Source organism: Hesperophylax consimilis, chromosome 16, assembly GCF_061612785.1.
Source record: "Hesperophylax consimilis isolate HC1 chromosome 16, BYU_Hcon_1.0, whole genome shotgun sequence".
NCBI lineage: Eukaryota > Metazoa > Arthropoda > Insecta > Trichoptera > Limnephilidae > Hesperophylax > Hesperophylax consimilis.
The window spans coordinates 19,491,445-19,635,623 of NC_142851.1; the positions used below are offsets into that span (position 1 = coordinate 19,491,445).

General features: G+C 34.7%; 3 protein-coding genes across 3 annotated transcripts; 1 reads left to right on the top strand and 2 right to left on the bottom strand.

The window, feature by feature from the left end:
* Positions 1-7,272: 7,272 nt before the first annotated feature.
* On the top strand, positions 7,273-40,834 carry LOC149416847 (uncharacterized). Its single transcript, XM_089641330.1, has 9 exons — positions 7,273-7,397; positions 9,664-10,563; positions 11,190-11,411; positions 14,306-14,557; positions 19,530-19,697; positions 28,138-28,992; positions 30,227-30,448; positions 37,485-37,736; positions 39,758-40,834. Exons 2-9 carry the CDS (start codon positions 9,693-9,695, stop codon positions 39,931-39,933), a joined length of 3,018 nt encoding a protein of 1,005 aa, XP_089497456.1. The 5' UTR covers positions 7,273-7,397; positions 9,664-9,692; the 3' UTR covers positions 39,934-40,834.
* A 2,471-nt stretch (positions 40,835-43,305) lies between these two features.
* Positions 43,306-58,001, bottom strand: LOC149416848 (cytochrome P450 6a2-like). The gene is made up of 4 exons (XM_089640659.1): positions 56,952-58,001; positions 50,995-51,234; positions 44,988-45,239; positions 43,306-43,780 (listed from the first exon to the last, which is right to left on the bottom strand). Exons 1-4 carry the CDS (start codon positions 57,841-57,843, stop codon positions 43,605-43,607), a joined length of 1,560 nt encoding a protein of 519 aa, XP_089496785.1. The 5' UTR covers positions 57,844-58,001; the 3' UTR covers positions 43,306-43,604.
* A 2,491-nt stretch (positions 58,002-60,492) lies between these two features.
* Idi (Isopentenyl-diphosphate delta isomerase) lies at positions 60,493-82,437 on the bottom strand. Its single transcript, XM_089641013.1, has 6 exons — positions 82,316-82,437; positions 70,363-70,467; positions 69,437-69,622; positions 69,140-69,268; positions 66,309-66,484; positions 60,493-65,247 (listed from the first exon to the last, which is right to left on the bottom strand). The coding sequence occupies exons 2-6, from the start codon at positions 70,465-70,467 to the stop codon at positions 65,115-65,117; spliced, it is 729 nt and encodes a 242-aa protein (XP_089497139.1). The 5' UTR covers positions 82,316-82,437; the 3' UTR covers positions 60,493-65,114.
* Between the last annotated feature and the right edge of the window lie 61,742 nt (positions 82,438-144,179).

A 144,179-nucleotide genomic window follows, 5' to 3' on the forward strand; every position in this document is an offset into this window, starting at 1 on the left:
CGAAAACACGGAGTAAAATAATCTAAAAGCTTGTTTACAAAACGAAAATATCGATGTTGGGGAGGTGTGGTGCCTAAAGCAAAATAATCAATAAAACGCGAATTAATTCCATTTTTTAAAACCTTTGCCATGAAATGGTACGCTCAGAACAAAAAGAAATAACGAAACCATTTCGACATTTTGTAAGTCCCGAAGACTTCGATAGGTGGGTCATGTGGAAATCATCCGGACTAGCAGCAGGGTCGGAACACCCTTTTCGGCAATCAGCAGTTCCCGAACTTTACGGTTAAAGGAACTCTAGAGGGTCTCTTGGATATCGACAGAACCCCAGCGATTTCGAACACACTATTTTTCTATACCCTTTTCTAAATTAATGCGAAATTAAGACAATCAAATACTGAAAACAAAAAAAATAATTGCGAATACCGCACATTAGTCCTAGTTCCTCAATAATCTCGGAGCTCGTTGACCTATGGCATCAACAATTGGAGTGAGTGGAGAAAACGAAAGCAGCGAAAAATTAGTTTTGAATAGCCAATGTGTCGAAGGCGAATTTTTTTCGATATTATCACCATTTGGGAATAAACACAAGCACACGGAAAAAACGCCGCAGACGAATATTTTTATTTCTTTGAATTTAAGAATAAATTTTCAATTTTTATCTTTCGGAAAGTGAGTTACCCAAGAGGATTTAGACGGAACCGGAACCGTCGCCGGCAAAGTTAAGTTTTCCAAAATGTAACTACCTACTAACTAGCGATTTGAAGCATGCAACAAGCTGTCAAAATAATCATCTTCAAAAAATTCTTCACAAAAAAAAGTTTGGTAAATAAATCGCTTGATTTAGCCATTTTTTAATGAAACACGGTTGGTAGTTTTGATCAGACAGCAATTGTATTATCTCAAAACAAAAGCATTTAGGTACACTTAGTTTACTTTAACTTATCCAAGATGGCGCTAGGTGTATCAGTTTTTACGAAATTGGAACTTTTAGGAACGTCTGTTCCACGATAACTCAACACATTGTTTATATATGCATAGTTGAACAAATTCCGTTTAGGAGGTTTTCAAGGTAAGCAATAAAAGATAATGGCCATATTGTGGTTATGGTGAACTCACCGAAATGTATATATATTTGCACAGTTGAACAAATTCCGTTTAGGAGGTTTTCAAGGTAAGCAATAAAAGATAATGGTCATATTGTGGTTATGGTGGAACTCACCGAAATGTATATATATTTGCAAAGTTGAACAAATTCAGTTTAGGAGGTTTTCATGGTAGGCAATAAAAGATAATAGCCATATTGTGGTTATGGTGAACTCACCGAATTTATATATATTCATAGTTGAACAAATTCCGTTTAGTAGGTCTTCAAGGTAAGCAATAAAAGATAATGGCCATATTGTGGTTACGGTGAACTCATAGAAATGTGTGTATATATATATATATATATATATACATATACAACATTACCAACAAGTCTAGTGTTGACGTATTTCTATGTCTACATAAAATTATTAAAAATTACCTAACAAAACAATAGTAAACTAAGTTTAAAGTGCTCTTTTCTTCTAAATCGTAGACCGCGCGTTTAACCAGCTAATTTTTATTAAGTGGAGTGGCTTGTTTTAGTGTTTTTTTTTACCTACTTTCCAAAACTGCCACGAAGTGTCAAACTCTACCTACTGGAAAAAAAAGCAACATTATTTTTCTCTTATTCCGCTTCACGTGACGCAATAGTGATTACCGATTACTATCTTATCCACTTAAAAATAACTCTTTGTACGTAAAGATCGCATAAAATAACATAATCATGAATACAAAGTGCATTGTATGTGAAAAAAACATTGACACTCCGTCAGATTTTATATGCTGTAGTGTCTGTGAAATGAACTACCATCTTGGCTGTGCGGATATTACTGAAACCTCACGCCGTAGTGCAAGAAGTTTACAATGGAAATGCAAGAAATGTAATAGTAAAAATGCTAAAAATACCAAACCAAAACAGACTAATAACGACATACTATTGAACAACGAGCAAGAACCGCCATCTATCATCAAACAAGCAAAACAGTCTACTCAACTGCCGAAATCTGCAAACCAACCAAACGACACGGACAACTTAACAACCACAAATATAGATGGCGCTAATGGTCCTTTAACTTCTCAACTGTTTATTAAAGAGCTGACTGATTTCAAAACATCCATTATGAAATTCGTGGAAGACAAATTTGATTCATATGTACGCAAATATGAAGCTCTCATCTCACAAAATAACGAAATAATAAAATCTATCCAATTTATGTCAGATCAGCAAGATGACCTAAGAAAACGTATAAATGTTATCGAAAAAACTCAAGAAATAGCCAATGAGGAATTAATTACACAAAAAAATCATAATAATATGCTACTAAGTACTATCTCTAAACAAGATGAAAAAATCGATAAATTGGAGTATTTAAGCCAAATCTGTAATATCGAGATAAGAGGTGTTCCGGAGTCCGACATTGAAAATAATGCAGAAGTACTCAAAAAAATTTCTAAAATTATCAACTACGAAAATACCGGCGTGCATTCTGTATTTACAAAAATCTACAGGCTGGGACCGAAGTTCTCCGACAAAAATCCAAGACCTATCGTAGCGACGTTCAACACCACAACATCGCGGGATGACTTCCTATCCAAATTCAAAACTTACAAAAAATCCACAACCACTATGACAAATAAAATAAATACAAGGGATCTAGGATTATCACAAGCCGCCAAACACATCTATGTATCCGATCAATTAACTCAAAAAGGAAAATTTTTGCTATCTCAAACAAAAAAATTTGCCAGAGACAATAATTACAAACACTCTTGGTCCACCGGAGGGCGCATTCTTTTGAGACAAACGGATACTTCCAAGATAATTTCTATAAATAATATTGCTGATCTGGACCGTGTTAAACGTCAATTACTGTGACTGACGATACAAGGTACTATGCTGCTATATCACTCCATTATACCAGACATTCATGATTGTATTATAAAATGCTTCTACCCGATATTCTATTATACTCAATGTGTATTCTTACTTTCCCTAATGGCTATTGGTATGTCTTCTAATATTATATTACATTGCTTTCGAACATATATATCTCATCTATTGCGAAAATACATAAAGACATTCCAATAGCATTTAAAACTCATAAACAATCTTATTGCAAAATCATATGCATCTTTTCATTCGCATTGTGGTATGTTTCGCTTGTTAATTTAGTTGCATCCTCGATGATAAATTATTTTCCTCACCAAACTAGGTCCAACAAAAACAAAAATATTTACCTTACTATTATTCAGTATATTGTTTATATATATTTTAATATTGTTAATTCTGTAAACATAACTTTTTTCTCTGATTCTTCCATGAGCCATACCACGAATTTCGACAAACTAACACATTCTCAAAATAGTGTACTCTCCTTCTTCTTAGTATTATTATTATTTAAATCGATTGTTTTTTGTTTTTGTTTTATGAATCACACCACCACCAGGATACCCTACATGAGATATAATGGATTTTTCTTTAATCTATCAAGCTCATCCATTTTTAACACAATTAGTGAGTTTATATTATGTAATCCCATTCTTGCAGAAAAACTATATCTAACCAATATAAAACATATTATCATCCAGCTTATTTATGTTGTAATTAGTATATATAACATCACTAGTGCTCTACTTATCACCAACAACAATTGAAGTATATTTACTTTAACTATTTCCATCAATATACTAACTATTCTAATTATTGCGCTCCTAGCTCTATCATAAAAACAACTAAAATATGTATTAAATATCTTATCTTACAGCTAAACCATTCTGAAACACACACAATTACTTATTCCAATCTCAAGTCTTTTAATATCTTTTGAGAATCAAGTATATAATCTAATTATCACTACTTTCCTGGCAACTTTTTATATGAGTCATAGCAATAATAATTATATGTGTACTCAATATAAATTCTTACACTCCGAACTAGATTCCTCTGCTTCTATCATAATAACCTTAAAAAATGTCTTATTTCATATTGTATTGCTCAATATTATCACCATACAAAAAAATAAGAAAACAATTTTTGTCATAAAAAATGAGTGATATAGGGAATAAACAACTATGTACAAGTAGGCATGTGTATATGTGTATGTATGTATGCATACATATATATATGTGTATGTATGTATGTATACATATATATTTGTATATATTTGTATATCTTTGTATGAATATGTATGCATCTATAAATATGAATAAGTGTGTGTGTGGATGTATGCGTGTACACGCGTATTTACGCGCTCATACATGCATGTACACTTACACAACCAGAAAAGAGAGTTATGTATTTGATCTTTTCCTGCATAATAGCATGTCTTAGACTTCTAAATTTTTTATTTTTTTGTTTTTCTTTTATTTTTATTTCTTCTTTATTCTTTTTATTTTCCTTTTTTTTTTTGTCTTCTGCTTTCTACTTTAACATTTTTATATTTTCTATTTCCATTATAATTCATTCTAATATAATCTTTCATACTTTAAACATGTATAAATATTTAATTCATATGTTAACACTAGACCTCACATACTAAATATATACCATTGGTCGCCACGAGACAGGCAGTCGCCTAGTGTGGTGATTTAATGTATCACATGTAAGAAAATGTATTATTGTATTATCATGTATTCTATAAATAAATAAATAAAAAATATATATATGCATGGTTGAAAAAATTACGTTTAGGAGGTCTTCAAGGTAAGCAATAAAGGATAATAAATGATAAAGATATGGTCATATTGTGGTTATGGTGAACTCATCACAATGAAAATTCAACACGCCTTAAGTGATATGAAGTCATTAAAAGCGATTAAAGAACTAATTTACAAACCTTACCCACGTAACTTAGTTTTTGTTTAATCACTTTTCATGACTTTTTATCACTTTTTAAAGGTCTAAATTAATTAATCTTATATTGTTTACCTCGAAGACCTCTTAAACAGAATTTCTTCAACTATGCATACTATACAAACATTGCATATTTACGAATAACATGAAAATGCTGTCAGTTCCTCTCTTCAAGATCCTGGTTCACTTCTTCCTCTATTTGTTCCTTCATCCTTTCCTCCATTCTTGTATTTTTAAAGACAATACCCGTTGGGAGCTGAATAACATAGTGTTGTTATAAAATTTAAAAAAGTCTAACATGGCTCGGCTCTTTTTAATCAACAACATACATACGGAGGAATAATTATACTGTTCATATTATTACTGTTATTACATTGTTACATTTACGAATATTATTATCCCATTATACAAATTATTTTCAAAATACTGTTCCTCTCTCCAAGATCTCTGGTTCACTTCTTCCCATATTGGTCCCTACTTGTTCCTGCATCCGTTCCTGCATTTCTGCGTTCTCAATGACTGCTGGGAGCTGTTAGGTCAAGCGTGAACAGAATCACGTAGTGTTGTTGTTAAATTTTTAAAAGTTAAGCATGACTCGGCGATTTTTAATGCATTGGTCAACAACCGAAATAAGGAGGAATGATTGTGCTGTGAATATTATTATCACATCTTGAATACATTATCAAACGCCACAACTTTTATGGCCAATTGATCAGATCCGACGCAAGGTAGGTACGGCCGCTTGTTGCGAATACATATTGTTGGATTAAAATTGGTCAAATAATTAACTTTCATAATGCGTAATGTTCTTATCTCTCGGCCTACCTTGTCTTTACTTACACTAAACTATTATTAAACTTAATTACACTCGACACTAACTCACTCTGCACACATACTGCGTTCATAAGTACTGCGGTGGTTGGGGATCGGGGGAGAATTTCAAAACAAATTCTCAAAAAAAATTAAAAATTAAAAAAAAATCTTAATTTCTTAGACTTGGTAATCATCTGCTTATTCGTAAAATTCCCTTATAGCGTTGTACTAGTATTCTGATTTTCAACAAATGGTAATCTCATAATATTGCAATTCTTGTTTATGTATGCTTTATTTTTTACTCAAATATTCAGATGATGTGTGCTGCCACTGATATTTTTGTTCACCAATAATATTTACCGTGTTAAAATAAAATGGTTGTTTTAATCAAATGTTATTACTCCTCAATATGTATTTAAATTGTATATTTTCAATACTTAAAATATTTCTTATTATTATATGTTATATCTCTGCCTTTACTTGCAGATTTAGTGTGTTGGGAACTCTTGATAAAGTAAAAGGTTCTTTACAATAATTGCGTGTATTTTCGTTACAATAAATATAAGTCTGGATTAAGCTAAACTGTTCATTACCCGAGGGTTGATAATTCTCTGTTTCTAGAAGCTTGAAGTCTGACAAGGATACCCCACAGGCAATTGCTACACTCTAGCGACATCTGTCGGACTCTGGAGTAAGCTTTCTGACTAGTGCCATCTATTGCTTGAATACCCAACTTATTACCATGCATCACATTATTTAATTATTTTCTGACATTTAATGCTGTCAAATATAATTACTTATAACCTCACGATTGTGAGTCTTTCAATGTAATAATATTTTTTTTCTTTTGCACTATTTTACTAGATATTATTGAAACCTGCAATTAAAACATAGAAATATGTTGAAAATCACAATTTCGCGTCGCTATCGTAACAATCGGTTTAACTTTAAAAATTATTTACTATTTTTAATATGTGAACGAGATAAAAGTAAAGTAAAATTTTTTTTACAAATTCCCCAAACAAAACGAATGTGTTTTCGAAATATCGAGTTCTCTCAATTTTTCTATGACAACATTTTTCACAAATGATATTAAAATTTTATTATTTAGAAATAGTATTATAATAATAATAGTGTTTATTTTAAATGCATACGCCGGAAAGATAATTCGAACTAGTTTCTAACACAGTATTTATGTTTACGGATAATTAAAAAATAAAATGTATAAAGGCATTTGAAATACAAAGAAAACATTGCAAACTAAACAAAAGTGTTGAAAGTACTGAAGGTTTAATTTTTTTAAAGTTCATTTAAATATTTTCATATACTTAGACGTAAATATATGCAAATATGTTATTATACATATTTAGACGTAACATTATTATATAATCATTCCTTAAGGTTTCAAGCAGCCGTCACATAGAACGGCCGCCCGTGTGCGCAGCGCACATAAAGTATAAGGATGCGGTGGCACTGGCTTGGATGCTAAACAAAAAATAATATTACTAAATACTGATAGCACAACGTGAAGTGTATAAACGAGAATATGCGTCTATTCAACAGTCATCTAATGATCCTTTAAGGTTCTACACACCTGATATTGTTTATTAAAAGTGCGTTGTTTTAAAAACGCCAGATCCAGGTGAGTTTGTCCAAATAAATTATCACACAATATTCAAAATTCGTTTTTAATTTTTTTCTGTTATTTGATTACGAGCGTTGGGTACATGTTGGAATCTTTTTAAAAATATGTCTTAGTGTAAACTTATTTACACCAAAACCGATTGTACGAAACATCAGATAACAACAGGAAGGTATTAATAGTAAGCGTTCAAATGGAAGAAGAAGATGGTTTGAAAGCGAGACATGTAAATACAAATGTTAGCGGGAGTCGCTAATATTAAAAATATAATAATTACGTGATAATTGTGAAAATATTTAATAAAACAGACTCGTTTTAAATAGAGCAAAAATCTCTCGACAAAGGTCAGAAGTACCATTTAAACATATATTGTGTAATTTTTTTCATAACTATAACATGTTAAATAGCAGAAAAAAGTGTTTTTAATAATTTTCAGAGCTAACTTTGCAATTTTTTTTATATCGAGGTAATTTCATATAATACCGTTTCGGCTCGGTAAAAGTACAGATATTATCTTCAAAAATGTTTTTTTAAGAACCTAAAACTTAAAGTGTTCAAGGGATATTAAATAGAATTAATTTATTAAAAATCTGGTTAAGTTATTCGTTTTCCTGTTAAAAATTGAAATGCAGGCCTATAACGAATGAATTTATGAGGACGGCGGAATACGTGTTCATTCAAATACTGATGTTGATATACTGATATTGTCGCATTCCGAAATGATATGCATTAGGAAAAGAACACGTGTTCTCGATTTATTCTGAATGACTAATATTTTATCAGGATTATTTAAATTCGCTGTCACAAGGGTACCGATGTAATACTACGGTTATTATGGACGAAGTAATTACTTCTGACATGTCAAATAGGTGTGGGTTCATGAAGGTCAAAGTCAAACCTTGGATGTATATTTTAATAGGTTGTAACAAGGTAAACAAGTGTTAAAAATAATTATAACAATTTTATTGTAATCCTTATACAGGTTCGGATCGTAAAACCCAAATCACAACATGTTGGTGTTATAATTCAATTTAAATAATAAATAAATAATTATACAACACCTTTAAATTGTCACCAAAGAAAACATGCTAATATTGTGTCATCAGAAACTATCACTGTCAATTTCAAAATCATCGTGCGTTAAAATACTAATTAAGTACTCGAGTGATTTTCGGTATATTATGCCGAGTTTGCAAAACGTCTCGAGTGATCGCAAGCCATAATATGCCATTTTTGACTGGGAGAATTCGCGCATTTAGGTTTTTTTTATATATATTTTATGAATCCAGAAAATATAGGATAAACGGTAAAATATATATCACTATAATCAGTTTATATGTCTCCTTATTAAAATTCAGAGGTTTGATTTTGTTTTAAATGAGGGCGAGAAATTTCCAACTCGAACGCCAATCACTCAACTCATATTACAGTTATTAACGGGAACACTCGAGTGGTTTATCAAAAGTACATCTCAGTCGATCAAATTTGATCACTAAATGCGTAGGTATTTAAATATTTATCAGTAATAATAATAATTGTTATGGAAAAACAAAAAATGTCGCTTTCTGGTTGTACCGAATATTGAAATATTTTGACTTGTAACTTATGCTTATTTTATTTTACACCTACTTTAAAAAACACATAAACATACGCAGTACCTATTTTTCGATATTTGATACGCCCTTGAGGTGATTTTAAAAAAACGGCGCCTAAAATTATAAAAAAAATATTATTATAATTATTATGAAGCGCCATGCCTTCAAAAGCTTGTTCCCAAAAATCATTCTGTAAAAAGTTTTTTTACTATAATACATTTATGTTTATTAATAGATCTACTTTTTTTGGTATGATTGGGGATTGAACCTTCTTCCCCAGGGACTGGCTCTTAATTGCTGTGAACTTTTAAAATGTCTTCAAAAAAATTGGTTTGACTGAATATTGAACCTTCTTACCCAGGAATTGTATCTCTACCAAACTTGCCAACTGCCGATAGAGTAAGACCGACATTTATTTCGTATATTGACTGCGGTAATGTCATCCAATTTCAGAAAAATGCCAATAGGTATATCCACGTGTGTGTACGTGATTGCCGCCAAAAGTTGGTAGAATGCATTGTCATCAAAAACAGGTCTATCTGCCGAGGTTGTCGGGGAGTGGGTTAATTTCCGCAATTTCCAAGATTTGCATTAATTCATTCACTCATTCCCGAAAACAAAAGTGAAATTTAAATAGAAATATTTAAAAACAATACATTTTGTTGTTTCAGATTTACCCCAAGAGTGGCAGTCAAATAGAATGATTGGGATAACGGACTTCTTTTGGGGAGTTTTGTTATTGTTTGGTGTGTTCTACGCTTGGTCTCTGTGGCATTATGGCTATTGGAAGAGGAAAGGTGTCAAGGGGCCCAAACCTGAAATATTATTTGGAAATATTAAAGAAACCGTGTTAGTACGGAAACATCTTGGATTCATTTTGCACGATCTCTATTCGCAGAACAAAAAACTCCCGTACGTAGGCATCTTCACCATGTTTAAAAGAAGTTTACTCGTAAACGACTTGGACCTGATTAAGACCATATTAGTGAAAGACTTCGCGTACTTTACGGACAGAAGCATCAAAATAAACGAAAAGACGGATCCCCTCGCTTTACACTTGGTGAACCTCACTGGAGACACTTGGAAGAACATGAGGGCCAAGCTGACCCCAACCTTCACAACTTCGAAAATGAAGTACATGTTTGAAACAATGACCAGATGTAATGAAGAAATGTCAGACTACTTGGAGAAGAACATCGCAGTCGCCGAAAATAAAAGTTCAATGGATGTTAAAGAAATATTTTCCAAACTTAACACAAACATCATTGGGTCGTGCGCTTTTGGCATCGAGTGCAACACTTTCAAGAATCCAAAGCAAAAGTTCAGGAATGTAGGAAGAAGCATTCTGAATCCATCTTTAGTCAAAACGATCCTACGGACTTCTGCAATTTTCTTTCCTGCCTTCAATAAGTTTCTCAATGTTAGCTTCTTTGAGAAAGATGATGTAGATTTCTTGCTCAATACAGTCAGAGACACAATTAAATACAGGAAAGATAACAATGTATCAAGGAATGATTTTCTTCAACTCTTGATAGATCTGAAGGCTGATGAGGGTGATGCCGGTGGCAAAGGTATGTTTTGATTTAAGTAAATTCTTATTATTACGTGATTAGATTGAGATGATGTTACACCTATTGTATTAAGATTTAATGTATTTACGAGAACTACGAGAGGTGTAGTGACGAAAGAAAGCTTATCAAAGATGCTGGAGATTTTTGGAACTTTTTATGGTGGTTAGCACATAGAATTTTTTGGCAATATATAATAATTAAACTTCTGTGATATTGCTTACACAAAGCAGAGAACTATTTTGGATTTTGATACCACTATCACTCATTTCTGTTATCGTCAACCGTATTTTGACAAGACTTTGCATTCGCTGTTGTTATCTACGTTCCTATCCGAGTATAAGAACTTATCTGAAATAAACATTAACGATTGGATAAGTATTGAAGTAGACCGAATCAAGTGACAAAATTTGAAAAAAATTCTCATTCTCTGTTGTCTGCATTCGTGTTTATCTGTGGATCATTACACAAATAAAATGAATAATAGCGAATTAAATAGTCATGAAGATGACCATTGGTTCACCGTCCACATTACGCACAAGGATATGACGTCTTTGCAATAGTATGCACCTTTGGCCTACTTCCTACTGATGTTTTGACTTTCCTTATATTGTCTTTTGGTACTGCAGGCCTCACCACGATGCAAATAGCTGCCCAAGTATTTGTTTTCTTCGTGGCTGGGTTCGAGACCTCCTCCACCACGGCCAGCTTCGCGCTGTATGAGCTGGCCCTCAACCCGGATGTCCAGGACACACTTCGCAAGGAGATCGACCAGGTACTTGCGAAGCACAACGGAAAGGCAACCTATGAAGCTCTGGCCGAGATGAACTACCTCACTCAAACTATTAATGGTAAATAACAACATAATAATTTTCATTATTTCGACGTTGTTCGCTCGGTGCATTGGATTACTTCAAATGAATCCTACATCGAAATATTAATGTAAATTAGAAGCTTTAGTTCACTCGATTAATGTGTATAGACCAGTATAGACCCTTCATCAATAACACGGTTATAAAAACTTACCCTAAAAAATAATCATATTTTTAACTCATTGTGTCACTAAAACACGAAAATATTTGTTTTGTTATGTCCTTTAAATATTTTTAAAAACTCAAATAACGTGTTTTCCAAAAAGAGGTGTTATTTTGATATTCAATCATAAAAGATCAATGGTTTCGTTGCTTGTGTGGCACGTAGCGCCGTCTTGTTGAAATTAAACGTTGTCCAGATCAATACCATCCAATTCTGGCCATAAAAAATCATTTATCATCTCTCGATAGCGCAATCCATTCACCGTAACTGTTGCTCCAGCCTCAATTTAGAAAAAGTAAGGTTCAATGACTCCGCCGGACCATAAACCGCACCAAACAGTCACACGTTGAAGATAGAGGCTTTTCAACAATAATTCTTTGGTTTTCCGAGCCCCATATGCGACAATTTTGCTTGTTGACGAAGCCACCTGAGGTGGAAATGGGCCTCATCACTCAAGATGATTTGCATTTGATTCACTCTAGTGAATTTTAATAATTTTAATGCTTTGTTGGGCGTAGTTTCTACTTGTCAAATTTCAAAAAAACGACAGCTTCAAAAGTAACATCTACCGAAAAAGCGGGCTATTCAAAATAACACCTCTTTATTGGAAAACCCTGTAGCTTCGTCCTGACTTTGCGAGGTATATGACGCATGACACAAACAAGTGCGAGTAAGTATCAAGCAATAGTTGAACAATTTTAACGTAAATACCCGATATATTATTAAACTCACAATTGATTTGAAAAATAAAGTCGGTTGGGTTAGGTTGGTCTGTTTCGAACGCTATTAGCGCGGAGTGTGGACCGAGTTACCTATTGGTTTTAAAAAAATCACTATGTCTAATATCGATGGTCTGCCAGTGAGGTATATTATCGCCATGTGGCCTACACGGAGAGAAATGACCATTGTAAATTTATTAAGAATCTATCATTGAAGAAGAATATAATATTAAGAATCTCTTCAAATTATTGGTAATTCCTTAGGAATTGACAGGTTTCCTGATAAACTTTAAGTAAATTACGAATATATTATCATGACGTCAAATCTTGAGTTTCAAATTACAACTAATTTTTTTAAAGGAAATGAAAAAATGAAAATCAAGGAAAATCTTCATGTTCAAGGAAAATTAAAAATTTATCGTGAGGACATAAAATGATTTTCTATCAGTGAAGCGCACACATGCGTTAAATGCAATCTGAAAATTCAATTTATAAGAATACTCTAGCTAAATTATTGCGATGTAAAACAACAAAATTAATGCGATTATCCGCTTTTTATCCATTCTAGATGAAATCAGATAATGTAAAATTCTCACTAAAAATCTGTTTACAAAGTAAGTAATCTTGATTAATGCTTTCCAAAACACGTAATTGTTTTTATTTTCTTAAAACTGCACACGTGTGTGCGGTAGGCAATCGATATAACACTCACACTTGGCAGACGTTATATTGTTGACAAGTGGGCTCTAAAAAATATGGTGTCCAAACATCACTAAAAACCTCTGCTTTCGATAGTAAAAAAAGTAATCAAAATTTGCTTTCATAAATTTGACATAGTTTTGAAAGATATTAAAAAAAACATACTGAATATAAGTGGCTCGTTACGATATTTCTGGCAACTTGAAAACAAATGACATACTGACCATGCTGATGTTGTAGTCATCTTTTCTGTAAGTTATAATTTAAAAAATCGGTACAAATGGAGTATTATATATGCAGGGTGTATCGGCACGTACCCGACAAACTTTAACCAGCTATTCCTTAGCATATTTGGAGTAAAAAATCTTATTTGCACTTTGCTGTCCGGTAACGTTTTTTTTTAATAAAAAAATTATTATTCATATTTTCACCACATGTCACCACTGTTTTATCCTTTGTCAAAGTTTGAAAACCCATCTGGCAAATATTTTATTCGAATTCCGTTGAATAATGCACGTGTGTACCTATATTGGCGCACACTTACAATCACAACGAAATGGCACGGCACCATTCGTCTCATTTTTAACTATTATTATTAAGGTTAAACGCAACGCTCGTTGTATTCTACGTGTTCACAGATGGCGTTAATTAATTAATTTTGTTTAAATACGCTTTTGCAAGGTATTGCTTTACAATATTAAGACAAATAATTTGTTTGCGCCCGTATATACGCGATATGAATATGAATCAATAGTTTTGTTCGTTTAAAGACTTAATTCTTTCGAGAAAGGCACACAAATACAATATTTTACCGATGATTCAATCCAATATTATATTTGTATGCCTTTCTCGATAGAATTGAGTTTTTATATGGACAAAACTATTTATTCATATTCATATTGCGTATATGAGGGCGCAAACAAATAATTTGTCTTAATACTGCAAAGCAATACCTTGCAAAAGCGTATTTAAACAAAATTAATTAATTAACGCCATCTGTGAACACGTAGAATACAACGAGCGTTGCGTTTAACCTTAAGTGTGTGCGAAAGAGCGAAGACGCTTTTTGACATACTTGCTTATAACAGCTGTTGAACACGAAACGCAATGCCAATGACAGTGATGTAGTGTGGAATTTTTTTTTTTTTTTTTTTTTTTTTAATTGAAAAAAAAATGCTACCGGACAGCAAAGTGCCCATAACATTTTTTACTCCAAATGTGCTAAGGAATAGCTGGTTAAAGTTTGTCGGGTTAGTGCCGATACACCCTGTATATATATTTTTTAATTCCAGAAACCCTCAGAAAATACCCTCCCGCTCCGTTTATCTTGAGGAATTGCACAAAGAATTACACCCTACCCGGCACCGACATCAAGATTGAGCAGGACACCACGGTGATTGTTCCTATCTTAGGCATTCACAGGGACCCTGAGCTATATCCCGATCCCATGAAGTTCGACCCTGAAAGGTTCACACCAGAAAACAAGGCCTCCCGACACCATTTCGCCCACCTGCCTTTTGGAGAAGGTCCCAGGAATTGCATAGGTAACTACAAAATATAACTTAATTTTTTTTATTATTTTCTAACGTCTATTTTAAATATACAAAGTAAAGTAGTTTATTCAGTCCTCCTCACTAGGTACTCCTGTTCCGAGGTGGACTGTAGGTTATCGTATGGGTGATTACTTCATGATTTCCTCAACTTCAGTTGTTGACTGTGAGTTTTCTTGGTGTTACTTCATAACATTAATGATTTCTCCGTCTTCACGTTTAGTTAGTTATATTTCGATGTCGTTTTTAAATTATTTTTATAGTTTATACTAATAGAGCAATTTTATTCCAATAAAATTATTGTGAATTATTGAGGGTTATGGCTGTCGACAACGAATCAGGAGGTAGCGGGTTCATTTAATTATTTGTTATTATTTCTGAAATGTTATAAAATAATATATTATGGTATACCTGCGGCTCATTCCGCAGGGAGAAAACTAACTAATATAAGATATTGAAACTTTATTAAAAAAACCTCTTAAAATTATTCGTAATAAGGTTAAAAACGGGACTGCAGGCCCTTCAAAAATTAATGTTTCCTGTTAAACTTTTAGTAAAAAATGAATGTATTATCGCGATGTCAGAACACGTGTTCAAAAAAAAAATAATATTATCGCATTTCGTCGTTGTATATTATCAAGGCACAGTGCAGGTGCACGAACACGTGTTCTGATATGTTATGGTATGTATACATTTGCGAACCGAAACGTGAACCGAGCTACGAATTACGGGAAAAGAACGAAGCAACTGTAACAGGCGTTTCGCGCCACTTGCGGTTGCTTCGTTCCTTTCCCATAAGTTGAGGTTCAGCTCGGAAGTTCGGCTCGCGTATGTATACGTAGCATTAGGAATGTACTAAACAGGAAACGGCAAGCAATCCCGTTTTTAACCGAATTACGAATAATTTGAAGAGATTTTTAATAAATCAGCAACTCTCATTTTTCTAAGTGCAGAGTGGAAGATATCCTCAGTGTTACCCTGGTGAAAGACCATCATTTTGAATTGAAACGTTGTTTGAAATGGCTTAAGCCGTATTCGGTAACCGGATCTAAATAAGCAGGTACCTCCCTACCTACCTGCTTCTTCTCCATCTCCTCCCACCCCACTTCCTTCAGCTTCATAACATACCACAATTGGGGATGCCAGAGTGTCACTGGTTCCAGACGGTTCACAATGACTGTTCCTCTTGTAACCTATATATATAAATCGTCTTGTAACATATACAGACAGTCCGGGGGTAAAGTGCGCTAACTTCCGGGAGTGATTCAACATGATAGTACAAGTACAAGTAAAAAGATAAATATATTTTTTCCAAATTTCATGGTTTAAGGGTAGTTTTTAATTTGAGAAGGTGAATTGTGTGCATGGGAAAATAAATATTCTATGGAAAAATATTGTTGTATTGGAAAATAAACATTGGATTTTGAATCTTTTTTACTTCTTACTTCTTTCTTACTTCTTGACGGCCGGCATAGTCCAGTGGTAACGCATTGGACTACCATTCCGAAGGTCGCGGGTTCGAACCCGGCGTGCGCAAATAAATTTTATTTGATTAATTGATTAATTTGTGTTATTTCACAATTAAATTAATTAAAATAATAATATATAGTATATTTGCGGCACGTTCCAGAGTGGAAGATACTACCAGTATCGCCCTGGTGTAAGACCACCATTCAGAATTGAAACGTTGCTCCAAATGGCTTTAGCCGTGTTTAGTGACTAGATCTGAATAGCCAGGTACTTCCCCACCTTCCTCTTTCCCTTCCCCACTTACCTTCAGCCTAACAACATCCCCCAATTGGGGATGCCATAGTCTCACTGGCTCCAGACGGGAGCAGTTGGGACTCTTGTGAGGTATTCACTATAAAAAAAAAAAAAAAAAAAACTTCAACCATTTAAAAAAAAATATATTTGAAATAAATACATATGGCAGATTTACAGAAGAAAAACATATTGTTCTAAAAACTAATTACAATAAAATGTTTTCTTTTTAACGTAACTATCCAATTCAATAGAGAAAAACGTTTCTCGTGTTTGAGTTGGGGAGTAGTGCCATTACAGTATACATAAGGTAAAGAAAAGAAAGAAAGATTTTATTTAAAAAGTAAGAAATAAACAAAATTTATATGGCATGATAAAAAAATTATAGATAATGAAAATAGACTAATTTAGCAGTTACTAAATTAGATACACATTAAATGTAAATACGAGTAATTTTAAGAATATGGATGTAGTATAATAAAAATAATATTATTAAATTTCGATTTAAGTAGGTAGTAGGTGGTAAGTGCATGGAGTTATTTTATTCAGTTGGAGTAAATCAGAGCTGATAATATTCCAAGAGAAGGTACATAATAAATTGCGACAATAGGTGGTTCGAATGCTGATATAATATTTCAAGAGGACATGTTAAAAAAGGAAAAATATATTGATTTTTGTTTTTGTTAATTAATTATGAAGTTAAATAATTAATTATATACTAAGTATTTGATCAATTACTACTGTGTACATGTAATCAAAAGATACGTAAAAATTCGTTCCATGAAATTAAAACTTGTAATTATTATTGGGTTGATCAAGTAGTTGTTATATTTGTAATTTAAAGGCTTTATAATTTTTTTCAGATTTGGTTTGGTAGTATAATGGTGTTGAGAAGCACTCATTTAAAATTTAGGGATTTCTAAGTTGCCACGTGATCTTGATCGGTTACTTATTTTTGGAAATGTTATTGTAGGATTGGAATGATCTTTGTGAGTTTGTAACAATGAGTTTTTTTTAAATATATTATTTAGACTGAGAAACCTAAAAGAGTAAAATAACTGTGTTGTTGGAAATATACTCGTAGATGGTTTACGTAGGATGACTTGTAGAATGAACATCTGTGCGTTTTCTACAGGTAGGAGGTTAGTTTTGAAAGTTCCCCCCCACCCGATTATACCATATTGTCGAATAGATCGGGCAAGAGAGAAATTCATAGTTTTAATCATATTATATGATGGATGTTTCTCAATCTAATGAATAAGTAAACAAGTTTTCTTACTCTGGTTGCCGTATTTTGGACTTGTTCGTTCCATTTTAAGTGTCTATCTACTATGATACCCAGATACTATTGTTGCATGTTACTGGTAAACAATTTACATTGTCACGTTCTTTTTTATTATCACACTGTGATGATTGGATTTTAATGGTAATATTGTTTTCGAATTTTTTGCATCCTGTGTGCTGTGATTGTCCCTTAAATCCAAACTGGTTTGGGCTCATTTATCTTCTTATCTTTTATGTAGTTGATGAGTTGTTTTTTAACAATGTTTTCATAGATTTTTGCTATGTTTGATGCGTGTGCTATGGGACGATAATTAGAAATGTTTTTTTCGTCACCAGATTTAAAAACAGGGGTCACAATAGTCTTCTTATAGTTGTTCGGGAATATGCCCTTCTTTAGACTTACATTTATTATATGAGCAATTGGTGTGCTGATTATCTCACGTACAGTTTTGAATATTTTTACAGTTATGTTGTTGTAGCTAGGGCTTGCTGATCCTCGTAAACTTATTATAGCGTTTTCAACTTCTTTATCAGTTACAGTTATTGAAGCAAATGTGTGGAAACCTTCTTCAAAAGTTGGGTTTAGCTCTGGTTGTTGAGTTTGTTTTTTTGTCTAGGATTAACAAAATAATCTTTAAAGATATCACCACACATTTTTGGGGTTTTTTCTGTGTCAGTATTGATTCCTTGACGAGTAACTTCTTTTGGAAATTTTTGTTTTGTGCTTTTGTTGGTTATTGTTTTGATAATTTTCCAGACTGTCAGGTCAGGTTCTGTCTTGACCAGCATTTTTTGTATATTATCACGAAAATACTTTTCTTTGGTCAGTCTTTGGTCAGGTATTTCTTGTAGAAAGTAGCGATATTTTCGTCGTTAGGGAATTTTTTAGACTGGTGACAGTATTTTTCCTTATTTCTGATTGAAATCACTAATCCATGGGTTATACATGGCTTTATTAATCTGTGCTTAGGTTTTGTTTTAGAGACAAGTATTTTCGTAGAAAGGTTTATGTGATTTAGGAAAACTGTTTCGAAATTCTTTGCACGAGTATTTGGATTTTCAGATTCAATTATTCATGCCCAGGTTTCCATCTTAAGATTTGCTTCTAAAGTTTTCATATTAAAACATTTTTTTCGTGTTTTTTTTGTCAGTTTTGTTGGGGTTGGTACTTTTTTTGTCTATGTTGTAAACGAATATACAGGTGTAGTGGTCAGTTATGATAGTTTTCCGTAATATTGACATGTTTTTTTCAGTGTTATTTCAGTTGCATCATATGTGCTCGATACGGGAAGGGATTTGGATTATTTATGTACGATTTATAATTTAGTGAAGTCATTGCATTTATATAATCATCTTTCGTTTTGCTTTGCACCCAATATCCGATAAAGGTTAATGTCACCAATAATAATATTAAAGGTACCTTTTAGATTCAGTAATAATTTAGAATCATCATGTAGAATCACCTCTCGAAGTTAGCGCACTTTGCCTCCGGACATTCTGTACACATTTTTTTCATTAAATATTTATTAACAGTCGGTTACAATTCTTGAGCTTCGTGTACTTCTTGATTTAATTTTTTTTCCTGTACTGAAGCCGTACCTTTTCTTCTTTATTATAAAAAAAAGTTTTTCTAATGTGAATACTATACTAGAGTCCTAACTGCTCCCATTATTCTGGAGCCAGTGAGACTAAGACATCCCCATTTGAGAAATGTTATGGTGCTGAAAGGTATTGGAGGGGAAGGAGATGGGGAAGAGGATGGTGGGGAAGTACCTGGCTATTTAGATCTGGTCTTCAAACACGCTAAACAAAGCAACATTTCAATTCTGAATAATTAATAACGATTTATTTTTTGATCTATCAATACCGTGCCCTATAGGATTACGCCTTCGAGGTGAAAAATTATGATTATTTTTTCCAGGGAGCAGGTTTGGGATGATGCAGACCAAACTCGGACTGGTGACTTTACTGTCCAAGTATGAAGTGTCTGCAAGCGACAAGACCCCTATTCCCATAGTGTACATGGCCAAGTCCTTAGTTCTGGGGGTCGAAGGAGGACTGTCACTCAAAATAACAAAGAGAAGTCAAAAAATTTAACAACCTTTACCAAAAATGTAATCTCATATTATTCCCCCTATCCTATTCCAAGCAGGGAATCCTTCGAAGAGGTGCCCTCAGGCTTACCTGTCCTGGTTAATTCAGCAGAAAATATACACTTTCGATATCTTTATTTAGATGTTTCTAATTACTCTCTTAATTGCTCAAAAAAAATTTTTTTTTCATGTTCTTTATTAAACGGTTATACACCAATATATCATGGAGAAGATTACAAATTAAAAAGTTTACAGAGGCAGTTTTACTATTTTGTGACATGTGTTAAAAGATAGTTACTGAATTGTCTGTAGGTGACATTGAAAATGTCGATGGCTAATGCAGAATCGTTAAGCAGTTGAGTCGCTCTGTTTATTGGCGCGTTCTGATAGGCAGAAGTCCTCGCTTTCGGAGCATATAGGAGTGCATGGGATCTCCCTCGAGTATAATTGTTAGGGACATAAAAGTTAACCTCTTTCAACATAGGCTGTAACGGACGTACTGCTCCAGGCTCGGCCGCGGTCGCCCCATATATAAATCTATCTAATTGTTAAATATGTAAAATATGCCGAAATATGTTCATGTAAATGAAGAAATTTGTAAATCAACAATGTTAAATTGTTATAATAAATGAAACGTCGGAGCTTGGCTAGAGGAATACGACAAGAGATATACATAGCGAGAGAGCTGGGGATAAAATCATGTCATCATTACATTTTAATTCGGTCACGATTATGAGAATCGTGCCTATAAGAGAGGGAACGTTCGGCCACGGCCCGAAGCAAAGGGCCGTGCGCCGTCATGGCGTGCGAGATGATTTGCCGTCATAGCGTTCCACAGACGCGATTCTGAGTATCGTGCCCAAACAAAGAAAGGCCGTGGTCGAGTTCGACCACGGGCCTGAAACTACCGGCCGAGCGGCGGTAAACGGACCGGCGGCACGCCGCGATCGCGTCACAACGCGGCCCTCGATTCCAGGAATCAAAGAGAAAGTGGGCCCGTGTGAGCGTCGCGCGGCCGCCGGCGGCCTATAAAACGGGAAGCAGTCCCTCAAAAAGGCAGATCTCCAGAAACAACCACCAGCTCTACACCTCGCTCTTTGCTCTGCCCTCTACCTCGCTCCGACTTCTGACTCTGCTCGCCTTCTTTCACTCTGACCCCCGCCTCACCCTGGACCACGGACTTGCCTACCCCTTCGGACCAGACCCGGAATCAGCATCAAAAACAAGCGACAAGCAATCGGACCAGCTCTACAGCGACTTCAGAGACGCCCCGCTCTACCCCTCCGCGCCACTGAAGGACGACGCCTTCCGCCTCCACAGATTGGGATCACCGGCCCATTTACAGTCTTATGTGTCACACCATTACGTCTGATACATAGGCGGATTGTGTATTGTACCAGAGATTAGCTTAAAAAAGTGTTTGCTTAAAAATATTTTTCTGCGGGCTTCTAATGTATTGAAATCGAGCATTCCTGTTAAGAACAAGGATGGATACAGGAATTGATAGTATGTATATTCCCTCATATACAGGTAACGCATAAACCTTTTTGTACTTTTTCTATTTCTAAGATATGGTTTTGTTCAGAAGGGGCCCAAATAATGGAGCTGTATTCCAGGATGCTGCGGACAAGTGTGTAACAGAATCCTATATATGTACACCTACACATATAGATGATCCAGAAGTTTCAATTGCTCCTATTCTATATAGGTACCTATTGCATAATGTCATTCTATTTTCCTTATAATTAGTGTAACTCGCTCACCAAGCACAAGAACCAGGTTCTTCTTTGGTGAGATTGCGATTATAAATATATTTTGTACCCATATGTAATTTATATAACACCACTGTACCCACTTATATCTGTATTAAATAAAAAAAATATATAAAGATTTGCGATTTCGAATAAACACGTGCTGTATTTTTTAAAACAACTTTGTTGTACTTATACATGTGTTCTGCAACTCGTAGTACAAGATAAAATGTGGTAAATCTACATCACATTTGGAGTGAACATCATACGTTACAGTGTCCATCATACGTTACACTCCGAAACGTTGGCCAAAGAAGGAGTTAGCGCAGCACGTCATAACACCCCAAAAATAGATAACAAAAATACTTTCAGCCGTGAAAATCTTAAATCATATATGATTACACTCGTACAAGTGAAAAAGGTCAGTAATTTTTTTCGAAATTTCAACGTTTTAAAAATAAATAATATTCTGCTATGTAAAAATATTTTTGTAATGGAAAAAGTAATTCATCTTTTTTACTTTTACCATCACGTTAAATTTTACCCCCGTACAACCTGTATATAGAAATTATCCAATCGAAAATAAAAACTGTTGAGGGTTCTCTATGTGTTGTAGATTTACCAGATTTACGAGGAGTGTACTACGTACTTCTAAAACTAGCTTAAAAAACAATTCAAATTTATTTTGTCAAAACATGGCACCACGAAAAGACTTCAAATTATCAGTTTTTTTACGAAATAGCTAATAAGATGCATTATTTTCCATGTTTCCATGTTCAGAAACTGAAATACTTACTTCTCATTGTTTATTTCTATTAGAATGGCGTATTAACCTTTTCCCCATTTTCTGTATATTTACCAAAAGAACATTCTTGGCAGTCGTGAAAGAATTTTTATGATTGTCAACTTGTGTAAAAATGGTGAGATGCTGCTAAATAAACGACACGTTATTTTTTAAATTACCGCTCTATAACCCACTTTGTCTAATTATCACCTTTTAATAATAAAAAACAGGTTTACATTGACATTCTTCATATATATTTTTTCCTAATTTTCGAAAAATTACAAAAAAAAGTTTCTTCCCGGCCCCCACAGGTTAAATAACATTTCCTCGATACGTACGAATAAAACTAAAAACACAGAAGACCATTAATAATCACTAATCACATTTATACTTACGCACAAGTTTTGCGATTGTGATTGCTTTGCTTCTAATGCTTCCAATACACGTTGGCCTTACGCATTAGGAGAATACACTGGCCCAACGTGTTCAGGACCACTTGGCGTACGCACGCGTTGGCCGCCAACGTTGGCCAGCCAACCCGATTGTTGTCGGATTTCATGCACACATCAAAGGATCGCAAGACAGGCTAACAAATACAATATTGTATTGGTGATTCAATCAAATATTGTATTTGTAAGTCTTTCTTAAAATAATTGAGTTTATGGACAAACCTATTCATTCAAGTTCATATTGCGTATGTACAAACAAATAATTCATTTTAAAATTTGAGAGCATAACTTGCAAGAAGTATATTTTCATAAAATAATTAAACTAACGCCATAACGGACGTTGATATTATATGCATACAATCATTCCCAAAACTTCCGAACCAAAGATCGGTCGTGCAGAGAGACGAGTTTAGGCGGCAGTCACTTGAATTGGTGAGGCGGCGGCCCTGCATTGAATGCTAAACAATACATGTTATACAAATACTGATAGCACAAGTGTATAAGATAGTGTGCGCTACTTCAACAGTCTTCTAATGGTCTTGTGGCGCTACACATCTTATTTTGTATTTTAAAAGTTTTAAGTTTCAAGAAACATCAGTTCAATGTGAGTTCGTTCAAATATTTTTTTACATATTATTTATATTTGATCTGTTTTTCGATGTCAACCGGAGGACTGGATCATAGAGTAATGTTTTCTTGTGAATAAGGCGTATTGAAAACTCAATTACAAGAAAAACTGTTATTCGAAATATCAGATAACTATTGATAATTAATCAACTTAATATTATTCAATTGAAACAGTCAGGGTTTTTGAAATAAGAGGCGTAACTACAATAAATATTACTTTATTAGAGTTACTGTTTATGAATGTAACAGAAATGAGATAGTTCCTCTGTTTGCAACCTGCGCAGATGAGTTTGAAAATAATATTAACATTTTTTAGATTTGTCCGTCTGTCAATGTACCCAAGATATTTTCAATATTCGAAAAAATTAAATATTAAAGTATGTATTATTATATTATTTGAGTAAGAAAAGACAGTAAGGTAGGGGAGGTTCAACCTGTGGAACTTCAGTTGAACTTGATATGTATTATTTATTTATTTATTCACACCCTGAAGGCTTTTACTTGTAATCATTGTTTCAGGTAAGTTGTTCAGGAGTACAATAATAAGTGTATATTAAATAACATAATTAATTGACTATGAACGATATAAACAGGTACAATACGTAAGATATCACAGAGTTCTGTTGTACAAGGGAGTTCAATAATCGTTTATAATTACAATAATACAAAATAAGTAATTAGGGTACTATGAAAGTAGTTACAGAACAATGGCTTTGTTGATATTTATAAAAATAAACATGAACAGTTTTTAGAAAAGCGTGTTTGTATTTAGCAAACCTTTATTATGCCAGATTAAATGTTTTACAGAACATAGCTATAAAAGCGATAAAAAGTGAACACGAAGAAATATGAAATTAACTGTGTTTGAACTGAATTGAACTGTGCAGCTCACTTCGCCAACTGAAGTTATTTAAAAAAAACTTATAATGAAGAGTTATTATGGACGATGCTGGTAGGTACTTCTAAGACTTGATAATATGTACATGAAGGTTGCCCCTAGGATGACCATTTTAATGCATTGTTTTTCAAGGCGAATAATGTAACAGCACTAATTAATGGCCTAGGTACAGCACCTGGATAAAATAATTGCAGTTGAAATCGTTATATACGCTATGTGGCCATAAATAATAACTAAATTGGTAGGCAATCCTTTTACACCTCGTCTTTAGAAAAACATCGCCGGTGGTGGGCTGCTAATGACACGCTTAACAATGGGCTTGTCATATACTTTACTAACAGCTTATATTAATCAAATCACCGAGCTGTTAGCGGTGATCCGGAGAGGGGCGGATTGTTTTATCACTAATATAATAGTAATAGAAAATAAACACTAACTAACTAACAACTGTAAATGGGTGGCAACAACACAAGTAAGTTATTCCCTAAATTAATTAATTGATAAAACCATTGTAAATATGCGTTCAGGATGGTAATAACGAAATATTTGGAAATTCAGCTGTGAAACATGATATAGAATCTAAGATAAGAAAACCCAGGGCCGGCCCTGAACTATACGGCGGTAAAATTTGGCGCCCGTCACAACTACTGGACGCCTAGGAAAGGTGTTCACTGAAATCAATAATATTCGGATGATTTGTAATTTTGTGAAGCGCCAATAAGTATTAGACTGTTAGGTATTTTAAAAGCGCCTTGCAAATTCGGCGCCCGGAGCGGGTTGCTCCAAATGAGCTCGCATAGGGCCGACCCTTGGAAAACCAATATATTTTTATCAATATCATTGTTTACCATCTTTGATACCCATTCCCCAAATTTTGGTATGTAATAGTGTTATATAGAAATAGCATAATATACTATATTTTAGGTTGTGCATAACCTGCCTCACTAGGCAAACCTGTATTGAGGCAGAATTTTTAGTTAATTATTTCTCCATTTTGTCTATGGTTTGCTTATAAATGTTTAATATGGGTTCCCATACAGCAATCCATTATTTTAGGTTACATTATTGTTTACATATTGAATATACAAATATAGCAAGTTTAAGCACAATACATACTATAATAACTTACAGTGACAAGGCATTTGGTTAGGTTTCAATATTGTTTGCATTTACACAATACATATACAATAAGTTTTAGCACCGTACATATTGCAATAACTGTCAATGACAAGGCGTTTGGGTGAGGGCACCAGTATAAGCTCGATCATTTGAATAAATCCAAATTTTAACATTTTTTTAAAAGTCTTTCTGTGTTTGACTCACTTTAATATTTTCTGGGAGCATGTTGAATATTTTTGTGGCAAAGTATCTAAAGCTACGTTGACCAAAGGTGGAAGAAAGTGCTGGAACTTGCAATATGTCTTTGTTCGAATTACGCGTAAATCTTTAAGTTAGTTTTTTTTCGTAAGGCACGTGTTTGTTTTTAAAGAGATGCATGAGGATAGTTTTTACATAGATCTGTCGAACATCAAATAGGTACTCTCATTATGTTGAAAATTAAGTTACTGTTTGCAGTTTGAGGAAGTTTGAGAATAATTTTCATAATTGTTTTCTGCGTCTTTTCAACAGGATCTAGAGCTGATGAAGTACCCCCCCCCCTATGCAATGATACCATACTCAATGATAGATTGGGTTATTGCAAAATAAATCTTTTTTAGAATTTGTAAGTTAAGGAAGTTCCTTGCGGATCTGAAGAAATGTACTGTTTTCCTAATTTTATTTGCAATGATCTGAGTAATACATAAATACTTCACTTTAAGGAAAAAAAATACCAAAATGAAGAAGACGGAAATCGGTAATGGTCAGAAATAAAAATATTAGAAAAGTTTAAAATCGTTTCATTACATAATAATAAGTATTGGCAATCGAATGTTTCTTAAATATGCTTATATTATGTAGGTACAATTTTGCAATACGTATATCTACCATAAAATAATTAATATCAATAGCTGAAAAAAATAAATACCCATTTCAGGATCACAGGGACCTATCTACAGGAATATAGTTTTGAGATAAACGCAAATAAAGATTGGAATGCTCATAATATGCCCAACTGATATGTCCAACTATATCTTTAAAACGGCTGTATGAACAAGATAGAGCTTCGTGTCACTAATAAAAATGATTTTGGCATTACCGAAACCAAGCTTAACCCAAAACTCGAGTTTTTGTAGTAAGGCCCCTGTGATTCTAAGCCCCTGTTATGTAGGTAATATATAGGTTCCTTAGATTTAGATGGCAAAATTGAAGAGTTATTTTTATATATTTCGTAGTACCTACTATTCTACCTATTATTACGTACATACCTAATATTATTACAATTAAATTTACGTACAGAAAATATCGCAATGTATTTTACGAGAAATTTCAAAAGGAAAAATTATTATGTTTCGAAATCACCGGTTGGTGGCTGAGTTGACATCGCTTTTGGATCCCACCCAGCCGTAGTGTGTTCAATTCCTCGGCTGGCTAAATCCTCCATCACAACACAGGCAACATTTTCCGCTTAATGTGGTGGTAGTTGGAGATTTTCAAATATTGTTGTCAGGTTATTCATATTCCGGGAATGTTTGATTTATTTAAAAAAAAATGCAAACCATCGACAAAAATAATTTTTAAATGGTTTTGTTCAGGAGTTTTTGATTTATTTTTATTTTTTATTATTTTATTTTTCAACAGTTCCATGATAACTCAACACACTTTTAAAAAGTGATATAAAGTTAATATATAAATGTATGTGTACGTATACTATTTAATCCATTTCGTGTTTCATCACTTTTCATGACTTTCTATCACTTTATAAAGATGTGTTGAATTGTCATTTTGGTGAGTTATTCAGTCACACAAAAAACTTGTTCATTATAATATTCTATACCGAGTATATTCTTTTTTTGTTTTGTTTTATTGGTTCGTGTTTGTAGCACACCTAAATAATTGTATGGAAGTATGGGTACATACTTACTTTTACATGTAAAACTATTTCAGTTCTTATTAGCATTTTGAATTTTTTTTAGTTTTATTATTCCCATGTATACTGTTATGCTGTGTGAACTACTACCACATTATCCTGTTATACTTACATATGTAACTAAATGTTAAATTCCATGTAAAAGCCCAAAAGGTCATTTATAAATAAAAAATAATAAAAAAAAAAACAAAAATAATAATGCCTTATTTTTTAATTTTATTTATTCATAGAGCGGAGACGGTTAGCATATAGTTCCCGTGAATACTTAGGCCATAGGCCCATTGTGTTATCTCCCATTTTACCTTATTGCTTTAACAATCACCCGGTCCCTTTTATAAAGTTCACCAGGTTATCATTGTATATGTGGCTATGTCTTCTGGTTCCACAATGTGTCTTCCCAGGTTTCATCTCTCCTTTCCAATCCGCCTTGGTTCTTGCTTTTACAATCTTGTTGGCCCTTATCGGAAGGCCCCACAAGATAAGAGTTCATGGAAGTTACCTCAGCTCTCCTCTCCACTCCTCTTTGGTTCCCTGAAAGCCCCAGGAGGGAAAAGGGAGTTTTCGAATGGTCCAATTTTTATCCCACGAGTATCTAGGGAAATAGAAGGTCCACTCCAGCAGAGCCCCGAGTGCTGGAGTAAGGTCTCAATACTCCGAGATGCGACCCTGTTTCTCGAAGGCACCGTTCGTGACATTTTTCCCCAGGTCATTCAGCCTGAGCACGGAAGTGATAATCACATCTTAGTTTGTGATGGCTATTGCAGGTTGTATTTCCACTCTCTGGGTTCGCCATACTCCCTAAGTTTTGATAACGCCTTAAAAAAGTTGTTTGCATAAACATCATCATTTTGCTGTTTCAGATTTGCTCCAAGAGTGGCAGTAAAATAAAATGATTGGGATAACGGACCTCTTCTGGGGAACCGTATTCTTATTCGGTGTGTTCTACGCTTGGTCTCTGTGGCATTATGGCTATTGGAAGAGGAAAGGTGTCAAGGGGCCCAAACCTGAAATATTATTTGGAAATATTAAAGAATCGGTGTTAATTCGGAAACACTTTGGATTTATTTTGCATGATCTCTATTTGAAGACCAAAAAACTCCCATATGTGGGCATCTTCACCATGTTTAAAAGAAGTTTAGTCATAAATGACTTGGACCTGATCAAGACCATATTTGTAAAAGACTTTGCATACTTTACAGACAGAAGCATCAAAATAAACGAAAAGACGGACCCCCTAGCTTTGCACTTGGTGAACCTCACTGGAGACACTTGGAAGAACATGAGGGCTAAGCTAACACCAACTTTCACTACTTCCAAAATGAGGTACATGTTTGAAACAATGACAAGATGTAATGAAGAAATGTCAGCCTACTTGGAGAAGAACATCTGTGATGATAAAAGTTCAATGGATGTTAAAGAACTATTTTCCAAACTTAACACAGACATCATTGGGTCGTGCGCTTTTGGCATCGAGTGCAACACTTTCAAGAATCCAGAGCAACAATTCAGGAATGTAGGAAGAAGCATTCTGAATCCATCTTTCTTAAAAATTATCTTACGGACTTCTGCAAACTTCTTTCCTGCCTTCAATAAATTCCTCAATATTAGCATCTTCGAGAAAAAGGATGTAGATTTCTTGCTCAATACAGTCAGAGACACAATCAAATACAGGAAAGATAACAATGTAATAAGGAACGATTTTCTTCAACTCCTGATTAATCTGAAGGCTGATGAGGGTGATGTCGATGGAAAAGGTATGTTTTGGTTGAAACAATTTGTTAATCCTTGATAACATTGAGACGGCGATGTACAACTTTACGAGCCAACTACTATACTACATTTTCACGAACCACGAGACGGCAGGCCGCTATAGTTTTACCCACTTATCCCAAATATAGATTCTTTGAAGGCTGTATAAATTACTTGCTCAATAGATGATATTTGTGGAGAACACGCAGATTTCAAAAAAAATTTATAACTGCATAATATATTTTAATTAACTTCTGCGACATTGCTAACATTTTTGCAGCACATCTTTCTTCACAACCATTTTAGCCTTTAATGCCACTATCACTCATTTCTGTTTTCATCAATATTATTTTATCAAGACTTTGCATTCACTGTTACTGTTTACATTTCTACCTGTGGATAAGAAATTATCTCAACTAAACAATGACAAATGAATAAGTCTTGAAGAAGGCCGAATCAAGCAGTGGATCCTTGGTTAGAACATACATATTGTCAGAGATGTGCAAAATGGGTACACAAAACCATTTGAAATGCAAAATGGAAATGGGTCAAAACTTTTCCATTTGAAAATGCAAAATGCAAAATGGTTTTTAGAAAAGCATTTCAAATGCAAAATATCTATTTTCAAAATGCATTGAAAATGCAAAATGGTTTCTCAGGTCAAACAATTAAAATAATTATAGAATTTTTAAACAGTTTTGTCATTTAATAATGGACATCAATGTAGAACAAACATATTACATGATGATAAATCCAAAAACACTACGACTACAGATTATGAAACCACAAAAAATTTGCGCGGGACTAACGTTGCCAACGTAAAAACATAGAAACTGCTATCTAACATTTAATATTACAGAGTCATGGCCCCATGTTCAGAATTTGAATCAGTATTTTTTGTAATGGTATCACTCAATTGTCAGGGCTTCTACCAGGGAGCAACTTGACAAATGTAAATTATCTCTCATAGCGAGGTTGAGGACCGACTGATATTTGGGGCTTATGAAAAAAAGATGAGTGGAGATAGTAGGAAGAATGTTGCAAAAAAGCATTTAAAATGGAAAATGCATTGAGGAAAGCATTTAAAATGCAAAATGGAAAATACCCATTTTGCATTTTGCATTTCCATTTGAAATGGATTTATTTGAAATAAAGTACATCTCTGCATATTGTGCACGAGGATGTGGCATCCTTCAATATTATGTATTTACCTTGATACTGATTTACTTGGTACGGCAGGCCTCACCACGATGCAAATAGCCGCCCAGGTGTTTGTTTTCTTCGTGGCTGGGTTTGAGACCTCTGCCACTACGGCCAGCTTCGCACTGTACGAGCTGGCCCTCAACCCGGATGTCCAGGACACACTCCGCAAGGAGATTGATGAGGTGCTTGCGAAGCACGGTGGAAAGGCAACTTATGAAGCCCTGGCCGAGATGAACTACCTCACTCAAACTATTGAAGGTAACAACAAATATAATTTTATGGATATGTAGGTAATAAATCTAGAAAGTTTTTGGCTCGCATTTAATTAAGACTTCAAACGAATCCGACATCGAAAAATTAATGTAACTCTGATGGTTTAGTTTATGTGATTGATGTGTATCTGTGCAGAACACGCAAACCTTTCTATCAAGACAAGAACACTGAAACTAAACTTAAATTTTTAAAAATTCAGTGTTTTTAGTTCCTCGCATCATCATAACATGAAAATAATTTGTTTTGCCATGTCTTTTATGAGAATGCATTATTTATTTTTAAAACTCGTAATTGAACAACTCTGTCCTGACTTCGATGGAACGAAGTCGGGACAGAGTCGTTGTGACGGACGAAAGCTTCAACGCCACGCATGAACGTCTAGTCCAAAACTAACAAGAAGTATCAAACAATAGTAGCATTTTAATCTAAATGACTGAAATATTATTAAGTTCTACTACTGATTTCGTTTGCCCCTTTGACCCAAAACAATTCCCTCGAATACGCGGTGTGTGGACAAGGGTAATGATAAAAAAATTTATAGATACGCTGACTAAGTAACTACCTAGAATATTATTTTCACATAATGCTACGTATACACATACTCGGGCCGAACTGCTGAAATGAACCTCAACTTATGGGAAAGGAACGAAGCAACCGCAAATGGCGCGAAACGCCGCTTGCAGTTATTTCTTTCCTTTCCCCTAATTCGTGGCTCAGTTCGCGTTTCTGTTCGCAAATGTATATGTACCATTAGGCGTCCTTTTAGATATTGACAAGAAAATGGACAAAAAAAGGGGTTTTAAAAAAATATGTGTATGTATTTCAAACATAACTAAAAAATTCAATTAAAATGTATACACGCATGATGCGTTTTCATTGAATTTCCAAAGTTTTGAAAAATAATACTGAATTAATTAGAAATAATCATACAAGTGGCTCGTTAGTATATTGCCGGCAACTTGAAAACAGATGATATAGGTAAGTAACTGACAGGGCCGGCCCTGAGCCAAACGTCGCTTGGCGTGAGTAGAATTTTGGCACATCTTGACAAAACCAGTAGGCGCCTAGACATGTGATCACTGTAATCAATAATCAGTTCAAAAGCGGTTTAGCTGTCTTGGGTATGCGATGATGCAAGTTCATAACCTAGTATACTTACATATTTGATTTTAGATCTCCTTTTTTTGTCTTTTACATTATCTCTTGTTACTCTTCTATTGTCAGTTTGCGGTGTTTGTAATATTAAACTAACTATGTAAGTACTTGCATAGTGCTTGCTATCCCCGTATGCAGGGATATTAGAGGGAAATTAGTTAAAAAATAAATAGAGTTTTAAAAATAGAGACATGTGATGAAGGAGGAAACCATATGTAGTGGTACGCCACCACTTGATTCGAACGGCATTCTAGAAGTTTCGGCTTTTTTCTAAACAAGCTTCTTGGATGTTCTTTTATTCTTTTTAATTTTTCTTTTGGCAATATCTACGTAGCAACCAAATGTTCGAGAAGTTTCTTCACCTTATAAAAGCGGCAGCGTGAAGAAACTCGTCAGTCAACTTATAAAAGCGGCAGCGTGAAGGAACTCGCTAGTGCAGTCAGTCAGTGTCGAGCGTGAAGGAACTAACGAGCCACAGTCGAACTTCAGTGTAAAAAAAAAAAACCAGCAAACCAGAACTCAGGCCAGCCGAGTCAGTCGGAGTCATGAACCTGACACAAAACCTCGAGTCGCTACTGAATGACCTCCGCACCAAAAACCCACCTCTGGCAGTCATTCAAGCTTTTATTACCACTCTCCCACCAGCCACCACAGCCACGACCTCGCTTTCGACCAACACACCACCACCCAGGCTCCCGACTACAAACTACACTCCTCAGCTCCTGTCTCCCATAGTGTCGCCCGTAAAGGCCCCCGCCCCGCCGCAAACCAAGCTTGCTCCCAAGCCCCAGCTAAACCTCACCACCATACTCCAACCGACCACCACCGCACAAATCCACGCCCCCCAGCCCACGGAAGATTTCCCCCCGCTGAACGGTGAATAGAGTGCCCCTGCCCGGAAGAAAAGGAGGGCCCCCGCCTCTTCCCCCCGCCCCTCTTCACCGATACCGACCCATAACAGCTTCACCATCCTGACCACCCCGGACTTCGACCCAACTGAAACCATCATCACCGACGTACCCGCTACCGCTGGCCCCTTCACCACCCCCACCGCACACTCTCACCGCACGGCCAAAATTCCGCCCATTTTAATCAAATCTGCAACAAACTGGAACGCCCTCCGTACAAAACTGATGGCGGCGGGGGTAAACATCGCCCACGCAAAGGTCATCCCCCACGGCATCGCACTCACCACCTCCAACTCTTCCAGTTTCCGTCTTGCGACAAAGATGCTTGATGAGCAGCTGACCCCCTTCCACACTTTCGAGTTGTCCGAAGACAAAACGACAAAGGCAGTTCTCCGTGGCATCCCTACATCAATAACCACCGAAGAAATCAGAGTGGAGCTGGAAAACCAACAACTCCCGGTGATTTCAGTGACAAGAATGCGAGCTGGACCCGACCGCACCGACGTACCAATGGTGCTCGTCCAGCTCACCCACGGAGAAACAGGGAGGCAGATCTTCCAACTTACCTCCATATTCCACCTTATCATAAAGGTGGAATTCCTTGATCAGAAATCTGCCCCCTCCCAATGCCACCGATGCCAGTTCTTCGGACACTCCTCGAAGGGCTGCCACCTCCCCCCCCGCTGCGTCAAATGCGCGGGGCCTCACTTCACCGCTGAATGCCTGAAGCAGAGGGAAGACGGCCCCGGCCAATGCGCAAACTGCTCTGGACCCCACACCGCCAACTACTCTCTCTGCCCAAAGAGACCAGCACCATCCGCCCTCCGAACAAACTCACGTGCGCAGGTACCCTCCCAAACCACCTTCTCCTCCCGCCCATCTGACCCAACCATCTCCTACGCCAGGGCCTCAAACCCGAGCGCCCCCCCAACCCTTACCGCCCCCTTAACATTAACGCCCCCCATACCGCCCCCCTCACAACCACCGCCCCCCTTATCGCCCCCCTTTATACCGCCCCCCTATCTACCGCCCCCCTCTCTACCGCCCCCCCCTTCAGTTTTTTCGATTTTATCGCCAAAATAAATTTCTCCAAGATCGGAGAACTCTTCTTCGATCTCCTCCCAAAGTTCATGTCGGCGGGCTCACCGTCCGACTACGTCACCATCCTTCTAGCAGCAGTCCCCCAAATCTTTGGTCTTTTCTCCAACTAAAATGGCTAGCTCGACTACCCTGCCCTCCGCGCTACGCATTGCATTCTGGAATTCAAACGGTATCGGAAACAAACTCCCAGAGCTCCGTCTGTTCACCAACACTCACAAATTGGACATTTTATTAATCAACGAAACTCACCTCACCCCCGCTCACACACCAAAAATCGCAAACTACACGATGTACCGGAATGACCGCACACACTCTCGCGGAGGCGGCACCGCCATCTACGTGAGAACTAAACTCGCACACTTACACAACCCCACACCCACATTAACAACGCTCGAATGCACCACCATAACCATATACACGAAACACTCCGGCCCGCTGAGACTTAGCTCGATTTACAACCCCCCCCAGCAGCGGCTACGGGAGTCGGATCTCGAGCTACTTCTTGGCGGCGACGTACCTACTATCCTAGCGGGAGACTTTAACGCAAAGCACCCCGCCTGGAATAGTAGAGTCACCAACCCCAACGGCATCTTTTTACACAAATTTCTCGATACCCATCCAGACACCATAGCCGTCGCCCCCGTGGACCCCACCCATTTCTCCGACCTGGGCTACACCCCCGACGTACTCGACATAGCTCTATTCTACAAATCATCCTGGAATTACTGTATTGAATCCATCACCGACCTCAGCTCTGACCACAACCCCGTGTTGTTAACCCTCCAACGTTTCGCCCCCACGCCACCACCTACAATGAAAACCAAAACTGATTGGACATACTTTTCGCACAGAGTCGGCGAAAAAACCCAAATAAATTCATCCATCCAAAACACCGCGGACCTGGACCTCGCGGTTGACGAACTCACCGAAACCATCTCCTCAGCAATATCCGAAGCCTCAAAATCTCACCTCATGAAAAGCCCCCCCCCACTCCAAGATTCTCTCCCCTCTCCAATAAAATCACTCATCCAAACAAAAAACTCCCTTCGTCGCCAATGGCACAAATATCAAAACCCCAGAATCAAAACGGTCATCAACCGCCTTCAAGCCCAAATTAAAAAAGCACTAACAGAGCACTCCAATTCAACCTGGAACGACAAGCTACAAAGCATCAACCTACAAGATGGCTCCTTATGGAAACTTGCAAAAGCCCTTCAAACCACCTCCACACCAAACCACCCCATCCAAACCTCATCCGGGCTCGTCTTCGACGACCCGGACAAAGCTGAGGCGTTCGCAGACAGCCTAGAAAAACAATTTAGCCCCAGCCTCAAACACGCCGACCCCATACACATTACTAACGTCAACCGCAAAGTAAACTCAATCTTCAACAACCTCCCCTCCACCAACATTCATTTCACCACACCCGCAGAAGTTCGCCGAACTATAAAAAGTCGGAAGAACAAAAAAGCTCCAGGTCCCGACGGCATCACAAATTTCGCACTAAAAGCCCTCCCCCGCAAAACAATTCTGGCCCTAGTAAACCTCTTCAACACCGCCCTTCGACTGCGCTACTTCCCCAAAAGCTGGAAGCACGCCCACGTCATCGTTTTAGCCAAACCTGGCAAAGACCGGCTCCAGTGCGAAAACCACCGACCAATCAGCCTCCTCTCCAACATTGGAAAAATCTTCGAACAAATCCTCCTCACCAGGCTCCTCAAGCATTTACACGAAGTCTCTACACTTCCCGACGAGCAACACGGCTTCAGAGCTGAACATTCTACCCTTCATCAACTCCTAAGAGTCACCGAACTCATTCTCGGCGGCTTCAACTCCCAGCGGTCAACTGGCACCATATTCCTGGACATAGCCAAAGCTTTCGACAAAGTATGGCTCAACGGCCTACTTTTCAAACTCCACGACACAGGGATCGATCCCCAGCTACTCGGGACCCTAAAATCTTTCCTACATCGCCGCACCTTCCAAGTGAAGTACGGCAGTGCCCTCTCCACCACTCGCTTCATGACAGCAGGCGTCCCCCAAGGATCCCTGCTGTCCCCCACCCTCTTCAATATCTACACACACGATATTCCCCTTCCAGAAAATTCAACCCCCCACTCCAAAAAAGCAATTTACGCCGACGACACGGCCATTCTGGCGCAATACAGTTCTCCCAGGATGATAACTTACCGACTCCAACAAGACATCAACAAACTCCAAGACTGGTATGACAAGTGGCGCATCGATGTGAACCCCTCCAAAAGTGTAGCGGTTTTCTTCTCCCATAGAAAGAACCGTTGCACCCCTTGGAGGGCTGTAACTCTTCACGGCGAAGTCATACCATGGCACAACACCGCCAAATATCTTGGAGTGACCCTTGACAAAAAACTTTCCTGGACCGCCCACATTTCAGAAACGCTTAACAAGGCCAGGAAAACCTCTAGTGCCCTCTACCCCCTCCTTCATGCAAACTCAAAAACCTCTCTTTACAATAAACTCACCATCTACCGCGCTAAAATCAGACCTATCATTACCTACGCCTCCCCCATCTGGGCCACGGGGAACACCAAACGTCTGGAACAATTCCAAAATGCAACGCTCAGACGATACACCAAAAGTCCATGGTTTGTCAGAAACTCGATAATAAATTCAGGCACGAAAATCCCCCCACTTAGGAAACACATAGTCGATCTGGCCAAAACTTTCTTCAGCAACCTAGCATCAAACCCCAACCCCAGCATCTCTAGCCTGGGTAAACCCAATCCAAGCGACACCCTCTCCAAATACCCATACCCCATCTCCATTCTACTCCCCCCCTAATGTGCGGGCTTAAAACAATATATTTTTAAAAATAAATAAATAAATCACACATACCAAAATAAAAAAAAAACAATCTCACATCACTCAGTCGCCTAAAGGCAGCCCGCACATAGGGCACAAAACCCCCCCTCCAGGTACCTGCGCACTTCAGACAACGAGAAAAAAAGCTCCTAACAAGAGACTTTGCACCTCGGAAAAAAAAAAATCCATTAGATATCAACTCGTCAGTAGTCAGTCAGTCATTAGTCAGCCGTCAGTTTACAAGTCTCGCGAGTGTTAAGCCGCGCACCTTTGCGCGAAGGACAATATTTCCGGCTTCGCCCGTATTCATCGTGGACTCTACCGGGACATTATCTTAGCGCCTTGGCCCCGGTCGTCGTCCCTGGCCAGCGCTATAACGGATTACAGCGCCCTGGTTCCAGCGCCTCTGACCAGCGCTTCATCCACGCACCATGACCACCACGAGGACATGCAGCATCCTCACTGGTCTACGCAGCTCCCGCTCAACCGCCTACAAGGTGCACCGCACCTTCGGCCTTCCCGTCAGCACTGGAGTACTGATTGCCAAGATCGCCAGTGCCTGACAGTCAACGAGTCCGGTCACCAGCGCCCGGCGTCGACTCACTGACCCGCGCTTGACCAGCCATCACAGCCAGCATCCGGAGAATACAACATCAGTCCTATGTCAACTCACATCACGGCAAACTGACTCATCAAATAAATCACTGTGACCTTCACAACGTCTTTCATTTTGTGCCTCCTCACCAGATCCCCAATTTGTTATTATTGTTTCTTTATAACGCAGTTGGGAAAATGGTGGGGTCCTCTCCAATGTAATCAATAATGTATGGATGATTTGTGTTTTTGTGTAGTGCAGTTTTTATGAATAATAATAACAAGGGAGAGGGTCTGCGCCTTGGCACATGGTCAATACGGAGCCCGAAGCAGACTTCGATTGTGATGTTGTATTCATCTTTTATTAAGTATGTAATAAACAAAAATCGGTAATATACATTTATGATATATTTTAATTTCAGAGACACTCAGGAAATACCCTCCTGTCCCGGCCATCTTGAGGAAATGCACAAAGAATTACACCTTACCCGGGACCGACATCCAGATAGAAGAGGACACCAGGGTAATTGTTCCCATCCTGGGCATTCACAGGGACCCTGAGATATATCCTGATCCCATGAAGTTTGACCCTGAGAGGTTCACTCCAGAAAACAAGGCCTCACGACACCACTTTGCCCACCTGCCGTTTGGAGAAGGGCCAAGGAATTGCATTGGTAACTAGAATACGTAACTAATAAAGCCATTCCGCTGATAAAACCGTTGTAACCCCTTCTTATAAAACCTTCCTCGTAAACTACATAATGCATTATTTTAAATTAACATTGTGTTTTTAGATACAATTGTAACAGTATGTAAGTATAAACAGGATAAGTATAATATGTGGTAGTAGTATCAGAAGTAAAAAGTTACATAAATATGAAAACATAATATTATTGTTTAACATTGGTATGAAAAGCATGAAACAGTTAATAAAACAAAGCATGAAATTTCGACATGGAACTGGCGACTCTAAATTATAAAATTTTGAATTTTTAGTATAACAATTTAAGCTAATATATCTATACATCGATGTTTTATATGACAGAAAGAGAGATTACAATACTGCCATCATAAGAAAAAAGGCAGCTGTAAATATTCAATTCTGATATACTTTTTATTGTAATTGGTTGAAACTTGAGAGGTCTCGTACATCAGAATGTGACCATTGAAAATTTCCAGCTGTCTTTTTGCTTATGACGGCAGAGTAGAGATCTTAGCAACAAGACTATATGTGAGATTTTCACAGCCGAAAGTATTATCGTGATTTATATTTAGGGAATTATGCCGTGTTTTACTGCCTCCATCAACAGATCCATTACACAGTTGCCCTGATGATGGACACTGTAACGCAATCCGAAACTTTAGCTAACGCAGGAGGTAGTGCTACATGGCATAATATCTCAAAATAAATCACGAAAGAGACCATAGTCATTCGTTTATTGAACAACTAGCTTTAACGAGGTTTAAAATATACATATATACAGGGTGTATCGGCACGTACCCGACAAACTTTAACCAGCTATTCCTTAGCACATTTGGAGTAAAAAATGTTATGGCACTTTGCTGTCCGGTAACATTTTTTTTTAATAAAAAAATTATCATTCATATTTTCACCACATGTCACCACTGTTTAATCCTTTGTCACTGTTTGAAAACCCATCTGGCAATATTTTATTCGAGTTTCGTTGAATAATTTACGTACGTACCTACGTTGGCGCGCTTTTACAATACAAAATGGCATGGCACCATTCGTCTCATTTTTAACTATTATTATTTAGTGTATGAAAGAGCGAAGACGCTTTTTGACACACTTGCTAATAACAGCTGTTGAACACGAGAAACAATGCCAATGACAGTGACGGAGTGTGGATTTTTTAAATAATTTTTTGTTTTTAATTGAAAAAAAATGTTACCGGACAGCAAAGTGCCTATAACATTTTTTACTCCAAATGTGCTAAGGAAAAGCCGGTTAAAGTTTGTCGGGTACGTGCCGATACACCCTGTATGTATAACGAACGACCCCTTTTTACAACACTCACTGGCACTTTTAAGATGCCTGTAAGTAATAAAGTTGGCCGGTTGTGTGTAGCTGACTTGACAAATGCGCTGGGTTCCCATCGTTGTGGGAATTGAATTTACACATAATCTATCATAGCACAAGTGAAAATTTCAGCTTTTAATGATAGCAGTTGGACTTTTTCAAATACTTACTCTGAAAACTTTCAGATTATTTTTGTTAACCTGGGAAATTTCGTTTGTCTAAAAAAAAACAACTGTGATATTATTTATAATGAATCCACTCTCACCAATCTTGCGATGAACGATTGTACTGACACTTACAAACCTTTTCAATTTCTGCTTCTATATTTCTGAGAAGGGTTGAACGGTTACTCGACTGATTGATCAGTGACAACATGTGAAAGATTTATTTTTCGTTGTGCCTAAAAAAGAATATTCCGGTGCGGGTTTGAATTTTTACAGTTGTATTCCGAGATAGATGAAATTTTACACATTTGAAGTTTGACATTCAAAATAAGAACAAAATTATGTTTTACATCATCTGTTTTTTAAAAGAAAGTCTTTGTAAGGCCCGGGCACCACCGGGACTTTATCTAGTTAAAATAAAACTTGTTTTGATTTAAATACTAATCTATTATTATTACGAGATGATAAATAATGATTATATTTTTCATAGGGAGCAGATTTGGGATGATGCAGACAAGGCTGGGACTGGTGACTTTACTGTCCAAGTATGAAGTGTCTGCAAGCGATAAGACCCCTATTCCCTTAGTGTTCAGGCCCAGGTCCATAGTTCTGGGAATTAAAGGAGAATTGTCACTCAAAATTACCAAGAGACCCCAAAAAAATTAGCAACCTTCACAACAAATATACTCATCTAATCTTCTCCCCCTTGTCCTATTCGGGTCAAGGGATCCTTCACTTCGACAAGGCGCCCCCGGGAATCCCTGTCCTGTTCTACTTTAGTAAAAAAATGAACACTTTAAATGAATATTGCAATCATTTGAATCTTTGGTTTTTTTTCGATTGAACAGAATATGTTATAATTTTTAACACCAAACTGGGTAATACATATTAATATTACATTATTACAAAAGTTTGGTTTTGGTTGTTACTTACTTACTTTTTAAAATGTGTTTTTATACCAAGATAGAGAGTGCATTCACAATTATGTATGTCTACCACTCTTCCCAAACGTGAAAGGATTTGCAGGTACTGTGTTTTGTTTACAAAATATCTCATTAAATGTAAAGTAATTTAAACGTTAACTCAAGTTGTAAAACAAATACACTTGTCACGTGTTTCTACTGCCTGCAAGTATTATTAGGTACAATATACAGTACATACAGCAGAGCAAATAGAAAAAACTAGTCTTATCAATGTTTAGCCCTGACAATTAATTTAGAATAAGGTGAAGAAAAGATTATATATTATTATCATAATGTCTTTGTTCGCAAATAAGATATGTATTATATGCTATTATTACTAACAAACATACTTTATTACAGCATTCTTTTTTTGTTGATGTCATCAGTGCATCTTCACTATTTAACACTATAAAATCAAACATTTAAAAATATTGTCCTCTTGAGCATCGGAGCAGAAAATCCTCAGAATTCCCTCGACTGTCAGCTGAAAGTACGCAGAATAATGTTGATAAGTTTTGTTCAAACTACAATATTTTTTTGTTGTTGCAATTATAACTAGTAAACTTTAAAAAAAAAAACAAACTCCCATTTGGGAGAAAATTGTCACAAAATAAAATTATGTGAATATTGGAACTGGTTTTATTGTCTCTGCATAAACCGGAATAAATTACCCTACACGAAAAAATATATTCAAAGAAATAATGGCCGTGATACTCTTCTGAAAATTTAAATATTTTAATCTTTGCAATGAAAATGAAAATTGACACCGTTGAATGAAAATTATTTTAGAAATGTACTGATAAAATGTTTTCTAAACAGTCAGAAAGTGTTACACTAATGAAATAAAAAGTACATTCTACAGTGTTATTTGTACAAGCTTTTTGATTTGTTCTTTAAACATTTAAGCAAAGTGGTTACAAAAAGTAACCTCTATTTGTTTATTTCTATGTCGTGCATTTATAAAAACCAACAAATTGCTAGATGTAGAAACGATATCTCGTGTGCTCAATTCAGGGTACTCACCTCACAAAACATAGTAAATAATATTGTAGGTACCTATTATGAGTTTGTTAACAGGTATTAATAATATTATTTATTATGAAACGATGTAAGAATGTGAATTAAGTATTTGAGTTAGGTCACGTAAAGAGTCAGAATAATAGAATAGTATGTATGAATGAATGTGTTAATGTGAATATGACACGGCAGTAAAGTGTAGAAGAAATCGGGGACGACCGAGGAAGACATGGCACGGTCAAGTGAATCAAATATATGAGTCGGGTCACTTCAAGAGTCGGACGCATGTGACGATAAATAAACCAAGATGGGTGTGTCGCAACAGAGTAGAGTGGTGATCTCTCCTCTCTGCCTGCCTCTGTGGTAAAACTGCTTGATGGTTACTAATGAATACCGCAAAAGAGTCCCTCATTAATTATTATTATTATCGATTTCTGGTAGTCACTTCGAACCACAGGCTGCACGTGCAAGGCGGCAGACATATATCTGTGTAGGTACCAAGCTCAATCTATAAATTTCATTCATAATAATATCCCTAGCACCGAACAATATTTGAAGTTTTATAAAAAGGCAAAATGAATATTTTATCAGAAGCACAAATCATTTCATGCAATCTTTTAACCTTTTTACTACAAACATATTTAAATACTTGCTGAATGCGTTGTCGACGAATGTATATTGGGAACGCTTTTACGCACGAGTATGTCTCATTCAGATGTAAGCCGGGAGTACTTACCCATAATGCAGGGTGCGTGTTTCAGCTACCAGTGTCACTAATACCAACATAAATGGGTTAAGAAATAAATACTTTGCTAATGTGATTACTTGATTATTATAATTTCATTTTTAGTATTATTTTTCAACAATAACATAAATAAAATAATATCAGTAGTTTTCGAGTGGGGCATGCAAAGAGATATTCCGTTTCACTTTAAGATCCCTTCGTAAAAAAATTCTACACCCATGATATTTTAGAGAGCTCACTGATGAGTGATCGCCGAGTTCGGTCATGATAAAAGATACTCACCGCTGAGTGAAAAATGTTTAACTGGTTAATGAAGTCATTTTATTAAGGTGGAATAGCTTATATAGTATTATTCCAAATGATAATCTCACATAGAGAGGAAACCAAAGATATTAGAAGAACGAGATATGCTATGTTGGCCGCCGGACCGTAGCCGGAGTACTACCTAATTAGGGTACTTTGAACGGTATCGGGACGTGTACGCACAGAAATCTGTTCTATGTATTAGTGCGGATACCTTAGCGCAAGCGAAGGTGTGCAGTAGTATTGGTGAACAAAACCGGCGACACTCGGCAAAACAATTCCACTCAGTACGAACTGCGCATAGCACATCTCGTTCTTCTAATATCTTTGGAGGAAACCAACTTGATTAAGTGTCCTAGACTGGACAGATAATTCCTAGGAGTGTAATCTATACCGATTTGAACACCTATATACCTTTTTTTTTTTGTTATTTGTTTTTGGGGTATTATGCCGTGTTGCGCTAACTCCTTCTTTAGCCAACGTTTCGGACAGCATTGCAGTGTCCATCATCAGGGCAGATCTTTTAGCCGTGAAAATCTTAAATCATATTTGACCTATATACCTGATTTCACCAATTTACCTAAGACCATTCGCCTCGATGTCTTTAGACAGTAACAGATTTTATGTAAGCTTTGGCCTCAGTAGTCGAGGGGTACTGTCTTCGACTAGCCATCCGGAGGTCGCAGGTTCAAATCCCGGTGTGCACTAGAAAAATTTGTTCAACTAATTTATGTAATTACACAATTTAAAATAATATATATTATATTTGCGGAATGTTCCAGAGAGGAAGATAATCTCAGTATAGCCCTGGTGTAAGGATACCATTTAGAATTCAAATATTGCTGGAAATGGCTTTAGCTGTGTTTGATGACCAGATCTGAATAGCCCGGTACTTCCACACCTTCTTCTTCCCAATCTCCTCTCCCTCCCCACTAACTTGGGAATGCCATAGACTCACTGTTTCCAGACGGTTGGGAGCAGATAGGTCTCTGATAGGTCGGAAAGGCGAAGGTCGTGGGTTCAAGTCCTAGATGAGACCGTATCTTTTTATGATTTTTCTGTTTCAAAGTTTTCATTTGAGACTTCAATAATTAAAGAAAATATACTTTTTGAAAGGCATATTATTTTTAATATGAATTTTCGAAAGGATTACAAGAATCATCAATTATTTCAATAATAAAATATTTATAACATTAATTTATGAGAATTAATAATACCATAATTTGTTTTATTTAAAGGACAAAGCGTTACGTATTTTTAAAATAATAATAAAAAAATATTAATTTATATTGATTTCTGAACAAATTTTATTAACTGCGGTCCTGTCTTCTCGTCAGTTTGATGTTGATTCCATTGAGCGGTGCCAGGATAAAGGAGTTGGGTTTGTAGTCAAATGGTTCCTTGTGATATCTGGCCAAGGAGACTTCGTACTTTGAAAGGATAAAGTATAAACCCATGCGAGACATCAACATCCCAAAACGATTTCCTGTTTATGGCAAAGAAAAGCATGATTATTATACATTTCATTCATTTCTGTTTAATTTATTGAACAGGAGAATGTTTCTCTAAAGAGGGGACCTATAAAATAAATAAATAAATGAATATATAGAAGTTTTTCCAAGAAGAAGTGAAGCAGTTTTTGCGTGCGTAATGCTTGCAGTGGTTTTTAATAAAGTTAACTGGTAGGCACTAGCTCAAGCACTGACATTGAGGAAGTTAAATTATTCCTAATAATTATTGCTTATAAAAATAATTGTTACCCTTTGTGCTATGCATAAAAAATCTTGTCTTTAACATTAGTTTACCAAAAAAATAATAATTTGTGTCTCCACCGCGCCGCTACGGGCCACGGACCTACTTGCTACGCCTGGCTCTGCACGGACTTTATAGAAGAGGTTACGGATTACCATGGACTCCTTGAGATTAGATCAGCGCCCTGGCTCCGGATATCATTCCTGGCCTGCGGTCTTCACGCGCCTTGACCCTGCGACACCTTCGCCGGTCTGTCCCTCGGCCCCGTGACATCGTCGCCGGACTGTATCTCCTGCACATCTGCCGATCAGGTCCATCACACCTTCGCCTACCCTGATTCACATTGGAGTACCCGGAAGACTCCACGTCATCTCCAGTGCTGAATACATCCACGAGTCCGGTCTCCATCAACGCGGTGTCGAACCACTGACTGTATCGCCTCGACCACTCCACCGCCCTCATCGTCGCTTACACCTGGTATTATCGTCATCGGTCCGGAGTCATTTCACAACTGCGCTACTGACTCACCCAAAATAAATGCTGTGCCATCACAACCTTCCTCTTTCATTGTCTCACTACCAAATCCCCAAAATAGTACAAGTTAAGGAAATTAGTTAGTACATAAAATATATGTTTAAATAGGTTGTTTGGTAATATAATTAGTGAAATACTGTTAAGTTATCTTGGTAAATATGTAGGTCAATTAATAAATTGGAATACAAAGTGGATATTTTATATACGTGATAAATAAAAGAGGTTTGATGACTTTCTGAAAATAAAAAAATCTGATAATTATGTACCACGAATGTGACTTTTTACTCCACGGCGACGTACTCTTGTAGATTGATTATTGTAAGACTGACTACTAAACAATTTTAGTTTTGAGTATTGTTGAAAGAGTGGTTGTTATAAAATAAAATAAAACAAAATTGTGTGCTTACCCATACACATTCTAGGTCCTTCTCCAAAAGGAAGATGAGTGAACTTATGTCTCTGAGCCTTATTCTCCGGGGTAAATCTGTCAGGATTGAACTTCATGGGATTTGGGTAGATATCCGGGTCTCTGTGGAGTCCCAATATGGGGATCATGACGGAGGTTCCCTTATCGATGATCACTTCAGTTCCAGGGATTTTAAAGTCCCGAGTGCAAACTCGAAGAATTAGTGGCAGGGGGGGGTACATTCTGAGCGCCTCTGAAAAGATAAGATTGACAAATATTATTTATTGATAATTAATCCATACTCATTTACAAAGTGTTAATTTGTATTGAAGAGCAAAATCAATGTTAGCTGCACAAAATCCTAAGAATGGAAACAATTCAAATTTATTTTGAAAACATCAGAATAATTTTTTTTAATACTATAAAGCAGAGATATTTCGTATTGTTCCCATGAGCACTTAGGCCATGGACCCATTGTACTATCTCCCATTTTACCTCAATCCTTTAACCTTTTCCACTCTGATCATTTTTTTTCATCATTTTTGTTAAAAAAAATTAAGTGATTAATCTGCATAGGGTTGAATAAAGAACATGATTTAACAGAAAACTTAACCCTGTTTTATTTTTATTAAAAATTAATATTTTGGTGAATTACTTTTGGGGCACACTGTCTGATAATTCGTATGACCATTAGATTTTTGGGACACTTTGAAATAATATTTGTTAAATCACACATCAAGTAACTAAAGAACAATAAATATGCTTAATTTGCATAATTTATTTTATTGCATAGCAATAATTTACATAATATAGGCGAAATATATAAACAATCAAATGCAAATATTTAGAAATAGAAATTCTTAAGGAATAAAAAGATAGATTGGCCCACAAGTAATGAAATAGATAATAAGTTTCATAAACATTCTACACGATGTTTACAAGTTAGAGTTTTGTACATACTATACGTAATATATCAATGTAATATTTTGAGTATTAGTATAAAATAAGCGGACGATTCGGTCCAATGTTATTACTTATTGTGTTACTAGTTAATATTAGCATAATTTATTCAGCGCCATTTTATTTAACTAAGAACTTATAACTAGTGACTTACATCTGACATCAGACTAGTGACTTGTAACCAGTGACTTACAACTAAAGACTTAATAGCTAATGATGTTAATATGAGAAAAAGAAGACAAAGAAAAGAAAAGATAGAAGATTGCGTAGCTTGTGGATTTTGCGCAGTTTGAGGATTTTTCGTGGCTTGTAATATAGCCACAAAACTGCTTCCGTCTGGCTTGTGTTTACACAGCCAGGCCCCAACACCTTACAGCCGGCCGGAGAAATTCAGCCGGCCTGGAGCAGGCGCACGCGCCCCAACTGCCCTTTTCAAGGCAATCTTCGCAATTCACATACGTCGTCCCAACTGCCTTTCTCAAGGCATTCTGCAAATTACGCAACTAATTCAAATTTTTCTCGTTTCAGAATAAACCAACTCCAAAATGCCTTACCACCGCACACCAAGAGGAACAGCGACTTTCAAGAGAAACAAGCCCCTGCCTATGTTATTCCCGGAGGGAGCCACTGGCTGGAGAATAAACCCAGACACTCATGAGCCTGAGTTCAAGTTTGGATCGTCGCAGACCAGCTCCGGCTCGGCAACCGGCTCACCAAGAGCCACATCACCCATGGTAGAGGAATGGACGAGGGCTACGGCTTCAAAGCGCCCCCATTCCCCCCCAAAGCCCATTTTTCGTCTGGTTCACGAAAATAAATATGAACCCTTACATAAAGTAAGCGAACCAGCAGAAGAAATATCGTCGCCACCGACGAAGAAACGACGCCACCAGGACCAGTGGCGTCCTCAAGCCGAGACCAGGCGCCCACCAGACAAAGACCAACGACTACAGCGACTCTTGGGAAGAGTACTCGAGTCCCGCCCGTAATCATGGCCATAGGGTCAATGACGCACGGCGACATTACGAAGGAAGTACAGAGGCACATTGGAAGTGCCAACTTCAACTTCCGGTATGCCAAAGGAGGCAAAATCAGCGTTGTGGTGAGCTCAGTAGAGGCCCACAAAAAACTGACAGCAGCCCTACGTGGAGAGGAGAAGCCGTTCCACACCTACACCACAGAAGCGGATAAATTGAAGAAAACCGTCATCAGAGGACTCCCGAAGTTGTCACCAGAGGAGATAATGCAAGACCTTGAGGATCAAGGCTTCCCGGCAAGGACTGTGGTCAAGATGACCACCCCGGGAACAGAATACCCGCTTTACCTGGCACCCTTTGGCCAGGAAACAAACATGGGCCACCTGAGAGCCGCAGTGGTCTACCTGTGCCACTGCAGGATTACTTTGAGAAAGTATAGAAGCAACCACCTCCAACACCGAACACAGTGCCACAGATGCCAAAATTTCGGACATGGGTCCAGAAATTGGGCACACGTTGCCCGCTGCGTCAAATGCGAAGGCACTCACGCCACACCGGAGTGCCCCAAAACCGATCGAGAAGAGCCGGCCGTCTGCTGCAATTGCGGCGGAGCCCATCCCGCAAACTACGGCAAATGCCCCAACAGGGTGGCATACGTAGCTGCTCTCCAGCGCAGACAGGAGCAATCCAACGCCCAGAGGCGCAAAGAGGCAGAGCCCCGGGCACAGAGACCCGCGGCCCGAGTTGACGGCCGATCCTGGGCGGACGTAGCGGGCCGAAGCAACCACCAGCAACAGGCTCCTGAACAACAGGAACCACCAAGAGCCACACCGGAACAACGCCAAGTGCCAAACACCGGATCCTCTGATGACGAGGACATAATGATCCTACTGCGAGGCCTCATCAGGGTACGCGAAAAACTGGCCTCTTGCTCATCCAAGACAGAGAAACTGATTATCCTAATGGAGCTCCTCAAGGAGATCACACCGTGAAGCTCCATGAGAAAAATAACAGCGATGACGAAGAAATAGTATCCTTTTTTAATATAACAAAATGTGTTTTTTCTTCCACAGGAATTCTCTCACAAACTTTTTTGCAGGACCACCGAAGCGAAAAGGACGCAGCCAAAACATGAAAAAATAAAATACTTAAATTCAGTAAATCACAAAGTCAAACAGCGTAAAAAGTTCAGAACTTATTGTTTTTCTTTTTCTTGTCATTTGTATGAGGTTTTTTATCCAGTTAAGAAAATTTCCTCATAAAACTTATTAATGTAACATAAATTCAGTCAATTAAATACAATCATCAGATGGTAATAGTAATAAGGCTAATCAGCCGCAGTACTAGTTAGTTAGAAACATGAAGGGTATTGTTATAAGCCCTAGCTAGTTAGAGGATTACGAAAGAATCCATAAAATCAAAAAAAAAAAAAAGATGTTAATATGAAAGATTATAATTAATAATTACTAAATCACCATTTCTTATAGTTTTTTAAAGTATGATATTTTTGAAGCATTCTCTTGCATGTTGTTCTTTTCTTGTTTGTTACCACAAGTTTTGCAGTGATACATTGTTAGTTTTTTTTGTCAACCTTATCTATCAGCACCGCAAACAACGCAATCCCTGTACTTTTTCTGTTCATTGGACATTATTACATGTAGATTGACATGATTTTTGACTTTTCGTGTTTTTACACCTTCTCTAAAATTTCCAATCGGCTGAATAATTAGCCTATCCTCAAATTGAAGATGACTCATTGGTTTTTCGTTGTTTTTAATCTTATTTTCCTTCGACAAAATATAAGCATTTACCACCGAAACTTCTAAACCCCCAAAAAGAGCTTAAGTTAAAATTTTAAAGATATTATTTATTAATGTTTTCCTTAGAAAGCAGTATGTCGAAGTATAATAGTCTCCTCTATCGACACCTCTGGTATATTTTGGATAATTTATCACCACTTCTGGCTTGACGATGTCTTCTTCGATTCTACCTCTTTTTATTATAACTGATTTGTTAGAATACCAATTGCTTAGCATTGTCACCACTTTTTTATCTTTCTAAGCTAGAACCATAACATCATCACTCCCATATGCTATCGTTTTGCCTGGTTTCAATTTTGGTTTTTTGATGTCTGTTTTTTTTTATTTGTCATAATTGTTCCTGTTAATTCCTGATACCCCATTTAGTTTGCTTATTTGGATTGTATGTCATGAAGCAAATTCTCCCCTTGAAATTTCCAACAGATTCGTCTACAACTATTTCTCTTCCAGGAAAGAAATGTTCTCGAAATCTTTCATCTAAATACTTCAAATACAAATCAACTTTGTTTATTCGATTTTGATGACTTGTTTCCTGGCGATTGGTATATTCTTTATTGTATAAATGTAACATCCAACATGAAAATGAGGATGAGACCTTAGTCCCATATTTAAAATAATACCTAGAAATGCATTAAATTCTTCCTCCTTCAAATCTCTCCATGTTTTCCACATCGAATTGTTTACAGGATTGATTTTTCTAATTTTAGCATTTGTGTATTTGTGGTTTCATCAACAATGTTACTAGTGAATTAGTAAAAAATAGCCTAAAGTAGATGATAGGCTCCAAACAATTTGTGGGGGTACTCGGTACTATGTATTCTGTTTCCAATCGAAAAAAATATTTGTTGTTGTGGTGTATTGGTATTAATAGAAATTCCATTTTATTGCTGCAACAGAAGAGCTTGACGGTGTGGGATTAATAGACGTTGAAGGTTGTTGCGGAATCACAATATTTTCTTCATCTTCATCTTCGCTAAAATAAGAACATCTTCTTCTTTTAGGCTGGATAATGTCACTTCCACTATCTGAATCACTTGGATTGTAACTGACTTCTTCACAATCCCTTACAATCACATTATCATTGTCATTAGAATCCACATCATCAATTGTAAAAAGGTCCTCACCATCACAACTATCGTTATTTTCACATTAATCATAACTGAACTTGGAAGTAAAACTTTCATTGTTTTCCATGACGGTTAATTAATTATATTTTTAAAAGCGTAAATCACTATTTCTACTACTTTCAATTACATACTAATATCAATATCGCGGAGTTGAGAAATGAGCTGGTTCATTGCAGTTTACTTTTCATAGCTACAAACTCGCGAGCTCAATGGCTTTTCAATGTCGACATGGTCGACAAGGGGCTCCGTAATCAAACACAGTTTAGATGTTGATAGGATGAATTGTGAATTTCAACTGAACTACACACATATTGTAGTCGGCATAAGGAGGTAGGAATTATAAGAAAATTTGGTAGGTAGGAAATAAAATTAGAAAAGGTATAAGGTAAATAACAATGCTAGGTACCAATAAACATTAACCCTGTCCTTTTGATAAAGTTCACTAAATCCAATGTGTAAATAAAGGCGACAAAAAACTTGGCAAAACTACATTACTTAGGCAATTTGATACAAATGCACACAATATTGGATTTTTGGGATTTTACCTCTGTATTCTACCACAGTTTATGAATCAGATCTTCAAATAACCCCAATGACTAAAGTCACTATAAACATTGACGAAAAACACTCGGCCAGCCTACTTGGTTAAATGAAACATCAAAAATTAGCGTGGAGCTTTATTTTTCCGTTCTTTGATTGTTTTATTAAAAATACTACCATTTTAGAAAATTACAAACAGGTTTGCGACACAACCAACTGCAAACTTGACCCTGTCAAGCTGTATATACCATATCCCCTGCAGCACCCGAACAAATTAAATAAGAATAAATTGGCCCTCCAGCTAAAAAGGTTGACCATCAGTGCATATGCTATAGAAGTTCCTGAAGAAATAGTCTAAACATTGCGAGATTGCACCTCAGATATATATATATTTTTTTTTGCAATATGTATGTTATAATCAACATATAGTGTAGGGGAAGACTGCTGGAAAATGCCGCACTTCGTGTATTTGAAACCTCGGTGACTAGTGCAAATGCATTTCCGCTGAGTTGTTCCGAACTGGGCAAAGATTGCTAAGATAACCGCGAAGAAAAATAAGTCATTTATTTATGAAAAAAACTAACCTTCTACCACCTGGAACAGGTATTTCATATCGCACAGTGCCTCAAATGTGAAATTTCCACCGTGCCTTTCGAGGACATCATCCATGTCATCCCTTAACCTCTTCTGTACATCGGGGTTTCGGGCCAACTCAAATAGGGCGAAACTGGCAGCAGTGGATGAGGTCTCTACTCCGTCCACAAAGAACACAAAGAACTGGGCGGCTAGGTCTCCCATGGTCATGGTACCATCTTCCTCTTCATCTAAAATAATAACAATTATTGATTAATCTACAAACTTTGACGTAACGATTGCCCTGCATTTTACATAGGAAAAACTGCAATGTTGGAAATTTTAATGCGAGAGTGATTGAAAACATGAGGTTCCTAAATAGTGTAGGTTACATTTAAGGCATTTAGGATTAAGTTAAATATTTCATTAAGCTGTTTGTTATTGTTTTTACACATGTTACGAATTGTACACATAGGTATGTTTTTATGTGTGTGTAACGGTATGTTAAGATTTTATTAAGTCCTTGGAAGGGAATGGCCGACACAGGTGTCGATAAGGTTCGCTATCCATCACATCGCCAACCCTTCAGTGGCGCAAAGAGGAGGATGGAATGTGATCAATTTCGAATTGGTACATGGAATATTAGAGAAGGAATAGAAAGAAAGATGAATGAACTGTATGATACAATTTCAATAAAAGATCTCCTTTGGTTCACTACTATTATGGATAACATAGGGGAAAGCTCATACAAACACCCCCTGGTACACAAACATACCACAAGATTTAATGAAGGAAAGGGTCTAAAAACTCCTCGAATATTAAATAAATATGGAAGCCGTACTCTTGAAAACCTAATACCAGTGATTTTCAATAAAATCAATAAAAACTAAAAATTTAAAAAAAATGAGAGACCATGCCTTAAAATGATAAGGCTGTGGTTAATTAACGAAAATTTCACGTATCTTTGATTTTCTTAATGTATCTTTCTACATATCTTGTTATTTGTAGAATGTTTAATTGTTAGAACCTACAGACAAGCTGCCATATGACAGCTTTGTGGGATTACCCTAAATTTGTACAAATGTTTTATTTTCTAAATAAATAAAAAAAAAATGCATGCAAATGTTTGGAAGTACTTTGTTAAACAGAGAGTATGAAAAAAGGGAGCGATACAATGCAGCATAATGATAGGCTCGTCATTTGGTCTGGGAGACCAGATACAGAGAGGGCTTGTCAAGGTGTTGCTGAGCTACTGTCTCCCAGAATAGTAGAATTTATGTTGGAGTATGAATGTGTAAGTTCGGGAATAATGTGGTTCAGATTCTAAATCGGTTTGACAGGTGAAAGGTGTTTCTGGTTATTTGCTATGCTCCTGGTAATTCTGAAAGCGAGGAAGTGAAAGATAATTTTTGGACTGGTGTGAACGATGTAATGAGACAAAAAAATATGAATGAAAGGATTATAATGGCAGGTGATTTGAATGGATGGGTGGGAATTTGACGTGAAGGATTTGATTCGGCCTTAGGTATGTTTGGGGATTAAAGAACGAATGACAACGGGAACAGATTATTTGAAGTATGTTTAGATCCACTCTAAACATACTTCAAGTAATGTGTATTGTATTGTAGAAAGTATTTGTCACAAACAGGTATTGTATAATACCTGTTTGTGACAAATACTTTCTTCGGTCATAAAGGTATCCACCAATATACATGGGAAATAAGATATGAGAGGTTAATTATTGATTTTGTGGAAATTGACTCTAGGTTGAGAGCCGTTACCAAAGACATAAGAGTTTTCAGAGGGGTGGTGGTTGAAACTGACCACATTCTGGTAGTGTAGACAGTAAATCTCTTTCGCGGTTAGCGATCTAAAGTGAAAACAGTATTAACTCCAACAAGAGTCAAAATAGAAAACTGCAAAACGATAATGTGAGAAGTAAGTATGTGAATTGTGCAGAGATGAGATTGAATGAGAAGGAAATGGACCGCCTAAGCATAGACGAAACATGGAACAACATAAAAGTGAGTTTTTGTGAATCTGCTAGAGAGGTGTGTGGTAGGAAGAAAGGTGATGCATGGTGGGATGATGAGATTAAAGCACTGGTCTCAGAGAAGAAGAAAGCATGGTTATGTATGATAGCGGCTGGCAGTGCTTCCAGCCAATGTAATGAAAGGGATGTAAAGAAAATAGTAAGAGTTGGAGTGAAAGAACGAAAGAAACGCCTGGAAGAGGAAGAAGGAATCGAAATGACAGACCACTTCCAAGAAAACATTAAACTGTTTTGGAAGGAAGTCAAAAGGTCCCAGAGTGGTCCAGAAAACAGAAGCATGAAAGTGATAAAATCGAAAGGTGGAAAAATGTTGACAAATGAGGAAGAAATAAAAGAGAGATGTATGAAGTATTTTGAGGAAGTCTTCGAAAGTGACCTGAGTGACAGTGATTCCAGCAGCAAATCAGATATGAATGATGATGCGGTGAATGTTACCGAAATTAACATGGATCAGATAAAAAGATCGATTAAATGTATGAAGAATGGTAAGGCTGTCGGTTTTGACAATATTGCTGCTGATTTTTTTAGATAGCCGTATAATTCTCACATGGTTGTGCAATCTTTAAAGGGTGGTTACACGCCTTTAGTTTGGAGAAGGCATTATCACATCATGCCGTTATACGTACGGAATGTTGGACTCAGGGCTATTAGCCTTATAAGCTCAGTTGGCAAGTGGTATGGTAGAATTTTGATTGAAAGGGTAAGAAAGGAAACAAAGGACAAAATATGGGATGTGCAAGGTGCTTTTATGAGTGGAAGGCGGTGCATGGACCAGATCTTCTCATTGCGTATGCTCACCGAGAAGTTTCTGGCAAAAAACCAGAACTTTTCTGTGCCTTTGTGAGATCTACAAAAAGCATATGACGGAGTCGACAGGAAAAAGCTATGGAAGGTGATGTCCAATTATGGAGTGAATACGAATCTCACTCAGGCAATTGCGTCTCTGTATGAGGGAAGCGTTGCATGTGTTAGGGTAAACGGTGGTTTTACGGGGTGGTTTGATATCGCAAAAGGTGTTAAACAAGGCTGCGTAATGTCACCGTGATTATTCAATCTATACATGGATAGAGGTGGGATTCGGCGCGAATTTGAGTCATCTGAAAGTATGTTGCCTGTTGTATGCTGATGATGCAGTGCTGATTGCTAACAGTATGGAGGATCTACAGGCCTTCGTGTCTAGGATGAACGAAGTATGTAAGAAGAATGAGAATGATGAATTTAAGTAAGTCTAAAGTCATGGTGTTTAAAAGAGAGAGTACGAAAACAATGTGCAATATTGTTGTCAATGAGGAATACTTGGAGCAGGTGGACGGGTTTGTGTTTTTTATTAAGTATGTTTACGAGAGATGGGAAGGCTGAGAGAGATATTGGAAGAAGGGTAAATGCAGGCAACTACATTAATGGAGGAGTGAACGCAGTTGGCGTTAACAAAAAAATATCCAAGGAAGCGTATGTGTCGTAAAACCATGTATGATCGTGTGAAAAATATGGAGATCCGCAAAGAGTGCAAGGCTGATGTAAGCGTAATGAGTAAGATTAAGAAAAGGACGCTTAGATGGTTTGGGCATGTAGAGCGAATGAGCGAAGAAAGGAGTGTAAGGAGAATATATGATGCGAATGCGAATGGTAGCAGAAGTCAGGGTAGCCCAATTTTAGACTTACATATTCCACTTCTGCTTCCCTAGACCCACTCTTTCCCTTCCTATTACCTACCCCTCCCCACCAAAGTTGATGTTCTCTCTCCCTCTTCTGTTTTTTTATTTACTGTATTAAGGAATTACAGTAGATTTTTATTATGAAAATGATAGAAATCTGACAGGCTACGCATGATGTTATACGTACCTCAGCTAAGGCCAATCCCGCTTGAGTTGGTATGAAAACACAAAAACCCAATTTAAATATCTAACAAGATTTAAAAAAAAACCTAAATTATTTTGAAATAATTTGCAAGCCACAGTAGTAACCCCTGTGCGAGTATAGGCAGCGCAACTTGGCACAAAATAGTCTGCATTCTGTCATTTAGTGCTGTCAGAACCTTCGGACCAATCACAGGGTGTTTGAGTGTCTCACGGTTTTAATCAATCGTTTTTAAATGAATATTTAATAATTCTATGCATAATTTACATATACAGAATCAGAATTTGTTGATCTGAATGATTATAATGTGTTTTTAAGCCATAATACTTGTTAACGGAAACCAGATGGTTTTTTATACATTCAATAAAGTGGTGTTCAAAGCAAAGTATTTATTTCTTCAATCATAGCAAACATATTTTGTGGCTACATTTTTGATTAGAATTTAAAAAAAATACACTTTTTTTTTTATATTAACTCCACACAGGAGGCCCTGAAGAAAATAATTTCCCTCAGGGCCTATGTCATCTTTGGGGATGCTGTGTGGAGGGTCTTTTTGTGGAAAGGAAGGAGTGAACATGGGTCTTGAAGAGTCCCATGTTGTAGGAGGGAGGAAACACAGAGGCCGGCAGTTCCTTCCACAGCCGAGCTGTTGAACTTAAGAACGAATCGTAGAAGCGACCCGTTCTCATGTGACAAGTGTCAACTGTGTACAAATGTTGGGCGCGCGTTTGGCGTGTATCCCGACTACGCACCGGTGCCGAAGGGATCAATGACGCTAGTTCCTCAGAGCATCTTCCATTGTAATACCGATAGAACAAGGACAGCATACCTACCTGACGCCTGTGCTCTAAAGATTGCAGTCCGTTTGTTAAGATTGGGGAATCTATCAAACGGACCGCCCGTTTTTGCACAGAGTCTAGGGTTACTTACCCAACGGTTTTCATTGTTTAGGTACAACCAAATACTGTAGGATAGTTATAATACCTCTCGTACATTCTGATGGCAGTATGCTACACTAGCGCCTCCTAGCGGAACGAGTTGTGAAGCTTTGGTTTACTTCCAAATATTTGAATGGATTTTTTGTATCGTAAAGCCATGCTATGCTAGTGCATCTTGCGGCCAGAGTTTTCAGCCAATACAAGTAAACAATATTGTAGGGTATTTTGTACAACCTACATGTTTGTAAACAATGCTCACCTATTCAGTTTTAAGTAAACCCTGAAGAGGTGAAAATTTCTTACAAAATACGTCAGTTGTACCTAAACAATATTAGTGTTTTAAAATTTTTTAGGTATTTACTATCCAAATTACAATAATTGATTGTTAGCAAATATTCTAATATTTCACTTGTTCTACTCATCTATGTCCTGTCATGCAGGGACAGTAGGGGTCTTTTAGAATCTTTGATAAGTAACTTCATTAGTAAAAAAAGGAATGGAGATAAATGACTTTAGAAGTGATAGAAGGACCAGGGATCTACCTTTCGCGAAAATGTTTCGAGTACTTCGGTTGTTTTTCCCCTCATCATAAAGACTCTAGGACCGATTTTGCAATCAACACCACAAGAAAATGATTGTCTAGCAAATTGTTTGCCCTTGTGTTGGGTAACATAATTTATTTGACTGTGTAGAAACTAAGGTATTGATATTGTTGGAGATGTCTTTTATTTGTTATTGTGAACATACTAAGTACATAAACGATATGAGTTAAATTCATAATATTGTATGTACATATTAATGATATTATGTTTATACATAAATAGGAGACAATGGACTTGCAATGTTTATCACAACTGATAGCTTAGTACCTATTAGAAGGTTATCTTAAGGTTTACAATGTTTTGATTAGTTAGTAACTAGAGATGCATTATTTAGCATAGCCAATACTTATTGTGGTAATAGTGCCTAGAGTGGAATATGCAGTAATATTTTTTCTACCAGACCTGTGTGTATATATAAATTAATATCAATGGGATATTTTTATAATATTATCCGGAATATCGATTATTGTGAATTTATATAAAATATTAGTATTAATAAAAAAAGGCGAAAAACTCACTTAAAAGTTTGCCATCTTTATTCAAAATCTCCTGTCTCTCTTCAAAGAGCTTTATGAGTATTTGCATGTAATCATTTCCTTTGACGTTTTCTTTTGTTCGATATTTGACGGCGTCATTGGCTGCTCCGACAAAGAATTCATTGACATCATTCTGGTACATGCTGACCTTCAACCTGGACACGATCCACGGGGCCATAAGTGACATGGTCTGGATCATGGACCGGAAGAAAGGAAGGGTCTGAGATTTCTGACTCATTATTCTAAACTTGGGCTCTTTGCTTTTGAGGCTGTTGGTTTCTATTCCAAACACGCAAGTGCCCACAATGTCCATGGTGTATCTGGAAAGTGTCTCTTTCATATCTACGGCATTACCGGCTGCAATGTCGGGCTCTATGCACTCTTGCATTATGTGACCGTAGTGGACTAGCGTATCAAACATAACCTTCATTTTACCAGAAGTGAAAGCAGGGATCAGCTTAACCCGTAGATTTCTCCAACGGTTTCCGTTAATGTTGAAGAGGTGCCCTTCCAAAGGCTCCGATTCCTCGTTATGCACCATACCATGATCCGTGAAGTGCATAAATTCTTTCACCATGATGGTTTTGATTAATTCAGGATCGTTTACAACCAAAGCAACTTTGTGTGCTAAATAGATACCGACAAATGGATGTTTTCTATTTTCATAATAAATATTCTCGAATTGCTGTCCGATTTGTAGCGATCTCAGCATCATATCAGAAACATTTCCCGTAGGGAATGTGGGCGGGGGACCATATACTCCTTTCTTAGTCCAGTAGGTATAACGGTGTCGAAACCAGAAGTAGCCAAGTACACCAATTGCCAACACACATAAACACAAATCACCAAAAAACGAAAGTATTATGAATGCCATTTTATGTAACTTTCATTAATGGTTTAACACAAATACAAACAGTCCGTCACTATTTCAGATGATCACAGCTACAAAACGCAGAAATCTGTAACTCTTGGTCAACATCTCAGTACAGAATGATCTTACTTCATAGTGGACTGTCTCTGTAAACATAATACATGTTCGTTATCTCATTCCAAGTTATTTTACTCAAACAATGTTAAGTATGTTATCACTGCTTCTCCCAAAATGCGAAAATATTTGGTTCAACAAATACACTTTGAGATAGCAATAATACACATATATTTTACCTATAATTTAAAAGAAAAAAAATTGAACAGTTTAAAATCTTTTATATTCACAAACAAATGATTTTCTGACTGTAGTAGGCATGTTTACTGTTTTTAATTATGTAGATTGTAGATCAAAAATATTAATGATTTATGACAGGATGAAGAAATCCATGCTGAAGAGCTTCGTGAGATCCTATTTTTTAATGTTATAATCATACAAGAGTCCTGATTGCCTGGAGCCGGTGAAACTATGTCACCCTCAATAGTGGAGACTGGAGATAGATGAGAAGAGGATTGAAAAATATAATTAATTTAAGTACATAACTTTATAGATATATTTTATAGGTAAACGGACAACTCAGGACAGTGGCAATTCAACACTCTTGAAAAAGAGATATAACGTCATGAAAAGTGATGAAATTTTTTTTTAAATTAGGTAAAGTTCATAAGACATTTTTTCAATCACTTTTAATGATTTTATGTCACTTTTCAATAGTGTATTAAATTGCAATGGAACCATCTTATAATGGCAAGTTTTAGAATAAAAAAATAAAAACAGGAACAATTTAATGAAAACTGTATGAATTGTGAGACAATTTCAAAATCTCTCTTAGTAACATTAAAAAACGAGACTGCTGAATTTGATAAAGATGTAGACACAGTATTAAAAGAATAATTGCAAATAAAAAAAATCTTAACATAAATAAAACTTCATGTTTGTGCAGTCTTTATGGAGCTGATAAGACACTCCAACAGAGAGCAAATTTCATAAAATGGTTTACAAAACGATAGAATGGTTATCTTAAAAATAGAAAATAAGCACAGAAAGGTTATGAATATTGTTGTTTCACTAGTTGACCGTAATCATTAGAAGTATTCATACATTGGTGTAAAGCAGCGGTTCTCAATTGGTGTGCTGCATAGACATCCAAATTGATAGAATCAGGGAAAGCAGAACAAACCAAGTTGCGCGAAGCACGGAGAGGAGTGACCGTGTCTCCCTTTCTGTAATTTGTCAATAAATGAATCTGACAGTATACCCGCATTATAATATCACTAGTTAGTACACAAAAACAAAATCTGCTGACTATGAATACTAGTCTTTTTTACAATGGCACACAAATTGACGGCTGCGAAAAAAAGTTCAGTGTTGTTAAAAAAACTGAAAATTTTGTTAGACACTTTTACAAATGTTTTCAATTTACTCACCGCACTCTTTTATGGTATCGCTAAGCGACCCGATTTGAAGAAGGTTCAGTTTTTTAACCATCTTTATGAAATTTCCGATCCTGCGCAGAAAAGTCCCAATATGGCCTGCACTGCAAACCGTTGCCTTAATTTAGTAAACTTATTTGGTTTGATTACTTCTATGTGCACTTTTCGGCATCGACATACGACTCATGTTGTAGATTATTCAAAGTTGTCGACCTCTCCTAGTTCCAAAAATATGGTCCCGTGGTTTGCCTCCAAATCGTCGAAAATGATTCCTGGATTTCAGGTTAGTGCAGGTCCATCAATTTGGATGTCTATGGTGTGCTGCCTACTGTTGCCAGGGTGTAAAAAATATTTTGTCGTAATACTACAAAAATAATATAAAATAACTCCTGAAATGCAATGAGAATGATCATCCAGCAATTGCGATTAAGGTTCTAGACATTTTATTTTCTTGGAAGCAATGTTTGCATGAAGAAGTCTTTTCTACCATGTGCCGGCATGTATGTCAAAATGTTGGACACCACTTTTGTTTGTCGCTAATAAAAAAAGGTTGCGTCATTAATAGAAATAGGTTAAGAAGTTTAGGGAATTTACTCTTCAGAAATGAAATCTCATAGTAATACATATTTCATAAATGTGTGCAAATTATTTGGTATAGGTTATAGTTTCAACTTTAATTTAGCATCTAAAACTTAATACATAATAGCAATAAAAGTAGATAAATCGTGAACCTCATGAGGTTCGGTTAGTTTTGAATTACAATGTTTCCTTCGAATCCTTCTTTAATGGTAAAGTAGTATAGAAAAGATATTCAATAAATATTCCTTTATTGCACTTTATTCCATAAAAAAAATACACAGTATAATTTTCCTAAATTATAAAAAATAACAATATTTTATTCACCTAAGTACAAAACACCCAAAAAACACGAGGTACAAAAAAGTAGTTTTTTTTTTGCATAATATATACATAAAATAACCCCCTTACTAATAAACAAGTTTTTAATGTAAACAAGTGATACACAATCACTTACAACACATTAATTGTTGTATAATAGTTGTTAAAACTCTGGACCTTAGATCTATACAAGTAATATTTAAAATTGATTGATATGTATCCTGTTCTAACAATAAAAATATTAAATTATATTTAAAAAAAAAAAAATCCTTGGCCTGCTCGACTGCTAGTCAAGGGTCTTAGGTCCTACCCACCAGGCTATGAAGAAATTCAAATGAAACTTTTAAACCATAAATTCCCCCAGATAAATTATAATACAGTGAAATCCACTTATAAGGTCTACATGTAAGAAGTTTTCATGCTTAAGAAGTTTTGTTTTTTTTTTTCGGTCCCCTGAAGATCGAAATGCAAAACCCTTCTAGTCCTTATAAAACCTTTTAAGAGAGTTTCGCCATATATGAAATGATAACTTCACATAACATTTTGAGTAGATGTAATGCACATGAATACACACACAACTTGTCACTACCTTAAATTAATTATGATATTAAGTGAATATTAAATACTAATTTAATTTAATGCCTTAACCACTCGGAACATTAGAATGTCAAAAGACGTAAATATGATAATAGCGGTCAAGACATTAGAACGTCTTTTCACGTAAACGCGCGAGATTTTACAAAAATCGATTTATTTCCATCACTAGTATACGGATTGCCATGATTTAAAAAACAGAGTATCGATAATAAATAACGCTACGCGTCTGTATTCAAGAATATCTATGGAACGTAGAGGTGCATTATCTAAGCCGATTGGATCTGTCATCTGGTTCGTTCATAATTTATTGCGTTTCTAAATAATTTATTAAAAATATTTTAGTTTGGACGGTTAATATTTTGAGGTGACTGATAGTTTTTAATTATATTTCTTCAATATATAAAGTGTTACTTCTTTATGATACTCAGAAAAAAGTACATTTTTCACGGCTTTGAAATAATGGTAAGCGATTCTTACATATTTTTGACGTTTTCATAAAATGTATATTTAGAAACGCAAATATTTACTTATAACAACACAATGCGATAGTGGATTTCATAATCTTTCCAAAACATATTTTAGAATGAGGCTACGTTTCCCAAAATGTGAGTTATGAAGCTTTTAGCAAAACTCGTAAATAACACAAAAATTATCAAGTTTTGACAGTTCTCAAAGGAACACATAGTAAATAAATGTCTTTGTCTGAGAGGTTAAGACATTTGAATTATCTCAAAGTCATTGATGGGTCTCATCTTATATATATAATATCTTACAACTTAACAAAAATACATAATATCATAATATACAGTATATTATAATAATACATTGGTAACAGTTAAAAAAAATAATTAATTAACCTACAGTTTTATGTATATAATAATATGCAATTTGGAATATCTTTTATATTTCTTAACCTTTCCGGGAGTAAGTTACATAATGCTGGCCGTGCTCTGGGGAGTGTTTTTTTTACATAAATAAAAAAATATATTTTTTGATTAAATTTTATGATAGTATGCAAAATAAATAACAGCCGATATCTCTGTCGATAATGATGTAAAATGTTTAGAATTGGTGTAAAGTAACAGGAATATGCCCATAGATGGCAATACGATGCATATTTACAAAATATGCATCGTATATGAATATGCGTCCCCTGTCGTCCATACTTCTTTGGTGAAAGTGTGTACCGTCGTTCATTAGCGTCTATACTCCCGGAAAGGTTAATCGTGAGTCATATTTTACATGGTTAGTTAGTTTTATTATTAATGAACAGAATAGTAATAAAAATAACGCTATTAAAACACAGATAACCTAAAAAATATCAAAATACAGTACTCTCTCAGTATTCCGCAACTTGTATAATCCACACAATCCAGTTTTATTTTTACTCAAGCTCTATAATTCACCGGTATTTGTTTGTTGAATTTGGTAGCCCGCTGCATGCCTAGATTCGAGCCAAGCTTTGTGCACAGACGGGTTAGGTTAACTTAGGGCCCGTTCCCACTTCCGTTTTCAAATCGGAGGCGGGTCCCGTTTTAAAAACGGATGCCCTAGTGGCTGTAGTGGATGTATGGAGCTGTTCACACTTGTCCGACACGATTTGAAAACGGATCCGACATTTTTTGACACGCTCGCTCATAGTGTTGTATGGAGCTGTTCACACTTGTCGTCCAGTCGTTCCGGCAGAGTCCCCGCCAAACCCCGACCCCTCCCCGCCCGCTCCCTGTCGCAAGGAAGCAGGCACGCTGCGTGCTTGTATTTGGTTATTTTGTTAAGTAAATAAATCAAAACTACAATAATGGATAAGGAAATAAATCCCGAAAATTTAATACCACTGGTCGAAGAAAGAGTATGGTAATATTTTATCTTTAACTAAATAAAAACAAAACACTTGGTGTACACAACTTTTGTACATCAAAATTTTTATTTTTATTTTTTTAAGTTTACTTTTTTTAAATTTTAAAGCTTTAATGAGATGCACGGAAGAGCGTATTAGTTAAATAAACACATAATAAAAAATATTTGAGTGTTTATTGTTTTCTTACTTTAAAATATCGATAGCCTTTCTTCGGGACAAAATAAATGCACTTTCTCAATTTTGTATTTTGATATGTTAAGCTCTCTGAAACTCATTCCAGTAGATGGTTAAAGGAAGTGATAGACATTCTCTTAAGCCATTAAGCGCCCTTGAGGTGATTTTTCATGGTGAAAACGGCGCTATATAAATAATCCAATCATTATTATTCTAAAATAATTAAAGAACTTTAGTTCATCACTTCTCAACTCACCAATTAACACTTGGAAAATTCCTACAGAAAATCATTCGGCTATGATTGGGTGTACCCAAAATTTTCTTTTCACTTTTTTCCTTCTTTTTAATAAGTACAACATGACAACAAGAGCTTCATCGTCGTCCATTGCGCACCATTACTGAAGAATGAGCAAATAACATGTTTTTGTTGAATCGACAATTATTTTTTTTCGTAGAGTATGGTCCGTTTTTAAAACGGTAGTGTGAACAGGGCCATTGGCCATCCGTTTTTAAAACGGGACCCGCCTCCGATTTGAAAACGGAAGTGGGAACGGGCCCTTACTCTCACACACTCAGTTACTATATTGCTGTCTAGCTTGCTCTTCTTGATCATTTTACCGGTCACCAGGGTTAATTATTGTCGTTTTAGGATAATTCGGCTAACCCTTTAAGTACTCTAGCATCTGACACATATGTTTCTGTTAATTTTTTTTGCAAAGTTTTGTTGTTAAGGCGATGCCATACGTAGTAATGCAAAATCATGTGATTTTGGTTTGAAAATTTGGTCGCCTAGAAATTTTTCAGATGCTTTAATTAAATACTGCGAGTAGAATACATCTTGGCTTTTGAAATTATCGAGTATTTTTTAGATAAGTCTTTTTATAAGCCCAGAAAAAAATAATGTATAAGGCCTATGAAAACTGCTTTAAAGTTCAAAATCTCCTACTTACGAACCCATTTTCGGTTATAATTTGATTGTATAATTTGTCAAATTAAGTTATTTATAAAATGATCGAAAAAAATTAAATATTTATGCCTGAACATCCACAAAATAACATAAAAGGCACTTTTTAGCCATGTTTTTTTCTTGCATAAATCAAAACAGGCGGATGGTGTTAAGCGGGAGTTTAAACCTTATCGCCATCTACGTAAGGGTTATTATTGATAGCGGCTCAATTTAAAATATTACACGACGTAGTGCATCGCCTTAATAATAATTTTACAAAATGAGTCTTCTCGCAAACTTAAACATGAGACCTTAATTTGAGATTTTCTCAGCTAAAAGTATTGTAGTTATTTATTTTTGGTGTATTATGATGATGATGAGAGACCTCTTGAGGTGATTTTTCACAAAAACGGAGCTACTCAAATCTATATAAGTTATGATGGATGACACCTGATGATGGACTTTGTTATGCTGTCTGAAAAGTTGGCTAAAAGAGGTAGAGCAACATGGCATAGTATCCCAAAAATATATCACTATAACGAGACCTTAACTTTAAATTAAAAAATGGAAATTTTACGAAAGATCGGTAGCGATGTTTTCACGATATACCGGTTTCAATTTTTAGGATATTTTGCTAGTATGAATTATAATCTGCCACTTTCACTAATTAGAAAATTGCCTGGTTTTTGGGGTTGTGGATTAGTGAGAGTGTACTTGACTTACATAACTATTTGAATTTTCAACATCAAAATTAAAAATTAATACATGTTATGATAATAAATATGGTATTCAATCCCTGGGAGCTGATGCCCTGCATTTGCAGTGTTGAAGAATCGTGGGCACGCATGGTTTGAAGCATTGTCGACTTCATACATTAATTTTGCTTTCGGATATTACATACCTCTAACGGGTTAGTGAAAGACAAAACTAAAAATGTCACTTTGTTGGTGTTGTCTACGTGTTGACTTTAACAATATTTATTTCTTTATTGAAGTTTCAGCTCCTAAGGGTTAAACTTTCATATATTACACAGTAAAACGATTTATTTAAAATAACGTTACAAAGACGAACACAAAATGGATATTTTAAAAGTTAATAAAAAATAAAAAGAGTAACAGAAGTTAGTTTATAAAAACTATTTGGGGGTAAAGGGGTAAAGTGCCACAAAAAAGGAAGAAAGAGAAACAATTAACTATGATGTAATCATCTGATTATTAATGAACTAGAGTTTCAGTCAAACAGATTATTACGTTTTGTATAAATTATATAAGGAATATTCTAGTCTCTAGACAGAGTCAGATGCTTTGGTGCATCACGTGAACTTGTGGATATTGTCATCCTTGCAGTGTTCCAACTGATGGAGGTTGTCCCACCAGAACTTCAAACGGTGCTTCATAACCAACTTAAACCAGGGAGAAATCGGAGCATCGAACTTAGATATAGTCCTGAAAGAATTCATTGAAATTAGTCACAAGAAAATAACTTGGATAGCAGCGGTGAACATTTAATCCAAAGAATTCAATACCGGAGGCAGAAAAAAATACACAAACATATATACAGTGGCGTTATCCAATTTCCGTAACAATGGGTTTCCATGAGAGGTTGAAGTCCATTTGGTTAGATGGAGAAACCTATGGGGTTAGTTTAATGACCACAGCTTACTGCCCAACTTTTGTAACAAATACCAGTTTGTCTATCTCGTAGATGTTAGGTTGATTTTGTTCAAAAGTGAAGTCATTTCGTTAGATGGGTGAAGATGGATGGAGACAGTTCAGACATCTGTGAGATTAGCAAGAAACTACAACTTACTGTTCCAGTCTAGCTCTTGGTGCAAATACCAGCTTGTTTATCTCGCAGATGTTAGATTAGTAACTACAGCTCACCTAAAGCGTCAATGTTGTGATCATTTTGTCAGATGAGTGAAGTTCATTTTGTCAGATAGATGAACTCAGGCGGTGACATATGTGGGGTTAGTTCTACAGCTTTTCTCACAATCACCGTCTATCAGGTCTATCTCGTTGATGTTAGGTTAATTATGTCAGATGACTGAAGTCCACTTTGTCAGATAGGTGAAGTCAGACGGTGACACATATGGGGTTAGTTAGTGACTACAGCTTACTACCAGTTTTCCATACAAATCAGCTTGTCTATCTCTCCCATAGAATAAAGAATAACCATAGAAGTGCCTTCCACACAAATTTGAATTGTAAAAAATGTTCCATTTAGCCCAATAGCCCAGAGTTCCGTCTCCCGTATACTCACCTGGCATGGTAGATCTCCATCCGATTTGAATTTCGTAAACACAGTTTTGTGTTGAGCATATAAACCTCAATTGGGCAAATATTTGGATCAGGAAACACGCCCACAAGGCACTTCTTGTGTTAAACTGTATTCTATAATTTCGTCGATGTTAGGTTAATGTTAGATGAGTGAAGTCCATTTTGTCAGATAAGTGAAGTCAGACGGAGACACCTGGGGGGTTAGTTAGTAAGTAAGTACAACTTACTGCTCCAGTCCAGCTCTCGGCACAAACACAAGCTCGTCTATCTCGTCCTTGTTGGGCTCGAGGTACACATCCTTCTGCATGAAGAGGATGTAGTCCATCTCGTGTTCTCCCCATCGCCCATCTCCTGTGTGGTGGTAGTGGATCCGCGTCAGGAGGGTGAAGTCAGACGGAGACATCTGTTGAAAACGGCAAATGGATAAAAAAACATCAACAATTTTCATCAACATAAAAAAATAATTATATCACTGTAATTTTTTATACCCACCAGTGTAGTGTTATAGAAGCAAGATAATTCATTTGCATGATGAACTTTCATTTGATTTGAAAAAGGTTAATGTATCATTTTTAAAAACTACCGAAAATTACACCTTGACATCAATATCACTCACTTTGAAGGAACCAAACACAGAGAACAAGAATTTTAGAAAGGATCGAAAAAATAAAAAATTTAGAAAGAATCGAAAAAACAAAAATTTGGATCTTAGCTCAATGGATTCAAATCTCTGCAAATACTCGAATGTAACTGTAACCTTTCATAATTGAATACAGATAGTAAAAAGTTACCACGACATAATGTATCTGCAGCCAGACAGAGTTCTCGCTGGGTATTTTAAAACAACACAACACTTGTTAAAATAGACAGAGATAGATATATGTGGTATATGAAGTGGAATTTCTGGCCTACACTAGCTAAGGAAGTTCTCATACAAAGGAATAAGACATGCTTTATAATATATATTTTTTATTACTTTTTTACTAAAGAAATAAAGTAATTACATATAAAATCGTATTTAGATCAGGTTTTTACATATTTATTTATATATTTTAGGAATAGTTGACAGCAAATCTATAATTATACAACAATACAATAATAATATAATTAATTATGCCAATTATGAACTTTCCACTGATGAATAGTTAATGGTAAGGTGTACAATGTCATAGAGATGTTCTCTTAAATTAATTTCTTGTTTAGTTAGAAAAAATGAAAATAAAGGGGGGGGGGGGGGGGGGGGAGGAGGAGGAAATATAGGATTAGGATTACGAGGCAAAGGATGGGATTACATATATAGGGATTGAACTTCTAGTTTGAGTTATGTTGATTATTGAGTTTTTGTTTTATGTCGCGTAAAGTCGAGTTAAAAATGTCAATATGGTAATAATTTAAGTTAAATGAATGTGCGGATCTGTAGATAAATGAGTTTTGTTTGGAATTGGTCTTACAAAGAGGGAGATTAAAAGTAAGCGACTGTCTGTTGTTGCGATTGGGAACATGGAATAATAGGCGTTGAAGAAGATCAGGACTCTCAATTAAATTATGTGTAATTTTAAATAACATTACCGAATCTGCTATATTTCTTCGGCAAGTACAATAAGCTTTTAAACGTTGTAAATCCTCTTGCTGCTTGTGGCAGTCTATGATTGAGTTTATAGGTGAGAAGATTTTCTTGTCATCTGCATAATGGATGGTCTGCGAGTATAAAAAGCAGTGACCAATATCATTGATACAGATATTAAATAGTAATGGTCCTAACAGGCTGCCTTGAGGAACTCCCGATGTAACAGCAACAGAGTCGGATTTAAATCCAGCAACCACTACTATTTGACTACAGTTGGAGATATAAGAAGAGAGCCAATGATAAAGATTGCCACGAATACACATCTTTAAAAGCTTGTTCAAAAAGGTTGAGTGATCGACCTTGTCAAACGCCTTACTATAGTCGGTATAGACAGTGTCCACTTGTATTCTGTTATCCAAATTATCCTGCAGGTACTCTGTGAAGGTTAAAAGATATGTGGTTGAGATTTGAATACTACTCTTCCATGTAGCAGTTCACTTTCGCCCCGCTACATTTATGGTAATTCTTTACACAACTCTATCTGCAGACCGCTTTCATCTATGGGACTCTCGGTCTATGGTTGATCGCAGAGAGCGCGACGGAGGAGCTCCGGTCAGTAAGTACTAAACGGGCGGCCTTGGAGCGAAGACAGGACAACGGGAAGGATTCGAGCGACTGCTCCAGACGACAGACATTACGGGAGATTTTGATGGCTGATTAGCTAGCTGTTGTAATCGCTGGTCATCATGTGAACCTTTATAAATTTTACAGTTCTAATCTAAGAGCTGTATGGCGCCCTTTTGAGAAAAAGGTCAGACAATATTCTTTGTAATCGTTTGTCACAAATTTAACTTATATAATTACTATCATTAATTAATTACCAACTGTGCTAGTGATCTTCGTTTCACTGCAACACCTTGTAATCCATGCTAATTTGAGAGTCTCATGTTTCTAATTGTTATTCAATAAATGTTGTTAACTTCATCTTTCTTTTTATTCTTTAACAATGAAATCCTTTCTGATAGTAAACCTAATCTGTTACACTGAAGCCGCAAAACGCGGATTTGTCATCTCATACATATTTCATAATTATGTATTGCTTTTGCTTGGTAAAGATTTTATTTATTACAATGGCGTTCGTACGTGGTAAATTTAAGTTGACGCAATAAAAACATTGTTACAATGGCGACCAACATGTCATAATTAATTTTAGCCATTATTATAACATTTTTACATCCATAGAAGCATTGGCCTGTGTTTGGAAGAGGAGTGCAGAATACATTATTATAGTTATTTATAAGTAATTAATTATATGATAGGTATTACGTGTTGTAGTAAGTACATTACAATGAGAAAGTAAAAAAATAGTTACATTATACGTTTGGTAGATGTGGTATAAGTGTAAGTAGTTAAAGTAGATAAGTAATATACTTTATACAGAAAATGGGTAATATGACTTTTATTATGTATATATAGAAATAAGTAACTCACTTGTTCAGGGGGTATTCCCAATTCGTGCGTGAGTCTCCTCTGAACTGCGTTGATGATGCTCTCTTCCTGGCCATCCATCCACAGTGGATGGCTGCAGCAGGCATTGGTGTACACGTTCGGGAAGGTCACCTTCAATTCAATATTAGCATGATTAGCAGCACATCTGACGCAATTTAAAAAAATAGAAATTAGTCAAGTAGGTAAGCACCTAACAGGCGCCACTAAACAGGAAACTGCCACCAACTCCAATTCGTTTATGGTGCCAATGAGTAAGAATACAAAATATAAGAAATTTACCTTCTTTTTTCCCCTTCTCTGCATCAGCATCTCGCCGTGTGTGTTGAAGAGGAATAGCGAGAAGGCGCGGTGCAGCGGAATGGAGCCATCAGGAGCCACCACATGGCACGCGCGCTTGGAGGCGGCGCCCACCGTGCGATCCGCATCATCCACCAGGATGCAGCTCTCTTGGTCTAGAGCGGCCTCCTGGAATTATTAAAAATTCAATAAGTTATATAAATAATACGAATATCATTTCACGATTTCATGGGGAGCCAGGCGCATTAATGTATTCATTTTGCAAGAGCTCGGCATCCACAATAGGCTATCAATTGTTTGCCTAAGATACTCTGGACATATTGCTAGACAAACTGAGAACTTGAACCTGTAGCAGTTTCAATTTGGGAGGCGGGTTTGGGTACCGACGCCCCGGGAATCATTTATTGGATAACCAACACCCCTGCCATAGGTCACCCCAAGCGGATAGCTATATTTGGTGACTTAGCAGGGGTGCCCGGTATCGTGGGGTGAGGTTTATCAAGGTCTTGGGAGAGCGAATGCGTTTGCCAAATCGGGAGAGACTGGTCAGGGGAGACCCTTTGACCTCTCCAGCCAGACTCTCTCGACCCATCGCCTTGCACCACAGTGGGAGTGATGGATTCATATGTCCGTCACTCCTGGACACATTGAACCCCAAATTCCTACCCGTCCCTCATACCTTTTTCGTTTCCAAAACTTTCTCTCCTTCCTTTCCCTAAAAATACCTTCCACACAATATTCCCAAAGGTGATAAAGTAAAAAAAAAATGCCTAAAAATTGTCAACAAAACACGAAAATGGTTCAATTTTATCAGTGATTAGTCGACTTTCTAGCACATCCACAATTGGCATGTTATTTGTCTAGGCCGATTAGAATACACAACTCTTGAGAAAAGAACTGAATCTTACTTGGAGAGCGTCAACTTGTGGTGCGGCAAGGAGTCGTTGGCATGTCGACAGGAATCTCTTGGGAATTCCTGTTCCCACGATTCGTGAGAGGAAAGAGGGAGTCATCTGAAAATTAATGAAATAACAAAATTTTACATTAAAAAAGAAAGACAAATATTCCTAGCTTATAAATTAATGAAACGACAACATAAGAAATCTGAAATCGTTTCATGTGATGGAGGATGATTCAATTAAGTCATTAATAATTTGAGGCGATGCCATACATAGTAATGCAAAATCATGTGTTTTTGGTTAGAAAATTTGGTGGCCTAGAAATGTTTCAGATGCTTTAATTAAATACTGCGAGTATAATACATCTTGGCCTTTGAAATAATCGAGTATTTTTTAGATACGTCTTTTTATACGCCCAAAAAAAAACGAAGTAATGGCCTATGAAAACTTCTTTAACCCCTTCAGTAATCATTTAAAAATTAAAAATGGAAAAAAAAACACCTTTTTTTATTAATTCATCAATGAATTTTATTTACTCAAAATATATATCCTCATATAAAAGCCATTTCGGGCCCAATATGGTACTGAATATTGATGTTGTGGTGCATAGTGTGAAAAAATAATAAAAATTTTTCTTTAGTATGAATTCCGAATTCTGGCACATAATAGCCACCCGAGTATACTCGGGGGTGGTCCTTAAGAGGTTTAAGTTCAAAAACTCCTACTTTATCCCATTTTCGGTTATGATTTTATTGTATAATATGGAAAATTAAGTTATTTATTTATTCGAAAAAAATTTCAATATTTATGCCTGAACATCCACAAAATAAAATAAAAGGCACTTTTTGGCCATGTTTTTTTCTTGCATAAATCAAAACAGGCGGATGGTGTTAAGCGGGAATTTAAACCTTAACGCCATCTACGTAAGGGTTGTTATTGATAATGGCTCAATTTAAAATATTACACGACGTAGTGCATCGCCTTAATGGAGTATGACACGATCCGACCTTAGCTTATAAAAGACTTTACCTGGGTGCGAACCCAACGCTTTGGGCTACTCACTTAGAAACTGAGTTATACAATATTTCATTAAATTTTAAATATCTCTAAATAGTATAAAACAAAATCACTATCCGCATCCGTATGTTTATGCGCTTAGTTCTTCTAAACTATGCAACGGAGTTTGATAGGTTTTTCAATATCATTTAGAGAATTTCTTCCGGAAGGTTTATACATATAATACATGGGTATTATATTTATTGAAAGTAGAGAAAAGTCGAGGAACGTCGGGTACACGTCAGGTAGTGTATATATAATTTTAAATATGCATAATAAATTAAAGAGATAATGTTTTTTTGTTGAAATGAAATACAAGTTATAAAAAGTAAATAGAAATTCAATGTTACCCACACTGAACAAAGAATAACTAAAGTAACTATTGCAATGAGACCGTCAGTCTATTAACTTCTCACAAATAGTCAATAAAAACTAAAAACTCGTTATATACAAAATCACACAACTGACATAAAATCTGGAGATAATAAAATATTATTACATACACACGACGAACAGTATATTTATAGGTATTTTATGAGTGGAATGTATAATATTTAATGTAATGATATGAATATATTTACAACAAGGTGATACTTGGAACACACGAAGAGAGTTAATTAACCTTGAAATTTGAAAAACAAAACATTAACGTTTATTACTAAATATTTCTACGCATTATTATTAATCATTGTATTTTGTTTTGTCCTATTGGACAATTGAAAGAAAATGGAACAAATATACATTAATATTATAGTAATAATTATTAGCCTGAAACACTAATAAAAATTGAAAAATCTTCCGAGATAAAATGAATGCCGCCGATGGGATATTTTTTATCATAAAATTTTTTCAAATTATATTTGTGTTTCGGGCTAATAATTTGTTATCTTTTGTTCTTTGCATAAAAACCTTGTCTTATAAACATAAGTTAACCTTTAAGGCGATGCCATACGTAGTAATGCAAAATCATGTGTTTTTGGTTTGAAAATTTGGTCGCCTAGAAATGTTTCAGATGCTTTAAATAAATACTGCGAGTAGAATACATCTTTACCTTTGAAATAATCGAGTATTTTTTAGATAAGTCTTTTTATAAGCCCATAAAAAAATAATGTATAAGGCCTATGAAAACTGCTTTAATGTTCAAAATCTCCTACTTACGAACCCATTTTCGGTTATGATTTTATTGTATAGTGTGGCAAATTAAGTTATCTACAAAATGATCGAAAAAAAATTAAATATTTATGCCTGAACATCCACAAAATAAAATAAAAGGCACTTTTTGGCCATGTTTTTTTCCTGCATAAATCAAAACAGGCGGATGGTGTTAAGCGGGAATTTAAACCTTATCGCCATCTACGTAAGGGTTGTTATTGATAGTGGCTCAATTTAAAATATTACACGACGTAGTGCATCGCCTTAATAAAAAATAATAATACTATAGCATTTTGATGCATTTCTTGGAAGTTAAATTGATATTTCAAAGCTCCATATCGTTTTATGGAGATTAAGTTGCGAACTAGAATTTTCAGACAGAAAAAGGTGTGCTAATTTCATGAAAGCTGAGCTCATTCTTACATGGTTGGACACATAAACAGATCTAACTATAAAGTGATAGTTTATTTAAAATACATGTTTTCTGTATGCACATATATAATATATTCACTTTGATATCGTCGCCATACTGCAAAAATTGAACAAATGTTCAAAATATAAGAATGGGATATTTGCTTAATTGAGTTCCAAATGAAATTCCGCATGTTTGCTAAAAATATCTCACTGATATCAGCTGACTAAAGTAAATTATGTATTTTGGTTTCTATATGTGCTACATTTTTATAATTAAAAAACTTATATGCTTTTTAAATGATAACAAATATGATCAATATCATGTTTTTTTTTTTAAACTGTACCTAATATCCACTTATAACAGTCAGGGCCGGCCCTGAGCCAAACAGCGCTGGCGTATTGTAAAATTTTAACATCCTTTATCAAAACCAGTAGACGCCTAGGTAGCTGAAGACTGTATTAAATCATATTTGGATGATTTGTATTTTTGTGTAGCGCTGTTTTATGAAAAATAATCAAGGGCGATGTGTTAGAATTGTTACGTTTTAGATAATATCATGGCCTTGATGCCTTGGCAATTTGGCGTCCCGTTAAGACTGCTTCAATTGCGCCCGAACAGGGCCGGCCCTGAAAATAGATCTAATGAGATATAAAGAAGAGCGAAATTATTAAATTAATCTCCTGTATAAATTGTCATTTGTCAGTTATTTGGCTTTGCAATATTGCGACCATACGTATCTCACTGGAGAAAATATTAAATTATATCAATTCAAATCGATTTAACAATGAGCAATAAAAAAGGAGGTCACGGCTCCAGTGAACTTGTGCTTAATATGTGTGCCAAGTTCACAGTCAATTGGAATGACAGTAAACCAAAGAACATTGATTGTCAAGGGTCGCCTGTCACTTGCGGGTGGTAAATAGACAATTTTATTGGACCATTTATCTGAAAAAATTATGCATAGCACATTGTTGTTTTATTTATTAATTAATTAACGGACTTACGTCCAATATATTACAAAGCGACACGAGATTTGGGACAATGTACAATGCAAGAGTAAAGAATGGTATATAAAAGCAGAGACAAACAGGGAAAACATAAGAAAATAGAAATGAAATCAAGTCAAGTCATTCTGACTTATACCAAAAAAAAACAAGGTCTTGACGTGAGTTGACCAATCTACATATCCTGGACAGTGGTAAATTATAAGCATAATTAGTCCAGTGTTGATTGAGGAAGGGCAGTTCTTTATTTCTGAGTGTATGAGAAGTTATATTGAATGAGATAAGTTCTAGTAATGTAGGTGAGTCAATAAAATTGTTGTTTCTTATTATTCGTCTTCCACAGGCAATATATTAACATTTGTGCAAATTTACCAACCATTTTTTGCTTGTGCATTGATGGAGGACTTAGCTAAGAGAAGATTGAACCCGCGATGCCTGGGTGGCAATATAACACTTTGGACCACTCGGCCACTAACTGATTGATATAATATAAACTTTGTATTGAACAGTTCATATTTTAATTCAAATTATTTTTTAGATTTAGGCTCAGTTGTTTCACAGAAATTCATCAAATGGCTATTCAGCCCCATTTAGTTTTTTTAACAATTGAAAGATTCCCTTTTAAATGCCCAATAAATTGTGATCAGCAGAAGACAACAACTATCATGTTGTTAACCTGATGCAGCTTATTACAATTTGATAGAAAGCTGAAACGCAACGAGAATCGGCATTTAATGGGGACCCTTCAAATGTCAAAAAACAAATGGCGCTGAATGGCTATTCAATAATAATATTAAATTTAAATTTCCGCAAAACAATTGAGCCTTAGATCAAATGCAAAAAAAAGTTTTGATAATTTGGTGATAAGTTTTTGAAATGGCATCTAATTTCAGAAAACTTACCAAATAGTGGGAAGCACACATGATGGATGGGTGTGAAATGAACTGGTGCTTACTCTCAAGATGCTGACTCTTGAATGCCATGAAAATCAATAAGTCAAGTGAAAGAACACAAAACTGCGCCGTACAAATCTTATGTTATTATTATTGTTATAACTCTCAAGTTATATGAGTTCAAGAGGGCTGATACCGATCTCATATGATCAGCGTATCTCAAACTGGGACATGTCAAAAAAAAGTAATATATTAAATGTAGAATGAAATTAAAGTAACAAATAATAATACTGCAAATTAACAGCTAATTAAAAAAAAAAACTTATTATCAAATAATAATCAAAGTAACTAGAAATCAAGTGAGTCTACAAGTATTGGATGGAAAGATAAAAGCTATTATGACGGTTGAATTTCATAACCCATGAACGAACGCCTCTGGCTAATTTTGTCTATTAATTGGATGATTTTTATAGCGCCGCTTTTGCGAAATATCACCTCAGGGGCGCTGTACAGTTAATGCAGATATTACAAAAAAAATATATAAATATTACAAATTGAAATTGAAATTAAGTTAAATAAAATGAAGTACAGAAACAGGTGACACGGAGATGGAGAATCTGCTGCAAGAATCCTAGGTGGTGAGGAAACTGGACCAGCTGCTGCAGCGAGAGAGTCCACCGCGTCCACCAACAGTGCCAGCACGAGGTTCGTCATCCTTCCAGGTATGTGTCTGCTGCTAATAGAGCGCTGACACAATGTCCTCTCATGGATTCCAGACCTTGGCAGCACCGCTGTGACATTCGACGAAGGTAGAGGATGGAGACTCTGCAGCAAGAATCCCAGGTGGTGAGGAAACTGGACCAGCTACTGCAGCGAAAGAGTGCACCGCGCCACCAACAGTGCCAGCACAATGTTTCTTCATCCGTCCAGGTATGTGTCTGCTGCTAATTACGCGCTGTCACAGTATCCTCACATAGATAACAAACCTTGGCAGCACCGCTGTGACGTTCCATCTCCTTGTACACTTGTTTCTGGTGATTATGTTAGTGGTGCATTGTTCCGAAATAAAAGGCGGCGGACGAGATAATAAATCACCTTGGGCACTTGTTAGGGCTTTCAGAGTTTCCAAGAATAACATTGAAAACATCTGGCGTACCTACAGTTACCGATTCTCGTCCCAAGTTCAACTTAAGCGAATTTAGAATATTTTTAGCACAATTTTCGATTATTCATTTTTGAAACACTGCTCTCTAGTCACATTATTATTAAGTTCTGATTACTAATTGGTAAGTTAATTTAAAATGTTGATTCACTGATTTTTAAAATAACTTCAAAGGGATGTTGCCTCGTTTCCCTTGAAAATATGTACTAAAAAACACAAAGCGGTTAGAGACGGCATGAGGCGTCCAGCTGCCACAAAGGGCACTTCACAACTTGTCTACTTGTAATATAAATTCAGGATTTCTACTTAGACAACTTCTTAGACTTGTATACATGAATCAACCTTTATAAACTAAATCTCCGACTGTGACAAATCGCTAATTTTCAGGAAAGCAAAAACAATGAAAAAATTCTGTTTTTTTGCATTAACTTCACATTTCCACAGGAAAATGATTCCCTCAGGGAATATGTCATCTTTGAGGATGCTGCGTTTAGGGCCTTTTTGAGGAGAGGATGGAATGAACATGAGTCTTGAAGAGACTCATGTTGTAGGAGGGAGAAAATACAGAGACCGGAAAATCGTTCCACAGCCGAGCTGTTGCACTCAAGAACGAGTAGTAAAAACTACCGGTTCCGTGACAAATTTCAACCATGCACAAACGATGGGTGCGTGTTTAGCGTATTTCCTGACTATGCACCTGTGCTGACGGGATCTTTTTTTAAATTTTATTTTATTTATTTGGGAAAATCAACAGATTATTTACATATTTAAGAATAAACTAAATAATAAAGATAAAATCCAATAACAGATTTTCACTTAAAATTATAATAATAATAAAAAATATTTAAAAAAAACTAAGGGTTCTGTACCCGTGGCCTGAGAGATTTACAAAAAATACAATATTGTAAATAATAAATAAAAAATAATATAAGATGTAAGAACACAAATAAATAAAAATTTAAAGTTAACTGATATATTAATAACCAGCTAAATTTAAAAAACTTAAAGTTAACTGATATACAAATAACTAATAATTTCAAAAATTTAAAGTTAACTGATATACTAATAACCAGCTAAAATTCAAAACATAATGTATTGTAAAATTTCAACACAGCAGCAATCAATAAAAGCACTACACAATAGCAATAATAACAATATAATAAATGTATACCTACAACTAAATTGAACACTTGAGTATAAATTGGAAGGTAAGTAACTGGAAAGGATTCAAAGCAACAACATGATAACTTCCAGTAGAATATTTAAAATTATTTAATCAATGACGCTATGTCCACGGAGCATCTTCCATTGAAATACAGGTAGAATAAGGACAGCATTCCCACCTGACGCCTGTGCTCTAAAGATTGCAATCTGTTTGTTGATATAAGGGAATCTATCAAACGCCCGTTTCTGCACAGAGTCAAGCGTTTTACATTTTTTTTACGAACGAGGGTTTTGAAAAAACATTTTTTTTTTAATCATGGTTTTTAAAAAAAAAAAAATTTCTTCCTAACTTTATTGATCCTTTCAACTAAAATGAATATGTGAAATTATGTACTTAAAATTACTCTTTTGTGGAGGGATAAATTTGCTGCAATATAAAATATCATTATCTTACCTTTTCATAAGGACAGTAAAGAACTGTAACAAATTCAAAATAAATTTTATTTTATGGTCAGTGATAAATATTATGATAAAGGTTAATTTGTTTGCATATTATATTTTTCACTGAATGAGTCAGAAATATCATATAATTCGATGCTGGAGAAAACCTGTTTTAGGACTTCTCAAATTGATGTCATAAGGAAGAATTTTAGTGTGATTTTAAAATATGTAAATATTGTTACAAAATAAAATTTTCACAAGTCACAGCTTGTCTGATGCAAGTTGATGCATGTAAGATGTGTGTCATTATTGGCAGCCTCGCATAGCCAGTGTCATATATCAGACACTAATTTTGTATATTTGTTAACAATTCGAGCGATAGAGATTTCCATGTGTTTGGTTCTCGCTTCGACAATTTGATTTAATTAATATCACCCCTCAAAATATTAATAGAGAAACATATTAACTGCTTACAGCAGTTTAAAGCCAATGAATCAACCTAGATTTCAACATTTATCCCATATTTTTAACCCTTCAGTACTTTCATCACATTTGTTCAGTTTGCAATGTTTTCTGTGTATTACAAATGTGCTATATACAACTTATTTTTTAATTTTCCGTAAAAAATAAATACTGTTTTAGAAATTAGATAAAATTATCTTTCCGGTGTACAAATTTAAAATAAACATTACTAGTTCTAAATAATAAAATATTAATATCAAATGTGAAAAATCTTGTCAAAACCGCTAACCACATTTTAAATTACATTTTTTTACTAGAAAAATTGAGAGAACTTGATATTTAGAAAACACATTCGTTATGTTAAGGGAATTTGGAAGAAAACTATAACTTCACTTTTATGTCGTTCATATAATAAAAAATTAGAAATAATTTTTAAAGTTAAACCTATTGTTACAATAGCGGCGCCAAATATTAATTATTCATTTTGTCTATTTTTAGGATTTTATTAATGGAATCCAGTAAAAATATTTGAAGCAAACTGGAAAGTTTCTCTTTCTAACATCAAAAAAGTGTGTTGCGTTACCTCTTTCTTCAGTCAACCTTTTGGACAGCATTACAGTGTCCATTATCAGGACTAATTACTTATTTATCATCAAGCTGTTGAACTATTGTGGCAATCATCATTCAATATTATACTGTATTATTTCACACAACAAGTATTGAATAAAGTTAATCACAGTTTACACCCGCGCTGTGCGAGCAGGTTCCCTACAGATAATGGAACCATCCGTACATATATGAAATTGACACATTTATAGGCTTTTAAACTTTAAGAAACTTTGGGATGTCCTTCCTGTTTACAAATTGCAGAGGTCCCAGGGTCAAATAACAAAAGGATACCCTCCAAGAAAATAATATTTAAATGCACATAATTCAGTCACGGTCTGAAGCTTTGTGTCGGGAAATAAACTTTTGAATTGAAGTAATACATAATTCATGCATTTGAACCCAAATAATGGTGACAAAGGCAGCATTGTGTCTACTTCACAATTAGATAAAACTGTTGATGTCTACTATAAATCAGGAATCTTTTTCTGATAAAAATAATGCGACAATATTGCACGTTGAAAAGGAAATAACTTAATAACCCATATTATGCTGCCTAAACAAATTTATTCTGTCAATTAGCGTACGCCAAGCTAATTCGGTGTTTTTTAACTTGTCAATGAAATATTAATAAATGTGAAATAACACTGCAAAACTATACCATAATTCCCAGCTCAGTAGTTCGAAATTCCCGCGTAAATGCAGCCGTGTTAGTGTGTCACGTGTCTTCTTGTATTAAAAGTAGTTTTTTTTTGGTTTGATCGAAAATGTTTGAAAATTAATTTTAAAAAAAAAACAACTTTGGAACCACACCAAATACCACGTACAATAAGACACGTGATACACTAACACGACTGCACGCGCGCAGTCTTTCGAACTACAGATCTGGGAATTATGGTAGTCTTCACTTTAACGACGTCTTTTATAAGATAAAACAAAATCATTTGGAACATATGTATGGAGTTGTCGCTAGATAAAGGTTAAAATTAATTTTTAAGCTTGAGGTTTGCACCATCTATTGGGGGAGAGTCGACATATCGTAAGACGAATTTGAAATCAAATACGCTCGCACGCGACAGCGATGGCCCGGTATATTCAATTACATATTTTTGCGCATGGCTGCCAAAGGGTTAACAGAAAACGTCTATATAAATACTGCTAACAAAGCAGTAGTTCACTTGGATCATATTTTTGGTACCAGGAGGATGCTTTGAATAAACTATGACAGTCGTACATTGACCACCGAATATCGCACATTGAAATAACCAGACCATGCGCATAAAGTAAAGTTCGCTAAAGTATCCATTGTGGGACTTTTCTGGGAGGATCTGAAGATTCGTTCTTAAACGATTTGAGTGAGGTGGGTAAATTTTGACACATTTGTAAAAGTGTCTAAACTAAATAGTGAAAAAATATAACATTTTAGAAAGAAGCCCGAACTTTTATTTACCAATTTGGGAGTTTTTACGCAGCCAGCAATTTGCACACCATTGTAAAAAGGACTAGCTCGAGGACCAAATGGTAACATTACATTGCGACTTGCCTGTATACTGTCACATAAATTTATTTACAAATCACCGAAAGTGAGACAGTCATGCCGCCTACTGCGCAGTTGGTTTGTTCTCTTTTCCCTGATTGGCTTGGTTTGGTTTTAAAAGTTTTATATAATACGTATAATATAATAAGCATCCGTGATAATTTGCAACATGATTTAATTTTCCTCGCCAGGTTACCTCGCTACCTGTTCTGAGGAATTTACATTTTATTGATTTTCCCTACTTGCTACGCTAGCTTGGGCCGTGTTGTAGCAACTAGTCTCCAACCTCATTTTGAGTATGAAAAGAAAAAAAAATCAAACAATGCACTTAACCACTCAGAACATTAGAACGTCAAAAGACGTAAATATGATAATAGCGGTCAAGACATTAGAACGTCTTTTCACGTAAACGCGCGAGATTTTACAAAAATTGATTTATTTCCATCACTAGTATACGGATTGCCATGATTTAAAAAACAGAGTATCAATAATGAATAGCGCTACGCGTCTGTATTCAAGAATATCTATGGAACGTAGAGGTGCATTATCTAAGCCGATTGAAACTGTCAAGATGTTCGTTAATAATTTATTGCGTTTCTAAATAATTTATTAAAAATATTTTAGTTTGGACGGTTAATATTTTGAGGTGACTAATAGTTTTTAAATATATTTCTTCACTATATAAAGTGTTATTCCTTTATGCTACTCAGAAAAAAGTACATTTTTCAAGGCTTTGAAATAATGGTAAGCAATTTTTACATATTTTTGACGTTTTCATAAAATGTATATTTAGAAACGCAAATATTTACGTATAACAACACAATGCGATAGTGGATTTCATAATCTTTCCAAAACATTTTTTAGAATGAGGCTACGTTTCCAAAAACGTGAGTTATGAAGATTTTAGTAAAACTCGTAAATAACACAAAAATTATCACGTTCTGACAGTACTCAAAGGGACACATAATAAATAAAATTCTATGTCTGAGAGGTTAATGTATTAATCTGTGTACTTTGCGTGATATCATTGCAGCAACAGTTCATGCCTGATCTAGAGTGTTTGTAGCAAACAATACAGTTTTTAATGCAAGTTAGATTCCCATTTCTCGACATTGCAAAGGACAATAATATTGTAATGCTACTAGTAGATCTATAATTATTGGCGTGAAAATTGAATAAATATGAATCTAACTAGGTTAACCTACTCTGTACTAAACAGTTTTATAATTATAATAGTAATTCTCCATTCAAATTTTAATAGCGGTGAAAAAAAAAAAAATTCAATGGATTTTTTTTTTTAAAAGAAAGACGAACATTTCCAGGTTACGAATAACCTGATAATATTTGAAAATCTCCTACTACCACCATAGTAAGCTGCAAATGTTGCTTGTGTTGCGATGGAGGACTTAGCCAGCCGAGGAATTGAACACACTACGCCTGGGTGGGACCAAAACGCGATTATCAATATTAAAAATCACTTCACGGGCGATTTAACTTAGGAGTCAGCCAGCCAAATATCTGTGATAATTTGTAGACGTGTTCACAATTTATCGACCAAAGTTAATTACAATAGTATCAATCATTGCTTTTAAAAGATCCATACTCACTTTACAGAATTTTACCTTGGGAATTTTAAGGGTGGTAAGTATTAAAAAAGTAAAGGTAACAGAAATGTAAAATTAGAGAAAATGGTATGGAAAAACCTCCAAAATATAAATTAGATTAATTCAGTCCTGAAACCTTAAATGGTGACAAAATTCTATAATATTAAGTTTCAACTGAGCGAATATACAAAAAATGTAAGACGGAGTACTTAAATTCTGTCAGGATATTGGCTAATATAATTGGAATAACCAAAAACCTGCAGTAATTATTCGAATGACCAGTAAATAATATAGAAATTGGGTCATAATCGACTTTCCTCGAAAAAATTACGATGGAATGTGGGTGAGGGACCGTGAGGAATGTAAATATTTGAATACCACAAGGTTCAGGGTTAAATACTTGAATGCAAATACATAAGAAATAATATGGTTAATTGAGTTATTTTATTAAATTAAGATTGCTTACGGTTTAGAAAAGTAGATCAACTTTCTATTCAATTCTCAAAAGAAAACTGGAGAAACTGATTTTCGTAAACGGTGCTCCAACTCGTTAACTTTAATCCATAGAAAAACTGTTTATGTCACTTATGATCTGACGTACGCCGTCTATGGATTGCGCGTCAGTGCTGCCAGTTATATCAGTGCTACAGTATACAAAATATTTATTGATTTTATTTTAATTTCAATTTCAAGTTCTTACACAGATTTTCGGAAATAAACGTTTTATTACGAAATACTAAGGTGAAAACTTTTTACGATACAATGAGTGAAAACCTTAATAATATAAATGGAAACAAGGTTTTTTAATGCATGCAAGAACCAGTTTCTTCATTGGTGAGATTGCGAACATAAATATATTTTGTAATGTAAATATATTCTTTATGTACTCATATTATATCCTGTACCCACTTTATATATATATATTAAATAAAAAATTAAATTTTTTTTTTTTTTATAACTAGGTAAAAATGCCCAACGAAAGAAATGAACGGAAAAAAACATGAACAAAATTATTCAAAGCATTGATTCTGAAAATTTGAAAAAAAAGCATTTTTCAGATCGCAAATTAATTGAAAATGAAAGTATCTAGATATTTTAAAATTAGTTTATAGTTATTTTCACCCTGTTCTCATCTGAAAAAAATGTGTAGACTTTTCGGGAGAGCCGTCGATTATAATAAATGTGCCAGAACACTGTTCCATCGCGTTTCGCTTCCACCAGAAAGATGTTTTTGAAATGTGAATTTATAGACACATCCGCAAAATGCCTTTATCAAATTAAAAATAGGATGACTCATGTGACGGTTATATAATATAATCTTATACTTACCGTGTTAATATTCATATTCTCGGGTACAGAAAGTATTTTTCTTTTATTTTAGATCAAAATCATTATTTACTTTGAAATCATAAGATTTTAAAATTGGTATTCAAATACCTACCTATTTGATAAAAAACTCGACGATATCACATTTGAAAAAATAATCTATACTGAACCATAAGTTCACCCGTTACGGGGCAACTGAAACTGGTTGGCAACTGCCGTTGCAAACTGGTTGTCGAGCTTCTCTCACGGCGCAAGTCAAGTTTACGATTTCACAAATTATCTAAGCTTGTAAACATAGAATGAAGAAGAAGACGTCAGCTGTCATCTGTCATATGACTGTCATAAAAATGTATACAAAATCAAGTGGTGATGAAGCCACCATTTTTTATTATTACTATCAGCAAAGGCAGAAATCATCTAAAAGATTTTGAGTTCACCCTTTTATTGAATCAACTGCAGAGAATTCGTTGCTGACGGAATCTGCCCTCTTTTGAGGCATGGACATGCTTATGCGATTTGCGAATGACTGGTTGCGTCCAGTGTTGCCAAGTTAGCATATTATATGCAAAATTTGGCATAATTACTCCATGTTTAGCATAACTATTATGTTTTTAGCATATAGCATATTTATTTGGCTTATTTTTACAGAAACATGAAAATAATAAAAACCATTTTTTTAACAAACAAAAATGATATCGATAACTTCGTCGGTCTCTCCACCTCACTTGCACTATGGACAACACTTTTTCGGGCGATAAAGATACTTTAAAAGTAGTAAAACCATCCATTGTAAAAATAGCCCAAGAGTTCCGACTAAATGAACCTACGACTGAAAAACTGGTGTCTCAATGGAGAAACATAGTTCACATTAAATGGGAATCCTTGACTTCTACTGTAGAGTTTTGGAATGAAGTCATGCAATATAAAGATGCAGCTAATAATAACCCCTTCGGTGATTTATGTCAGTTTGCAATGTCTATTTTAACATTGCCGCATTCAAATGCGGACATTGAACGTGTATTTAGCCAAATGAGGCTGGTCATAACAAAACTCCAAAATCGTTTGGCGGTGAGAACCCTGAATGCCATTTTGTACGTCAGATTTGGCCTAAAGAGAGCAGGAAAGTTCTGTTATTCTTACACTGTTCCTGCTATGCATTGGGACCAAAGAAAGTTACGACTCCGTCTCTCAGCCTTCCACATCAGCTGCTCTAATGAAGAAGAAGAAGATGAAGATATTGATATTTTATTTCACTGATTTTATTTCTAAGTTAAATTTATGTTAGCTTTTTTGGCATTTTTTTAAAGTAATTTAGCATTTTTCTGGCATATTTTTCCCATCACTCTATTTCTCAATAAATACTAAGTAAAATTTATTTTGGCTTTTTTTGGCATTTTTTAAAGGAATTTAGCATATTTCTGGCATATTTTTCCCATCACTCTAGCATATTTTGAAGTAGTTGAGTTGGCAACACTGGTTGCGTCGCCGTTGCATAGCAACTTGAGTTGTTGCCCCTTGAGCGGATGGACTAAGAAATTTAGTGATCTCTAGGCCGGGAGATCTGTCAGTCTTCGGCTCCTTATGTAGTGGAAGGCCCACTTAAGAGCGTGATAGACACATCCTTTGCGCGCGGTAGCTGGCGCACTACTTTTAAAACCGGAGAAATGCCATGTATCTGGAAAAAACTAAAGTTAATGCAATCCTTAAACCCATAAGCCACCAGAGAAGAGGATCCGAAAACCGGACCGGATAACTCATCAAAATGACAATTCAACACACATATAAAAAGTGTTATAAAGTTATGAGAAGTGATGAAACAAAAACACGATGATGTCATCTTCTCTCACCCTGCATATCGCTTGAAGTCCCGAAAGAGAGGCTCCTTTAAATACCTCTCACTCCAGAAGACAGGTGGGAACTTGGGTGGCAATCGGCCGACTTGATGAATGCACATCTTGTGCACAGAGAGACAGCTTGAATTCTCACTGCCTCGTAAACTCTGGTCCACCATCAGTAGGATAAGGTCCTCCCATAGCTGCTGTACCCACATGATGCACAGGTGGGGCCTTAAAGAGTTGGCGATGTGTGAAGGCAATGCGGTGTGGCATTCATTCCTCGGCGGGACTGATGAGGTTCCTGGGGCGACACCTGAGACCCTAGACTGGCTCACTGACCAAGATGTTCCCCCCATTCACCCCACCATTCAAAAGAAGAAGAAGACTGAACCATAACCCGTCGTGTGCCGAATTTTCACCGTGCGCCATCTGATTCTATTTTCCTAAAAACTTACTTGCTAAACAACTTTTTTTGTAAATTGTACCGTCTTACCGCCTTACCAGATAAATATCTCATCAATACTTTTACCATATTATCTTGTGTTATATATATAGGCATTTTTATATTGATTTTTATAAAAAAAGTATATTGTCAAAATCTTGAAACAATTAAAAAAATCCCAACTATTAATTTTTCCACGTTTCAGCTTATTATAGCCACCTTCAAATTAGATAACGGTAACGATAACAAGTAACGGTAAAAAAATTTAATCAATTAATCATTTTTAGAAATGTTTCTGCACTTAAAACAAATGTAGGTATTTTGAATAGTGGTCAATGAGACTGGCATCCACAATTGGGTATGTTGTGAGGCTGAAGGTAGTTGCGGAGGGGAAGGAATGAGGAAGAGAAAGGTGGATGTGTACCTGGCTATTAAGATCTGGTTACCAAAATGGCTAAAGCCATTTCAAGCACCGTTTAAATTCTGAATGGTGGTCTTACACCAGGGCGATGCTGAGAGTATCTTCCACTCTGGAACGTGCCGCAAGTATACTATACATCGTTTTTAAATGAATTCTTTGTTTAATCACACAAATACATCAAATAAAATATAAATGCGCACGCCGGGTTTTGAAACCCCGTTCTTCGGATTGCTTACCCCTCGACTACGGAGGCCAAATCTAGCTAAAATCTTCGTAATTCGTAAACGTAAATAATCACTCAAGCAATAATCAAACGACGAATGTCTCCGCTGAACGCCTATTGAGAATTGAAGACGGGACCAACGTGTTAACGCTATAAGCGGGTTGGCGTCAAGATCCTTCGATGTGTGCATGAAAACCGACAATAATCGTAGTGGCCAACCATGCAATGGTCGTCCTGTAATGTTGCGCCAGCGCATTGCCCCAATGCATTGGGCCAACGTGGACTAGGCCTGTTACAAAGATTGGAAGAGAGGCAGTTTTGTTTTTGACCGCGATTTAAAAAGTCTTTATAAAATGGATAAGAGGCGTTATTGCGTTGGTTTGAATGTGTGGCGTAGAGAGTGAAAAATAGATTACTAAGCCAATCATTAGGTCAAAATGAATGAAGTGTGGCTATAGGCGGTTTTGATTATAAACCCCTCAATTATTTTAATGAAAAAAACTTAAAACTTCTATATGATAATGTACCAATATCAAATACTAGTTCACATATTATCTGTTAATTCAAAGGACGAAATGAATGTGATTGAAGAAGACGTTGAATGTTGCACCCCTTGACTTAGATCCCTATGCAACTTTTAGTTTTGTTATATTATGGTTCCTGGTAAGCATGCAGAATTGAAATAAAAAAATATCTCTATTAATTTATTATTATTAACATTTATTTATCACGACGATAGCCAACTGCCGATGGGAAAGGGAATCAGAAAAACGCAGTTAATTTTGGATACACAAAGGTTCTGATTTCGACATCCCCTCCATGTAATATAAAGTATTCAATGCCAGAGAAAATTTAAGGTTTTCAAAGAAAGGCTTTGTTTGTTTTCAATAAAAGGGTAGCAAAATTCCACGGACAAGGTTTTTATTTTACTGTTTGGAATCTAGGCATGTTCAACAAACAAATTTTGAAGAGTAAAATAAAAAGATTTCTAGAAATTCACCCTCAGAATACCCGAATTATGCACCTTAAAAACGAAAATTAGCATTTTTTCCCGAGCGAATAAAATAAGCCGCGGGCGTTTCTATTTCTTTGAAGGGGTGTGTCCGACGTCATTTGTTTTCAAATGAACTTTCACTGAATAAATTAGAAAAAAATCGAAATCTTTAAAAATAATCCCCTTTTACATTTTCCGAATAAAAACACAGAAAAAATACCGAGAAAACGCAAATTACCTAAGAAAATAATGAGTTTAATAAAAAAAAAAAACATTTCCCGAGAGCTACGTAGGTAGCTTACCCATTACCATTTTAGTTGGTTTGTTTTGCTAACGAGGATAACATTTATTGATATATATATAATGATATATAACTCTAAATTTTTTTACGTTATTCACTGTCTAACTCAAATACCCACATACATGGACATTAGTCATTAGGATTCATATATATTTTTTAAGGTTATATTTTTGTTAATAAAAGTAAATAAAGTGTCAAGAACTGTCCCCATAGGATTTCGATGATGTCACATCAAATGACGTCATAAAGTTTCAATTTCGTCGCGATCGCGTCCCGGACGGTATTGGATGACGTCAGGTGTGCCAAGTCTGATCGTTTAGATAATTTGCTGTTTTTTGCCATTTCAGAATCGATTTATTAATCGTAGAAACGTATTACTTTATTTTATTTGTTTTTATGCCCAGTTGGGCTTTTAAATGTATTAAAAGAACATTAAACTGATAAACTAAATATGTAAATAAAACATGTAACAGTATTATAAAATAAAATAAAAACTAGAAAAATACTACATACAAGACAACTGGTATAGTAATTCATTCTATTAATGGTGTCAGTGAATATATTAATAGTACCCCCAAACTTATTGCCTAGATCATGTATCCTATCGGTTAGTGAGTGTGTATGGTAGTCGGTTGTGTATGTATCGCAGATCAATTTTTACAGTAATTTTGGCACTATAGCTTGATTGAAAACACTATTTGATTAGTTTTATAAATTTAGTTTTTTTGGGCACTAGACTTGTTAGGAAAACATTAAATATTGAAGAGCAAAACAAAAACACGACAGCTGTCATTGACATGATAATAAAAAACCTATATTAGGTACACAAATTATAGAATCGACTGATGAATATTTTTAATCTCATAATATTTTTCACCACAAATCTTAATTTTCATTTGGTACCGTGATTATTTTTTTTTTTTTTTTTTACCGATTAGGCTATTAGTTTTAATAGCACAGATTTTTATTTTATTTAGTTACTAACTTAAGGCGAAGCTTAGTGCTAAATCACTATTTTGATTAATATTTATAACGAATTAGTGTACATTATGAATACCAAAAAATTTCAACGTTAGATAAATTGAAGGTTTTCCTATCGTTTCGCTTGAAAGGAAAACATAAAAAAATAAATTACTCAATAAAAAATATACACGTAAACTGCTAAAAATTTTTTTTTTACATAGAAATGTATTAACGCGTAAAAGAAACAAGTTTAAAACAAGACAGTATTATTGCTAAGATTATCTGTGACAGTTTCACTCGACTTAATTAACTTTTTGATTTCTTATAAATTATTTACAAAATAAATAAAAACTAGTTTCGTGCTTGAAATCGAACGTTTCTAGACTCCGTTTGTCAAGCGATTTTAATGCCTATAACATAAAATATAAGGTATATCAAAAATATAAACATTTTTGGCTTGTAGCTTCCTCTTAAGGCGATGCACTACGTCGTGTAATATTTTAAATTGAGCCGCTATCAATAACAACCCTCACGTAGATGGCGATAAGGTTTAAATTCCCTCTTAACACCATCCGCCTGTTTTGATTTATGCAAGAAAAAAACATGGCCAAAAAGTGCCTTTTATTTTATTTTGTAAATGTTCAGGCAAAAATATTTAATTATTTTCCAATCATTTTATAAATAACTTAATTTGCCACATTATAAATATGTAATTAGGAGATTTTTAACTTTAATGCAGTTTTCATAGGCCTATACATTATTTTTTTCTGGGCTTATAAAAAGACTTATCCAAAAAATACTCGATTATTTCAAAGGCAAAGATGTATTCTACTTGCAGTATTTAATTAGCATCTGAAAAATTTCTAGGCGACCAAATATTCAAACCAAAAACACATGATTTTGCATTACTACGTATGGGATCGCCTTAACCTTCTCACTTAAAAAAAATAACTTAGTACAGTTCTTTTACACGGTACAGAGAAAGGTTATCATATTTGAGCAAATACACAAAACAATCGTAGATAATAAAATAATAATACTATAATATTAATAAGCGCAATTATACAATAATAGGGGTGTGCATGGAAAGAGCAGGGGAGGGGCGGGGGGAAGCTACTTGTTCCGCTCCAGTTGGCAATTTAAATCCATTCATTAAATACAAAATTACGAACCGAATTTAATTTTGCAACGGGTTATTATTATTCAGCGCCGGAGTTACATTTGATTTTTGAAATAATACTTTACGGCAAGTAAACAATGTTTATTTTATTTATTCGTTCTGCCGTGTCGCCATGGGACATGCAAAAGGGACGAGACCAGAACAATTAATTATTATTTGTTGATTTTGTTCCTTTGTCGAGATTTAATGAAAAATCTAGTTTGGTTAGTGTTTTAATATAAATTGTGAAAAACACAATGGTTTTTATTTATTTACGCCTGAGTCCGGTCAAACGCTAATATTGACAATTGCTTAGTTACATTGTGTATCCTCTCTTTGTTCTGAGTATTTACAGTTAGGTTACTTGATATTTTAAAATTTGATCACCCAGAATTATTCCAGTTTCATCAGTTATATAGTTATGTTTTGCACACAAATAAAACAGAAAGGATTAAAGGAAAACATAAATTGGAATTGATAGAAAAAGAATATGCAAAAAAATAACACAGATCAAAAGTATAATATTCAACAATATGAAAATAAAGTTAAAAAACAAAATGAAGAAAGAAAAAAACATAGTGAAAATGAGAAAAAATAATTAAAGATCTTACACACATCGGAGACAGAGTGTTTGTTTGTAATTAACCTTTGATTTTATTTTTTTGAGAACAAATGGAAAATATCAGCATTTGTCATTGTATTTTGTACACGTCCTTCTGAAAAATAAATGCAATGCATTGTGAGTTTTTAAAAAATATTATTTTGGAATGTGGGATACTTGGTTTAATGGTGTGTTTCGTACTGGACCGTGGATATGAATATTTTCTTGAAGGTAGTCATTGTCAACAGCGTTGTTGATGATTTTGAATACAAATTTTTTGGTCAGCAATATTTCTTCTAACATCTAGTGTTATTAATCTCTAATCTCTAAATAGTATAAAAAAAAGTCGCTTTGTCTGTTTATGCGCTTAGTTCTTCTAAACTACGCAACGGATTTTGATAGGGTTTTAGGAAAGTTTAGATAAGGTTTTAAACTAAGTAAATCAAGTGTAATTGCTTATCGTGAAGGTTTATCTGGTCAATTTGGAACTTATGATGACCAAATTTTGCACTACAAACTACACTCACTGACGGTCAGACGTAAACTTTCTGACGTACTGCTCCTACACAAAATTATACATGCATCAGTTGATACACCAAACATTTTATCCCAAATTAACATCAATATTCCATCAAGAAAATCAATAAGGAGGATGAACGACATTTTCTATATTAAAGCCTACCACACAAATACAGGATATTTTTCCCCTGTACCGCGAACATTAAGAAATTATAACATTATACATGGCTCTAATAATGTAATAGACATTTTTAATGACCAATTTAAACACTTCAAAAAAAATGTATTACCTTTAATCATATTAAGCTGATATTGTGATGAAACCCTTTATTTAATGAGAAGCACCATTGTATCTACCTAATCAGTGTCTCACCAGTACAGGTGTGACAGTAACAAATCGTGTATGAACATATTTGTATTTACCCTTTACCCATTCTTATTTGTTATTTACTTCTGCATATTTAGCTTATTCATTTTGTTACTATTTTTGTTGTTATTATGTATTTAAACATCGATGTATGTAAATTCTTGGGCACCATGCCTGTTTTATGTACTTAAATAAAAAAAAATAAAAAAGTGGTAAAAAACAAGTTTCGGGCGCTTACATTGCTAACGCTGGCTAAACCTCAAGATACATTAAAATAATGTACTAAGGAATAATTTACTACGCTGGCTAAACCCCATAAGATACATTAAAATCATGTACTACGCTGGCTAAAACTCATTTTTAATTTTTTAATTTTAAATACATAAACGGCTATACTGCCTTTTATAAATAAACATATAATAGAGTACAAAGTAAGAAAAATAATATTATTACATTATAGTACTTTTAAACTTAAAAATAACATACAATTATTTTGTGTATCACAACCAAAAATAACAAAAAAAGAACAATGAGAAATATCATCATTTCATTTCAACATGTCCATATTGCGTATATAAAATTACATTATGGAAAAATAATTTTTGAGTGCATGTTTATATTGCGCTAATTTTAAGAAATAAATGTCGCCGATGTTGGCATGTTCATTTCCCAAAATGTGTAATCGACTGATTGGTGAGTAATAATGTGATAATGTATGTGTGTTATTATAGTAGAACGGTATAGTCAGTCTATTGTTAGCACGACCAGGGCAATGAAATCGTATTAGTTCTATTAAATTAATTAATAAGATACATTAAAATAATGTACTACTGAATAATGTACTACGCTGGCTAAACCTCATAAGATTCATTAAAATAATGTACTACGCTAGCTAAACCCCATAAGATACATTAAAATCATGTACTACGCTGGCTAAAACTCATAAGATTCATTAAAATAATGTACTACTGAATAATGTACTACGCTGGCTAAACCTCGTAAGATTCATTAAAATAATGTACTACGGAATAATTTACTACGCTGGCTAAAACTCATAAGATACATTAAAATAATGTACTACTGAATAATGTACTACGCCGGCTAAACCTCATAAGATTCATTAAAATAATGTACTACGGAACAATGTACTACGCTGGCTTAACCCCATAAGATACATTAAAATCATGTACTGCGCTGGCTAAAACTCATAAGATACATTAAAATAATGTACTACTGAATAATGTACTACGCTGGCTAAACCTTATAAGATACATTAAAATAATGTACTACGGAATAATGTACTACGCTGGCTAAACCCCATAAGATACATTAAAATCATGTACTACGATGGCTAAAACTCATAAGATACATTAAAATAATGTACTACTGAATAATGTACTACGCTGGCTAAACCTCATAAGATTCATTAAAATAATGTACCACGGAATAATGTACTACGCTGGCTAAACCCCATAAGATACATTAAAATCATGTACTACGCTGGCTAAAACTCATAAGATACATTAAAATAATGTACTACGCTGGCTAAACTTCATAATATTCATTTCAAATAATGTACTACACTGGCTATACCTCAGAAGGTACATTAAAAAATGTACTACGGAATTTTATATCTTAAAAAGGCCTTATAAAGTCTGTCATGACATATATCTAACTCCTAAGGATAACCCCCAGCAACACCGGGTACACGTCAACTAGAAGAATAAGCGTAGAACACATACCCATATCAATGCTGTAAAAATGTTATTTTTGTTCTGGCTTTCACCCTTCATCGGTGTTCTTGACCATTGTTTTAATGAATGGAAATAGGGAAAGAAAATTAATGAAATGTTAAATGAAGGGGGAAAATTTGAGATAAGCCTTGCTTTACCACAAGAAAAATGTTTTGAAGTGTTCCAATTTTTTTACGGATTTGGTTTTATAGTATAATGTGGTCTTGTAGTAAAGTACGGCTAAGGGATTTTTTTTCTTTTATTACCTATAAAGATAGGTACTTGCTTAGTCAATACAATTAAGCCACGCAAAAACATATGTTATAAACAACACAAGCGGGGAAATAATTAATAATAAAATTGGCGGAAAATCAGAAACATAAACCACGAACCGGAGAGCTGGAAACTAAACTCTCTCGCCATAGTAGTTATTAATAAAAACAGGGCACAACACGTCCGGAATAGTTGGTTAACACTTTAATTGAGTTAAAACTCGTAACGCCGAGAATTCCACATAGTTAAATGAGTTCTGCAAGAGTTTTGAGGTGCTGAATAGGATGCCACACCGGTGGGGGAAATACGTATTAGGTAATAGTTCTGCCAAAGGTTATGAACTAAGTAGCTACCTACCGATTCTTCAGCTGCCCGTGTAGTAGATCACATGGGCAGACTCGTTCAAAGTAGTTAACCGACTCAGTCTGATTCACCTAGTCTTGTGAATTGATTCATTTAATTCACAGAACAAAACAAAAAAGATGGAGTGAGATTTTTGCATTGCAAATAACACACCAAAATAAAAATATTGTAAAACTTTATACAGTAAATAATGGATTAATTTTTTAAGACAATATTAGGCCCCAAAAAGAACCGACTAAAAGTGAGCTATGCTCAAACACAGAAAATAAAAGACGCAATGATTAGGTACTGTAATGTTATTGCAGGGTGTAATACCCTACCATCGAATAACATCGATGCATCCGAAAATTCTTATAAGATTGAGCGCAAAATTGGTCCAAAATGACACGTTGTAATTTGGTCGCACGCGTTACAAATATGAAGTTGAAACTTAATAGGCCCAACGGACGACTTAATTTGGTTGAGCTGTTGTATCAATCTGGTTGAGGTCAACCAGAAACGAAACTATGGTAATATTTTTGGAGCAGTTCAAATGCATTGAAAAGGATGCAACGAATGAAACCGTGAAAAACAAAAAATATGTAAATTAATAATTAGTCCCAAGTGACTGATTTTTTTTCGAGCCATTTTTTAGGCAGTTAACTTTAGCGCTATAGAGATTGCAAATATATATTTTTGGTTGATAAAGCAGGAGGATTGCTGCGTGTGTTCACCAGAGGAGCAACTGATGAAATTGAACCAACATACAAAGGTGACACACAATGGTTGAATCAACCAAATTGAGTGGTCTATATTATCACAACTTATTATTTATTGATAAAAGAGAATTGCGTAGGAAGAGAATAAAATATAAATACAATCTGTACCATAATTATGGTGCTGCGTGTGTATAAAATGTAGGGATGTAAAACATAAGGTGAGGGAATGAAGAATCAATTCCGTGTCAAATTGAGAATAGCGCACTACGAGATATAATTTATTCATTCATTCAATTTCACCCATGTTTACCATATAGTTATAAGTAGGAAGTGAAGTACCTTTGTGAATTCAAATCCCTTAGTTTGATAAATAGTTAAAATATTAAAATAAACCTAAGGATGGAGATTTATGAGTTTGTGACGTGTTACACCGGAAATCATACTTACAATTTAAATAAAAGGAAGTTTTTAGTTGATGGAATTATTTAGACTTAATTTAATTGGAATTTCAATAGGAGGTTGATAAGGAAGAAAAAAATCCCTTAGATTAAAAAAAAAAAATTCTACGCTGCTCTTTTCTAGATAATTTTTCCCTATATCTAAAAGCAACAGAGATTAGCGACCTGGCAACAATATAAACATCGACCATTCTTTAACCCCTTAGGCCTGTGACATATTCTGTCAGATGGTCAGATTATTTCCGCTTTGCAATAAAATCCTAATAAAAGAAATGGAAACGTATCTGAAAACCAAAAACTGTTTTTGAAAGGTTTTAAAATACGCTTTCAAGTTTAATTATCATAAATACATATTTTTTAAATGCAAAGTAAAATAAAATGATTCAGCTTTCGAATTTTATAACTAAAATTACACATACGTTTCAAAATTACACATAATTTCGCTAATAAACAATTAGTTAATGTTAATTAAGTGTTCATCTTAAGTGACCAACCAGGTAAGTATGGTACTATATTATCTCCAAAATATAATAATAACATAGATCATTAAAGAAATGTATTATATATTTGTACAGCGCCCTTGAGGTGATTTTGTACAAAAACGGCGCTATACCAATCATCCATTTATTATTATTTATTTATTTATTGGATAATCTGCATAGCGCCGTTTTTGTGAAATATCACCTCACGGTCGCTTTAAATTGATGCAGGTATTACAAACAATATAAATATTACAAAAATAAAGTGAAGTTAACTTAAGTAAAATAAATTATAGGAACAGGTGACACGAATATAGAAGATGAATACTCTGCAGCAAGAAACCTAGGTGGTTAATATACTGGACCAGCTGCTGCAGCGAGAGAGTCTACCGTGTCCACCAATAGTGCCAGCACGAGGTTCGTCATCCGTCCAGGTAAGTGTTTGCTGCTAATAAAGCGCTGACACCTCACATAGACGTTCGGCGAGTCAATCCTGGTGATTATTGAAGCAGTTCATTCTGCCCGCAATAAAAGGCGACGGTCGGGATAATAAGTAACCCTGGGCTTAGGTTGCTAACACTTGCTAGGCCCTTCAGAGTTTCTGAGAATTCCGTTGAAAACATCTCGGGTGCATTTACCGATCGACGTTCGTTTCGAATGTCGAATATTTTGAGCAAAATATTCGAATATTCACTTTTAACACACTGCACTCAAATAACACTTTAGAAAGTTCTATTAAATGGTTGATAAGTTTATTTAAAATGTTGATTGATTGATTTAAAAATAATTTCAAAGGGATGTTGCCTCATTTCCCTTGAAAATACTAAAAAAACACGAAACGGTTGACGCTTAGGACGCGTAAAGACGCGTCCGGCTGCCACAAAGGGTGCCACACTACATTATTATAATAATTATTACTCATTTTATCAGGAAAGTGTATTATAAACGTTATAGATACCTCAATTTATTGATGTTTCATACAAAAATAAATAGTAAAAATTTTGCAAAGTTTCATAATTAGAGGAGAACATTTAAATTTTATTGTGGTTATCTTTTAGATGTGAACATAAATCGTGGTATTTTCTCTTTCTAATACAGTTTAGATCATATTTCTCTCCACAATAGTAAGGGAAACACAACGATTTCATGAGACCTAAATGAGTTGTTCCGAAAAGTAAAAAAATTAACTTGAGGAATTAAAACGTTTGTGGCCAAATAATATAGTGTTGTAGGTTATAAAAAAATGTATAAAAAACGAAAATCACAAGTTGAGAAAAAACTTTACTTTTTAGTATCAAAAGTAATATACTTAGTAATAAGCATATATTAATAACATCTTAAAACACAATATCATAGAAAAAATGTTGATTTTTGAAAAATACTATTCAATACAAATATGGTGTCAACAAATAATCTCATTGGTGCTGCGCACTTAGGCAGCTAGTAGATTATCTACGTTTGCAGGTGTACTGCTCTGGCGCCACTAGTGTGTTTAATATGAATCTGAAATTTTGTGACAGAAAGATCTATAGGTGCTGATATTGATAGCGCACTTAAAGCATTTGGGATTCATTTCAGACAGCTCTTGGTCAGTATGTACTAGGTTTCATTCGGAGGGGTGAATTTTTTAGCAAGACATTTTAATTACTTTGGTGAAATCATAACACAGGTTTTTCTTTTTTCTTGATAATTTTTTTGGGAGTTTACTGCATTTTGGAGAAAACTGACAATGGCTATTGTTTTTCTGTAATTATGTCCTCTTGGAGAGAAATTTTTGTGAAATTTTGCTAGAAAATCTTATTTTTCTGGATATAAAAAGATTCTTTAAATCATGAATAATAAATATTATAAAAATGTGTTAATTAGTTATTTTTATAAATCCGAGGATTATTTAACCTGTTTTTAAATGGATACACACGACTCGATGGTTGGTTCAAAATCGTCAGTCAGTCTCCTCTGAGAAATACATGCAGCATGCCTCTTATTTTATATTAATAAAAAAACAAAATTTTCCATCTAGTAGCATCTTTAACTATAAACATGAAAAGAATAAGACAAAGTGGTCAAAAATGGTTCATGGGACGAAAAAAAATCAGTCATATTATGTTACTAAAAGAATAAAGAATCAGCTTTTTACAGCTGCATTCGATGCATCCTTTTCAATACATTTGAACTTCTTCAAAAGGAATACAAGAGCGTTCCTGGTATCTGTATCAGAGAACATCTTGCTTTTCGTATTCCAAAAGCAAGTTTAATCCGTATATAATGCAAAGAAATCTTTAAAACTTCATGATCATTAGTTATGCATGTAATTTTATTTAGGCAGACTGAGTAAAGTTGACTCAACCGGTCAACCACGCTGCAGACGATTCAACTTTTTGACGGTTGTGTGGTTGGATGGTGGGTGGATGCTCTGGCGGTAGAACCACTCAACGTGATATCCACGCTACCTTATCGCAACGGTTCAACGTTACGTTCAACTCAACCAAATTGATAAAACAGCTCAACCAAATTGAATAGTATGTAGCGCACATTACAAGTACCAAAGGTACCTATTTACAAAAATGAATTTATTTGTGTTAAAAAAAAAGTTTTTGCTTTCATAATACTGATTTCACGTCCGGCTCGAGTTGTCGAAGAAATCGGGTAGTTTAAACAAAGCAGAGAAGTGTGTGAAATAAATGGTGATGAATAAGAATACCCACAGCAAAGAACTCCGGATATATATTATAAGATGGGAGGCGATGCTGTAATAGTGAGAATTGTTGTCTAACGTAGTGTAAAAATTGCTCATTCATTCGAGCAGATTAAATCGCGGATCGGTACCGCGTCGGTACTTCACGGTAATGATTTTATTTCTATATTGGAAAAAATATCATACAGCGGCACTATAGGGATGAACCAATATAAAGGTGAAGTGGGCGTATCCGTGCGCCGGAATATATAAATTATTATCCAAGAAGAAGATAATACTAATAAATCTAAACGAATCACGAAACATATTAACTTTAACATACCTTTGGGACTTATTGGGATTAATTATAAAACAAATGCAGCATCTAATTTGCCAATTAACCGAGCTCTTCATACTATAAATAATATTTATCTTAACTCTAACATTGACGTTTTTTCGGATTCACTGACCAAATTCAAACGTGGTATCATGTCAATAATTTAAACTATTCAATGCGCATATATACATACACACACAAACAAACACTCACACATACATTACACACGTCACATACACACCTATAAACTACACACGTCACCTGGTAATTAAGGAATAAACATACCACGTTGCAGACATTACAAGGAAACATATCATTGGTACTCAACATGAAATATCTTGTTCCTGTATATTGTTTCATCTCTGTAAATCGTGTATTGTTTGTTTCTATAATATAAAAAAATGAAACATAACAAGACAAAGAAAATAAACATAGGTAATGGTTCCAACTGGGAATCGAACCCAGTATTTTTGTCTTACCGGGACAATGCCTCAATCCATTGCGACCTTATTTTTTTTACGTCAACCTTAGATTTCATAGTCATTCGAAATTCTGGGTTTCATTCTTAAACGATTAATATGGCATTGATGGGTTATCAATTGCCGTTATATAATAATATATGCCAAAAGTTATCAAAATAGTTTTACCAATAGAATTTGAATGTAAATTATTCCTTAATTTTACTGAAATTTTGGCCACAGAGTCGAAGGTCTAGTGTAATTTAGTTTGCGAGGCGTGTGTGGGTACCGCCGCTGCTGGAACCATTTATTGTATAACCAACACCTCTACTATAATTAACCCCAAGAGGTTCGCTACGTTTGGTGACTTAGCAGGGGTGCCCGGAATCATGGAATGAGGTAGGATCATAGGTCTGGGAGGCCGATGCGTCTGACCACCCTCCCACCCCTCGTACCTATTCCCTTCCCAGAAGTTCCTCTCCTTCCTCTCCTTATGGAGACCCTCCACACAGCATCCTTTAAGATGAATGAATGTAAAAAAATATGTAAATTGGCGATATAAGTTTGCTTTCAAACATGTATAGACCAGATTTTTAGGAATATTCGGTTTGGTGCACAAGGTAGTACAGAAGAGAAAAATCTACCTTGCCGTCTGTGTTACCAATGAACCCTGATAAGGGATCTAGTGCAAAGTAAACCATATTTGGAACAACGAATTAATAATAATTTTACCGGTTGGTGGCTGAGTTGACATTCGATTCCTCGGCTGGCTAAGTCCTCCATCACAACACAAGAAACATTTTCCGCTTACTGTGGAGGTAGTAGGAGATTTTCAAATATTGTCAGGTTATTCTTAAACCGGAAATGTTTGTCTTTCTTTCAAAAAAAAAAATGATGTCTGAATGAGGCATTCAAAACGTATGTTGCTTGAAAAGTAACACACAAAACCAATATAAAACACACATCACTCACAAACACACAACATATAATATAAATATACCGATTTTAAATTTATATATAATATTAAATATACATTTTTAATTTAAATTTATCTTAATCTTATGTTTTTTTTTCTTCACTAATGTTGAGAAGTAAGAGCTTCATAGATGCACGCACAGATGGCAGTGCATAGAGCTTGCGTGTAAGTCCGCAAGATGGAGCCAGTGGCCAGTAGTCGCCAGGGCCAGTGGGAAGGCTCCCAGAGAAACTTACTGTTTCAGATTCCAATTAGCAAGCTTCTAGTTAGGTCGACTATCGAGTCACCAATATAATACGCGGAGTAATAATAAATCCCTGATTAATCTAAAAGAACCAATTATTTATAAACTCTTTCCAAGACGAGTTGGAGACGTGTTTGTACGAACACAACAACTAACATTACATATATTTTCTTTAATATTATGCATATATTTTTTGTATTATAAAATGGAGGCCTCAGCACGGGTAAGCCACCCAGTGAGGCCAACATTACTGGATTGTACTATGAAATGTAAAATATTGTACCAAAATAAAAAAAAATCTGTATCTTCCTCTCCCCATCTCCAAGCCTTCACCACCGCCCACTAACTGTTTCTGTGTTATTTATATACTGACGCAGTTATACATATTACTTCGCTGAAAATGTATTAGATTTTTTCCATGCAATATACTGGTTAATGTTCCCTTATTAGTAAATAATTTCGTAAAATATACAGAAAAGTGGGACGTATTTTATTTTAAAAAGACTTTGTATCAATTAGATAACAATGAAAAACAACTATTTCTGCAACTGAAAATGGAAAATAATACAATTTGACACCTAAAAAAATGGGTAATTTGACGTACTTCCTTCATGCCATATTTTCACAAAAAAATAGTAAAAAGGTTTTTTTTTATTAGTTTTTTTAAACCGAAACTAAGGAGCTAAAACCTATTTAAGGTTCTTAGGTTCATATTTTGGGTTTGAATAAGAGACAAAAAACTAACCTTAAAACTTATAAATCATTTACCATGGCCGCCAAATGAACAAATATTTTCATTATATTAGCATTATTTTCCATTTCCGAAAACTGAAATACTTAATTCCCATTAATAATAACAAGAATAGAATAATTTGTAATAATAATAATAATAGAAGCTTTTGTGAAAAATCATCTCAACAGCACTGTACAGTTTATTATGAGTTCTTGGTCTCTATCTAATTTTATTATTGATACAATTTTTTTTTTAAGATTAATTAAAATTTCCTTAATACATAGAAGACTGTGGGCGGTTAGGTTGCTAACTACCCTGGCAACGTATAGGGTATGTAAAAGGTGCTTACTGTGTGTGCGTGTGTAGTATTGGATATCAGGCCATAGATTGTAGGTAACAGTAACAGTAACGGCATCCCCAGTGGCGACACGTACTGATTGTGATTGAATAAGCAAACGTACTGAGTATCTATCAATTCCCATTTGATTCTACTCAGCCAGCTACTGGAGTCAAAGGGTAAAGTGGAGATTCGCAACCTTTGGGTATTGGAAGGGTTTATTTTTTTTATATAGATACATATTTCCAAACCATCTTCCAAAAATCTATTTCCACAAACCAAAAATAAATTTATTTAAAAAAATAAGACACGAAAAAAATCAATTTAAAAAAACGGGTTATTTTATAGTATGTGTAATCACATGCATATTTTTTTATTTTTCTTTAAATCCACAGAGGAGGCCCCAGTAAAATGATTTTTCTCAGGGCTTATGTCCTCTTTTGGGAAGCTGTGTGGTGGATCGTTTTAAGAAAGAAAAGGAAAGGAAGTTCTGAGAAGGAAAAATGTATGAGGGTTGCGTAGGAATCTGGGGAACAGTGTAAGGCGATGGGTCAAAAAAATCCCGCTGGACCGCTCAAAAGTTCCCTCTCAATAAGTATTTCACAATCTAGCCTACCACACAGTAGGTGTGCCGATGCATCTGCAGCCAAGACCTAGAAAAACCCTATGAACCTTATTGCAGAGTTGTAGGATATCCAAAAAATGGTTCAGAAGCAGCGGTACAAAAACCCGTCTCTTAAATTGAAAGCATATTATGGTATAGCTATCGGAAACAGAGTAGACCACATATATATTAATCTAATTCAGCATGTATTAAAAACTTGTTAATTTGACTTCAGAAAAGGAAACGCATGTAAAACTATTCGAATATTCAAATTTGATTATCGTATACACTCATTGTAAGAAAGACAGGAATCTACCGGTATTCATGGACACATGCAGATTATCATGTACCTATGTGTTGTTCGCCTCAACTCAAATTATGGAACTTTTTCTTACAGAATTATTGAAAAAAAACCTTTATTGTGTGTGTTAAATTCCGTTTTACTAATTAGATTCTTACACACCCGTGGTACGCCAACCTTGGTGTGGTAAAGCCGTTAAGACCGTCAAGTTTCTTCAATGTTCAAACACTAAGCCCCACGTAATATTTACGCCATGTTTTTTAGTAAGGCTTATTGTAATTAAACTTCTAATTAACTTTATAAGCTTTCTTAATTGATTTTTTAGCAACAATTGACACCAAACTATAATATTATTACCTAACCTAAGTCACAAAAATACAAAAAATGACTACAGTTAAAAATATAAATATACTATAAATCAAAAAAAATTATTGACTCGCATCCATTGAACTTGAGAAAACTTAACCGCTTAGTTCGAAAGCAGGTACAGAACACATTGAATAAGCAATAATTCCTCCTGGAGCAACGAAAACACTGCATTGCCCAATGTTGAAGTCACAAACTGATTTCCTACCCCTGCAATGTAGGGGTAGCAGGCAGATCGCTGCCTGGCGCAGGATTGATAGGACTCGGGGGTGTGTTTGCCTTTTGTTAAGGGTGCCATTTTTCATCTGCAGCGATAATGTCCTAAACTGAAGCACATTGTACAGGAGCCAAAAGAGGCTTTTGCGCGGCTCGAGGCTTTTGGGGCATAGTGGAAACACATAATATTACTCACGTGTGCATTTTTGTGGAGAATTTTGTGTGGAAAACTTGGCAAAAATTGTTTAAAGCTTATTACTAATTTCGGTTGTCGGTGAGTGAAGCGAAATGTTGCTGCGTGAAATTGAGTTCAATGAAATAAAATATTGTTTAAATTGAAATGTCATTTTCACAACTGGAACTAATTTTCGAGATATGCAAGGTAGAACCTATGATCAGAAAATAATTTTATTTATTGATAATTCTATTTTTGAAATGTGTATTTCATTTGTTTTAATTTTTGACAAAAATTTTTTATGTTTAATAAAATTTCTGTATCTTAACAAAAAATATAAATACATATATTGTAAAGAAATTATTTGTTTTTGAAAGGCAGTGTTCCAGAGGCTAATATTCATCTTCACCCAATTCCTACAATTATAATATCCCCTCATTTTCACAGACCTGCACTAGTAAATCAATAGAAATAATCTGATAGTATTATTAAGCTAACGTCTGGACGGTTTCGGCCCTCTGATTGGTCGAATTCAAATCTTATGTTTCGGGTAAATTCCGCATAGCGTTCGCGCAAAATATCACGAATTCGTTCATTGAAAATGTCAATCCCTCCTTTACCGGCCGCTGGAGTAGTTTCCCTATTGGCCGACAGAGCACACCTCTGGCGGCATAATAATTTCATTTGAAATAATCCATAACAAATAGGTACAATTACATCTATTCAAACTACCAAACAACCACTTTAATACGCATTTTAAAAGAAAACAAACATTTGATTCAACTTAATGACAATAAACATTTTTTGCATTTACGATTTAAAAAAATGTTGATTTTTAATATTATTTATGTAAATAATAATTTCGCACCATTTTAACAGAACACTGATATGAAGTTCGCGCATAATACGCGTTTGTTTGTAGGAAGTGTAGGTACTGCCAATCCAATAAAAAAACATGAAACCTAACCGGAAGCTAGAAACGCTTCGTTGATTATAAAATTAGCCAAAAAATCTCTAATCTGACATGTACTTAATATACTTATGTAAATATATATAATAAAATGATTGGTTAGATTGGGTTATTATATGTAAACTGTTAGTATCCCTTAAACTGGGCGAAGCACAAGGAAGTACCGCCCGTTTTATTATCTGATTTTTTGTAACAAATATAGATAATGATATCCTCATTGGGATATCCTGTGCTGAGGATTTCATTTTTATATTATGAAAATTGAGTAGTATGAATAATATGAAGCAATTAAAAATATATTATGTAGCGTTTTTCTCTGAAATGATTATAAATATATTACGTGGTGTCTTTTAGTGCACTTCACTGGTTTCGGTTTTGCTTTTGTATTTTGTATCAGTATATTTTATATTTCTGATCTCCCTGTTAATGATGTGTGTGATTTTTGAATAAGAGTGAGGTTTTGTTGTAGAGCTTAGTACCAAAATAAATTATGCTTTTTGTCCAAATGTTGTATTTGTGGTTACTTGTTTGGTATGTTTTTGACCATGGGACCTAGTGTTTGTAATATACTCGTTAGTTGTTATTTCATTTGTTTTGTAATGATGAATATTAATTTATAGTAGATTTGTTTAATTGATATGATGTTAAGATTTGCAGAAGAGTTTCATCATTGCTAGTTCTTACGGGAATCTAATTTTTTTTTATTTTTTTTATTTTTATAGTGAATACCTCACAAGTGTCCCAACTGCTCCCGTCTGGAGCCAGTGAGACTATGGCATCCCCAATTGGGGGATGTTGTGAGGCTGAAGGTAAGTGGGGAAGGGAAAGAAGAAGGTGGGGAAGTACCTGGCTATTCAGATCTAGTCACTAAACACGGCTAAAGCCATTTGGAGCAACGTTTCAATTCTGAATGGTGGTCTTACACCAGGGCGATACTGGTAGTATCTTCCACTCTGGAACGTGCCGCAAATATACTATATATTATTTTAATTAATTAATTGTGAAATAACACAAATTAATCAAATAAAATTTATTTGCGCACGCCGGGTTCGAACCCGCGACCTTCGGAATGGCAGTCCAATGCGTTACCACTGGACTATGCCGGCCGTCAATAATAATTGATAGTGAATTAATTTGTTCGGTTGATCAATAATGACCTAGCTCCTGTTTGTAGGCAAATTACACAACATGAGTTTGAATTTTTTTCGCTAAATAAATTGCCTCTCTTAATACATTATTTACATCATAAATTTGAATTTATATTAATTAAATATCTCACAATTAATATTTAAACATTGTTTTCTGACAACCTCGAATAGCTGACTAAATTAATGGTAACTTATATTGGGAGAATTTTATGTCTTTCTAAGCTGACTATATGGAATGCTTTGGGCAGGAAAATGCAATTTTATTGTAATCAAACCACCGCCCTGGCAGAGCAGAAAACTCTTTGGCTTTAGATCAATGAGTCATGAGTGCAACACCTCGCAAGAGAAACAATGAATGTATTAATGCTATTTTAACCATTAGCATCGCTCGCTATTTCCAGCTCATACTCATTTACTGGTGGGGGACCTATGTCCCCCGCTGCATATACCCTATATTTAAGTACGTAATTGTTTAAAATTTCGTATTTTTTTAAAATAAATTTAATCAAAACTGTGTTATAAATGTGAGAAAATAGAGGTTTTTTTAATTTTATAAATATGACATCAAAATACAAACTAAAAAACAAACCAAGTTTTTTTCGTGTTAGTCTTAAAAAGAAAATATGAATCAGACATACAATTCTGAATAATATCTACAACATGCAAAATCACAGTTCAACATTATATCTTTGTTCACTTATCCAATAATTATTTATCACTCTGTATCACTTTTTATCATAATAATTTCGAACATATTTAAAAAATACATTAATCTAAAAAGATAAATATGTGAAAAAAGAACAGAAAAATATTGCTTACGTAAGTACACTCGTGAGGGACCTAGGTCCCGTAGCAGTTCGTAGACTATAAGCAGCAACCGGGCTCAAGTTCATCCCCGCGAACCCTCGGGTGGTACCGAGAACACACGGAGACTAGACTGCGTCACGCTCAAAAGGATAAAAATATTTCATAAAATGTGCGTGGTGAAATGGACCCTACTCCCCGGCGAGTGGCGCTAAGGGTTAAAATGCAGAAATAAAATATAATAAAGATAGGTAGATACCTACAATCCATATTATGGTATAGCACCAGATTCTTCGTCCTAGACTTACTGGAGAGATACCGAGCAAAATGTAGGAAACTATTGCAGGTTGCTACATTTCTACCAAAGTTTGTCCGAAGAACTTTTGTGTGCATTGCCATTACAATATATAACGAGCTTACAATAGTTTTCGATAAGCGGACTCTCTCGCCAAATATAAATGCGATTGGATTGGATTCTGAAAATAGGTCAATCGATAGTTGAAAATTGAACTCCGTTTCAGACCATATAGTGGTGAGAGGCATTGTCCTGGTAAGACAGAAATCCTGGGTTCGATTCCCAGTTGAGACCGTTACCTTTTTATTTTTAAATGTTTTGTTCTGTTTCATTCATTACACAATAAATTTTACTCAACATAGACTAGATCTATTCTCATTCCCTCCCTCTCACCATTCCATCTGCATAGTCTTATGTAACTTTTTACTCTTTAATATTTATTAAATTAATATACATAAGATTATACATTATACCATTCCCACTTTTGAAATAACGAAAACTATATTACAAGTAATTCAACACTCGGCACATTCCAACACTACACTCTATTACAATTACGACGTACACCAACACAACACAAGAAATCACAACAAACTACATATACCAAAAATCAAATCAACAAAATATGGACTAAGATCCCTAGAATACATAGCTCACACAAAATATAATCAACTACCCAACGAGATCAAATGTGCAAGTCAATGTAAAAAGACCCAAACTAACATGCTCAAACTTCATCTTATTAATGACTATCTGAAATAATAATGTTGTGTATGTCCCATCATATGTCCATTTAATACATACAGCTATATGTTTCATGTAATGCGTATCATTCCCGCAATGAGTTTATTAACTCCTGGGAGTACAATGCTTTATATAATATACTATATTCTGTATTGTATACTTTTAATAAATAAAAATAAATAAAAAATAAGTAAAAACCTTTTTATAAAGAAATTATACATATATTACAACACATTATAAAATATTCAGACAGAAAATATAATTTATTTTTCCGAGTGTAGTTTTATGATCTGGAATATTTTTTATATCATTGTGATTTGACCTAGTTCGATGAATACGCGGTATTGTAGAGGATTCAGTATTTTTGAATAGTTTCAATAGTATATTTTCAACATTATATTTGTTGTACATTTGGTACATCCTATAATTCCATATTCAATACGAGAATGACATAAAGCGAAATAGATTTTTTTTACCACATTTACAAAGAACCACATTTACCACATTTACAAAGAAATATAAAAGTTTTGTAAGTTTTCCGTGATACCTTTGATATGTAGGTCCCATCTAAGATTTTCATCAATTAATACCCCGAAATATTTTATGCTTAGTGATTTTTCTATAAGTCAGCATTGACATTGAACATTTTTTCTATGGCATTCGTAATTTTAGTTCAAGTGATTTTACTGGTTGGCCCCTTAAGTTCATTGAAAATTTCATATATTTACTTTTGCTTATATTAAGGGTAAGTGTTATTATCATATATAATATTATGATAGTTAGTGTTATTATGATATATTTACTGACCTATTTATAGAATTAAAAGTAATCTACTCTAGCACTTTGTTGAATCCTAAACATGATGGTAGCGCTGGTAATGTAGTTTTAGTGATTTGTCTTACATGAAGTATTTAAATTTTTTTTTTCTTTATATTATGTTACTGTTACATGTTTCACTAATATTGTACCATATTTAGTTTACCAGTTTAATTGTTTTTTCGTGCTTTAAAAACTTTGTATATAATTTTTTATAGCTTACTAGGTATATTCTATTCTTATAGTTTATGTAAAAGCAAAGCTGGGCTTAAAACCAAATAAAATAAAATGCACCATTTAAGAATACCGCGGTCCTACTGGCTCACACAACATAGTTCGAGAGGGCGTAAAACAATTGAAATGATTGATGAAAAAATCTAAGGTAGGTAATGAATTCTAATGCATCTAATTTTTAAAACAACAAAATGTCGTGAAATTCCGCGTTTTTAGCACTTTTTTGGCGCAATCACTTCGCGTCGGAAATGAGTCATCTAGAATAGTGACCTATTTGTCCGTGCCGTCTCCTTTCTTTCTTCTTCCAGTCTTCCTCAGCTTGTCGCAGATTGGCTTCATTTCCTTCTTTTCATGTCAACATCCTAGCCGGCCTGTTGACAGCACCCCTTGTGCCCCCCCGCGGCGCCGCGCCCCCCAGCACATACGTCACTGTCATCTTCACTCAACCGGCTCTTTCATCTCGCTTATTTAACTTATATTCTTGTATCTTATCGTATTATGGATGTATTGTGCGTCGAGAGGGAGGATCGAGGATGTGCGTTATCAAACAAGAGAAATAATGACTCTTTTGTGGACTCAGTGGATATTGTGAACTTATCGCAATCCCCTTTGTTCCCTCAACATTCTTCTGATAAGGTGCTATGAACATTGCATTTAGTGGTCCCAGTATACATATTAGACTTTGAGTCTTTTAAAATATAGGTATATATTTTTTTCACGAATACCGCAAAAGAGTGCCAAATTCTCCCAACCATCTCCCAACCGATTATGGCATCCCTAATTATAGTATGTTTTGAGGATGAAAGTAGTAGAGAGGGGAAGAAATTGGGCAAGAGGAACGTAGGGGAATACTTGGCTATTGAGATCTGGTCACCTAACTCGACTAAAGCTATTTCAAGCAATGTATCAATGCTTATTGGTGGTCTAACACCATGACAATACTGAGAGTATCTTCAACTCAGGGTATCGATTCTCCAATCCAGGCCGCTTGCAATCGCCGTCGAAAGTAAATACATTTATTCTTGAGTCTTACATTTTTTTTATTTTATTTATTTTTATTGAATAAATAGTTAATACATATCAAGAAACAAGTCTTGCTAAGCCAATTGAATTGGCTTGTCAACAGGTGCTTAAAGTTTAGTTTCATTTACATTTTTATAAGTTATAATTTACATCTTATATCTACAGAAACAACAATTTTTTACATATTAAAGTAAATATTTTTTTCCGATAGCCATTTTTTCACCATATATTTAACCTTATTCATAGATTTACATTGCTTTATAGTGTCAGCTAATAAATTAAATATCTTCGGTATGTTGTATTCAAACGTTCTCTGTCCGTATTTATTATTAAATTTCGGAACTATTAACCCGTCATTGCGCGTGAATCTAGTACTGTATTTATTTTCTAATTTTTCTTTATGCCGTGGGGTAAATATATACTGAATTATGATTTTTTTGCCATAGAATAGCCTTAACAGGTAAAATTTTGGCACTCTGAAACAGCAACGGTGTATTATGTCTCTGTTTAAAAATATTAGGGACGACTAGTAATTTTACAATTGCGTTTTGTACAACTTGGACTTGTTTCAGATTGATTATAGTAGTATTTCCCGATAGGGTTAATCCATATCTTAAAATAGATTCTGCCATTGACATATAAATTATTTTAAGTGTTTCAATTGATAGGAAAAAAATTTATGTGTACATTCTGCCAGCAATTGATCTGAGTCTTTTACAGGTTTTTTTGTTTGTCCCATTTGAAAAAGTACATATACATTTATTATTGGGTCGAATGACTTTGTCAAGGAAGGATATGCCCTGGAACGTGCCGTAAATATACATTTTATTATTTTAAATCATGAAATAACACATATTACTCTAGTAAAATAGACTTGCGTACGCTGGCATTTGAATCCGCGACCTCCGGATTACCAGTCGAAAGCCTTACACCACGACCACGGAAACCGTCAAGTAGTGCGTTAAAAATTGGGTACCTAAACATTTATGCATACACTATACAGTCGCATGCGATTCTAATTCTTCGTAGGTATAAAAAAAATTTATTTACTTTAAAACGTGATGGATAACAACTGCGCTCGGTGTGAGATAAAATGTACAAGATGTACAATAATCAAACTAGGTTGGGTTATTATAGCTTACGTTAGGTTAGGTTGGGTTATGATAGGTTAGGTTAGGTTAAGTTAGGTTAGGTTGGGTTAGGTTAGGTTAGGTAAGGATAGGTTAGGTTAGGTAGGGTTACGATACGTTAGGTTAGGTTAGGTCGGGTTATTGTAGGTTAGGTTAGGATAGGTTAGGTTAGGTTGGGTTATGTTACGTTAGGTCAGGTTAAGTTGGGTTATTATAGGTTAGGTTAGGATAGGGGGGTAACAAGTCAGTTGGATCGTATTTATTACTTTGGCTATCTTTGACACGAAATTATGAATAAAATCCGGATAAAGTGATTAATTTATCACATTGTCTAAACAATTTTGTTGTTATATATAATGACCAGTCATTGCGAATAATAGCTGTTTAATCACTATGACTGTAACATATATACAAATAAAAACGTAAATGTTCGTTTGTTCAAAATCTTAAATGTCCGAAAATTCTTCACCGATCGCTTTGAAATTTAGACACAACGATGCATTCGAATACGCGGGGGTTTTTATATACCTGTATTATATAGATGTCATTTGTGATAGATAAAAAAAAGGTTTTTTTTAACAACGCCATCTTTTGGACGTAAAAGTAACACGCGCTATTGTTTCTTAATCTGCACAGACAGCTGACCCACAATAACGTGTGGCGGGGTGCAGCTAGTAATATATAAATTTCGTGAAATGCAATTGGATTAACTGTTTTTAAACTGTAAACAAATACATTAATAAAGATTGCTTAGTTCGAGAGGCGGTCTAGATCTCTAAAAACCACGTCAAAGAAAAAATATAGCAATAACTTGATAAAACCTTCACTACGTATAGAAAAAATATGGAAAATTTGCTCCTCGCTCAAAAAAAGGAAGACGTATTATCTATCTTTTTAGGAAACTAAACGTGTTTTTCATTATTTACAAAATTGACCTTTTATGTATACCGCCCAAAATTCTTATACCCTACATCAATAAATAAAGATATTTTCCGGCGATACATTATGTTTTGGTATTTCCACGTTCCACGATCTTCGTTATCTATGGGAGGGGTTATATTGCCACAGGGCCGTCGCATTATAATGCGCAATGTAAGCGGTGCACACGGGCGGCGAACCAAGGGGTGGCATCTCGAACTTGACTCTTCGCACGGCGGTTTTAATGACTGATATCATTAATCTCTTGTAAATTATTATCGAAGGAAACCGAAAATAAAACGGTTTCTAGGGAATAATAGCGATGAGATTCTTGTTTTGTGGGAAAATCACATAAAACCGAATTAGGAGAATCCGAAAAGAATGAAATCAAATTTGAAGGATTTGTAGTATGCAATATAAGTTGAATTGACATAAAGAGATATAATATAGTTGTTTAGTTTTGAAACAGTTTGGGATAATACCTACCATTTTTCTCATCATATTATATCATACCTACCATCCATTTCCTTCCTAAAAAAACAGCCTTACCCACATTGGAAAGAAGAAGATGATTTTCGTTGCACTGTAATTTGTCGCAAGTCAGTACATATTCACATTCGTGTCGTCGTAGCAAACAGTTGCAATCGTTGTGTCGTCGCGAATTGAAGTCGTGTATTCACATGCTTTGGGCTTGTTTGCAAAAATTTCACCCTGTGTACAGTGCCAGTTTGTAGAGAGCCATCATTCTTAACTAGGAATCCACAGGTCGCGGGTTTAAGTCCCGGCATGCGCAAGTAAAACATATATATATATTTTTTTGGGTTACAAATTACCGGAAAATATTTGAAAATCTCTTACTATCATCAATTTCATTGACCGGTTTCTTTCCTTACCATCAACAAATCTACCAAGTGATAACTTATTTTATCGCACACGTCTATTAATTTCGGTGACCGGATAAATCATCAAAATGATAATTCATCACATCTTTAAAAAGTTATATAAAGTCATGGAAAGTGATGAAACAAAAACTTTATTAACTGGGTTAAGTAGGTTAGGTTAGGTAAGTTAAAAAAAAAATTCATCGTTTTTAATGACTTTATATCACTTTTTAAAAGTGTGTTGAATAGTCACTGTGTTGAGTTAGCATGGAACCATTAATTTCTCGCGGCAACCCTGCCTAGCCACTAGGTTACCCTGCAAAGGTCAAACATTTCCGATAAACTTTCTCATTCTTTCTTTACTTCCCTCTTTCTCTCTCTTCCCGAGACATTCTGGTAATTTATCGTTCATAACAAAGACGAAGCGGGAAATCTTTTATTTATTTTCAGAGTATTTTTGTAAACTTCTTTCAGGTATGACAAAGGAATGAACGGAAGAACGGATGTGGTCACCCATTAGGCCAAACATCTCTCCGGTCACACAATGAAAGGGCTATCCATATAAGGACCTAATTGGTGATTTTCCAAATAGAATGGTTTGGAAATTAATGACATGGAAATAATTCTGTTAGGGGGAGCCATAGATTTGAAAACTCGATCTCACCTGGCCATATCAATGTAGGTGCACTTATACATTTATTGATGGCGTTAGCGTAGTTCAATATATTACCTAAACTCATACAGACAACCGTTAAGTGATTTAAATAATGACCTGTTTTTAAATTTAAGCAGGTATTTTCTTTTCTGAATTCGAATAACAAATGTAGGACATGCTGTAAGCAATGCATCAATAAGCACCTACTGTAACTCTGGTTATAATACTCGTACCGTAGAACATTATCTACAGGCAAACAATGGACTCGAGGACGAAGCAGATTTAGGAAGGTTGTTTCGCAGAATTTTAATTAACAATTCATCAAATTTCAAAGTTGATTTTCAAGTTCTGTGAATGTTCTATACAAGTTCTGTTATTATATCATTACTGCCCAGTTGCTTCGCAAAATTGAAAAAAAACAATCTGCTGTTATACAACACGACGCGACGTATCCGAATTTGCATATCAACACCAAGGCACTTGAATCCGTTATTTTTGTTTTTTATATTAATTTCTTTTTTATATTATTATTTTTGTTTTCTTTTTAATATTATTATTGTTTTAAAATTATTTATTTTACTACATGTGTGCATATCATTGTATTATTGTACATGTTACATGTTCTTATTTGTTCTATATTACAACCATGATACGGGCATTTGCCTAGTATGGGGTATTTAAAAAAAAAGTTACAAGTCAGTTTTTAAATATGTACCAATGCGCAAATAAATAGTGCCCCCAGCGCTGAATGCTTTAATTTTCATAGAAAATATACGAATGTGTCAAAAATATCTACTTAAATGCATTTTCTTATATACATAATCTTATACACTTTAACTTCCTTCAAATACGGACTTTATTTTTTTATCTTTTTTTTTTTTGATTTTATGGATTCTTTCGTAATCCTCTAACTAGCTAAGGCTTATAACAATACCCTTTCATGTTTCTAGCTGACTAGTACTACGGCTCATTTGGCCTTATTACTATCACCATCTGATGGTTGCATTTACTTGACTGATTTTATATTACATTAATGAGTTTTATGAGGAAAAATTCTTAACTGGATAAAAAACCTCATACAAATGACAAGAAAAAGAAAAACAATAAGTTCTGAACTTTTTACGCTTTAATTTTTTATCAAATCTTATTATTCAGCCCATTGACTTGACTCTTTCGAGCTCAACAATATTATAAAATAATCATTTACCATCAAGATTAATCCTACAAAACCGCTTCTTTTCATTTCAGAACCAACGTTTAGAAAAATTTCCCCAACTCCCCGTATATAATACAAAATTTCATAATGTGGACATTCTTAGCAATAACTATTCAGAAATATCGAAAGGAAGTAACTCGTACGATCGTAAATTAATGCATGAGTAAATGAGCATGGAATCTATCGAGACCATTTCGTATCCTCATCCTCTTATTCCTCTTTCTCTCCCCATTCCCTAATTCATGATATATCTTACCAATTTTAGTATAATAAACATTTTTGCATTTACATTATTTAACCTCATAGAAATAAAAAAAATGTTGAGATCATTTGTACACCGCCGTATATTGTTTTCTATTGTTGTAGTATACCGTTTTCATGAGGAAATCACTTCAAGGGCGCTTTACAACTTAATTTATATATTTAACCCATATCCTACCACATAGACTTATAACTTAGATTTTTTACTAGTGGTTTACAACTAAGATTAATAGCTAGTGACTTACAACTAAGACTATAACTTGTGTCTTAAAACTGTTTACATAAATATCTTTGTATCATCCAAGCTTTTTGTTTCTCACAAATAAATAAACATCCGAAACGCGATGAAAAAGAGCGTCGACGCCATTAAACTTTTGATATCCCTAGCGTGGCGGGCGAAAAAATAGTAACTGAACAAATCAGAACACTTGAAAAATCATGGCTTTGAGTTAAAATATTGTATCTCCATAAATCACAATTGTGAGAAAACTGAAAATTATAAGATTTTTTAATATATTATAGTGTCTGTATCTGACGTAAATAAAACACATAGCCTAATTATAAATATTATTGTTAAGGAGATACAATATCTGTTATACATTAATATTATTTTCTGAATGATAAACTAATGTTTATAAGACAAGGTTTCTTATGCATAGCAAAAAGGATAACAAATTATTATAAGCAATAATTAGTCGCCTGAAATATCCATACAAATTGAAACTATCTCCAGAGTAAAAATAAATGCCGCCGACGGTTCAATTCAATTGGGTTCAATTTAGTTGGGTTCAATTTAGTTGGGTTCAATTCCCGTCGGCGGCATTTATTTTTACTCGGGAGATATTTTCAATTTGTATAGATATTTCAGGCGACTAATTATTGCTTATAACAATTTGTTATTTTTATACGTTTATATCTTTGGGACGGTAGGTTTAGGAGATGCAATATTTGAACTTAAAAATATATGGGCTATATTTACTAGTACTTAAATCATTTTCGAGCAAAAATGGAGATACAATATTTTAACTTTAAGCCATTGACTGTCTTTATTTTTGTAACATAAAAAAATAGATAAGATTTTTCACCAATTTGCGACAAATTAGAGTTTGAGTCGGCCTTCTTAGTAACTTATTTTTAAGTTTCTTCGGTGGAGAGACCGGATAGCTTGTTGGAAGGTGGTAGGTGGTGGGGCGACGATCAGGAGCAACTTTAAATTCTCCGCATTCAGACTTTTTACCATTGAAAACTTTTCTCTGTGGAAATGGTATGATTCCTCCACCGTTCTAGCTGTTAAATTATAGCAGTGTGGAGGATACTAGGAAAAAACAATGTAGATAATATCCAAAAACATGGAGCAGATAAAGAAAAAATGGTTATGTCTATATTTTACGGGTCACTTCATTCTGTAGGTCAGGAGACCGGTTGTAAGGCGATTTCCTTTGCTGTGACTATCTTTGACGTTAATAAGTAACACTCGTACGGATGCGATGATAATTTCAGATAAATCTCGTCGAATTTAATGTTTCAAAGACCCAATCCTGTCTGATTACGTCTAAAAGGGATCCAAATGATAATCTAGTCTCCTTCAACGGAAGCAATCTTCCGAACAGGCCTTCCATTGATATGCTTGGTATAACTATAAGTGACCAGCTCAGGTACGGGGGCTCCATCGAAGCCAGAGTAAAGTTGGCCTCTCAGAAGCTGGGCGTACTGTACAGAGTAATAATAGTACACAACTGCTCACCCTGTACAAATCGCAAGTGCGCCCTACTGTCGAATTTGGCAGCCATCTCTGGTCTGGAGCCCCAAAATACCTGAAAAAAACCCTTGACTCTGTGCAGAAACGGGCGGTCCGTTTGATAGATTCCCCAATCTTAACAAACGGACTGCAATCTTTAGAGCACAGGCGTCAGGTAGGTATGCTGTCCTTGTTCTATCGGTATTACAATGGAAGATGCTCTGAGGAACTAGCGTCATTGATCCCTTCGGCACCGGTGCGTAGTCGGGATACACGCCAAACGCGCGCCCAACATTTGTACACAGTTGACACTTGTCACATGAGAACGGGTCGCTTCTACGATTCGTTCTTAAGTTCAAAAGCTCGGCTGTGGAACGAACTGCCGGCCTCTGTGTTTCCTCCCTCCTACAACATGGGACTCTTCAAGACCCATGTTCACTCCTTCCTCTCCACAAAAAGACCCTCCACACAGCATCCCCAAAGATGACATAGGCCCTGAGGGAAATTATTTTCTTCAGGGCCTCCTGTGTGGAGTAAATATAAAAATAAAAAAAACTTGTGTGTTGTTCTGTTTAATTTTATTTTTCTAACGCCCAGAGGGCGTTTGCATGTAGGTGGTACAATTTTGATGACAAATAATATGAAAAATAATACAAATAAAATTACTTTTACTTGATTTGACGAGTTTACAAAAATACAACTTCTACTTAGAAATAGTTTTGGAATAAATATTTTACGTGAACCACAAAATTCGCAAAGTTAATTTTAAATATGTCACCACAAGTATTGCTTTCCCATAGTGTGAAACCATTGTATTGGGAAGTTCGCAATGTAATCGCACTTATGTGTGCTGCAGTGGAATAATGAATTTTGTCGTGTTGTTATTGTAGGTATTCGTAAGTTTATGAGTTGCAAAAGTTCGCAACAGTCGAATTAAGAGTTTAGAATTTTTAATAAAAAGTCGTTTATTTTAAGCCTGTCTTCCGATGTGTGAATTTTTGGAGTATTTAATAAGAAGTGATATTGTAAGTCTTCTAGTGGGATATTTAATTTGTTATGTAGGAGAATGACAAATAATATTCTGCGAATCTATATATGTATTTAAAAATTAATTAACGCCATTTTTCGGGGCTTTTACAAATGAATATTAAGAAATATTCATTATTTATTGTACATAAACGAATTGCTTCACTAACAAAATTTTATATTTGTTTAAAGATAAATTGAAGATGTCCACTGACTTGTTACAATTGTTTCACTCCATTAGTATTCTGGGCAGAGAGGAATACATATGGTAGTTAGTCCAATTTTATTAAATAATTAATCAATTTACAGTATAATAGTATTACAGAGTATAATCAATAATGTTAGCTAAAATAATTCGTACAATTAGTTTTCAGTGCTTTTTCAATCCTGACTTCTACGAGTACATTGTGGAATTCGGAAGCTTATCAATTCTAGCAATACTGGACTATCAACTAAATTATTCGGAATTTTATATAAAAATACCAAGTCCGTGAAAATTATTCTCTCTGAAAATTTGAGCATATTCATAAAATTTGAGTGTTGTAGTTCAACACAATTGCTGGAATGCCCACTTTTAATTTTATAAAACGTAAGAATTAGTTTTGTGTTCTTTCAACAGCTCATAAATGTATATTATAATATGGGTTTCAGGCAGGAGAAATGTGCTCAAGATGACTTCTTACATTGGCAAAATATAACAATTTAATACACTTCATATTGTTAAAATTTCTGGTTAGCCTAGTTATAAATCCCAACATTTTAATCCCTTATTAGAAATATCTGTTATAGGTATGGTTAAAAAATGAATTATTTGATTGAAAAGTGATGCCTAAGTCTTTGATTTGTGTTTGATGTCTCAAGAGCATTGTTATGAATGTTGTAATCAAAAATCACTAGATTTTTTATTCAAGAAAATTCAACTATTTGTAATTTTGAAATATTTAGTCATTTTCATAACACCAAATTACTAATTTTTTGATATTGTTTTAAAGAATGTTGAAATGGTATATCTTTTAACTGTTTAATAATAATTCAATCACAAATTGTCGTAACTTGCAATTCGGTATATGTCTTCTACATCGCTCGATCGGCGGAAGTAGTATTGCCATTGCAACAGAACATTACAAACTTGCTGGCCACTTTTAAAGAAATGGGCGTTACATTTCCTAATTTATTAAAAATCTCTTCAAATTATTCGTATTCCCGTTAAAAACGGGAATGCCGACCTTTAACGGATGAATTGACAAGTTTCCTAGTAAAATCTCAGTAAAACACGATTGTTTAATTCACGATTACAACAATGAGTATTGCTAATTTATTAAGAATATCTTAGTATTAGTAATCAGATTGAAAACGAAATTGCAGGCCCTAACAAATGAATTTATAGGTTTCTTGATAAAATTTTAGTAAACTACGAATATTATTATCACGATGTCGGAACTTGATGTCATAAAAATTCTAATATACTCGCATTACGTCATTATATGATAATAAGATGGATGCTAACCTTTGTCTAACCTAACAAGGTTTTTCAAAAATTAAACAAGGTCGCGGGTTCGAACCCGGCGTGCGCAAATAAATTTTATTTGATTGATTTGTGTTATTTCACAATTAATTAATTAAAATAATATATAGTATATTTGCGGCACGTTCCAGAGAGGAAGATACTACCAGTATCGCCCTGGTGTAAGACCACCATTCAGAATTGAAACGTTGCTCCAAATGGTTTTAGCCATGTTTAGTGACTAGATCTGAATAGCCAGGTACTTCCCCACCTTCCTCTTTCCCTTCCCCACTTACCTTCAGCCTCACAACATCCCCCAATTGGGGATGCCATAGTCTCACTGGCTCCAGACGGGAGCAGTTGGAACTCTTGTGAGGTATTCACTATAAAAAAAAAAAAAAAAACACTGTGGGTAAAATTGAACGAAATGCATAAAAGCAACACATAAACACCTCACCACCATCGTGTAGTCACAAAAAATATTTGTACAAAACCTTTTGTAGTAATACAATGTTGGGTACAAATTATATTTTGTGAAGTGGCGCGATATTTAACGTTTTTGTATGGAACGTTTGTTTTGCATCTAGTGTGAGGTACTCAACACTATTGTATATTACTTATATACTTGAGAACACTAGCGAACAGATCCTCGTTCATTTTTTCATCACTGCTAGTTAGCTGTAAAAGTTGGCGCCCTGTCGGTGGAAGAAGAAAAGGTATTAAAAAAATTGTGGAAATTTAATATGGGGAGAGCTCAACAATGAGGATGTTCTGGATCGTATTTTATTCCCGGCACAATAGAGGCTTTCACTTCGTTATTTCAATGTCTGTGCGCTTCGGAGCAATGGTAGAATAATGTTTCTAGTACCAACAATGTTTTATCAAAGTATTTACTACGGTAAATAATGTTCAGGAAAGAAAATTATAATCATGCTTTTATAGTGCACATGTAAAAACAAGATAAGTGAGAGTAAGAACAGAGAGCATAAACATTTTCACTATATCTGAATAACGCTAACGCTCGGGTTAAAGTTCGATTTGACTAATCAGTCCTCGAACCTCACGTTAGGCGCTATTCCTCGAATCAAAGATGGCGTCAAAACATTCCGAGTTTAACAGCTGAGAAGTGAGTCGAATTTTGTTGAATGAATTTGAATGCTTGTATGATCCATCCTGAATTATTTGATTGTGTTCAAAATAAGAAACAATGTATTAATTCGACACGAATCTATCTAAAATGACCTGATAATCAACATAACATACCAAAAAAATGCACACTTTGCGGTGTGCGGACTGTGACGCATGGCAGCCGTGGCAGTAGATGGAGTAACTGCAAACATTTTGCGATGTTGCCAGACTATTTCGAGTGTTATCTATCCGGAAGCTCGGAAACAATGGTGAAACGGTCGCCGTTGAATAACGAAGTTATTCTGATCTTTAAAGCCAGCCAACGGATAGCTAGTCAGATATTTAGCCCGACATAGTGAAATACCCCCTAAGAGTAAGAAAATTAATCATAAAAAGAGTACCAATAATATTAAGAAGAGTGAGATTTAGAAGAATAAGAGTTAGAAGAGTAAGAGTTGGAAGAGTAAGAGTAAGGAGAGGGAGATTAAGAACAATTAGAGGACGAAAAGTTTTGACAGGACCCGACTTAAGCATTTGAATTAATTGGTCGTACTATGTTTTCTTCCTCGCTTTCATCACCAAGTGAAGCTTTCAGCATTGCATTTTTTCCGGATATCGATATTTATAAAAAGGTCAAACATGATTTAAAATATACTGGTACGCCCGAGAAATCTTATTTCTCATTTAGTCTTCTTTCATCCTTCTTCTGACAGTTTAATGCTGTAAATACATCCATCAAAGCAATAATAAAGATTTATGTCGGCGTACTTAATTACACAAAAAGTCTCTTTTTAATGTCACTATGTCAACATCTATGGAATTGAACTCTGAACATAACAATAAAGTTGTTCTTAAATTAAATTAAAGTGATGCTTTATTAGTGTGTGAACATAGTCAAGCAATACATCGTTTTAGAAGAAGTGGTAAATGAATGTATTCAAATAATTAGTTTTTTGTTGTCTTGAGTAAACAAGGTGCAATATATCTTTTAAATTAAAAGTTTTGACAGAAGGAAACCACAGAAACACATCAAAATAGACAGGAGAAAGTTTAATTAATGCTTTACTAATAGCTGCTATAATTGTGTATTATAAGATGTCGCTATTCCATGGACAAGTGAAAACAACAGCTGATTCTGACAGATCCATATTTTGACAAAAGTAGTGAAATTTAAGCAAATTTAGCAAGTAATCAAAGTTGAAACATATAAACTAGTGAAAAATTATTCAAAATAATAGTGTATTTCGTGGGGACAGTGAGAAACAACTTTACATATTGCCTTGAAAAATTACGCATATCGAATTCACTGTCATTGTAAGCTACAACCACAGACAATTTATGTTTTTGAATTTTTGAAATCTTTTTGAATTTGTGAAGAGGTTTTTTTTTTTTTGTCATAGACAAATAAGTTAAATTATTTTTAACTCAATAAGGGGTATTTCTGAATAACTCTAAGAAACCTACATACAAACTAAGAAATAAATCAACTAAAATGTCTAAAACTCGCAAGGTTTGCAGTGCAAAGAAAGATACATCTTCACCTTTGGCAATCACGTCTGGCCCTATTGATTAACATTGACACTGACTCATTAATCAATTTTTTTGAGTCGAAACTTGAAATCATGCGCACTGAAAACAAGAAAGCTATTGACGCTGTTCAGTTAAAATTAAATGAGCTGTCTAACGAGTGGAAGGACCAATACACAAAAATTCTTGGATGTGTGAGCGTTCTCCAAGAAGAAAACTCAAACCTCCGGCAAGAAGTCCAGTCACTACGAGATGCACAAGATGAGATGGAGCAACGCAGCAGAATATGCAATGTAGACATCCATGGGATTCCCGAAGTAAAGGGCGAAAATTTGATGACATTAATAGAGAAAATAAGATCCAATATTAACGTCCCGCTTCCAAGTAGCTGTGTGGTTTCTGCGCATCGCGTCGCTCGCGGCCACTCCTCGCCCTCTAACCGTCCACGCAATGTAGTGGTCCAGCTCTCCACAAAGCGACTCCGTGATGATGTCATCGCTGCAGCAAGGACTCGCCGCGGCCTTACCACGGAAAAATTAGGATTTGGTGCTCCCACCACCAATTTTTATATAAACGAGCACCGTACATTGAAAAATAAAATCCTATTTGCCAAAACACGAGCCGCCGGAAAAGCTAACGGCTTTAAATACATTTGGGTGCGGAACGGCAATATTCTGGCGAAGAGGAACGATCTCTCTCGGGTTTTCACCATCCGCCGTGAGGGAGACCTTCAAAAGATAATCACACATGATCAGCAAAACATGTGACTAAAAACAAAACTAAATGACTTCAAAAGAAAAGGACTGATTAACTGCATGTATATGAATATCAGGGGAATGAGGACAAAAATTGATGAAATATACGAAAACGTCCTTATCAACGACTATGACCTAGTAAGCCTAACAGAAACATGGTTAAAGGAATCTATCTGTGACCAGAAATTAGTAAATAACCGGTATGAAGTATTTCGGAGGGATAGAGTTCACAAAAAAAAGATGGAGGAGGAGTCATGGTTGCTGTATCGAGAAAACTAGGGGCGAAGAGGATGGCGCATTGGGAATGTCAAGCGGAGGACTTGTGGATCCAACTCAATATAAACCATAATAACAGGAGTATCAAACTGAATGTTTGCACCGTATATCTACCGCCAACTGAAGAAGAATCTATTGTAAGCTCATTTTTAAACAATCTTAGGAATGTGTACCTAACAACACCAAACCAACACATCTTAATATTTGGCGATTTCAATAAGTCTAACATTCATTGGATTACCGATGAAACAAGCGATTTATTACCTTTCACCACAAACACAAATACAATCCACCACAAATACAGGGCACCATGCCTGTTTTATGTACTTAAATAAAAATAAAAATAAATAAAAATTCCCCCACAAGTAAAAGTTATTGAGTTCGCAAAAAAAATAAAAAATTACAGCTATTGCTCCCATGACAACCAATCAGAATACCGCTACTATGCGCTCTACCAGGGCAAATGTGACGCAAGATGCAAATGAAAAAAATCTATCTGACAATATTCAAAAAATGTTCAGAAAGGAGTTTGATTTAATGAAAACCTGTTTTGAAGATAAATAAAAAGAGCAATCCAAAATCTATGAGAACAAAATGGATGAATTATTAGAAAAGAACTTGATTATCCTGAAACAGATGAAATTTTTTTCTGAATAATATGATGAACTAAATACAAAATGTGAGAAAATGATAATTGAGAATAAATGTCTCTCCGAAAACATAAAAAATAAAAGCGACGACCTGAAAAATGACATCAAAAAAATAACTTTAAATGAATCTTATGCTGAGAAAGTATAAAAACATGAGCCTATGGTAATGATTAAACCGAAAAATAAACAAGAAAATGTCAAAACTACAATGGAAATTAAAAAAAATATTGATCCCATAAACTGCGGTGTGACGGGTGTAAGAAACGCAAAAGATGGTCGAATAATAGTTGAATGTAAAAATGCGTCGAATATAGACAAGATGTGTGAAGAGGGAAAAGGGAAAATTAGGAGACAAATACGATATTAAAAAAATTACAGCGAAGAAACCAAGTACCAAAATTGTTGGAATAACACAGAAGCAAGACAGAGAGGAAATCGAAACAAAAATAAAATCACAAAATGAAGACATATTCGAAAAAAGTTCAAATATTGAAGTAACTTACATAAAAGAGTTTAAAAATAAAAGAGTCCAGATAAATTATACAGTATATGCGGAAATCGACGGAAACACTTACATGAGAATAATAAAGGCCGAAAAGATATATACATATAGGGTGGGACAGATGCCGGGTGTACAATAATATAAATATAATGATATGCTTTAAGTGCAATGGATATAACCACAAGGCACTAGAATGCAAAAATCAAAAATCATGCTCTAAATGTGCAAAACAACATGACATAAAAGAATGCACAGATGATGAGGATATTCAGTGCATAAACTGCATAATGACAAATAAAAGATTGGGACTCAAACTTAATACAAATCATTGAGCTACAAGTAAGGAATGCCCAGTATATAAAAGAAAAGTTGAAATAGAAAGGAAAAAAAATCGATTTTTTAGGCTGAAGGAACAGATCATATACCTAAACATACAAAGCCTTATATCACACCATGAAGAGCTCCAAATATTATTAGAGGAGAGAAAGCCACAAATGGTTATGTTAAGTGAAACACATGTCACAGAAGACATAGAAGATAATGAAATCTATATTCCGCAGTACAATACTATAAGATGTAACTCATATAGCAGACTACGGGTGGAATAATTCTATTAATCAAACAAAATATAAAATTTGAAATAATAACCAATGAACAACACGATAAAACAGCGTGGATGTTGGCGATAAAAGTAAAAAGTGGCTTAAAAAAAGGGGTCTACTGTATTGTATACCGTTCACCTAATTCGAGTATGAGGGATTTCTTAACATACTTCGAAAAATGGTGTTCAGAGAACATCAAAGAAAGACAACCGAATATTATAGTAGGAGATTTTAATATAAACATGAATAAAAATGCAGACACTTATACAAAAAAACTTAAAAATATCATTGAGTTCAATGGGATGAAACAACTGGTAAAAGATCCCACTAGAGTGACTCTGACATGAAGTACATTAATTGATCTGGTGATAACAAATGTATTTGAACTACAGGTAAATCTTTTAGATTCACCCAGAATCACAGATCACTCCATAATTCAAATTATAGAGCAAAATAGAAATACGGAAAAACATTTTATAAAAACCAAAGTTTACAGGAACTATGCAAAATATGACGAAGAAGAACTTAGATTACAACTCAGAGCACAAAATTGGAATGGAATAATGGAATTAGATTTTGATATGAAAGTAGAAACACTCATAAAAAATATAAAATATTCAATTGATAAAATTGTACCAGAAAAACAAACTAAGAACCAATCAAAAAATAAATGGTACAACAATAAACTTAGAAGCATGTAAAAGGAAAGAGACAGATTGTATAAAATAGCAAAAATAACGAGGAGCTCGGACAACTGGGAAAACTTCAAAATCTATAGAAACAGGTATACCACTCAATTAAAAAGCATAAAAAATGAATACTACAGAACTAAAATAGAGGAAGAAAGGGGAGATCAGAAGAAAATGTGGAAAACAATAAAATTGTTACTGTAAAATGAAAATAACAGTATTGAATATGAAGACATAATATTCCCTCCTGGAACAGATGGGTTAAATATAGCCAATAAATTCAACAATTATTTTATAAAAAGTATTGAAAATATTAACGAGAGTATTCCGAAAATTGTCTATAATGTTCATGATGAAATTGAAGAAAGAAATATAGAATTGGAATTTAAAAAAATAACAAAGGAGGAATTAAAAGTTATTCTGAAACAAATGAAATCAAAACCCAGTCCTGATGGAATAACAACACAATTAATAATTCAATCATTACCAATCATTGAGAATTACTTACTTAATTTTATAAATGAATCTATCACCTTAGGAAAGTTCCCTCAATCATGGAAAATATCAAGAGTCATCCCAATACCGAAAATAAAAAAATACAAAAAAAATGTGAAGAATATAGACCAGTGAACACGCTCCCTAAGTATGAACAAATACTCGAACATTTAATAAAAAAACAACTTGTTGATTTTGTAGAAAAATGGAATATATTATGTGAAGAACAGTGTGGATTTAGAAATAACCAATCTTGTGAAATGGCTCTCAATCTAGTTCTGGAGGACTGGAAACAAGACTCAGACAAAAATAAATATGTGATCGCGGTTTTTCTGGACTTTCAGAGAGCTTTTGAAACGATAGATAGAGATATAATTATTAAAAAAACTATCTAAAAATGGAATAAAAGGAAAGGCATTGAAATGGTTCAAGGATTATTTAAGTAATAGATATCAAACCACAAAAGTGGGTGAGACAATATCCCAACCAGTAAAGATTACATTGGGAGTACCACAAGGGTCGGTTCTCGGACCTATTCTTTTTATAATGTACATTAATGATATGGTAAAAGTATTGAAACATTGTAAAATAAGATTTTTTGCAGACGACGCACTGATATATATAACAGGAGAAGATTATGAACTCATAATGAACCATATAAATGAAGACCTACATAATATATCAATATGGCTGAAGAAAAATAAACTTAAATTGAATGTAAGCAAAACAAAATCCATGAACATTGGAAAACGAGTAACACAAACAAAAAAAGACATATTGATAGACGGTGAAGTATTGAAAGAAGTGTTTGAAATGAAATATTTGGGGGTAATAATTGACTCCAAATTAACTTTTGCTCAAAATACAAAACAAATTATTTAAAAGATTGCCAAAAAAATCTCACTGTTGGGAAGAATAAGAAGATTCCTTAACACAGTTTCCAGTAAAAATGTGTATAACGCAATTATTGTACCACACATAAATTACTGTAGTAGCATCCTATTCTTATCCAACGACGGTTTAATGAAACAAATGACAATTCTACAAAATAGAGCAATGAGAACCATATTGAAGAAAAATAGATACACAAAAATTAGGAACATGTTGAAGGAGTTAAATATCTTGTCATTTAAACAAATTATTTACTTTAATACCATATTTTTAATCTACAAGATAATCAATGGCCATACGTCTAGTGAATTCCTAAGAAAAATTAATAAACTACAGAACAAACACACACATGAGACGAGGAAAAGAAATGAATTGAGACTCCCCTTCAGGAAAAAAACACAGAGTCAAAAGTCATTGATGTACGGAGCGTTGAAGATATGTGGAGAGCTACCAGAAGAAATAAAATCAGAAGAAAACTTAAAAACATTTAAAATTAAATTAAGAAAATATGTGATTGATTCATTTTAGATGTGTAACTATAATTATATGTATATGTATATAAGGATTGTATTAGGACATAGATAACTATGTATCTACTTAAAATACCACAATAAACAATAAATAAACTAACATATTGCTCTTTACTTAGGGATTTGATATTGTCATTAAAGTGATTCTTGTATATAACCACCCAGCTACAGGCACTAACTACTGTAGTAGCTCTTCCCTTTTGTATCTGTGACCGGAATATTAAATATCGCGGAGAGTTATCTATCTCCTGCCCCTTGTGCTACCCAGATCAGGTAGTCCAGAAAAAGATGTAAAACCTTTTTGCAAAACACGTAAAAAGCATGAACGAGATTTGACTCGAGAGTGACCCCAATTAAGGGTCTGTTTTACAGCCTACAATTACCACGTCGTACTAGTTAACCTTTTTAAATATTGAGATTACGACGGCTAAGGAGCAAGGAGGCAAAAACTAGGTAAAGTAGCAACTGGGTTCAAGGTGTGATTGCTTATTTGAAAGTGAACATAATACGTCTAGACGAGATGAATTGATTTGCGTGACTTATAATTTTAACATTCAAATTCTGGTAGCGAAATTTACTGAGCAATTTATTAGAATTCTATAGAAGTTTTCCTGATGAATTGTCTATCAAAACTTTGGACCCAGGATAAGGTTGTGTCCTCGATATTATGCTTTTTTTCTTGTGTTTATGATGTATTTATACCGCCAGTAAGGACAATCCTTACTGGCGGTATATATACATCATTAACAATAATTGCATGTCACAGTTAACCCTTTCAGACCGTATGTATATTTGAAAATATAACTACACCTAAAATAGATTTCAGATATTTTTCCAGACATATCTAAACCGAATTAAAAATTAAAGTTTCCGTTTTTTTGTGACTTGGATTTGCGCGCTATTTTTTTTTGTAACTGGATTTTAGCTACTAGTTTCGAAATGTGATTTTTGTGTTCAGTCTCAACCGTATTATTTTTCCAGTTTTTAGTGAGTGTTTTTTTTCAATGTTTAATAATAATGTATTTTTTAAATTAAATAAAGTTTTAAATTTTTGGTGTTGAGATATAAAGTTATTTCAAATGAAACTAGCACTAACTTCTAAAATATTGAAAAAAAACAACGAAGGAGCACCAAAATTTTCCAAATATACGTACCCATTTTTATCAAGCATCAAATATGTTCTACCACTGCTTATTTTAATTCAAGTATGAAAGGGTAAAAAACAAGCATACGATAAAACTAAATTAATAGTTAAATGTTACATTAGATCGAACAATGAAATCAGAAAGTATAAATTGAATTCTAGCTCTTAAAGGATAAGGAGTAAGTTCTAGAATTGCATACAAACAAAGGTTTAATTAATAATAATTAAAAAGATACGATATTATAGCCTTCTTGTAAGTAGACTTTCAGTGCAGTTAAACAGATTTTGATAAATGAAGAAAAGTTTTTTGTTAAAAACCACTTTATTTAAGTTATAAACGCACCGGTTTCAGTTGATCTCATCCTTTTCAGTTTTTAATCTTATCTTATGTTGTTAATAGAGCTATAATGTTGTTAATAAGTCTGTTGTGTGTACTACTAAAACTTTCTAAGATAGGGGGAATTGCGTTATATCATAATTTGAGAGATTTTTCAATCATCTCATCTATTTTCATCTCGCTACATCATTCGAATCATATTATATTTATTTTGATTGGTAAAATCGTAGAATAAAGAACAGTAAAAATAAAGTCATCACATAGTATTATTCTTTTTAAAAGGAAATTTAACAGAAGAGTTAAAGAGAATTACTCTAGTACGAATCGATGCATGAATGTTAATAATTATTATTTTAAGTTCATAGTTATTTTTTAGTTTTTATAACTGGAGTGTTTATTTTTGTAATAATTTTGTAGTTTTATATTTTAAATATTATATTAAGATTACAAGTATTTAAAAAATAATTTATTTACTGTGACTATAAAGCTGCGCTTCTCAACACAGGAATTCCCTAGCGAGATGAGTGGCTTATTTTTTTAATGTGAAACCGCACATCAGTCCGAACTGCTCCAAATCGTCTAGAGCCAGTGAGACTATAACATCCCCAAATAGGATATGCTGCGAGGCTGAAGGTAGTGGATTGGGTAAAGAGATGGGAAAAAGGAAGGTAGGGGGAGTACCTGGCCACTAAGACCTGGTCACCAAACACGGCTAAAGCCATTTAAAGCAAAATTTTAATTCTGAATAGTGGACTTACTCCAGGGCGATCCTGAGGGTTTCTGTGACCCGTGACCGGTTTGTTAGACGAGAGCCTTATGCCTCGACCGCGGAGGAGTGATTTTATTGTAAAATAGTATTTTTTAATCAAATAAATAAATGTAAATGAAGTAAGGAGTTAATCCTTGCGAGAAAGCGGTGTGATGGTTAGTTAGTTATTTCGGACAGGTTTGGCATTGTCTCTGAGGATTGAGGTCTGGTATACAGACTTGCCCTGCCAGTCAGACCTCACGCTACTAGATATTTTTGGCAATGATTATGATAAATAACCTCTGTACTTACTTATAGGTACTAGCTATCGACTTTTATCGTAAGATGATTTTTGAAAATATTTAAAACTAGTTTATTTTAAATTTCTACTTCAATTTTCAAGTAGCAGGCTATGATTTAATTTTTAGGAAACGTGGTTGAATTAAGAAATTAATTAAAAACATCCCTTCCAGGTGAGGGTTTCTTGAAGTAATTAAATTAAAACGCTAAAATATTATCAAAGGCAGTTTGGAAAGCGGGATTTATTGGAAATAGCACAATCAGTGCCGTTCCACCAATAATCCCTATTGATTCAGGCTAATTTCACCCTTCCCGCCCACCGGGCACGACCGTGTATTAAAACCGCCCCCAAAAGGCCGAGCAGCCTGGACCATTAGGACCATAATCCCTTGGCGGTTAAGGGTAGGATTAATTGGACCTCGTTGTATGGAAGAAATTTCACTTAAAATTTATTATTAACAATAGGTCCAGTCTGGGACTCAAGTATGTAGTTCAATATTCAGTGGTGTATAAACACAAACATTAATCACGTTCATGTTTTCATACAAATTCAAGCACTTTTCGAGTATTTCATACATGTTGGAAAAGAGGTAAATACGCAAACAAACAATAACTCAGAATATTTAAATAGATTTGTTTTAGAAGCTACAAACGAATTAATTTGAAAAATAAATGTAAGTAAAAATTTCCGGGTAAACATATGCACTACAGGAAATGACATTACAAACCATTGACATGCTGTAGAGATATCAAAACGTACATTACTCTCACACACACTAAGGCATGTATAGTATATAAGAACACAATAAATTGACATAGCAATAACCTACTGTTAGGCTTGCAACATATTCCACACTATTTTTTCTTATTGAAACTAGATTCAGGACCAACAACATTACATCTTGTCTTTTTGTAATAGATAAATTTATAATATTTCAAAATTCCATAATAACCAATGAACATAGCACTGCGAATTTAATTTTTTTGCTTTGAACTGTAATCTTTATTGTTTATTGTGGTATTTTAAGTAGGTACATAGTTATCTATGTCCTAATACAATCCTTTTATACATATACATATAATTATAGTAACACATTGAAAATGAATCAATCACATATTTTCTTAATTTAATTTTAAATGTTTTTAAGTTTTCTTCTGATTTTATTTCTTCTGGTAGCTCTCCAAATATCTTCAACGCTCCGTACATTAATGACTTTTGACTCTGTGTTTTTTTCCTGAAGGGGAGTCTCAATTCATTTCTTTTCCTCGTCTCATGTGTGTGTTTGTTCTGTAGTTTATCAATTTTTCTTAGGAATTCACTAGACGTATGGCCATTGATTATCTTGTCGATTAAAAATATGGTATTAAAGTAAATAATTTGTTTAAATGACAACATATTTAACTCCTTCAACATGTTCCTAATTTTTGTGTATCAATTTTTCTTCAATATGGTTCTCATTGCTCTATTTTGTAGAATTGTCATTTGTTTCATTAAACCGTCGTTGGATAAGAATAGGATGCTGCTACAGTAATTTATGTGTAGTACAATAATTGCGTTGTACACATTTTTACTGGAAACTGTGTTAAGGAATCTTCTTATTCTTCCCAACAGTGAGATTTTTTTGGCAATCTTTTTAATAATTTGTTTTGTATTTTGAGCAAAAGTTAATTTGGAGTCAATTATTACCCCCAAATATTTCATTTCAAATACTTCTTTCAATACTTCACCGTCTTTCAGTATGTCTTTTTTTGTTTGCGTTACTCGTTTTCCAATGTTCATGAATTTTGTTTTGCTTACATTCAATTTAAGTTTATTTTTCTTCAACCATATTGATATATTATGTAGGTCTTTATTTATATGGTTCATTATGAGTTCATAACCTTCTCCTGTTATATATATATATCAGTGCGTCGTCTGCAAATAATCTTATATAATTAATATCTTACCAACTGTGCAAGTTTTCAACGCTCGGGCCTTTGTAAACTGATCAGTTTTCTGCGTTGAACTGTAATTTTACCAAAAACTGTGCAAGTTTTTACTGCTTGGACCTTTGTAAACCAATCAGTTTTCTGCTTTGAACTATAATCTTACCAAAAGCTGTGCAAGTTTTTACTACTTGGGCCTTTGTAAACCGATCAGATTTCTGCTTTGAACCTCAAAAAAGATCGTGATAAACTAAGATTAAAGGTGAGAACTTAAAATGCTATATATACAACAGAAAAAACAGCACAAAATTAATGACAAGTTTACATTTCTTGATACACTTCCTTCATAAAAAAACGGATTTCGTTTTGTAGTTAAGACAACATAAAATATTGGAAGATCGGGAGGGTCAAATAATTGGACACAAAAGACAACTTCAAGGCAAAAATTTAAATACAATCTAAATTCATTGCGTCATATCAGTCCCTTTAAAAAGTAACGTCTCTTGATAATGTCTAGGAAAAGTGACTTTCACTCTGAGCTTTTTCAGCAATTTCAGCTCGGCTCAGTAATATCTAAGGGTCCTGTTTATTGCTCCCGTTAACGAGGTCAGAGCCTCCCCCAGATATAATATCGTTCCGAATCGTTAAGGCTTTTTTTATTACCAACAGCTTCTCGCGTTAAGAGCTTTATAATGGATTTCAGAATTTCTGAAAAGCAATAAAATCAATTCAGCGCGGTTGGTCTAATTGAACTTAACAGCCGACGTGAGTTATTACGTTTTCTTTTAATGAAACAATAATGTTGCTTCACGTCTTCAAAAAAAATCTTCTCAGTTTGGTGAAGCCATTTGCTTTTTTCATCTTTTCTCCAGCACGAGCTGGATTTGTTAATAATGCTTGCATTTTAAGGTTTTCATAACACACCGTTAAAATACCATTGAGTGATGTGTGTTCAGGATGCGCCTGCCCAACAGCTGTGTGGCGTGCCAGATCGGGAGAGGCTGGTTTGGGGAGACCTTTCGACCTCTCCAACTGGTCTCTCGACCCATCGCCTTGCACCGCAGTTGAACGGATATGTTAATATGTCCGTCACTCCTGGACACACCCTAGATCCCTAGATTCTTACCCACCCCTCATATATTTTAACTTCCTAGAACATCCTCTCCTTCTTTTCATTAAAAAGACACGAAAAGAGTTAATTTCCACTTCCATGATTCCATCATTCATTTATTCATTCATTAATTAATTCATCATTAATAAAATTAATTAATTAACTTATTAATTATTTAATTCATTCACTATTTTATTCAATCAAGAAAACAAAATTAAAGTTCGATTACATTTATTTAAAAAGGCTGTTTTATGAATTTAAATTTAAAGACAAAAATTTGTTGTGCCTATAAGTCACAAAAAATGATTAAAATCTTGTTATCGAAAATATTAATAAATCGAATTTAATGGCTTATATTTCATATTATATAACACAAACAAATTCAATACAACATATCCATACTAGATATTTGCTTCTTAATATAAAATAATTATTATTTAGTTTCATTGGGTATATTGGTCTCAATTTAAGATTTATTCGAAAATTCCGTTCCCCTATTTCCAAACCATTCCCATTTTAAATTTAAATTACTTCTCCATCTACTTGCATACTACATGACGTGATCTCAATTTAGAAAAATATAATATCACGATTTCTGAATTATTATTCTCATCTCAGGTAGTCAGATTCATACTCCATCACCGGAGATGAGAAAATGGATTCTGCGTAGGTACCGCCCGAGGGCCTTGGCTTGTCGGTAGTGGGTACCTACGCTGTAAGCATATTTACTTTTATTCATTTCAGAGGCCTTGTTTCATATTAAACCCAACAAAAGCTTACAGAGGAAGTTTGAGCTATCGTGTAACCTGCGGGCTGGAAGATTTCGCCTTTGCTTGGGAAGATTTTGATAGCAGATTGACGCTAAAAACATATAACTTCGGATGATGTATCGACGGTGTACCTTGTACCAAGAAAACTAGATATTTTTTTTGTGTTTTTATTTTTTGTGAATGATTTTTTCAATACTATAAAAACATTTATTAATTTTTTTCATACCACTTTTTAGTAATAATTATCAACATACTTGAAAACCAATGTGTTCTTCATCAGCATAAAACGTGTACTAAAAAATACTACATAAAACTAATATTGCTTATATTATAAGAATAGGCATTTTTATTAAAGAATAATAACTAATTCAATTTTGATTGAAACAACTCTTCTTTAATATTTGATGGTTAATTGGATATACCCATCAATGTAATATATCATTGATTAAAAAGATAATACTGACAAATCCAAACAAAACATGAAACAGACCAAGACACAGCAAATAAAAAGATAACGGTCTCTTCTGGGGATCGAACCCAAGATCTCTGTCTTACCGGGAAACCGTCTTTATCCACTCGACCATAGGGATCTAATTATTAATGTCATATTTGTCGATATTCAGAATTAAAAATATTATAATTAAACTATTGTTCGCATATTTTTGGCAGCAATCTATTTGAAAGATTACATTGTTCTAAATATATATAATGATTATTTATGTGGGATAACAATTGACTTATTCTGAAAGTGTGACTGAATATTCAATTAAACAAATTATATTATATATTTTATATTACATTAAACGGTATAACCATTCAAACAGTTCACTAACAAATTATCTCACAAGAATAAAAAATATAAATAGTACGCATTATTATACATTACCTTTTCATTTTATTTTGTTTCTCAATAATTCCGGCAACGAACAAAAAAACATTGGCAAAAGCTCTTAAAAGCTATTTCCTCATTAGTTTTATTAATGACTGACACATTCTTTCTTTGGAAGTCCAAAATAACTTTTGCGTTTATTTATTTTAATGTATATTTGTTGTCTTGTCTTTAATCTAATGTTGTCTTTCTCGAAATGAGTTTTATAAACTCACTGGGAATAATACATTTTAACTTATTATTTTGAAATGTATTATTTTGTAATAAATAAATAAAATATATCATTAAAATTCGTATAATTATATATATATTTATTATAAAATGTTATTATTAATACCCCACACTAGGCAAATGCCCGTATTATGGTGGTAACATAAATAAGAAATTACAAAAACAATAATACAATATTGTACATATCATGATACAAATGGTAATAGAAAAAATATATACAAACGATAATAGGGATAAAGTCGGAATTCACTTAAGGTTCTTTTCTCACTCAGACAATTATTTTATTCAGCAAGCTTTCCGATTTCGTTCTGCCACTTTCTATCAGCCATACGTTCATTTGCTTTTCTCTGGGTCTGGTTTTAAACCTTACTGCATTGCTGCTTGAACACATTATACACCTTCGGAGCCAGGAATACATGAAAACGTTGTCCAAACAATGTATTCATTTTTGGTACTATCATCCCTTATTATGATCTTAGTTTTGTCGTGTAACTGTGATTTACAATACTATGAAGCTTGAGATTTTTCTTATAGTACATTATGAGTGCATGAATGTACATCTGTCTTATATCTTAAAATTTTGTTTCCTTAAATAAGGGTGATGTAATAGTATTAATCCAGCTGAACAAGGGGCTGTGAGTGCAATACCCTGTCTGCCATATAAAAAAACATACATACAGGGTGTCCGGGGGTGAAGTGCGCTAACTTTAAGAGGTGATTCTATTTGGAGGCGATTTTTCGAAATTCCAATGTTTACTTTCCCATTCAAAAAATACAACTTTTTAACCTTAAAAAAACCTTCAAACGTTGAAATTTTAATTAAAAAATGTATAAATTTTACTTGTACCATCATTTAGAAACGCCCCCCAAAGTTAACGCACTTTACCTCCGGATACCTTGCATAAATTAATCACAAGATATACAATTAAATATATGATATGTATATGCATAAAAATTCAAGGTATTTAACACTTGTATTACGATGGCTTAAGGAAAATTATCCATAACCAGCACGTATTGTATTAAATTTATCGCTTTAGAATGAGGCCGTGAAAAACATGTTTTCTTTTGTCCTTATTCTGTATCGATGAAGCTTCTAATCCTAATTAATCTGAGCTCATTCTCAAACTCAAAATATAACTATACCACGCGTGGTAAGTGAATCCACAGCGTATTTACTATTTGATGGAGGTACGAAAAGAATAATCCTAGGATTATGGCACGTGTACATTTGCTATAACGGAAACGCGGACGCGTGGCATGCAACCAATATTTAATGTCTGCGTGCCAATGAAATTTAATATACTAGAGCGATCGTCCCGTCAGCTAATTTTTTAAAGTTACTAGAAAGAAAGACGAAATCGATAAAAGTGTGATCAGGTTGTATTTATAAAATACAATACAGATTTAACATTTTCCTCGTAATTAGTTTAAGAGAGGAAGAAGAGCCGTTAACTACGGTTTGTTTTTACGGTTTTACGCAATCCAACTATGCAGGACTGGATGGATCCCATACAATGGTAACTTCCCAACACGTGCCCGGTGCCAGACCCTATCAAAGGCTTTAGAGACATCCAAACTGACGGTTTAGTTTCTCCAAAATGTTCCAAGGCTTCCAAATGCTTTACACACGGAGCAGTCGACGAAATTTACATTGCAGATCGCTTAGGATTTTGTAATTTGCTTTGTTCTCAATTTTTAATTAATTAGAGGATTTTAAATCTAAAGTTTCTGATATTTTTAAATGTATATCTCATAAGAAAACGGTTAGAATACAAATTCTACAGAAAAAAATTCTCAATACGCGATAAATTTGCTGTTTTTGAACGTTTTTAGGTATAGTATTTTATTTTGTAATAAAATACTATTCGTAAACGAACTTAATAAATCGACATATGCAATAAAAGTATCATAATTTTCAACGCAAACAAAGATAAAGTTGCTTACCGATGGTTTTTGTCGTGTAAACTGTAATTACTACTTTACATGAAACTAAAAAAAACAAATTTAATTGGAAAAAGTTGTTATTAAAGTCACATTCACTTCAATTTTCGTTTAATATAAAAATGTTCTATTAAAAAATTGAAATCAGTGATCATTATTTTTTGTATGCTGAAAGCTGTTTCATAGAATTATTTAAAGAAAATTGAGGGCATTTTTGTAAATGTTTTAATACAAACTGAAAGCGCGGTGATCTCTCTTTCGAATACTGTTTAAACACCGTAATACAAAAATGAAATAGCATAAACTTTATGAGACCGTGTCAGGCTGGGAGATGTATCTCCCAAAAAGACTCCATGGTTTGTTGTGTGTGGAGAATTTATCCCAATTAGAAATATCCTACGTTAAAAAGAAGTGAACCTCATAAACGGCGCTATATGTGTAGGTATGTCAGGCTGGGATGGGTGAACAAATACTGTTTTGGACCACTTTGGGTATCACAGCAATGCCCTATTTGAAAAATTACGAGTTCTGGATGTTAGACAATTGAACATGAGGAAATTAATTTGAAACATTCATAAAAAAACGTAATTTTTACGCATCTATTGAATACTCTTACGACACGCAGTCTCACGAAGAAAAACAATTGTATCATTTACACCAAAATATCATTCGCTCAAAGACACTTGTCATTCTTTAGGCCAAAACTATACAACTCCATACCAGGTTCTTGAAAAACATCAATTAGCAAGAGATGAGAGTGAACGCTTAGTAATTAAAAATAAAAACGAAAACAAACAAAAAAAAAACAAACACAAACGCTTACACAAACACAAACAAAAACAAAATAAAAATAAAAAATAATAAAAAAAAACTTACCCTTATATTTTAATCTATTGCATGTTTTTATCCGTTAGTATTATGTATCTAAATATTATTTTCTTAAGTATACTGAACAAACGGCAGTTAACTTTATTTACTAGTTAATTATGTTATTATGCTATGATCGACTCCAATCTGAGTTATCTAGTTAGTATCTGGGGCACCATTACCAAAAAAAATATCCGTAAAACAAGTCATTCAAAATAGAGCCGTAAGGAATAAATATCATCTACCATGGGATCCACATGTCAAAGATTTATTCTCACATACACAAATACTTCTTTTTACGATTCTGCCAAAATATAACACCATAACTGCCATTCTAGACTCCTCACACACCAACACTAAACCAGTCTTTAATTCCGACATACATCATCGTCATCTACTTATCGTTATCTACTTACCCTACTAAATTTGGAATTAACTCCTTACAATACATCGCATATAAGAAATACAACGCATTACTTAGTAACCTAAAACTTCCAGTAACGAACAAAAAAAATGGCATAAGCTCTTAAAAGCTATTTTTTCGGCAGTTTTATTAATTAGTGACACATTCTTTCATTGTGACTCCAAACGAATATCTGTGTTTATTTCTTTTCATGTATTTATGAAATATTTTGCATTAGTGTTAAGCTATACACATATTACACATTCATTGAACTCTCTTTTAAATTTGTTTTCTTTTGTAAAAATAAGTTAATTTTATTTTATTAACGTTAATTAATGTTGTCTGTACGGAAATGAGTTTTTTTTAAATCACGGCGAATAATTGTTGTCATTATTTTGTAATGTATTATCACTAAATAAATAAATAAAATTGTATTCTTTCTATTCTCTCCATTTTTATGTTATTTTATAAACAAAATATGTAGCACCATGTAACAAAAAAACAGAACTCAAATTTTGATGTTCTGATGTCAAATATTCCTCCTCTTACAATATCTGTATGTAGGACTAATTGTGTTATTTTATTCTATTAAACATGTACTATGTAATATGCAATACATTTTTTTATTAAGTAAATGTATCTTTTTTATTACAATTATTATTTAAATAAGTTTGATAATCAAACATAAACTCGTTAGGTTTTAATTTTTTAATCTCTTAATTTCTTAATTTGGGAGGTGGTCAATGGGTACCGCTGCCCCGGGAACCATACTCTGGGTTACCAACACTTCTGCCACAGGTCACCTGAAGTGGTTCGCTACGTTTGGTGACTTAGCAGGGGTGCCCGGGCTCATGGAGGGTTGTGCGTTCTGGATCACACTGATGAATGGGTCGGCCTACTTACTGCGGGGCGGGCCGGGCTGGGAGAGGTCGGTTGAGGGAGATCCAGTAAACCGGTTATCGCTGTCCAGGCCGCTGGATAGTACGGGGGCCCGACCCTTGGGCTCACGACCAAGGGTGAGCTGCCCCATCAGCCAGCGAAAAAACCCTGCCGCTGATGTTGTGCTGGTTCGTGACCTGTGAGGACCCAGCATCCAGCGTTTGGGGCGCACTGGGCGACCTCCACAGCCGGACTCTCCTGCCCATTGCCTGGAACCGCAGTCAGAAGAACATACCTTACATTTGGTGTATCCGGTTGCTACACTGTCCAGCTCCCTACCCAACCTTTTTAACCTAATCCTTCCCAACCCATCCTAAATCCCACACACAAATAAAACAAACTCAAAAACGATGAACTCACAACCAATTAATATAAACTCAGCGACAGCAAACAGTAGGAGTCCTCAGCGTGGACCGAGGATGAAGGTGAATTTTGCTAACATTCGCGGTCTGCACACCAATCTAACTCCCATCCACCACCACCTTCTCTCACAAAATCCCCATCTCTTCTTCCTTACGGAAACACAGATTGCCGAGCCCCCAGATACCTCCTATCTTAACTGCCTAGGATATCATCTGGAAAGCCTTTTCAGGCCAAAAGGAGGTGTCCTCTTCAAGGCTCGCATTATCAAATCCCTTCCTACAGCCCCTACCTTATTCCGCCTCACAACGCCGCCCAACCGGTGGTGACATAGTTCCCATTTTTGTACACTGCACAGGCAGGGACACTCTTGTGAGGTGTCACATAAAAAATTCTCTCATTGCTTTTTTAAAATCTTAAGTTGTACCAAATAAAGATAAATCAGTTTGTTTAAATTTTGCCTGTCCTAAAACGGGATTCTTTTCTAGTTGGACAGACCAACAATTTTTCAAATGTGTATTATAAACGTATTAAATAAAATTAAAAATAAATATCTCCTAAAATTTCCCAAGGAGTTATTGAGGATGTGAGCAATGCGGCATTAAAAAAAAGCATTTTTTTAATCACACCATAATCACACCGGGAGGGATGGATTTATACATCTGTCACTCCTAGAAATATTGACCCCCACATTCCAACCCACCCCTCATACCCTTTTCCTACCCAGAACTTTCTCTCTTTCCTTTCCCTAAAAAAACCCCCCACACACCATCCCCTAATATGACAAGCCCTTGGGGATTTTTTCCTCAGGGCCTCCTGTGTGGAGCTAATGTTAAAAATACAAAGGTTTTTGTGAGGAAAAGTAAATACAAAGTAAAAATATACAGCATGAATAAAAAAAAATATTATGTTTCAATTGAGAAGCCAAAAAAGAAAAAAAATGAGTAATTGTTTATGAAATTCTTTTGTGTGAAATAGCGTCATGTTTAAATAATGTAATGATGTGAGAGCACATCTTGGATATTCTATATCTTTGCTCTATACTTACGCAAATATCTGGCGGGCTCGAGTGTCATGCTCGGTTTTACTCAAACCACATTTCTTACGGTAAATGTCAAACTGTGGCAAATAGAAAATTAAATCTGAAAAGTTCACTTGGCGACTTTCGTGGCAGAAATAAGAGCAATAAGATCCCTGATTCTAAATCCAGAGGTCGCGGGTTTGAAATCTGGCGCGTGCAAATAAATAAAGACACGATGTTGTTGATGATCGGCCGCCTTGAGTTCTTGTGTTAACTGAACTTTATAAGCCTTAAGACACAAATCTTTACGCAAAATACGGTGTAAAATACGTTTGTGGAATGCCAAATTCCAAAGAACGACGAGGAATGGACAAACCTGGGTTTTCTTCAACACTTTCGGCTACAGCAGCAATATTCTCAGCTGTTCTTGAGCGACGTGCACGGGTTTTATTTTTCACATCACTAAGTTGTCCCAACAGCTCGAATTTTTCCACCAATTTCTGTATTGCGGTCCGACAAGGTGCTTCACGACGACCAAAAATGTTCGAGTTTTACGAACCGTCTCTGCCAAATTTTCACCATTTTTAAAGTGAATTTTATTAATTTCAATGCGTTGTTTAAGAGTGTATCGTTCCATTTTTATTAATGGCGTAGTTTCTACTTGTCAAATGTCAAAAAATGACAGCTTCAAAAGTAACATCTACCGAAATAGCAGGATATTCAAAATAACACCTCTTATTGGAAAACCCTATATTTTATACTTGAAACGAATTTATAAATGTACATACATATTTAAAATCCAAAATAATCAATAATTGCTATATCCAGGGTTTTTCACTTTTTAAAATTACATACAAAATAAAATTATGTAGTTCAACTTAAGGCGAAGTTTAATGCTAAATCACTGTTTTGATTAATCTTTATAACGAATTGGTGTATATTATGAATACCAAAAAATATGCTTAGATAATAATATTAATTTAGATAAATTTAAGATTTTCTTATCGTTTCGTTTGAGTAGAATATAAGTATAAAAATAAATTACTCAATAAAAAATATAAATGTAAACTACTAAAAAATTTTTTTTTTTCAATAGAAATGTATAAACGCATAAAGAAAACAACTTTTAAAACAAACAGTATTTTAGCTAAGATTGTTTGTGACAGTTTTACTTGATTAACTTTTTTGCTTTCTTATAAAATTATTTACAAAATAAATAAAAACCAGTTTTGTGCTTGAAATCGAATGTTTCTAGACTCCGTTTTTCAAGCGATTTTAATGCCTTTTGCCTACAATATAAGGTATACCAAAAATATACACATTTTTGGCTTGTAATTTCCTCTCAAACAAAAACAAACTGAATTTACCAATGTCCCTAAGAAGTTCCTATTGATATTTACCAATTTTTTCAATAAGCATAATCAATAAAATATATCGAAAAACATTTTATTTTATTATCACGCCAAAAAAGAGCCACATTTTTCAAGATAAAAATAATTCAATTCGATAAAAAATTCAATTCTTAGCATACGGAAAATACGAATTTGGAAATTCTCGCAATTCATTTCAAGTATTTTAATAATAAGTTTGCATAATATGACTTGGATATTTAAGTATTCTAGTCTAGGTTGAGAATCTGTGTAAAGTTCTGCACGTGTCTTAATGCGAAGCAATCAGTAACTGTTGGTCGCGAATAAATGGACTTTGACTGAAGACATTTTTGCAGACAAGTTGCCCTAATTATTCATCATACATTTAACATTACTAGTGCGTCATCCCAATTATTAGTTTGTCTTCGTTAGACAATTATTACGGCAACTACTGGGGCAACTATACAATTACCCGGTAAATTTAATTGCTTGAATTTTAGTTGGTTTTTGCATGAATTTTATGGCAATTTAGATCTGGTAAATGTAATTTCAATATTCTAAATCTTAGGCTCTCTCTAGGGAAGACTAGGTAATATGAATCAATGAAAGAGACAATTAGGCACTGAGTCCTATGTGGTACAACCCATTATTTGTTATAATCATAAAACGACGCCATTTCGATTTATTTGAAAATTGCCCGAGACGGAGTTCACGGGTTCAAATCCTGGCGAGCGCATGTGTTTTTTTTTAATAATTGGCGTATTAAAAATAATGTTTAGTATATTTGCGACTCGTTCCAGAGTAGAAGATAATATCAATATCGCCCTGGTGTAAGAACACCGTTAAGAATTGACACTTTGTTTGTCTTGTTTGGTGACAAGATCTGAATAGCCAGGTACTTCCCCAACCTCCTCTTCCACATCTTCTTCCCCTCCCCGCTACCTTCATCCGAATAACATACCCAAATTGAAATCATGAAATAAATATTGCATTAGGTACGAATTCATTATGGCATTTCTATACGACAAACAGACATACTCGTATGTCGGTGTTGCCAATGAAGTATATTTTTTTACCGACATCAATAAAATTGTCGATATAAAGCAGCACCAGGCGTGCAGAACACATATTTTCGTTTGTTTATGAGTTTAGCACACCCATCATTTTGCTTAAGGATTATTAAGTATTTTACTTAAGGACAGTAAATTATCAATTATAAGTAACTCTGGGCACCTTTTCTTGGTAGCAGCGCTGAATAACGTCATAACGCCACAGCTACATCTATGTAAAATACATTATAGGTAACATAGTTGAGAATTATTTGTGGTTATTCCCACCACGAGTTCCCGGACAAGTTGTTACCAAGTTGATTTCCGCACAGTCCAAGCTCTAACTGTTCCGGAACCGCCCCATTCTGACATTCTAAACTTGAGAAATTATCCCCGAAGCCTTTACTTACCGACTAAAACAAACGCCGAGGAAATGTGGTGCTAACTTTGCAGAGGAGTAAGTTAGGAAGGATGAGGTATACCTTGACCGGCCGTCATGGGAGTTTGATGCAGTTATTCCCTTCTTAAGTTAATTCCAAATGTACTGTTTGGCATTTAAATCTACATTAATCAAAAATTTATTGTTCGATTGTTCAAAATCTTAAACCTCCGAAATGTCATTACCGATTGCATTTAAATGTTAACACAACATTGCATTCGAATACGCGTGGGTTTTTATATACCTATATTATAAAGATGTCACCTGTAAAAGGTAAAAAGATGTTTTTTTAGAAAAAAACAGCACCATCTGTAGGACGTAAAGCAACATGCGCTTTTATTTCTCTATCTGCACAGAAAGACTGAGCCACAGAAATGCGTGGCGGATAGAGCTAGTAAGGAATAAATATATTTTTTTTTCTTTCATCAGTATATCAATTTTTTATGATTTCATTTGGTTTTTTTAATGTTGAAAGTGCGCTCCTCTTTCAAATGGTTTAAATTTTCACTAACCAAATGGAACTGCCTTTGGACAAAGAAATTCTGAATTTTTATTTCATAACAAATTAAATATATATTATCAACTTCCACCCAAAATCAATGAAATTAAAACAATAACAAAAAACTTTGATTCCATAAAATCTTGGCTCATGGAATTATCGGAAAGAAAATAGTAGTATGTATTTTAAAAACATCGTCTTACAAGTTCCTGATTAATCCCTTCGCAAACCATGAAATTGAACCAAGCGATGAAAAATTTCTATTCATAATCTAGTTCCCCTCAATACAAGACCTCATGGTGAAGATGACTAAGACATATTTATGTATCCTTAATAATATAACTTATATTATCACCTCCTTCTTAACTTCTATATAGTATCCTTTGCAGTTTTACACACAGTGAAAAATAAGTATTGCTAATTTATTAAGAATCTCTTCAAATTATTGGTAATATATGTCCTTTCGAATGAATTAACAGGTTTCCTGATAAACTTTTAGTAAAATTCGAGTATATTATCACGATGTCGGAACACATGTTCATGAGATTTAATTAATTAATTATGAATTTTCGCATTTCGTCAATTTCACGTCAATGCAAGTCCATGATTCCGATGTATTAGAAATTTATTAAATTTTTATCAGGAAACGGCCTGCAATCCCGTTTTTAACCGGATTATCAAGAATTCGAAGAGATTCTTAATATACTAATAAAAGCACTCCAATAAGGGCTATTCACTTCTCATGTACTTAAGTTATACTATGTAAAAGACAAAGGATTTCATTCAAATAAGTAAATAAATATATTTTTTTTAAATATTGTTTATGCATGCATTTCCATCATAGACAAAACCTCTTTCCATTCCATACAATAAACGACCGGGTTACCGGCAAACTATAACGATTATTATAATTCCAGGATTAAAAAGAGGATGAGGATGCCCTTTGATGGGCAAGAGATGAAGTAAACCTTGGTACTGTATAAGACCTTGTTGTAGTAGGGAGGAAATACACATACCGGAAAATCATTTCGCAGTTAAACACAAGACAAATGTCAACAATGAATGAACCACTGTGCACCGATGCTTGAAGCATCTTCCATTGAAATAACGGCAAAACAAGGACAGCATTCCCACGTCATGTTTGTGATCCAAAGAAAGCATTCCGCAAAGAATGAGAATGAACCGCCCGTTTCTGGAAAGTCAAGAGTTTTTTTAGGTTCATTATTCCGTTACCTCTAATATTCGCTGTTCTGTTTTTAGATGCTGATATTTCGATAACTTTTAAAACTTGATAACATTAACCCGTGTAGACCTTTGCCTTACAAAAGCCAAGAAGTTTTATAAAAATCATCTAGTTATAAATAGTAGAATGTGTTTCCGTAGAAGGGAGTGTTACCCAATGAATAGCGGACAGGACCCAAACCTGGCAAGAAGCAGCCCACGTACCCAGACTGATAGTTATGAGGATTCTCCCAATACCGGACACGGGCAGAAGGTGCCCTTGCCTGGATAGGATGGCAGTAAGTTTAGGGGAAGGCATTATATTAGGTAGGGGTAGTTAGGTTGTCATAAAGAGGGGAGGGGGAAGTCCCAAAGGAGAGTAAATCTCCGCCTGACAATGGCTCCAGGAAATCATGCCAAACTACCACGAGTCTGACCCAAATGATATGTATTGCTATATTATCCAGGGTTGCCTAAATTTTTTTTTAATGTTAATACTATTAATTCAACGATCAAATAGACGAAAAAAAATGCAACATTTTTATGACTTTTATTACCAACTTTAGTGCTTTGATTTTTATAAACGTCATTTTTTCAGAAAAATCGAAATATCCCAGGAAAACAAAAAGTTAACCTTGCTCAATTCCTTTACTTTGCACCGAAAAAATGAGTATTGCCAATTTACTAAGAATCTATTTATTTAAATTATTGGTAATCTGGTTAAATGTGGGATTGCAGGACCTTTCCTGATAAACTTTTAGTAAATTCCTAATAAATA

Coding starts and splice junctions, on each gene's coding strand:
- Idi (XM_089641013.1), bottom strand. CDS start 70,467: ATGACTCCCTCTTTCCTCTCACGAATCGTGGGAACAGGAATTCCCAAG. Junction 69,623..70,362: donor CACAAGTTGACGCTCTCCAA/GTAAGATTCAGT, acceptor TAATAATTCCAG/GAGGCCGCTCTAGACCAAGA. Junction 65,248..66,308: donor CCGAGAGCTGGACTGGAGCA/GTAAGTTGTACT, acceptor GAATTCTTTCAG/GACTATATCTAAGTTCGATG.
- LOC149416848 (XM_089640659.1), bottom strand. CDS start 57,843: ATGGCATTCATAATACTTTCGTTTTTTGGTGATTTGTGTTTATGTGTG. Junction 45,240..50,994: donor CCTGTTCCAGGTGGTAGAAG/GTTAGTTTTTTT, acceptor TTATCTTTTCAG/AGGCGCTCAGAATGTACCCC. Junction 43,781..44,987: donor AGGACCTAGAATGTGTATGG/GTAAGCACACAA, acceptor TGCCATAAACAG/GAAATCGTTTTGGGATGTTG.
- LOC149416847 (XM_089641330.1), top strand. CDS start 9,693: ATGATTGGGATAACGGACTTCTTTTGGGGAGTTTTGTTATTGTTTGGT. Junction 19,698..28,137: donor AATAACAAAGAGAAGTCAAA/AAATTTAACAAC, acceptor AAATGATTGGGA/TAACGGACCTCTTCTGGGGA. Junction 30,449..37,484: donor CCTCACTCAAACTATTGAAG/GTAACAACAAAT, acceptor TTTTAATTTCAG/AGACACTCAGGAAATACCCT.